This window comes from Saccopteryx leptura, chromosome 1 (assembly GCF_036850995.1).
Source record: "Saccopteryx leptura isolate mSacLep1 chromosome 1, mSacLep1_pri_phased_curated, whole genome shotgun sequence".
NCBI lineage: Eukaryota > Metazoa > Chordata > Mammalia > Chiroptera > Emballonuridae > Saccopteryx > Saccopteryx leptura.
In genome coordinates this window covers 172,899,833-173,024,545 of record NC_089503.1, presented here as the reverse complement: position 1 = coordinate 173,024,545, position 124,713 = coordinate 172,899,833, and the positions used below count along the sequence as shown (strand labels likewise).

The 124,713-nt window shown below is 41.1% G+C and overlaps 2 protein-coding genes across 4 annotated transcripts; both read right to left on the bottom strand.

Moving 5' to 3' along the window:
- Positions 1-10,304: 10,304 nt before the first annotated feature.
- C1H1orf115 (chromosome 1 C1orf115 homolog) lies at positions 10,305-19,616 on the bottom strand. The gene is made up of 2 exons (XM_066380426.1): positions 19,262-19,616; positions 10,305-12,918 (listed from the first exon to the last, which is right to left on the bottom strand). Exons 1-2 carry the CDS (start codon positions 19,586-19,588, stop codon positions 12,799-12,801), a joined length of 447 nt encoding a protein of 148 aa, XP_066236523.1. The 5' UTR covers positions 19,589-19,616; the 3' UTR covers positions 10,305-12,798.
- A 17,747-nt stretch (positions 19,617-37,363) lies between these two features.
- On the bottom strand, positions 37,364-118,591 carry MARK1 (microtubule affinity regulating kinase 1). Of its 3 annotated transcripts, XM_066380393.1 has the most exons (18): positions 117,804-118,591; positions 74,127-74,330; positions 72,882-72,935; positions 67,355-67,403; positions 66,204-66,269; positions 62,411-62,481; positions 58,281-58,337; positions 55,297-55,533; positions 55,089-55,208; positions 52,750-52,849; positions 51,295-51,407; positions 49,813-49,966; positions 49,317-49,513; positions 48,800-48,900; positions 47,556-47,720; positions 45,999-46,250; positions 43,443-43,487; positions 37,364-39,501 (listed from the first exon to the last, which is right to left on the bottom strand). In XM_066380393.1, exons 1-18 carry the CDS (start codon positions 117,852-117,854, stop codon positions 39,147-39,149), a joined length of 2,391 nt encoding a protein of 796 aa, XP_066236490.1. In that variant the 5' UTR covers positions 117,855-118,591; the 3' UTR covers positions 37,364-39,146. The 3 variants fall into 3 exon arrangements, with proteins under 3 accessions (XP_066236490.1, XP_066236500.1, XP_066236510.1); XM_066380403.1 differs by lacking the exon at positions 43,443-43,487 and having other exon boundaries at positions 117,804-118,000; XM_066380413.1 differs by lacking the exon at positions 47,556-47,720 and having other exon boundaries at positions 117,804-118,000.
- Between the last annotated feature and the right edge of the window lie 6,122 nt (positions 118,592-124,713).

Below are 124,713 nucleotides of genomic sequence, written 5' to 3'. Positions count from 1 at the left end.
TGTTAGTAGTTGCCAAATAAAATGTTTTCACTAATGTCTGGCTTGTTTACCTTTCACAGTTCCACTCAAACAGGCTATTTGGTGACCAGTGGATTTGCTTAGACAAGTCAAGGTGCGAGGTCATTGGTTTATTTTTCAAACATTGTCCCTTGCGTTGTGGGTATGGGGGGAATCTTAAGGGGAGAGCCAGTGTGCCACCTCGCAAATGTGGATTGGTCACTGTCTGGTAAAGGGGTCTGTCCTCCACAGGTAGGAGGAGATTAGAAAAGAAAGGGACCCAGAGGAGGGAAGCTCCCATTGGTTCCTCCTTCGTGAATTGGAAGTCAAAACTGGCCTAAATCCCCACCCCCACCCCGAACAGCCCCTGTTTGAAATCCCTGGCCAGTGAAATCTGCCTCTCCAATAAACACACGTTCTCCTTATGCGCAGTGGCCAAGACGTGGGTTTCTTTTGCAAGCGTGGTGCTGATGTGAGGTGCGTGCAGACTCACACCTGACCCCCTCTGCCTTGCCAGCCATGCCAGCCACTCGAGGTGGTCGGAGCCTTCCCTCTACTCAAGCCTGCTCTCAGAACAAACTTAAGTACCTAAAATGTATTTAGAAAAACCAAATAGGTCCTGGCCGGGTAGCTCAATTGGTTAGAGCGTCATCCTACTATACCAATGTTGCAGGTTCGATCCCTGGTCAGGGCACATACAAGAATTAATCAATGGGTGCATAAATAAGTGGAACAACAAATCTCTTTCTCTAAAATGAATTTTTCTCTCTTTCTCTAAAATGAATACAAAATTTTTTTTTAAAAGTTAGGTTACAAGGAGAAAACAGCTGGAGAAGGGGCTCTTGGAAGCCACTGGACACTGGGCATCCACTGGGAACAGAGACACTGCGGCCAGGCTGATGAGGGACACGTCGCTAAATGAAGAGAGGGCAGGGGAGAGGGTGACAGAATGTGGCTAGATTCCATGCAGGCTCAGGAGCAGAGGGCAAAGGGGTGTAGGGGGAGGGCTGGAAAGACAAACAAGCCCAGATGGGAGAAAGAATTACACTCTGTGGAAAGGAATGTGGACTTCATCCAGAGGATATAAAAAAATAAGTAACATTATTTACTGATTAGAAGAGAAACGGGTGATGGGTATGCAACATAATTGAACGACAAGATAACCTGGACTTGTTATCTTTGAATATATGTATCCTGATTTATTGATGTCACCCCATTAAAAAAATAAAATTTAAAAAAAAAAAAAAAAAAGAGAAACGGGGTGGCTGAGAAACATGGGGGAGATGGAAACTCCACTTCTCTATGTGGTTACATCTTTTGAGTTTTGTACCATGACATTATTCCTTATTTCCCAAATTCAAAATTAAAATGGCTTTACAATATACTTTAAAACTACTTTACTTACAATTAGTCTGATGATTGTGTTTGGCTCTGGGTGAGCAAAATAGACAGCAAATCTATGTTACCAGCTTCTAATCTATGAGGTGTTTTCAAAGCTTTATATCTGTGAGTAGATTTCAAACGACATACAAAGAAATAATCATAACATATGCATGATGATGGTTATATCAAAGATACAGGCTTAGAACTTTGAAAGCACAGGCTGGGGTAAGTAGCTTACTATTCCTGAAGACTTGGGGAGGTATTATGTCCACGGGGTTTTGGTGAGTAGTAACATGTGAACTGGGTTTTGAAGAATGCACAGGAGTTTTTTAAAATGGAAAAGTGAGGAAGAGCACCTTAAAGAGAAATAGAAATTTCTGAAAAAGCCTGAAGCATTCTTGGAGGAAAACGGTTTGGAGTGATGGTCAGGGCAGCACAGGAAATTGTAGGAGGTGAGGCTGTCAGGCAGGATGAGGCCAAGTTGTCCAGGCTCCGCACGTTAGATGAAAGAATATGAATTTCTTCCCTAAAACGTTCAAATACAGCTTCATGGACATGCGTATTCTGGGAGCTGGTAAATATGTACCTTTAGGGTAATGGGTTTATTTTCCCAATAGCAAAACTAAATGAAAATATGCTTTTCTATTTTGAGTTTTTCTTCCCATAATTTTTACTGAAACCTAGTCTCTGCTGGTTAATATAAGAAGTAAAAAAAAAAAAAAAAAAATCAGTGTAACAAGCAAATATAGATGGAAAACTCAGAAGTGAGTGAATAAACTTGTTCTTTTTTCTCCTTGTCAAATATGTTCCCAGTTGTGGCTTTTATGTTTTATGTAGCATGTTTCTGTGACCAGGACTGCTCCTCGTTTATGTGTTGGGATTAACTATGATTACTGTTTCATCTTTCCCACCAAAATCAAGGATTCCTGATGGTGTGCAGCCCCAAGCTTTGGCTTACCTCCTGTTTTCTTTGCTTTGTCCAGTAGGTTTTGTTTTTGTTTTTCAATAGGAAAGTTTCTAGCTTGTCTTGAAAAAATAAAATATCTGATGATGCGAGATCTATATGGTTCATAACAACAATCGGCTGGAGTTGGAAGGAACGTGACCCCTTTGGGCATCACCCCTGTAATGTAACACCCCAGAGTTCAACCTCGCCCTTTTCGCCTTTGGGTAGAACAAGGCTTTCTCAGGCAGTTGCTCCAGATTTCCACCAGGGGGCGCTGCCACCAGCGTTTTGGAGAGAAGGGCAGGAAGGAAGTCCTGGCAGCCGGTACTTGGGGGCAGAGAAAGGAAGCCGTCCTTTCCTTCCTGGAGAGCACGTTCTAAGGCACAACTTCCCTTGACCCAACTCAGGGAAGGGTGGGGACTCAGAGTCGCATGGAGGCCGAGTATTTTGAAATACACTGAAGACAAAGCAAGCCACACTTGACACTACTCCTGACATGTGAACACTGAGCTGCGGTCCTAAAGGTCTATGAGACAATGTCATTGGGTCCTCACAACAGTCCTGTGTCAGACAGAGGATAAGGTGTCTATTCCTGAACTGGCCGAGACTTTCAGAATCCCTTGTCTCCCCTAAGAGCCTCCATCCAGCAAGTCGGAGGCTGGTACCCACCATGGTGGCTTCCTCACACTTGCCTTTTTTGGACAGAGGAGGAAGATAAAAGTCCTGGGCATAGTTAGGGTGCCAAGTATAGGTGGCTTGGGGAAGGGAGCAAAGAATGGCCAAGCCAGACAAAAGAAGTTGAGATGTGTCTGTCACAGCCATTTCACTGTCACCAGCTAGGACTTTTGTGTCTACTTCTATAGCTTGGACATAGTAAAATATCAGTTTGTACTTGATTAAAAAATAGATGCTCCAAGGACTTTGTTGGGATGGGAAGGTTGCCTGTCTTCCTTTGACATCAAAGTCAAAGTTGTGGGGTCTTAAATTGATGACCCTGAGGTCCAGGGACCTTCTCACCTCTGGCCAACTGGTCCCCTGAGCTTCAACAAGACCGTAGCCTGTCTTTGCAGCTTTGACTTTGAGGGTGTTATCAGCCAGGATGCAGAATCCTGCTTCCTCTCTCCCCACTCAGTTGCTGTTTTCAATTGTTTTCTTTGGCGCCTGCAGGGAGATTTCACTTTTCATCTCCACGGCATGTGCGCCGCTTGCTCAGAGTAAAGGAGGAAAGACTGTGACCAGATACGGTGTCTGGGAAGGGAGAGAACGTCCTCACCTGCTGATATGTCCCTCCAGCCCCATGAAAATACGATACAAAGTGTCTCCCCACCTGTGGTTGCTCACAGAATAACCGCCATTTCCCGGGCTCCTTTTCCTTCTATGTATTTATTACCTGCCAAAGCCTTGACCATCTTGAATGTAGGGAGAAAGTTGCCCAGATTTCTGGGGAGAAGGAATTCCACAGAGTCTTCCTAATAGTTTGAGCCTATTGTTGTTGTGGGAGCCACCCAAGGTCCCGTATAAAGACACCTGGACAGCCAGCATCAGCTATGTGGGGGTGGAGGAGGAGGAGGGTCAAAGCAGGAAAAGCTTTTCGGTTCCCTCAGAAGAAAAGCAAGACTAAGAGGTGGGGTTTGGGATCGACAGGACCTGAGCTGTCCTCTGGAAAGTCCGATGTGCTAGGGAGGCCTCTCTGCCTCCATGTCCATGTTTCAGGAACGAGGATCACGATGTTCATGTCATTGTGTTGTCATGAGGATTGAACCATGTGGTATTAAATATTAAACACCTAGGCCTGGATTTTCCTGCAGCAAGGCTGTGACTCATTCCCACACAGCCCTGCCTCTCATAAGACACCCCACCCCCCACCCCCTGGGGCCTGGAATGAGCCTTTCAGCAGACTCCAATGCCAGGACAGACCCAGGAGGAGCCTACAGGAGGTGCCCGCCTCCCCCAAGAGGCCAAGATCACAGACTGGGCCAGTCCCAGAACTGCCCAGGCTTCCAGGTAAAATATGACAACAAGAGCTCAGGAAATACTGTACTGCTGCAGAAAACCCTATGTCTGGGTTTTGTACGTTGTATTTCTGCCCCAGCAAAGAGGCACTGTACAAATGAAATAAACAGCCATCTTGGCCTTGAGCTCCAAAGACTCCAGGCATCCCTCTATGTCTCCCTGCAGCTGGTGCCCTTTCTGTTGCTCCAGCCGGAGGCAGAGAATTCTGAGTCCTCTCTTTCCCTCCCCCTGTACCCACCTTGGCGAATCTGTCCCTCTGTTTCCTCAACAGGATCCGGGGACCTGGCTTCTTCCCATCACCCCAGGTGGCATACTGTCTCTGCTGGACCCCTCAGCAATGCCCCCCACCCGCCCCAGGCCCACCTGACCCCTCTGCAGCTCGAAGGGAGGGGATTCTTTGCAAACCACGGAGTGAATCCCATCATCACCCACCCCCACGAAGATCCCATCAGACATTTTCCCTTTATTCACCCTCATTGCTGGGTGTTCTTCTGACAGCTCGTGCAGCCCTCTGCCCAACTGGGACACTTGGCTGCCGTGTTCCCTGACAGGCCTCCCTGCTCACCCACTGGAAACCCCGGACCCCAGACTTGTTTCCTCTATAACAGTTAATGCATTGTCTTTTCTCTTTGTTCTGCCCGTCACTGAGAGGCAAGGGGCGGGCCCCCAACCTGGGTTACTGTGGACTGCTGGGCTCAGGGTCAAGGACACAGCTGGCACTCAGAATGCTTGTTGGAAGAGTGTCTGGGTGACTGGAGCTGTGACAGAAGGAAGGGAGAGATAAGGGGATGACACCAGATCACCAGACACCCTCCTCTGACTCTCCAAGGTGGGGTCGAGACAGGGACAAGCAGATACCCACATACCTGATCTCCGGCCAGCTCAGAGTCCAAGGAATTCCCAGGGAATGCTGAGTGCTGAGTCTTCAGAGAGTGTTGCACCCAGGACACCAGCTGCTCCTGCTGGGCATCTGTCCTTGTCTGCTCATCACAAAGGTCCACTGAACTCCACTATGTGTCAGGCTTTGCCAAGGCACCAAAGATTCAGCCATGAGCCAAACAGTCCCTCCTGTCATGGAGTTTACATTCATGGGGGCGGGGGGGCTGTTAGACCCCAAACAAGGCAGCATCTGATGCAGAAGTAAATGCAGAGGGGGACAGCAGGGAGCGGGTGCTGGCGTGGAGTTATACACCCAGATGGGGGCCGGGGTTGGGCAAGCTCCTTATCTTCTTGACCTCAGTCCCCTCATCTGTGAAATGGGCTGATAACAGCCCCTCACCACAGGAAACTGCTAACACACAGATCAGTCCCTGCCCTCATCTGCTCAGAGTCTGCAAAAATATCTCTTCTCACTCTGTGACAGCTGTTCCCAGCTTCTTGAATTCATCCCCTGCCCCCTCTGTCCCCAAACTCCCTCTGAGCATTTGTCCTCATTCAAGCCGGGAAGTGCACAGGACCGCCCCCCCCCCTTCCAGACCACGGGCAGCCATATGGTCAGAACCCAGGGCTGGTGGTCAGGGTCCTGCCTTCCCACCACCCACACACAACTCCTATACACTCGGGACAAAGGGCAGCTAAGGAGCTAAGGGCAACAGCAGGTTCATTCCAAGTGACCTTTCTAGTGCGGTCAGCAATTACACAGGAGACCTTGCTAATAGACTTTCCTGTGCAGGGCTGGCCATGGTCCTGGCCAGGGCCACACACAGGCCACAGATTTTTGCTTGCTGTGCTCTGTTGGCCAGAAAATGACAAACAGTGACCAATTTTGCCCTAAAAGCACCACCCAGCTTCCCGCAGAAATCTGTGCTAGTTCTTTTCTTTTCATCCTCCTTTTCTCTCTTCCTTCTCCCCTTCCGCTCACATTCCTCCAACCACTTACTCAGCACCTACCATGTGCAAACAGAGACTGGGGACAGTATGGAGGGATCTAATTGTAACACAGAGCAGAAAAAAGGGGGCTAGGACTCAGGACACACACAATGCTGCCGTGTCCAAAAGACCCGGTCCCTTCCAGCAGCTGGACCAGGAAAGACATCAAGGAGGAAGTGGCCTGGAGCCAAGTCTTGAGAGAGAAGCAGCACTCTAAGCACAGGGCTGGGGCAAAGGGCAAGGTGGGCTCTCCTGGCCAATCCTTCTGCCATGGGGAGAAGGGACAACAGGGCTGAGAGTAGGAAACAGCAGCCTGGGAGGGGGCGCAGAAGCTGCTGAGGAAGTGGTTCCTATTGTTCCCGTTTCCTCTGGGGCTGCTGACCACCCAGAGCTCTTTAAGAGGTCAAGAGGGAGGCAGAATAGGAAATGAACACCTTGAAGAAATGTCCTCAGACTCAGAATACCAGAGCAAGGATGGAATAATGTACCTCAACCTCATTTCACAGAAGGGGCCAGGTCCAGAGAGGGCAAGTCACTAGCTCAAGGCCACACAGCGACATACTTTCCTGAACCCCTGTGTGGTGCTTAAGTGATATTCTGGGCCTGTGATCAAGAGATAGGGGCCTTCTTCCTCCATCCTATGTTGGCAGAAGATGGCTCTCAATTCCCCACCAGGTGGGCAGCCCCTGCCCTGATGTCCCTAAAGATTCCATGACCCCGGGCCTAGGGGACTCCAAACTGGTCTGTTGAATAAATGAATGAACACAGATAAGAGGCCCCTTGGGTGATGAATGAAAGAGCAGATCTGCCTTCCTGGTTCTCACAGTTGCTATGACTGAGTTAGTAGGTCCTGGGTCCTGTGCGTGTTTGTAATAAACGTGGGTGGAGACCCCTGTCACCCTTCCTAGGAGACCCCAGCAGCCCATTGGCCCTCAGCAGCCTGTTGGTCCTCTAAACTCTGTGCACGGTGAATTGACAGGACTTCTGCATCCCTATGGCACAGGTGAGACAGTTTGGGTGTTAGGAAACCAGCAACCCACCAGCGAACCAAACTGCGCTCAGGGGGAAAGTTCAGAGTCCTTCCTTCGGAAGAGACAAAAAGCTACAAATCCTTTCCTTCCCCTCTAGCCGTGCTCCTGGGAAACACTGTTCCTCCCCAGGGCTCTGCAGCCCTGACCCTGTCCCCAACCCCCACCCCCGGACACTGCCCCCACCCCAACAGGGTTGGCTTTTAAGCAAAGATGCAGGTGGGGCTCTAATCCTGACTGTAAACCTGATGCCACTCTCAGCAGGTAAAAGATGAACTTGAGGGAAGAGGGAAAAGCACCCATGGTGGACGGAGAAGCAGTTGTCTCCTCCCCGTGACACCCACAATTCTGCCAAGTCCAGCCACCCCATCCCACCCAACCTGCTCTCCCAGGCCTTCTTTCCCTTCGTCACACAGGTAGGGGGCAGGTTCCCGTTAGGGGCAGATGGGAAAGGAGAACCCGTGAAACTCTCATGAGTTTCAATCCACACATAATCTTCCAAAACACCTTCAGGAGTAGATGCTATCTACTGTACAAATGAAGCCAAACCAAACCCTGAAATTTCAAGGAGTTGAGGAACTTGCCCCGGGTCACACAGCTAGAGGACTTGAAGACAGGCTATGCCAACCCTCTTCCTGTTACACAGGGTGGCTTCCTGCTAGCCTCGGGGCTTTGGCTTGTGGCCCCTGGGTCCTGGGGTGAGCCATGGAGGGCTGGCTCATTGGGACACACAGTTATCAGTCAATGGAACTCAGGGTCACAGGTCTCCTCCCCAGCCCAGCCCGTGGTGTCCTTCCCTTGTACCTTGACCTTGGCAAATCAGCAGTTAAGCAAAGTGGCATCTCCAACATCCAGAGTATGGTGGGCTGGTAAGAGTTCAGGGGGAAAGTTCAGAGTCCTTCCTTCAGAAGAGACAAAAAGCTACAAATCCTTTCCTTCCCCTCTAGCCGTGCTCCTGGGAAACACTGTTCCTCCCCAGGGCTCTGCAGCCCTGACCCTGTCCCCAACCCCCACCCATGGTGGGCTGGTAAGCACCCAGACTCTTTCTGGTGGGTTTCAAACTATATACTTGGATCCCCATGCAAGCTGAAAGCGATCCCAACTTAGGTTTCCTCTTCCTCCCAGCCACTGGCTGTAACCAGATCCTGGGAGGAAACGGAAGAGAAAGGCAGGGGGAAGTAGCAGAGAGAACAGGTGGGGGTCCTGGTTTCACAGCCTCCTGACCACAGCATTGGAGTAGAATTCCCTACCTCCCTGAAACTTCAGTTTTCAAATGAAACCCCCAATAGGAAGAACAGTATCTATGGAGGAAAGAATAAGGAAATAAAATAGAGTCGCAATAGTCAAGCTGGTAAATTACTAAAATCAAGTAAGTAGATTGAGGCATGAGGAAACTATTCTATTCTTGCTCAAACTAGCCTGGGAACTTCATCTTTTGAACTTTCCAGTTATGCCTGGAGCTATACACACATAAATCCTATAGCTAACCCTCCTGATTACCCCCTGAAGGACTAAGAAAAGAGTGTTCCTGTGTCCAGACTGCCTAACATCAATTATCTAGACTCACTGGACATCTGGAAGACCAATCCAGAGGCTGAGAATACAGGATGAGTCTTCCCAATAATGTACTTTTTGCTGTAAAAAATCTTAGTTTTTCTTTCTTCTTTGGAAAACTCTGGGTATTGCGTAGTCATTGACAATGTTAGATAATCTAGGCTTCCATCAATAAATGAATGGGTAAAGAAATTGTGGTCTATATAAACAACCATAAAAAAGAACAATGTCTTACCATTTGTGACATGGATGGACCTAGAGGGTATTACACTAAGTGAAAAAAGTCAGACAGAGAAAGACAAGTACCAAATGACTTCACTTATATCTGTGGAAGCTAATGAACAAAATAAATGAATAAACAAAATAGGGGAGAAAAAAGAATGAATGACTCTCTGATTTATTGCAATGAAAACATTGAAAGACAAGTTCAAGTCTGATTTTCTACAGAAAATATGAAGGCAATAAAAAATGTTCATTGATAACTTATATGCCCTTTTCTCCTCGACTCTAAAGATCTCACAGGCAAAACAAAGTGTCTCTGTTTCCTAGCTCTGATTGTGGGTGTGATCGTAATACCTAACTCAAGGTTCTTTCAATGATTAAAGATAAATGTGTACAGTTTTTTTCCCCAAGGGTAAGTCCATTGCAAAAAGAAAAAAAAAAGTGTTATCTCACTAGTTTCTACTTCTGCAGCAATTCTAAACATCTCTACCAAGAAGCAAAAACAAACCAAAAGAAATAGTTTCTCTCCACTTCACACGGAGAAGGTGAATCCGGACGGAGAACGGAGGTAGCTCACTCTGAAAGGAACTGGTGTCAGGAAGGGTGACCTCTTGGTTCTCTCTGTCTGCCAGCACTTTTGCCCTGATTTTACATCTGCTCTGAACCGGACACTTGTTTAGAGCCTTGTCAACAGGTTATGCAAGAAGAATCACCTGAGCAACACCTTTAAACAAAGCAACGCCAGTCTTGGAGGTGTTGAATTCTGATTCTCATCTGAATCAATGGAGTATAGGGAGGAAGTCATTGAGTACCCCCGGTGCAGGGACTCAGTGAGTGGGCACCACGTACATGCCCAGCACAGGGCTGGCACCCAGCAGGTTCCCCTATCCCCCCTGCTCAGGCCAGACTGCAGGCTCCTACCTGGGAGCCCCCTGGCACTTGCAAACGTCAGCAGTCCCTGGGGGCCAGCATTCCCCAGCTCGGGGAGAGCGACAGCTTCTTCAGAATCTTCTGATCTACTTGCGGGAAATCTCTACATCCACATTGGAGGGTCTGGACATTTCTGCTGGGCTTCTAGAGAATAGGCCCACCTTCAACACCCAGGTGAGTCAGGGCCTCGCCCTGTCCCTGGGCATCAGAGTGGCACTGGGCTTCTCTTGGCATGTCCCACCGAGGTCCATGCCTGGCCCTTGCCTGCTGTATGAAGTCCTCAGCCATGGCAGGACACTGCGGCGTCTCTCTAAGGTGAGGCTAGAATGTCAGGGGGCAAAATAATCTTCACACACAGGAAATTAAACCAGCTGGGAGTTTTATTTACATAACTGGGCAAGAAAAGGATACAAAAGAAGCCTCAAAGTCAAGCATTTAGAAAAAAAAAAGCTCTAACACTCAATTCTCATGAGGGTGTGGACCTGGATATTAAAAACAAATTGAAGAGAAAGAAAAGGCATAAAAGGTCACGTGCAACATGGGTGGCCCTTCCTGGAGTATAGGACAACTCAGGCTGAGCCACAATCTGAAGATCATCCTCTGTCCCATGAATCTGGTTCCCAGGACAATCCCTGTGAGGTTTCAACTTTTGAAATTTCTGGGTTAATTCTTAACTAGACGTCAGGAGGTTCAGAGCCAAATGCACTTGGCCTGATGGTGTCTGCAGTTACAGGAGGGCAGGGTGGGGAAGGTGTGTTTGAACAGACCTCAGTAGCTCTTGTCCCTTCCTTGGCTCATGTTTCTTGGGCTCAAAGGGCAACTCTGGGGCTGCTCAGTATCCCTGGGCCACCAGAGAGGGGCGTCCTCCAAGCCCTCCACAGCCCCTCCCACATGCCTTCCTGTGACCAGCAGGCTCGACTCTCCCACTAAACACCTCTCTGCTTTTCCTTCCTTGTTCATCTTTCTCTCCCACCCTCCAACTCCCTGTGTGGCCGGGCAAGCTATAATTATCTCATGTGTGTGAAAACGTGCCATTATCAGCTTTCATCATCTGGGCTCCAACAAGCACATTCACTTTTCCTTTCCCTCACAAATATTAACGATGCAGGAATTGGATCCAAGTTCATCTCAGCATGAGCCTCCAGAGTGTGAAGCTGTGTCCAGTTTCGCAGATACAACTTTTTCCTCCACCCTCTCCTTTTTCTGTCTGTCTGTCTGTCTTCCCACCTCCTCCTCTGCCCAGTGCCACCTGGTTGGGCTTGACTGATGAGACATAAGCACTGAGGCCTCCTTTGCATGGCCTGGAAAATTCTAGGGGCAATAGGCAGGTGTTGCCACGAATTTGACAGGCTGATCCTGTCAATAACTATCTTGGACTTTTGGAATGTTCTGGAAACAAAGTCAGAACAATGGCTGATCGTGGGAGCTGGAAGAGGGCATAGGATGAGAGGTCTTCTCTTTCTTCCTCCTCCCTCTCCAGTGGTCCAAAGTCAGTCAGTGGGTCATCCCTGGGGAGTGTCAGGACCATGCTCACCCTGAACTGCAAATCCAGCGAGATGCGGTCAATGTGGGCAGCACAGTAGAGGAAGGGAGGCTACAAAGGCAGACGACGTGAGCTCGTGGGCCTCAGAGGGTCTTCACACACCAACCAAGGCACCTCTGGGCGTCAAGCTTCCTCGGGCTCCTTCCTAGAGCCTCTCCAGGAAAATGTAGCAAATTATCTCGCTCCAGGTAAAAATCCTTTCTCCCCTCATAGTCACCACTCTGCTGCTGAAGGCCAGGCCACCAAAGGTTTCCCAACGCTGATAACCCAGATGTGGGTCCTGTGTCTCCACTTCTCTTGTCTAGTGTCATTCTTGTCTTGTTTCTACGTCCCTTGCACCTGTCTCCTACTTTCTGGTTTCTTCTCTACATCATACACTTTCATTTCCATATGTAGTCTCTCCCTTGCTCCTGAGACAAAGCACCCTCTGATGGCTTGGCACAGAGGTGCTGAGCTGACGCTGTTGGGCACCTGAGTCAGGAGGCCCACGACACCAGCCAGCTCATGTGTCCAGGTGAGACTGGCCAGCCCCAGGCATGGGCTGGCTCAGACTGGGCTGCACAAGGCACAGCGGCCCTCAGGAGCACTTCCTCGCCCAACCTTTCCGACCACACAGCCTGCTTTAAACTTGCCTTTCTTCCTCCTCTCATCTGCACTGCACATTCATGTCAGAGAACGGTGACAATGACAAGCTTTTATCTACTTTAAACAGTCACGAGGCGTTGTCAACAGTTTCAAAGTGTCATCGCCTTTGAAGAGATTTTTCTTCCTTCCTTCTTCCCAAGCCTGTAATTACACTCCTGGTGACAAAGGTTGGAGGAGGAAATAGGGGGCATGACTTCAGAAACATGCTGCTCCTTCGGTGCCCTCAGAACCGAGGCCACCAAGGGCTATGAGCGACCTGTGACCTCTCCAGGAAAATGTAGCAAATTATCTCACTCCAGGTAAAAATCCTTTCTCCCCTCATAGTCACCACTCTGCTGCCCACCCAGGGTGCACACACCTGGCCGGTGTCACATGAAGGGTCCCATGCGAGCCAACTAAACTCTGACCTCAAACCTAACATCAGCCTAATTCTCTGTGGGATCGCCCACCGGGATCACCCGAGTCTGAGAGATGGAGAGAGCTCAGCAGGTGGGCAGACACATCCCATTCGCAACACTCATCCGATTCAACAGAGCAAGACTACTTTTCTTCCAAATGCTTTGTGGCTTCAAGTCTGAGATGCTTCTGGGTTTGCACAGCTCCCAGTAGGGGAGGCTTCCAGCCTTGTGGAAGTGTCTGTCCCCTTCCCAGCAGCTCCCAGCAGCTTCCTAGCGGACAAATGACACCACACTGGTGGCCACTCCAAACGGAGCAGAGTAGGCCGCGGCGAACCCCTGCAGCCCGATGATCACGTAGCGGCATCCTTTAGTGATGACCTTCCCAACGTTCTATTGTTAGGAATCAAGAAAAAAAGGGAAAAGAATTAGGTTGGGCAACTTTTGAACACAGGTGATATACCTAAGTAATCATTTTGCTTTATTCTCCCAGGGCAAATTAGCAAGTTACCATGTTTGTCTCCCCCTACCCCCAGCCTGGGAACATGGTGGGGAGGGGCTCAGGACAGACATCACCAGTGTGCTCGCAAGCATCGCATATTCCTGGATAATTCAAAGAGGCCGCTAGTTCGAAAACCAATCCAATTTTGTTTTATTTCTTAACCAAAGCCAACTCCTCTTCCCTGTTACAGCTAAGCCACCCGGTCATCTGAAGGCTGGGTCAAGGTTTCCTTTATTCACCTTATCCAAAAGCCCAGCCTGTCCTCTCTTGGCCCCCAGGACATATCCCTGTCTGACCCACACATTGGCTTCTTTAAAGTCTCTGATCACTGCAACCACAGAAGTTTCACGTTCTAGAGACAGTCACTAGCTACTTCAGGGTAAGGACAGGGCCACCCTTTCCCGATCTCCGCTCCTCTTCCTCCTTTCTTGCAAGACCTGGTGCAAGACTGGAGGCTCCATGGATTCCGATGAAATCACAACAGAAAAGCTAAGACCATCGCCAGAGACTAACATCGATCGTTTTGCTGTCCCCAGCCAACCTCTCCTCACCCCCAGCCCTCCGAGTCACTCTTGATGACGTCCATGCTCATGCAGGCGACCCATCTCATCATCCACCCTGTCCCTCTGCCCCACGGCGTGTCCAACTCCAATAACCAGATGACCAGGTTTCACGTAAAATCCCTGATCGCAATCACAAGCCTCACAGACTTCCGACACTGTCTGTCCAGCCGGCTGGCTGTCCCTCTCTCCCAGGTACTATTTCCTATGCCTTGCCTTCTCTGCAGGTCTCCACACGCCCCGCACACACACAGACACGGACAGTCTCCATGCCCTCCTTAGGTGATCCCACTCCATCGTTCACTGAAAAGATCAGACGTCATCGAGGAAGCCATTCATGCTCCCATCACTGTCCTCACACCCACACTGACCCGGTTCCTCCCCCCTTCAGGTGTCCCGGTGCACAAAATGGTCCTCTTCCCCCAAAGACACCTGCTGTCGGTGCCCTTGGTCACCTAGGCCTGGCTTTCCCCTCTCCAGAACCATCATTCTCAGACTCCACCTTAGGCATTCCCTGGTCTCCACTTCCCTCTCTAGGTCCTCTGGGGCCTCCACGCTCATCATATCAAACCAGCGGTAGAGCCCTACCCACACACTGCCTCCTCCCTGGCTCCTACCCAACCCTCGATCCAAGACTGCGTGGCCACGGCCACCTGCCACCGCCATGCTGCCTGATTTAATGGACACTTTCTGTCTTCCCTCCCACCTTTCAGCAGCTTGAGACACACTTCATGGAATGAGATCATTTGGCCTTCCCGACGCCATATTATCTTGGTGTCCCCCTGCCTCACAGGCAGGCGCCTCCTCAGCCTTCTCTACTGGCTTATCCCTTCTACAGAACTTAGTTCTGTAGTTCTTCAGTACTTAGCCCTAGGTCCCCTCCTTCCCTCCCACCCTCCTGCTCTCCTTTCTCTTTCTTTCCTTATTTGCCTATAATCTCTCCTTAGGTGGTCTCATCCATTTCCACTGACAAGTATTTCCCGAATGCTGATAACACCCAAATTTATACCTTTGGCTCAGACTCAAATATTCAACTTTCCATGTGAGGTCCCCATGCCTTGAGGCCTTGTGAGTCCTCTGGTGCAGTTCTGCTCACTGCACCAAGCAGAGAACCCTACCTCGGTTTGGCTACCGGTATGTGCTTGGTGGCCATTGGTCATCGGGCTTCCACAAGAAGATAGGACAGAGGAGTTACATTTATCCACAATTATACAGCTTGGGAAGAGGCAGAGCTGAAGTTCAGCCCCAAAGAAAGCTCATCTCAGGGCCCTTGTCCTTAATGCCCTTATTATATTTTCTCTCCTTAATGAAGGCAGGGTGTGAGCTTGTAATTAACTGCTTGCAGTCTGGGCTTAACTTCCAGCTCAATCACTTTCTTAACTTGGCCTCAGTTTTCTCACCTATAAAATGGGACTAGGTAGCAACTACCTATTGGGTTGTTGAGAGGATGAAACAGGCTTCTAAGAGGAAAGCACTTAGGACTATGCCTGGCAGTACAGTCAGTCATTCCAACTGTAAAACAACATTGGCCTCTTTTTACTCCGTAGCAATCTAGGTTTGTGGTGGTAATACACAAAACTAAGATGTTTCATTATCTGTTCCATAAAGTTTCTGAAGAGTATACTTTCCTATGATAGTCCTTGCAACAACGGAAGTGGGGGGACTTTATACCATGTCCCCAGCACTCAGAAAGCGCCTTGTTGTTTCCTTTGCTTGCTCTGAGGCTAACGGAGGAGCATTGGGAACATCAAATCACATCAATTGCTTCTCTAGACACTGATCCCCGGAACACTGCCCTGCCGACTTCTCAATGAGACACTGGGGTGCATCCATGCATGTGCATGCATGTATGTGTGTGCGTGCAACTGTGTGTACGTGCGTTTGTGTTGGGGGTGATGTTGCTGAGAGATGCATTTCTACAGATGTGTAATAAGATCCAGCAGAATTTCACTTACCTATTTGAAATAACGACAATGACAAAAGTGTCCTCTGGGAGCAAGTCTAATGGTCAAGAGCATCCTTTATAAAGCAATGCCACCAGAAATCCTGGATGGCCTGCATTCAACTTGACATTTGGGCTATTTGTGTCTCCGTTTTTCCTCCACCTGCTATTTAAAAAAAAACCCTGCCTGTCACTTCATCTTTGTGATTTATCAAAAGAAAAAATATATACTAAAATAGCTCATTAGCAGGAACACTGTCAAAGCACAGACTTGAGAAAATGGGAGGAAAAGAATGTGAAACATTGATCAATGGTCACCCAACATCATTTGAGAGAGATTTGGGATTCTTTGATCAACACAAATAATCTGTCTGAGGGAGAGAAGGGCATGGGGGAGCATGGGAGAATGTGACAGGTTGAATATTGAGCCCCCCCAAGATGCCCATGCCCTACCCCCCAAAATCAGGTAACATATTCCCTTATATGACAAAAGGGACTTTGCAGATGTGATTAAATCAAGGGTCTTAAAATGGGGAGACTATCTTGGATTGTCATGTGGGTTCAGTCATTATAAGGATCCTTATGTCCTTATCAGACTCCATGTAAGGACCACGGTCCTTGGAAGAGGGATGTGGGAGGAGGCAGAAGGAAGGAGAGGGACAGAGAGAATGAGGTTTGCAGATGCAACACCACCGGCTGTGAGGATGGAGGAAGCTGGAGCAAGCAAAGCACTTGGTTCCTTCCTGGGGCTTCCAGAAGGCAGCGGGCCTGCTACCGCCAACTGTAGCTCAGGGAGACTGAATTTGGACCTCTGGACTCCAGAACTGTGGAGAATAAACATGTGTTGTCTTAAACAGCCATGTTTGCGGTCATCTGACACAGCAGTCATAGGAAACTATTACAAGGAGTGAGGCTTTCTGAAGGTTCCTGGCTATTCAGCGAACCCCCAGGGATGTCAGGGATCCCCGGCCCCCTCCAGTTTCAATAAAGAAACCATTTCTCAATAAATCTCACTCTCCCTTAGGCATCAAGATGAAGTCTTCAGCTGTGACATTTTGTCAGGAGCCAGGCACAAAGCTGAGGTGCACAGTCAGCTAGGGAAGAGTTAGTCATTAGAAACCGATCAGAAAAAAATGATCCATGGAGCCTCTCCTCTACCCGCTGAGCCAAGGATATAAAACCCTTGTCACATGCCAGATTTGCTTGAAGACGTCCACATGTGTCTGCTCATTCACCCCCACCACAACCCTAGTATTAGTCCGTGTTGCAGACAAGAAAACTGAGGCGGAGAGAGGTGAGCATAGCCCGAGGTCAGCCTATACTTTCCTTCTCCAAATCTCTCCTAGCTGCTTGATTGACACAGTTTAATTACTTTCCTTCTCTACACCCCTTCCATGGCTATCACAGGTGCCTGGGAAAGGCCCCTCTTATTTTAAGCTAAATTTAGAGATTAGTTCCCTCACCTCAACTGCTTCAGCATGGGCAGGGGTCATCTGCCCTCCTGTTCTCTAGCTGTGCCACCTTGAACAAGCAGCTTAACGACCATAAAATCCACTTTCCTTTGCTGCAAAATGGGGTCCTCATTTTTCCAAGGTTGTCGCAAGGGGTCACACATAACCTGTGCACAGAGCACTCGGCATCTCTGGGGAGTGCAGCAAATGCATGTCCCTTCCCCTCCCCCTAGCCCCGAAAACAGCACTGTAACAATGAATGCACCATGTGAACATAGCTTTGTTACTTAAAATCAACTGGGAACATCTCCCCAGACACGCAGCCTTCCAATCGTACAGCCTCCTGGGAGAGGCTGGACCAGCCCCGCCTGGTTGATTCCTGGTGGGGGCCACGGGGCAGCAGGGGTGTGTGACCCAATCTTTTCACGTTTCACAAAAGCCAAACATTTCTCTTTACACAGAAGCAGGAAGGGACTTGGGTGAAGAATGTGAGCGTTCGATGCACAAGAACTTTAATCACCTTTCCTTGAAGGAAAAGCCAGCCATCCATGGAAACAATGAAAATAACTTCTGGGAAATGCATCATGAGGTGATTTCACTGTTGTGCAAACATCACGGCATGCACTCACACAAGCCTAGGTAGTCTAGTCTGCTGCACACCCAAGCTACATGGTATAGCCCACAGCTCCTAGGTTACAAGCCTGTACAGACTGTGACTATAGGGGACACTGGGGGCAATCATTACCCAATGATGAGTCAAGTACTCGCCCCTGACTGGCAGCAAGCGCTAATTTCTCCACCTCCCCACCAACACTTGTTATTTTCTGTAGTGTGTGTGTGTGTGTGTGTGTGTGTGTGTGTGTGTTGACAATAACCATCCTAGAGGGTGGAAAGCAGTTTCTCACTGTTAACCTGTGAAACCTTAACTCATCCTCTGTGCCCAGTCTCATGTCACCACCATTGATTTGACTTTATAGCCCCATCCCTGAGGACTACCTGCCTGGGCTCCGATCCACACAACCCCAGCTATGCCCCGAGAGGCTTTGAACTTCTCCGGGGCAGGGCTACATCATACGTACCATTTTTATCTCTAGCACTTAGCACAATGCCTGGCACACAGTAAGAACAACAACAAAAACAGCATATTCTGAGCCAGCCTCGGCGCTGAGATTTCCACATTGTCAGCTCACCATTTGCTGAGAAGCAAAGGATGACTTCTTTGCGTTCCACGGGCCCCAGGAAGAAGGATGATTAGTCCTAGTATGACTTTCAGCCTGCCAGTCCCAGCTTTATAGTTTTTATTCATGTGTTTTACAACTACCTGCTTGTATACTGCTTCCAAAGCTGCTGACATACTTTCAGAGAGGATGATACACCTCAGCTTCTAAGCTATGGCGACAGGCTGGCTTCAAGTACGATAAGAGCCACTGGAGGACACAGATAAAGGCAATAAATCTGATGGGGCCTTTGGCCTTTGGCTATGATGCAATTAATTTGGGATTTTATTCTAAGCGACTGTGTCCAGCCCTGGGGAGCAGGGGCCCCAGTAGCTTCCAAGGCTTCTAGGCTGATCCCCGAGGAGGAAACTGTCATTTTATTCCATATTCATGTCCATATCTGTCTCTCCACCCCCACACCCTAACCCATGCACATGGCAGTACATTTAGAGGCTCCAGAGCCCACAGATAACTGTGCATATTTGTGTATGTGTTGAGCTCGTAGGCCCTTGGAATAACCTTGGGACTATTTGGGGCAATAACTCAAGCAATTCTCAGCTGGTGGGATATCCTGGTAAGGATGTTGCCGGAAACAGATACCCTGGGCTGCAAGTCAGTATTTTCCAAATGAGTCACCTTCTACAAGTCACCAGACCATTGCCCAGGCCTCAGTACTCCCACCTGTAAAACAGGGACACCGGTTTCTGTCCTGCCCACCACACAAGGGAGTGTAAGACACACCTAGGATAAGAACCATCTTGATAAGGGACCCTTAGAACTGTCGTTAACCAGCCAGCAGCGAAGCAGCAGGTGGACCCATGCCGGTGACGCCTTTGCTTTAGTTTCTATCATTACCTGAAACTTTCCTCTCACTTTCCAGGTCACAGAACAGTTTGGGGGCTTTAGTAGTGAGTGCTGAAGAGAGGGTGGTTGTAGGGGGCTGAAGGGGACACAGAGGGAACTCAGAGAAGCTGAGCGCAGTCACACGGTGGAGACCGGACTCTAGCTCTCCATCGGGACAGTCGAGGAGCCCGGGGACCCCAGGGCGGTGGCAGGGGGCCTACCTTGCCGTACTTCTTCAGCTTCTGCCGGTACTTCTTCTTGGGCTTGTCGCTGGGCGCCTGCTCCTCTAGCGGCTCGTAGTGCTCAGGCAGGACGGCCAGGTGCACCCGCCGTGCGCTCCGGGCCCCTGGGCGCCCCGCGCTCGCCGCGCCCTCGGCCACCTCGTCTTCCAGCTCCAGGTGCTCCAGGATGGCGGTAGCCTCCTCGTCCCCCCGCGTCCGCCCCCGCGGCCCGCGGCGCAGGAGGCCGCTCGCCGCCTTGCTCCGCAGCCTGGCTCCCACCGTCATGATGCCGCGGCCCCTTCGGCGAAAGTCGGGATGTAAAGACATCAACCTTTGCTAGGAGCCCGCGGCACACCACCCCCCCTCGCCCTCCCGCCCCAGCCCGGACGGGGCGAGAGACTTGAGGACGCAGCGCCCCCTGGCAGTGGGGCCCGGAATCGCTGCGGCTCCACCTGGGCCTGGCCACCGGATGACCATCGCGCTGAGCCCCACTTGCCACTTCGCCTCCCGTCCTGGGGGTCAAAGGTGTGAAAGACACCCCGAAAGGTCACTGCACCATGAACTTCCAAACCACGTCCAACCGCACTTGGCACAAAATAGGTGAACCCCAAATAGTGAGTGAGACTTCATTTGTCCTCGTGCAAACTGACAGCGATGACGATGGTGATAATGACAATGATGATGATAAAGATTACTATACTCCGTGCTGGTAAAGGTGCGGCGAGAGGATCGTGACAATAAATGTCATGGGATGCAAACTGGTAACAAGCTTTTGGAAAGGCAATCAGAAAATAGTTGTCAAGAGTCCTGAAAAACAGTCACACTTTTCCAGTCACCTGTTCTAATGAAACAGTCAGAAAGGTAAAGCAGTGTGTCCACGGTGTCAGTCACAGTCTAACCCAGTGACAAAGTGGAGCAGACTGAGGGGGATGGGCTAGCTGAATTCTGGTGCAGACACATGACATCAGGTGATGTCATAATTGAAATCAGATGACCCTGGTGGACATACATTCTCAGTACCTGTAATCTCCACCTGTTCACCATGCCTGATTTCCTTATGTGGGCTTGCAATTCTTGGCAACTTATGGTTAAATATAAAATCATACAGGTTATGATTTCATTAATATTTTAATATTATTAAAACTTGTGATACATTTAAGAATGATTTGGAAATACTGCTATAAAGACATAAAACCTTTATAATTTAGCATGTTAGAATATTAAACACCAGCTTTGTGATTCCAACTTAAAATGTATACTCAAGTAATGACTTAGACTTTTAAGTTCAATCAAAAAGAATACAAAAATAAGTTTAATTTATTATGTATAAGAATTAGTCTTATGTTGAAACACTTGAAAAGAAAATCAAATACACCAAGTTTGCAAGTCACTTAAAATGTTTAAAAAATTAAATTAAGTGAATGGTTAAAACCCCTTATAGTAATTGTTAAATTTACAATTGCTTTATAAACTAAAGCAGACCCTAATGGTCCCTTTTCTGTGTACAAAGCTGACTTCAGAGACCCCCAGATTGCCTATCAAATGAAGACCAAGGTGAAATGCTCATGAGATCTAACATGAGCTATGCAAAATATTTTTCAAATATCACAGCATTAGCTTGCCTGTTAATTCCTTGTAATACTCAGAATCTTGAACTTGATGCAAAGTTAATCCTCTCTCTTCTATTGGGCAGCACATGCTGTGTGTGTGTGTGTGGGGGGGGGGTGTAAGTGTGTGTGTGGGGGTGGAGAGTAAGGTGGGTAAAGAAGCAACAGGTTTCTCTTCTGTTTTCCCGACTTAAGGAGTCTCAGCTCTCAAATGTGCAAACTGGTTTCCGGCCCTTCTGAGGGTAAAACAGGTAAGAGAACAGAAACGTTCTTCCTTCACTGGGACTGCTCGAGACATTGCACCCTCTGGGCCTGGCAGGTGTTTGGAGCTGACATTTCCATTGGTTCTGTAGGAGCGCCCACTGAACAATCTGTGTGACTGGCCACGGCCCAGCAAATGCCTTCTCCCTTCCCCATTACTCCTCCCTCATCTCCATCAGTCCTGTGGTTCAGCTCTGGCTTTCCTACCCTTAGCCTCTGTGCCCTTCTAGATGGCCACATGGGACAGGATTTAGTATAGGGATCCATGCTTCCAAATGGCCAAAGGGCAGGCTGTACACAGGGCCAATTCCACAGAAACCTCTAGAACCACTGCAGAGCTGTCATTCGTCCTGCAGTCAGGAAGCTGGGGCACCAGGACGACACCTCCAGAGCCACTGGCTGCGAGTACACACTACCGTAGCTGCCAGCCAGGGATCCTCCGAGGCCCGTGCCGTTAGCTCCAGCCATGGCTGATGGGTCTACGCTAGCAAAAGACATCTCTGCCAGTCTCTTGAGACTCATGAGCCTGGGGACCAGATCCCGACATCTAGCACAGAAGAATCCCACACCTGCAGGACTATGTTTATTTTACTAGCAGAAGCAGCAAAAATAGCAGAAGCATTGCTTTCACCCACTCTGCCTTCCAAAGCTCTGGGGGGTGCACCTGATTAGAAGCTAATTTGCTTAATTCCCTCCAGGACCCAAGGGACTCTGGGATGTGTTTGCTTTCCCCAGCATCTGCACACAGGAAAGAGGGTGAGAAGGATACTGAGTGTTAACCCATAGGAATCTTTCCTTGTTGGTAAAAACTAGGGACCTGCCCTCCAAAGGAACAAAACACTGGAGAGCTAAGGTTCATCAAAATACATCAGTTATTGAGGGGGAAAAATGTTCAGAGACCTCAGTCTTAAAAACAATCGCTTATTTGGAAACTTGCATAAAAATAGTTACAGATATTTAATTGAAAACAATCCGTTCTAGACATAGAAAGACTATTTATGCTTTAATCTTTTGTAATAAATGTGCAAGTCTGGAAAGAAAAAAAAAAACGAGGGAGGGGTCTGTATGGACCTGAAGTTTTATAATTTAAAGTAACTCTTATTTTTATAGGAAAGGCTTAGGCTCAGGAAGAAATATTGCTGGAGCTGATGAGAACTGGTTGCAAACAATGGAAAAGTTACAACAGCCTTAGTTTTCAAAGTCTGCAACTTAAAGTGAGGGAAGGGGAGCAGTTCTGAATCCCAGCTGAGTTCTAGTATTTTTTGAGCAGCCTCTCCCCAAGGGCAAGATGGTTGACCCCACCCCCTCTCAGGTTAAAAACTTAATTTTTTAAAGATTATTTTTAGTTTCGGGTCTTCTATATTAACTATTTTTCAGTTCAAAATGTGATAAAAAAAAAACAGATGGCATAATAGCACAGAGAAATTTAACATTTGCATTTAAGTTTTTGAGTATTTATCTGTGGTAATCACACTTGGCAGACCTTATAGAATGCAAAATTGTGGATTTGGGGCATAGCACATTTTTATTTCACTCAAAGGGGTTGGACTTCAGCACTAACGATGGAGGAAAGAGGAGGTCAATACAATGTAAACACAGGATTCCAGTTAAAGTACGTGACAACTAAAATTTGCTACAAGGGTCTTCCAGAAATTGTCTCCTGGAATCCAGGGATTTTTTAAAAAAAATTCTGTTTTCTCTTTCCGAGAGAGGGTAAACTGTTTCTGTCCTATGGCTGCTGTGAGGGACTGACATTGGGCCACCTGAGCGAGCAGAGTGGGGGCAACTGGCCACAGCTCTGATTGCACAGAGCTCAGCTCTGTTTAACCAGGTCTCAGCCTCCTGGGCAGCGGCAAGGGCCCAGCCTTTGACCTTCGCAGTATTTGAGCGGGGGGGGGGGGGGGGGGGGGGGGGGGGGCCTGGTTCACCTTTGGCTTCCAATCCAGCCCTGACATCAACCACTGAGCAAACGCCCCTGAAAGCTCGCTGGTGCTCCTCCTCTGCTCTTTCTCAGCACAATCCTGGGGAACAGGGGGCAGTTGCAGGGCTACGTGGTTTAAAAAAATTTTTTTGCTGCGCTTCCAGATTCCTCCAGTCTAGCCTGCCAGGCCACATGGCACTATTTACAAAACGCGTCTGGCGGGTCTCCTCCCTGTCCCACACTGTCCCTTCTCCTTGCCAGGCACGCCTCTGCTGCCCACCAGCTCAGCGGCTTTTCCAGAAATGCAAGCGGCTGCGGCGCGCTGTGAGTCTGTGATGCCCCCTTCTGGAACTCCGTTCACCTTGAGGATGTCCCTGCGACCACCACTGCCCAGATACCACCGAAGTGTGTCATTCTTATTTGAGCCTGCTCAGATTCAATCCCGTGTTATCCCCAGATCCAGGGTCCTTGGAATCATTTGGAAGCATTTTCCATCGGAGGCAGAACCAGAAGTCTGCAGTGGCCAAAGTTTTAAAATGGGACTGCTAACATTTAAAAGAATTCTTTAACAATATTACAGAATTAACTTTTACTGAGCCAAAGGACTCGGAAGATTTGGAAAACTACTGGGCTGTTTGCCCTGACTAGTATTGAGAATAGAAGAATATATGTATAGAGAAATAAGGTCAGAATTATGTTTTTATAAGTTAAAAGACTATTTCTGATAAAACCTGAAAATCCTGCATTGCTATATATCCATTCTTGCCAACAATATTCCACTCTAATACATATGCTGTATGCATATACATATGCATATTCTAATACATATATGTGGGTATATATGTGTATGTATATATACATATAAAATTTCTCTCCTGAAGGTAGATTAAGATATCTTAACTGGTACTGCATTTAGGAAAAAGCATCATGAAAACTATGTTGGCTTACATATGTATTAAAACTACATAAGTTATGACTACAATCGATAGGACACAACAGCATGCGTGATATATTGATTAGAAGGGAAAAGCTACTACATATGACAGAGAAAAGAATTAGTCGAAGCTATCGGTAGGGGGGCATGCAGGAAGATGACTCATTGAAATGTTTTCAAATAAGATAGGATATAATACAATTAAATTTTAATTGGAGACACAGAACTATAGAGTGTAAACACATTAGTAAAAGCTGAATAGAAGTCAGAATGGGTTTGTCCAGGTTTGTTGAGAATGCACATGTAACCGTGCAATGAATGAGTCATTGCAAGTGAGGCAAATAGAAGCCAAACGAATGGTCAGTGCACTTTGAAGACCGAACTGTTGCAGTATCTCTATCTTCAGGATGTGAACCAATAAACTGACTTACCCTTCGGCCAAGGGCTGATTACAGCCACATACTAGAAAGCAGAAGCTACAATCCAAAGAACTCAGAACTATCAAATGTCGACCCCTTCCAAAGGAAAACGAATGGAAACCTTTGAACAGAACTTCTAAAACCCAGAGTGAGAAATTATTTCAGAGTTCTCTAAACCAAAGTAATTTTACTCTATATCCTATGGTATACTCTAAGGACCAATAAATATTTGAATTTCATTTAGCAGTTTTACAGTTAGCCCTTTGAGTGGTGAGTTTTCTGTTAACCCTTTGACTTGAGGACGTACATAAACGTTCGTACTACTCAGAGGGTTAGTATTAATACTGGTATCACTATTTTGAAGCTATATTTTTATTGCCAAGTAAAATAAGTAAGTTATGTTAGCTTTATTATAAACTAAGAGCTTCAGAATGACAATTAATGAGTTTACTATGAAAGGAGGCATAATTATCATTTGAACATAGGATTAATAATTTAAACTGGTTGTACAGTAATCTTAGTACTAAACTGAAAACGGATATGAAGTTCTTACATGTCTGTGTATGTATATGCATGTATTTTTGCATCTCTGCCCACTGAAAGGCCCTACAAGTCACAGTATTCAAGTAGCACCAAGTTAGATAAGCACCCCTAGAGTTCCCAGTTTGGTCTCTAATACCCCTAGAGTTCCTAGTTTGTTTCCACTAAAAGAAATGGAGCCTTAAAAAATTGGTGGATGGCATGTCTTGGTCAGAAAAGGTATAAGATGAGCCTGGGATATCTTGTTAGTAGACAGCAAAGACACTTTAAAAATGTGTGTATTTTCATCAGAGTGTACCAGTGAAAGGATTCCTTTGGCTAAATTATGACATTTTGATCACCCTAAAAGCACTCATGACTAAAAACAATGGAAACAAATTGAGTCAATGTAAAGCCATCAGTCCATACCAGTGTTCTAAGAGAAATAAGGCTAGGATATAAAAAGGACATGGCTATAAAAGACTATATATTATTTTCCAGTATCATTTTAATTATCTCCATGATTTTTGGCCCTGCTAGACATGCACAATATGAAAAAAACAATGCAGAATTTCATTGAGTCCTAGAAAATTTATGAAAGCACTACATTTGGATATACATTTGGATATGAGGGATTTCGTGGGATGGAATTAGGTGCCTTTGTAGGCAGATGGAAAGATACTTAAATAACCCACATGAATGAAAACAATTACAGAATCCAACTGAGGCAGTGAAGGCCGGCAGTGTCAAAGCTGTGAGTAGACAGAACCAGATGTGCTATTCATTAAATCTAGAGAATGTGGGCCATGAGAGCAAAGACTTCTGAGGGGCAATGGGGTGTCTGTTTTATAGACAGGTCCACAGGGTTCCAACTGCTGTTGGATGATAGGATCAAGTGGTGATTCTGGACAGGGGTTTTCTCTGCCCCCTAGTGGTTCTGTCTGGTAGTAACTGGAACCAACAAGTGCTCTGTGTCAAAAAGTTTACAAGGTGACCTGAAGATGGCAGCAGAGTAGGCAGACGCACAGACTCCCAGCTCACACCACCGAACTGGATTATAAACTAATTTATGAACAATCAGTGTGAAAAACCAAATCTGGACTATAAGAACAGCTTTCAAAAATCAAGGAGCAAAGAAGAAGCCACAACAAACCTGGTAGAGAGCGCCTGAATCTCACCTGCTTACAGGAACGGGGGGGGGGGGGGGTGAGGCTGGGCTCTCACTCCAAGGAAAAGAGCAGTAAATACTGCTCACAGCCACTTGCCTGGCAACCAGAGAGCGAGGTGTGTTGAAAGGGCCCGCTTGTCTTCCAAAAAGAAAGAAGAAAGAGAGAGATGGATGGTGAGGGGGAGAGGAATATAGGTGATGACATAAAAAGCTGACTGACTCATTCAGTGCTGGAGGCAGCCATAACTGGGGGAAGGGCTGATCCTTCCATAAAGCAAAATACAAAAGTACTTCCAGGTCACAGAGATACAGACATCTCTCCAGCTCCAATCAGCGCAACAAGACACAGCTGAAAACAAGAAGTGGGGAGGAGGGGCAGTAACTCAGGTCTCCATGGAAATCTGAGATACACCTCCCCTACTGAAGCTGAGAAAGCAACCCGCCCCCAGAGAGATTAACTGGCAGAAGAGGACTTCAGAGCCTCAGGTCACACACACCGCATTCCTGGATACCTGTTCAAATAAGCCCCCTGCTGAGATCAGCAAACAAGACAATCACCTGTTAAGAAAAACAAATCAAGACTTCAAAGCGGCCCCAATCCTAAAGTGGATTATAAATAATAGCTAATGCCAACCCAAGAAGACTTAGAAACAACACAAGCAAAAACTAGAGGCAGACAACACCAAGCCTAGACTCAACCAGCTCTACAAAGAAAACACCCAGACACCCAGGCACAATGTGAAGACAAAGAACTGCAATCCAAATGAAACCACAAGAGAGACCTTAAGGAGATGAACTGAGTGATATGAAAATAATCAAACTTCCGGATGTGGAGTTTAAAATAATGATTGTAAGTATGCTTAGGGATCTTAGAAAAACAATGGATGGTCATCACAAACACCTAAATAAAGAAATAGCAAGTATAAAAAAGGATATTGAAATATTAAAAAAGAATCAGTTGGAGATGACAAATACACTATCAGAAATGAAGACCACAATGGAAGGAATTAAAAACAGGATGGATGGAGCTGAGGATCGAATCAGCAAGTTGGAGGACAACTGGAATGAAGGGATGAAAGCAGAGAAGAAAAAAGAAAAGAGACTCAAAAAGTCTGAGGAAACTCTTGGAGAGCTCTGTGACAACATAAGGAGAAATAACATCCGCACATAGGGGTTCCTGAAGAAGAAGAGAAAGAACAAGGGATAGAGGCTTTATTCAATCATATCATAGCTGAAAACTTCCCTAAATTAATTCAGGAGAAACTCTCACAAATTCAATAAGCACAGAGAACTCCACTAAAAAGAAACCCAAAGAAACCTACACCAAGACACATCATAATTAAAATACCAAAGCTAAGTGATAAAGAGAAAATATTAAAAGCTGTGAGAGAAAAAAAGGCTATCACCTACAAAGGAGCCCCCATAAGGAAGACATCAGACTTCTCAACAGAAACTTTTGAAGCCAGAATGGCAAGAAATATTCAAAGTAATGCAGAACAAGAACCTACAACTAAGACTACTTTATCCAGAAAGGCTATCATTTTTTTTTTTTTTTTTTTTTTTTTCTGAAGCTGGAAACAGGGAGAGACAGTCAGACAGAATCCCGCATGCGCCCGACCGGGATCCACCTGGCACGCCAACCAGGGCGACGCTCTGCCCACCAGGGGGCGTCGCTCTGCTGCAACCAGAGCCACTCTAGCGCCTGGGGCAGAGGCCAAGGAGCCATCCCCAGCTCCCGGGCCATCTCTGCTCCAATGGAGCCTTGGCTGTGGGAGGGGAAGAGAGAGACAGAGAGGAAGGAGAGGGGGAGGGGTGGAGAAGCAAATGGTCGCTTCTCCTATGTGCCCTGGCCGGGAATCGAACCCGGGTCCCACGCACGCCAGGCCGACGCTCTACCGCTGAGCCAACCGGCTAGGGCCAAGGCTATCATTTAAAATTGAAGAAGAAATAAAAAGTTTCCCAGACAAAAAAAAAACACTCAAGGAATTCATTACAACCAAACCAATGCTGCAGAAAATGTTAAGGGGCATGGTGTAAACAGATCAAAGTGGGAAAAGAATATAGCAAAAGAGGAATACAGCTTTAAAGAATAAAATGGCAATAAACAACTACATGTCAATAATAACCTTAAATGTAAATGGATTAAATGATCCAATCAAAAGGCATAGGGTAGCTGCATGGATAAGAAAACAGGACCCATACATATGCTGTCTACAAGAGACACACCTTAAAACAAAAGATGCACATAGGTTGAAGGTAAAAGGATGGAAAAAACATTTCATGCAAATGGAATGAAAAAAAAGCTGGGGTAGCAATACTTAAATCAGACAAAATGGACTTTAAAACAAAGAATATAGTAAGAGATAAAGAAGGCCACTACATAATGATAAAGGGAGCAATCCAACAGGAAGATATAACTATTATAAATATCTACACACCTAATATAGGAGCACCTAAATATATAAAGCAGACTTTGATGGATATAAAGAGCGAGATCAACAGCAATATTATAATAGTAGGGGATTTTAATACCCCACTAACATCACTAGATAGATCCTCAAGAAAGAAAATTAACAAAGAAACAGCAGACTTAAAGGACACACTAGATCAACTTGATTTAATAAATATCTACAGAACCTTTCACCCTAAAGCAGCAGAATATACATTCTTTTCAAGTGCTCATGGTACATTCTCTAGGATAGACCACATGTTAGGGCACAAAAATGGTCTCAACAAATTTAACAAGATTGAAAACATATCAAACACTTTCTCTGATCATAATGGCATGAAACTAGAAATCAACCACAACTGAAAAGCTCAAAAATTCTCAAACACATGGAAACTAAATAGCAGGTTGTTAAATAATGAATGGATTAAGAATGAGATCAAAGAAGAAATAAAAAAATTCCTAGAAATGAATGATAACGAGCATACAACAACTCAAAATTTATGGGACACAGCAAAAGCAGTACTGAGAGGGAAGCTCATAGCACTACAGGCACACTTTAAGAAGCTAGAAAAAGCTCAAATAAACAACCTAATCCCACATCTAAAAGAATTAGAAAAAGAACAACAAGTAAAGCCTAAATGTAGTAGAAGGAAGAAAATAATAAAGATCAGAACAGAAATAAATGACATAGAGACTAAAGAAACAATACAGAGGATCAATGAAACTAGGAGCTGGTTTTTTGAAAACGGAAACAAGATTGATGAACCTTTAACTAGACTCACCAAGAAAAAGAGAGAGAGGACTCGAATAAATAAAATTAGAAATGAGAGGGGAGAAATAACAACTGACACAACAGAAATACAAAGGATTGTAAGAAAATACTATGAAGAACTGTATGCCAAAAAGCTAGACAACCTAGGCCCTGGCCGGTTGGCTCAGCGGTAGAGCATCGGCCTGGTATGCGGGGGACCCGGGTTCGATTCCCGGCCAGGGCACATAGGAGAGGCGCCCATTTGCTTCTCCACCCCCACCCCCTCCTTCCTCTCTGTCTCTCTCTTCCCCTCCCGCAGCCAAGGCTCCATTGGAGCAAAGATGGCCCGGGCACTGGGGATGGCTCCTTGGCCTCTGCCCCAGGCGCTAGAGTGGCTCTGGTCTCGACAGAGCGACCCCCCGGAGGGGCCGAGCATTGCCCCCTGGTGGGCAGAGCGTCGCCCCTGGTGGGCGTGCCAGGTGGATCCCGGTCGGGCGCATGCGGGAGTCTGTCTGACTGTCTCTCCCTGTTTCCAGCTTCAGAAAAAAAAAACCAAACAAACTAGACAACCTAGATGAAATGGACAAATTCCTTGAAACATACAATCTTTCAAAAATCAGTCTGCAAGAATCAGAAACCCTAAACAGACTGATTACACCAAATGAGATCAAAACAGTTATCAAAAAACTCCCAACAAAGAAAAGTCCGGGGCCCGATGGCTTCACAAGTGAATTCTATCAACTATTCAAAGAAGAACTAACTCCTATCCTTCTCAAGCTATTTCAAAAAATTCAAGAGGAAGGAAGACTTCCAAGCTCCTTTTATGAGGCAAGCATAATTCTGATTCCAAAACCAGGCAAAGACAACACAAAGAAAGAAAATTATAGGCCAATATCTCTGATGAATATAGATGCTAAAATCCTCAACAAAATATTGGCAAACCGGATCCAACAATATATGGAAAAAATCATACACCATGATCAAGTGGGATTTATTCTTGGGAGGCAAGGCTGGTACAATATTCGCAAATCTATCAATGTGATTCATCACATAAACAAAAGAAAGGAGAAAAACCACATGATAATTTCAATAGATGCAGAAAAAGCATTTGATAAAATCCAGCACCCATTCATGATCAAAACTCTCAGCAAAGTGGGAATACAGGGAACATACTTCAACATAATAAATGCCATCTATGACAAACCCGCAGCCAACATCATACTCAATGGGCAAAAATTAAAAGCAATACCCTTAAGATCAGGAACAAGGCAGGGGTGCCCCCTTTTACCACTCTTATTCAACATAGTCCTGGAAGTCCTAGCCACAGCAATCAGACAAGAAGAAGAAATAAAAGGCATTCAAGTTGGAAAAGAAGAAGTAAAACTATCATTATTTGCAGATGATATGATATTGTATATAGAAAATCCTAAAGTCTCAGTCAAAAAACTACTGGAGCCCTGGCCGGTTGGCTCAGCGGTAGAGCGTCGGCCTAGCGTGCGGAGGACCCGGGTTCGATTCCCGGCCAGGGCACACAGGAGAAGCGCCCATTTACTTCTCCACCCCTCCGCCGCGCTTTCCTCTCTGTCTCTCTCTTCCCCTCCCGCAGCCAAGGCTCCATTGGAGCAAAGATGGCCCGGGCGCTGGGGATGGCTCCTTGGCCTCTGCCCCAGGCGCTAGAGTGGCTCTGGTCGCAACATGGCGACGCCCAGGATGGGCAGAGCATCGCCCCCTGGTGGGCAGAGCGTTGCCCCATGGTGGGCGTGCCGGGTGGATCCCGGTCGGGCGCATGCGGGAGTCTGTCTGACTGTCTCTCCCTGTTTCCAGCTTCAGAATAAATGGAAAAAAAAAAAAAGAACAAAAAACTACTGGACCTGATAAATGAATTCAGCAAGGTTGCAGGATATAAAATTAATACTCAGAAATCAGAGGCATTTTTATACACCAACAATGAACAGTCAGAAAGAGAAATTAAGGAAACAATCTCCTCACTATTACAACCAAAAAAATAAAGTACCTAGGAGTACATTTAACCAAGGAGACTAAAGACTTGTACTTGGAAAATTATAAAACATTGATAAAAGAAATCAAGGAAGATACAAACAAGTGGAAGCATACACCATGCTCATGGTTAGGAAGAATAAACATCATTAAAATGTCTATATTACCCAAAGTAATTTATAAATTCAATGCAATACCAATTAAAATACCAACGACATACTTTAAAGATATAGATCACATATTCCAAAAATTTATATGGAACCAGAAGAGAACATGAACAGCCTCAGCAATCTTATAAAAGAAGAATAAAGTGGGAGGTATCACACTTCCTGATATCAAGCTATATTACAAGGCCATTGTACTCAAAACAGCCTGGTACTGGCATAAGAACAGGCACATAGATCAATGGAACAGAACAGAGAACCCAGAAATAAACCCATAGCTCTATGGACAACTGATATTTGACAAAGGAGGTAAGGAAATACAATGGAGTAAAGACAGCCTCTTCAACAAATGGTGTTGGGAAAACTGGACAGCAACCTGCAAAAAAATGAAACTAGACCACCAACTTACACCATTCACAAAAATAAACTCAAAATGGATAAAAGACTTAAATGTAAGGCATGACACCATAATCATCTTAGAAGAAAACATAGGCAGTAAGCTCTCTGACATCTCTCGCAGCGATATATTTGCTGATTTATCTCCACGGGTAAGGGAAATAAATGACAGGATAAACAAATGGGACTATATCAAACTAAAAAGCTTCTGCACAGCTAAAGATAATAAGAACAGAATAAAAAGACAAACTACACAATGGGAGAATATATTTGACAACACGTCTGATAAGGGGTTAATAACCAAAATTTATAAATAACTTGTAAAACTCAATACCAGGAAGACAAACGATCCAATCAAAAAATGGGCAAAAGAAATGAATAGACACTTCTCCCAAGAGGACATACAGATGGCCAATAGGCATATGAAAAAATGCTCAACATCACTAATCATTAGAGAAATGCAAATTAAAACCACAATGAGATATCACCTCACACCAGCCAGAATGGCGCTCATCAACAAAACAACACAGAATAAGTGCTGGCGAGAAATGTGGAGAAAAGGGAACCCTCCTGCACTACTGGTGGGAATGCAGACTGGTGTAGCCTCTGTGGAAAACAGTATGGAGATTCCTCAAAAAACTGAAAATCAAACTGCCTTTTGACCCAGCCATCCCACTTTTAGGAATATACCCCAAGGACACCATAGAACGGTTCCAGAAGGAAAAATGCACCCCATGTTTATAGCACCATTTTCACAATAGCGAAGATCTGGAAACAGTTCAAGTGTCCATCAGAAGACGAATGGATTAAAAAGCTTTGGTACATATATACTATGGAATACTACTAAGCCATAAGAAATGATGACATCGGATCATTTACAATAACATGGATGGACCTTGATAACATTATACGGAGTGAAATAAGTAAATCAGAAAAAAACTAAGAACTATATGAACCCATGCATAGATGGGACATAAAAATGAGACTCAGAGACATGGACAAGAATGTGATGGTAACAGGGAGTGGGGTGGACGGGTGGGGAGGGGGCGAGGAAGGAGAGGTAGGGAGTGGGGGGAGGGTAGGGGCACAAAGAAAACCAGATTGAAGGTGACGGAGGACAATTTGACTTTGAGTGAGGGGTATGCAGCATAATCAAAGGTCAAAATAATCTGGAGATGTTTTCTCGGAACATATGTACCCTGATTTATCAATGTCACTGCATTAAAATTAATAAAAATAAGATTTAAAAAAAAGTTTACAAGGCATGGTGTGGCCCTTCTGTGCTGTTGGCTGGAACTCTATGGTACTCAGTCTGGTAGTAGGACTGTCTCACGCTGACCAGAATCGATGAGTGACAAATGCATTACTACTGACATGCATCTTGAGAGACCAAACTTTCTAATATTGGGTTCACAAAGAGGAGGGTAAAGGGGGTTGTTGGAGATAAAAATGGTGCAAAGCACAGCAAGCTGGGATTCCAGAAATGAGGATGAAAAACCTTGCTGGGCCAGGCTGTGGACTAGATCACTTACAACATCTTTGAGCAGCTTCCTCAGCAGTGAAACGAGGGTCTGAATGACATGGTTTCTCGGGCCACTTCTCTCCCTGGTATTCTGAGAAGATCAAGTGTAGACTTTTAAACACGTGAACCAACTCCTCAGTCTGGATTCATTTCTTTTCAGGTTAAGTAAAACCTTTTCACACATGGGATCATATTTTAAAGGAAAGAAAACATTACTGCTTAAGTTTGAGAACTCACTCTGCACTGAGCCTCTGAAGTACAGGGCTTGGATCAGTCCATCCTCTCCAGCCCTTTATAAACAACTGAGAAAAAAAAAATTATCAGCTGTAGGCCTAGGTGAAGGCCATTTAATTTTCAAATAATAGTAACAGTAGTAAGAATGCATTTTTCCTTTGATGGGGGAAATAGCTGCAGGAAAGGCAAAGGGAAAGTGGAAAAAGGAACTGTCATTTTAGGGAGGATGGAAGTAACAGTGATGCTGGAGGTCCCTAACTGCCATCGGGGAAGATTCCCAGCATCAAGTTTTCTAGAACTTCCAGGTATTCTTTCTGCAAATCAGTTCACTCTATAAAGAGAGAAAAAAGGGAGACATTGTAGTGCAAAGTCACTCAAAAGTATAAATTGGGAATGACCTATCTTAAAAGAACATCAGAAGAGGTTCACTCCATCAAGCCACAAGGTACTGAATTATATATACTGGTTTTAGAAAACAGCAGTATTTCTTTCTTTCTTTTTTTTTTTGTTTGTTTGTATTTTTCTGAAGTTGGAAACAGGGAGGCAGTCAGACTCCCGCATGCGCCCGACAGGGATCCACCCGGCATGCCCACCAGGGGGCGCTGCTCTGCCCATCTGGGGCGCTGCTCTGTTGCATCCAGAGCCATTCTAGCACCTGAGGCAGAGGCCATAGAGCCATCCTCAGCGCCCAGGCCACCTTTGTTCCAATGGAGCCTTGGCTGCGGGAAGGGAAGAGAGAGACATAGAGGAAGGAGAGGGGGAGGGGTGGAGAAGCAGATGGGTGCTTCTCCTGTGTGCCCTGGCCGGGAATCGAACCTGGGACTCCTGCACGCCAGGCTGATGCTCTACCACTGAGCCAACCGGCCAGGGCCAACAACAGTATTTCTTAAGAGCACATGTCTACCTAGGGTGAGGGCATGACTCCTAGGAGCTGGCATTCTTCCTGCCCTTTGTTGCTGTGGATATTTTTTTTCTCTCTTAATTGTTGGAAAGTAAACATAAAATTAACCATCTTAACTATTTGTAAGTGTTCAGGGCTGTTGAGTACTTTCACATTACTGTGTAACCAATCTGCAGAAATCTTTTCATCTTACAAATCTGCAACTCTTACAAGCATTAAACACTAACTATCCCTCCCCCACCCCAAAGCACCTGGCATCCACCATTCCACTGTCTGGCTCATGAACCTGGCTATTAGCCACCTCATATAAGTGGGATCATACAGTATTTTTCTTTTTGTAGCTGACTGCTCTTAGGATCATATCCTTCGAGGTTCATTGTGCTGTATTATGTGTCAGAATTTCCTTCCTGTTTAAGGCCGAATCATCTCCCATTGTTTACCTATTCCTCTTTGTTTATCCATTCATCCATCAACGGACACTTGGGTTGCTTCCACCTTTGGCCTATTGTGAACACCAGTGTACAAGTATCCATTTGAGTCCGTTTTCAGTTCTTTTGAGCCCTATTACCAGACAGTGAGTCCTGTCTGGTAATAAATGGAACTAATAACAATTTCAATGTGTCAAAAAGTTTATAAGAAATGGTATGGCCTAGGAGTGGAATTCCTGGATCACATCGTAATTCTATTTTTCTTTTTCTTTTTTTTAGCTTTATTAGGTATGAGAAATACAACAAATTTTAAGTGTATGATGTGATGACTTTCTATATGTACAAGTCATGAAAGGATTCTTACCATTGAGTTAAATAACATAACACATACACCACTTCATGTGGTGTACTTTCATTTTTGGTGAGAACACTTGAGATCTACTATCTCAGCAAATTCAATCACACAATACAATATTATCAAACTCTAAGTCACTGTGCTGTATATTAGAGCCTCAGACATTATTCATCTTATACAGAAGTTTGTACCCTTTTACCAAGCTCTCCCCATTTTCCCCACCTCCCAGCCCCTGGCCACCACTGTTTTATTCTGTTTCTACAATTTTGACTTTTTCTTTTTTTCAAATTTCACACAGAAGCAATACCATGCAGTCTGTCTTTCTGCCTGGCTTATTTCACTTAGCGTTATGTCCTCCAGATTCATTTATGTTGTCAGGCTCAGTGATATTTCATTGTATGTATACATACCACCAAAACACTTTCTTCATTCGTTCGTTCGTTCATTCATTCATTCATTGTTGGACACTTAGGTTATTTCCATATTTTGGCTATTGTGAATAATGCTGCAGTGTAGAGCTGTCTTCGAGATAATGATTTTGTTTCCTCTGGAAATATATCCAGAACTGGCATTGCTGGATCATATAGTAGTCCTTATTTGTAATTTCTTGAGGAAGCTCCATATTGCTTTCTATAGTGGCTTCACTAATTTACATTCCCCCCAACAGAGTACACAAGGGCTGCCTTTCTCCACCTTCTCACTAGCATTCTTTCCGGTGGCAGTCATTATCTACTTCTTAAATTTTATCCATTGTATCCACCCTTTACATCCCTCAAAAGGCCTTTCTCACGTTCACACAAAATTCAACCTTTAGAACCTGTTGTTGGTGCTTGCTGGAACACTTTCATTGTTTCCTATTTGGCAGGGTTTTTTTGTTGTAAATGTTTACACTTGGTCTTCCCAAATGGACCAAAATCTTGGAGAAGAGGGATCATCTTTTGACAATTCCTTTGTATTTCTTAGTACATACCAATAGATATTTTAAAAATTAAGTCCGAGATCATTTTGATCAACTTACACATGCTGATAGAATCACTTTATTTACAGTGAACTTGGGCCTCATTCATCATGTTTAATTTTGTTGCCCACACGGCAAAATGGTATTGTGGGTGAAATCACTTCATAAGGCTCTTAGGGTTTTAAATCAAATTCTACCTTAGAGAATATTATTGAGTCAATGTTCTGGAACATATTTCCTATTATTTACCAAATTTTAATTTCTCAAATTAATACTGTGCCCCGGTCTCTAATAATTAATTCAATATTTAAACAGAGACCAAGGATATCCTGATATCCCATAGCCATGAACATAAACTGCTATTTATGTACACAAACATATTATTAATTTCCTTTAAATTTGCAAGAAAAGTTATGTTGTGCCTGACCAGGTGGTGGCACAGTGGATAGAGCGTCGGACTGGGCTGCGGAAGGACCCAGGTTCGAGACCCCGAAGTCGCCAGCTTGAGCGCGGGCTCATCTGGCTTGAGCAAAGAGCTTGCCAGCTTGGACCCAAGGTCGCTGGCTCCAGCAGGGGGTTACTCGGTCTGCTGAAGGCCCGCGGTCAAGGCACATGTGAGAAAGCAATCAATGAACAACTAAGAAGTCACAACGCGCAACGAGAAACTGATGATTGATGCTTCTCATCTCTCTCCGTTCCTGTCTGTCTGTCCCTGTCTATCTCTGCCTCTGTAAAAAAAAAAAAAAAAAAAAAAAAAAAAAGTTATGTTGTTATGAAGATATAAAACCAGAGATCTAAAGTGAATATCAAGATTTCATTTTTGGTTCCTTAAAAATATGAAAGTAAATGTCTTTACCACAAATACAGAAGAGTTGATCAGAGAGAGAGAATGTAAAAAAACACCAGTTTCTACCTTATAAAAGACATGAGGTCTGTTTTTATAAAACCAGTTCAACAAGAGGAGCTCCTATAAATAAAAAGATTTAAAATTTCTTACCATAATGGCACCCTGGAAAACCTACATCACTTCACCCCTGCCCACTACATTTAGAACACATGAGATCAACTCCCCACACAGAACACTTCTGGACTAGAAAACAGGGAATTCACATTCCGATAAAGAGCAAAAGACAAGTGCTTTATTATGAGAACGGTTCAAGTAAAATTTCTGAGTGCACCAGTGAAAGTGAAGAGATTTGCATCAATCTTTTTTGTATGAACACTAGGTTAAAAAGGGACTACACAGTTGTTATTGTTGTTGTTTTTTTTCCCCAAACACCACCCTTTGCTAAGGCAAAAAATACACTTCATTTTAGAACAGAATGGATACAGAAGAGAGCTATATCACAGTATGGGATAGAGAACATGAAATTCACCCTCATCTGGGGCACGTGGGTGGCGCGGCCCCTACACGAGAGCACTCTAATGTAGGCTGGGATTACAATATTTATCACAGCTTTATGCTTCTCTGAACTGATAAAATCTGAATACACTTTCTATTTCTCAGGAGTGTGAGGGTGAGGCCCTTGTTGTAGATATTCCGTAATATCTAATTACAACATTAAATAACATTGCACAGTCAACCTCGAAGGCTAATTCAGTATAAAATAACAAGTATTAAAAGGTACCCAGACTAGTGGTTAGACATTGCAGAGATCACTAATTATGAAAGAAAAGAAGGTAAAGGCCCAATTACAGAGCTGCATGTTAAGAGGCATAACGATGTGCAGTAAATACAAGAGATCTGGCAAAAATATTAAAACAGAACAGGTTACATTGAAACCAACTGAACAACCACAGAAGCTTAAATCAATGATACACTGTTATAAATAGCATGTGTTGTCCAAAAGTCTCATAAATACTTACAGATACTACTACTGTGTCGGGGTGGATGAAAGGAATGCGAGGGAATGAGGCATGTTCCCAATGCTAGTTCATTCCTGAGGTGGCATTATTTAACTGTAAAGATGAGTTTGTGCTATGAGAACAGTTCCAATATTATAATGTCCCCACATCAGCATGGCCGGATCAGGAAGGCAGCAAACCTAAGTTGACAGTTTACATTATAATAGCCAGATAGAGTAGTGATTCTTTTTTATTTTGCTGCTGCAGTTGGCAATGGGGCAGAAAACTGGTTCAAGTTCAAGAGGAATTTGATGTAGGTTTCACTTCCCCTGTCCCCTAACCCCCTACCCTGGGTACTTCTTAATTAGCTCAAGGCAAAGCTATAATTTATATTCACGTACTTTATTTTAAAAACTCTTAAGTGCAGACACTGTAAACATTTTGTATCTTCTCAACTAAACCTTGTCTGGTAACAAGGATAAGAGCAAAGATAAGCAGGAATAACTGTATAATAAAGCCGACCTATTTATCAGCTTCTAGTTTAAATTTAAATACGATTTGAAAATAATTCTTCAAAGCCCATGCTACAATTGCCAATACTATTTCTGTGCACTTTTAATTCTGGACACAATTTTTGAAATTGCATGATGGAGGTAAGAATTTTAAAAAACCCACCAGGATGTAAATAACAGGGAAGAATATTTTCAACTCAAAGCATCAAACATAACATTTATGTGCAGAAATCTAGACAACTATACAAGTTTTTAAGCAATCATCTGTTTTATTATACAACTCTATGAACAGAAAATGAACAGAAATACACAATATACTTACCTGTACATGTGAACCTACTTTTTTTTTTAGCTACAGATATTTATTATAGTTCATACTGACTTTAATTTTACAGTTCATAACTATGTATAACCTTATTGAACTAAGGGCAAATTCTACATGGAGTGATTTCACAGGCCAATGACATTAGGCGTGACCAAGTACATTCAAAAACTGTACCTCATATGGACGTGTCTTCCCTGATCCTGCAAATGTGAGCTCCTTTACAGTTTGAGCTCATTTGCTATTTTAGATGCAATGTTCTTAAAGGCAATAGATGTTCCAGATATTCGCTTGAAGCGAACCCCGTTCAGTGACAGCCGGGGCAATTTGCAGACTTCCATCTCCCACTGCACGAGGCTATCCTGTCTGGCATCTCCGTGGACACAGAAGAGCAAAAACCTCTCTTTTTGTTCATAATCACAGTTGTTAGCATCTAACACTTTCCGGATTTCCCTCATCATGTCATTGGGGTCCATCGAACTAGTGGTCTTCATACTCCAGGTGAACCGCAAAGAACGTGGCTTGGAGTCTTTACCCTCTTCCTTGTCCCTTTCTTTGGGTTCCCCGGATGTGCTTCTGGAAAAACAGGGCAGAGGGAAAAATGTAAACAGAAATCCCATTCAGCAAAGGAATCCAGACACACATGAACTCTCAGTAGTCACGATTCAACACTTACTAAAACGACCTAATTTGCAGACTACCTTCAGGCAGAGACAAAGGTTGACGATGTCACTGTGCTGTTCCAAAAACAGAACCCAGGACACCATCTGTTTTGACTTTTATTAGTATCTTTGATCTAAAATAGTGTATTTCCTTAAACACCTTTGTTTGTGGGAGATGAGTTTTGCAGCCGGAAGTGAAGAACTTGATACTTTTACAGATCCTCCCATACTTTTCTGTTTAAGTTTGCAAAAGCAGAGTCTCCATTTTCTGCACATTTGTACCAAAAAAGAAGCCCACTAGCATTCTGCTTGTAAATACACAATTTTGAAATATATAGAAAAATTTCCCTTCTCTGATTCTTTTATTGCATAGGAGAAAGACTGGCAACAGATAGAGTAATGGCTGCAGAGGGATTTACATCTGATAACGTTGAAAAGACCGTTGTATTGCAATGAGGCAAAGACATCAGGTCCTGCCACACAAGTGTGTAGACATGGGTTCCTTTAATGGTGTCAATGTTTTGCTGAAGACATCATTAAAACAGTCTACAAGGGTCTGCATGACCTACATACACCCCAATACCTAAGGCCAACCCCTCACTGCCTGTGACTGTGCTCACTCCCATGGACACACTGGCCTCCATACTATTCCTTGAACCGACAGGGTCTGGTCTGTGAGTTCTATAGAAACCTACAGGAACCCACAGACTGGTTCTTCTGCCACAGTGGATGACTCACATACATTTCTTAAAGGCATCAACCTTACTGACTTTTCCTGACTGTAGACATCCCATAAACAATACAGAACCAGAGAACCTAGCTTACATAATCACAGAAAGGTAAAAAGGATAGATTTTTATGCTTCAGAAGACCTTGCAATTAAATTGAACAGGCAATTAATTATCTAAACATGGATGTTGTCATTTTAACTTGTTAGTCCATCTCACATAAATGAGATTTAGAGAAACGATAGCCTCAGGAAGTTTATAATCTGCTCTATACATATTTTAAACATTTTATGGCAATATTATCCTATAATGTATATTCACATATACATTTTCATATGACTTTTCATGGAGTTGTGTCTATTTATGTGTTCGCCTTCATTGCTAGGTGTCTGAGCCCCCAAAGCTCTACACACTATGCAAGCTTGAAAAAAATAAAGAGATAAGTAGAGAAAATAAGTTTCCAAAGACTATTAACTAAGGATGGAGGGTATTTACTCCGATGTCTTCTCTACCATTCTCTTGTTGCTCTCTGACTCTGAGCCACAGGCCCCTCTGAATGTGCAGATCCAACCAGGGTTGTTTTTCAGGACCACACATGCAACTGAGGTCCTGGAGTCAGCACGCTTGGGCTAGAAGGGACCCAAAAGTTCACTGGATCGAGCACTTGTTTCAAAAACAGAACTAGGAAACTTATATTAAGTTTGGCTAGGAAACTTGTATTACTTTTCAAAGGACATTCAGCTAATACACTGAAAGACAGACGAGAAGTCAGGTGTCTTATTCTACATGTGATTTTCCTTGCATTCCCAAGGAAACCTGGTGACCTTAAGACAACAGGCACACATGAATTGTTCTCCTACATGCATCTCAAAGGCATCCTCAATGGTAACGTTAATTGTAGAAAGTGCCTGGAAACACCAACACTAATAATAACAACATCTGACATTTACTGAGCACCTACTCTCTGCCAGGAACTGTTCTAAATGCCTAATGTGTACTGTATCCTTACTCACCACTCACAACTACCCCAAGAGGAAGTCAGAATGAGGAACTGGGGGGACAAAGAGTTCAAGTCACACAGCTAGGTAAGTAGTAGACCCCAGCTCAACCCACACGGTCTGGGCTCAAGAGCCTGCGCTGTCCACCACCAGGCTCCCCCATCTCTCTGCAATGACAGAGCCTCATCAGAACTGGCTTGGTCTCCCCTATGCTCCTGCTTCTTCTGTTAAAGTGGATACTTTCCTCTTGGTGACTGTGTGGATTAAATGACTAGCAAGTACCTTATAGAGAGGAAGCATTCCATAAGTGTGTTCATAGGCAAAAGAAAAAAAAAAGGCCAACAAGGACCAAACAGAAAGAATATGTAGTCACATTAAAAGGATAAAATGCATGCAAATTAAATGCAACATGAGCAGCCACTTGTGACATTATACACTATTAAATGTCTCAGAGGGAAATTTAGTATAAAGAGAGGAGGAGACCCAAGACGGGGGTGTAAGGAATGCCTGTGTGAGGAATGGGCTACACACAGGGTCCTTCATGTTTATTCAACAGGCAGAAGAGGGTCAAAAACACCCATCTTGTCTGTCTTGGGCTCCCTTCCATGGTGACCCAGGCACCCAACTCAATAAAGGAACATTTCAACTATTATGACCGAATGTAAACATGGTAACAGTTCTTAAAAAAAGAACTACATGGGAATTCTTAATATTAAGTTTTTTCCAAAGCTCATGATGTCTTTTATTTCAAGTCATTTTCAAAAGTAGAAATGAAGTTGAAGTTTGTGTTCTGCTGGTCAAAAATAATACCTGAAAGAAGCCAGGGGCATCTGTCCCCCTGAGGAAGTACAATGTCCACTCAAAATGATTCAATGCCTTTGTTTCTTAAATTTCCCATTTATAAATATGAGCACATGTAGCAACATGTCATTAATGTGGTTGCCCAGACCGTTCCGGCTGTCCCTCACAAACCCAGGGGATGGGGTCCAGGCATGTCTTTTATCAAGTTCCGGTTGGGCTCACATTTGAGACCAATCACCAGACCGAATACACAACCAGTATTAAACATCAAAACATTATACTGTATGGCACGGTGAGCATTCCCAAATGTGGTTCACCACTGAATCCTCACCTAATAAACAGTGTGTCCGTAAAGTCATGGTGCACTTTTGACCGGTCATAGGAAAGCAACAAAAGACAATAGAAATGTAAAATCTACACCAAATAAAAGGAAAACCCTCCCAGTTTCTGTAGGATGATGTGGCAGCATGTGCGCGTGTGCAGGTGATAACATAACACCATGTATACAGTGGAGCAGCCCACGGCCATGCTAGTCAAGATGTGGACAGTACAGAGGAAAGTTCAGTGTGTTCTGTGGCTCACTAAATTCGAATCCGTGACCAAAGTACAACGTGAATATCGGCACGTTTATAACGAAGCACCACCACATAGGAATAACATTAGTTGGTGGGATAAGCAGTTGAAGGAAACCGGCAGTTTGGTGGAGAAACCCCGTTCTGGTAGGCCATCAGTCAGTGACAAGTCTGTAGAGGCTATACAGGATAGCTACCTAAGGAGCCCTAAAAAATCTGTGCATGAGCCCACATTGAACTGCACTGAATAGGTATGAAACTGGGAAAGTTTTCCTTTTATTTGGTGCAGATTTCACATTTCTATCGTCTTTTGTTGCTTTCCTGTGACCGGTCAAAGTGCACCATGACTTTACGGACACACCCTATATACTAATACCAAACCTTCCTGTGAACTTGTTCTGTGTTATTTAACACTGATTTTAGAGACCTCATTTTAGCGGGAAAAGGATCAGCATATTTGAATCTATGCCTTCTTTCGCTAATACACGCATTGCAGGACAGAAAGGGCTGCTTCTCTACCAAGCACACAATTGAAAACAATGTTCAGAAAAAACGCACACTTGCAATCCATTCGTTAACTGACACGTCATTCAATGTGAGGTGACATTAGGAACACCCATCCCAATAGGAAAATGTTAAATGCACATACTAGCTGGTTATTAGTTCTATTCGTGTGCATTAAGGGCTGTCGGCATTTCGCAAGTGCGTTTGCATACACGGGGACCTGGAAGCGAAGTGTCAATAGTGGCTCCTCACCTTGAGGTGTCTGTTCTGCCACTGGCTTCGCCTTCACTTGGGTCCCTCAAAACAAAGTGAAGGTTGAGATTTAATGATGAGAGTGAAAAAATATATATCAAGAAGAACCTACATCTAAAATGATTTTTAAAGTTAACTTGTTAAGCAAACTTCCAGCATGACAGTATTGGGTTACAAGTCCCTCTAATATGATTTGTCATGGTTTTTTTTTTCAACATAACCACACTTCACTGTCATTGATTGAGCGTCTACTGGGTATTGTCACTGCGAAGATGTGAGGTGACAGTTTATGATTGTTTTTTGTTTGTTTTAATGCGATCTTCCAATTCTCAGACATGATTGTAGAGTTATAATTTATCTTTCAGTTTAGTTTAGTTTAATCCAAAGTTCAAACCATTTAGTAATCACCAATGGCAAAGTCATGGTGTTATTCAGCAGAATTCTAGTAGTCGCTCAATTTAGAAAACATCATATATTAACCTTGCAGTTAGAAATAAAGCTCAACACGTATAGAAGTATTTCTAAAAATAAATGCCCATTTTTAAACAAGCAATGAACTTATTTCAGAAGTTAAGCTAATGATTCATGCACATGATAAAACATTATAGCAAAAGAATAGCCTATCCAAGCAGGGGAGGCTAAGAACATGAACTCAATTTAACTAGAAACACTGATCTTACCTGGATATTCATCCACCTGAGAAATAAAACCAGGAAAACTCTACTCATTGTCCTTTTGCTGAATGTAATAAATATTTTTAAAGTCTACCACATTTTAACTGCTTTGTCATCTTCAAAGGTAATTAAATTCTACATAGGAGTATCAAGTTATATACCAGTTTACATATATAAAGAGACAGTTTGTGAGAGCAAAATACTAATAAATAGCTGGGAAAACTGATCAACTTGAACCTTTAAGTCAAGGGTCCCCAAACTTTTTACACAGGGGGCCAGTTTACTGTCCCTCAGACCGTTGGAGGGCGGGACTATAAAAAAACTATGAGCCCTGGCCGGTTGGCTCAGCGGTAGAGCGTCGGCCTAGCGTGTGGAGGACCCGGGTTCGATTCCCAGCCAGGGCACACAGGAGAAGCGCCCATTTGCTTCTCCACCCCTCCGCTGCACTTTCCTCTCTGTCTCTCTCTTCCGCTCCCGCAGCCAAGGCTCCATTGGAGCAAAGATGGCCCGGGCGCTGGGGATGGCTCTGTGGCCTCTGCCTCAGGCGCTAGAGTGGCTCTGGTCGCAATATGGCGACGCCCAGGATGGGCAGAGCATCGCCCCCTGGTGGGCAGAGCGTCGCCCCTGGTGGGCGTGCCGGGTGGATCCCGGTTGGGCGCATGCGGGAGTCTGTCTGACTGTCTCTCCTTGTTTCCAACTTCAGAAAAATGAAAAAAAAAACAAAAAAAAAACTATGAACAAATCCCTATGCACACTGCACATATCTTATTTTAAAGTAAAAAAACAAAACGGGAACAAATATAACATTTAAAATAAAGAACAAGTAAATTTAAATCAACAAACTGACCAGTATTTCAATGGGAACTATGCTCCTCTCACTGACCACCAATGAAAGAGGTGTCCCTTCCGGAAGTGCGGCGGGGGCCGGATAAATGGCCAGCATGCGGCCCACAGGCTGTAGTTTGGGGATCCCTGCTTTAAGTCAATGTTAATGTTTTAGCCACTCCTGACACTGATGTAAAATGAGAGCAAAAGGAATAAAAGCAGTGCCACTTTTGTCACCCTGCTTTTAAAAACGTCTCTAAATAGTCAGCCAGCACTCCCGTCTCTCTCACTGACTCCACTGGTGAGCTGCTAGGTCTTTCTCTACCAACCTGTCCTGCCGCACGGTAATTGTCCAAATGGTATCAAATCACTGATCCGGTTAGCAAAGGAGGCTGCCTCTGAGTATTTCAATTCAGCTGTGTGACCCTCGGAAGACTGATCCACAAACTGAGTTCATAAACAGCTCTGTGAATAGGCAAGACTAGCACTGCCTCTTCTCTTTGTGGCCCATTCACTGAAATACTGCGGACACTAAGGCTGGGCGCCTTGCACAGTGCTTTGTACACATAGGACGTCACGTTGACCGGCTTTTAGTACGACCTAATTACAGACTCAATCGACATCAACCTGCACTGGCTTTGGCAACTTGTGTAGTCAATGTGTGTTGCACCTTTGTGCTTGCTTTTTAGAGAAGAGGACAATTTTACTATTTTATTACATTAGAAGTTTGCTATTCATTTAGTGTTTACTGTGTTTTGAGGTTAAGCTTTTATAATGTTAAATTAGGTAATCTATGGGGCTGTCATATCTAGGGTTTTTATAAGGAGGAAAAGAAAGGGAACTATTACTAGTGAGCAATTCTCTGAAGATACGAAATATCATTGAAAGGATAACTATAAACTTCTATTTAATTCCTTTTCCTAAAAAAAGGGCAGCTCTGATGAAATGTCATGAAATCGTTTTTTGGAAAACCCTAGATGAAAAAAAAAAATAAAAAGCATTCCACCTTTCTAGCGCCCAGAGGCCACAAACGGCGAGGTGCAGCCTCAGGACTGACCTGCGGACGAATCGGGAGGTGATCTTGCTGATGATGCCGGTGGATGTGCCCCGCCGGGCATGCGCGAAGGCCCCAGTCTCGTGGGACGGGGACGCGGGTGGCCCGGCGTAGGCAGCGCTGCGCCGCTCCCGCAGCTGCTCGCCATGGAAGGTGCTCCGGCTCGAGCTCCCGCGGGGGAAGCGTGTCCGATCCGGGGTGCTGGCGCTGATACTGTGCGCGGACGGGGAAGCAGCAGGCACTCGCTGGGTGGTCCTGGCGGGGTGGGGGTGGGGGGGCAAAAGTGATGACACCCGCTTCGTTATGATGACCCAGAGCTTCCACCTCACAACTAGAGACAAAAATGGCTATGGCCACTTTTTACTTCGGGCAATAAGAATTATTATTACTATATTTCTTTTTTTTAATAACTAAATTGACTGGAGTGATATTGGTGAATAACATATACATTTCAAGGGTATAATTCTTGAGTATATCATCTGTATATTGCACTACTTTTTTTTTTTAAAGATTTTTTTAAACATTTATTTATTGATTTTAGCAAGGGCAAGGGAAAGAGAGAGACAGGACCCTTGCTCTGTTCCTGTAGGTGCCCCGACCTGGGATTGAACTGGCTACCTCTGTGCTTTGGGAGGATGCTCTCTAACCAACTGAACCATCCTGCCCGTGCTTGTACTACTTTTATTTGGCCCATTCTATGTGTTCCTATTAAACAGCAGATGCAGGGGTTAACTGTACTTCCTTTATCATCATATGTAGCAGGCTAAAATGTCAGTTTGAAACTAAGTGCCTTTTATAAAAATTTAGCAATTAAGGATTAAGATATGACTGACACAAAAATATATATGTTTAGCATCAGAAATGCCAGACCAGGGGGGGCTATGGACATTTTTTTTCAATTATCTTAATCCGCTCAGCAAGGTAGAGCACGAATTTTACTATTCTTCAAAAAGTATTCCAACAGAATAATTACTTATTTATAAATTTAGGCCTCAGTCATGGCACAAGACTCCATGGCACCACCAATATGATGAACAAATCTAACTATCCAAGATGCTCCTCAATTTTAGAAATCCTAACATAGGCAGATACTAGAAAAACAGTCTCATACTTTTTATACCAGAAAGGGCTCTTTGAGATCATCAGTGTCATCAACAGGGAAACGAAAAGGCCAGTTTAATTAAGATTGAGTAACCGGCAGGACCCGGGATGACTGCCAGAGGTATCAACTCCTAGTCTCAGATTTTTTTTTTTTAATCATAAAAAACTCAATTTACCTAAGTGATCAATTAGGCAGAAATGTTTTACTTTTAGGAACGGATTAAAGAGAAAATCCTTCAAGAAGACACCTCTAGAAAACAATTTAAATTATAAGCAATTTTTCTGAAGCGTAGGGAATGGAGGAAATTTTATGTTATTATTCAGCTTTTCCTCTGCCACAAACACTGCATCTTGTCACAAAGCTCATCATGTCACAGAGCCTATCATGTATTTGCATAGGGTGCCGTATTTTCAAACAAACTCTTTAACAAACAAAATGAAATGCAACCAGCAGGTTACCCGGGCCGGTAAGCTTCAGAGCCGTCTTTAATGGTTGGCAGTGTAACTTTGATAGGGTGACCAGAAGCAGACATGGACTTCTGGTGGCGGGGTCGTGCTGAGGGGACAGCAGAGGCCCCGGCAGAGCCTGTAGAAGATATGCTACTGGCCGACATCTCCGTGAGGCTTTCGACATAAAACAGAAATGTAGAAAAGAAGAAAAGGATGTAGTTCACTACAACTGAAGAACTAGATGTCTAAACCTAAATTGACTAACACCTTTTATAACTGTAACACTTCAAAGAAATGATCATTAGTGGCATTATTAGTGACTGACAAATCAATATTCTTGTGAAAGATGCACAAGGTAAATTTATCACCACTCTCCATGTGGAAGATCTCACACGCACCTGCCCTCTAGCTGTACGTGTGATTCTGAGATGGTATAAAATGATCTTTATGGATAAAATGGTTGTGACTGGGGACATTGTTCACTTTCTAAAAGTCACATTTTGGTGTGACATGTTTCCTTGAAACATTGTCCACTTTACGAAAAGAATTCACAATTACAGCAAAAATACTATTGTTGTAAACATTATTAAAACACTTTGAGGTCTTATCATGAATCAATAGGTGAACTGTTGTAGATTAAAGGATGTCCAGATTAGGGCTTAGTACAGGAAATAAGTCAGAAATCAATCCCTATTTTTCTAAATTAAAGGATCTTATATCCAAGGACAGACAATACCTTTCTGGGACTTATAATTAATAGACACTTACTTTACGTGACTATTAATTGAGAGGAAACAAGTGTAAGGATGGTCTGTCCAAGAACGCCTTGAGAATTAGATGATTCTCAAGATCAGCTGAGATGAACACATTTCTTTACAGAAAGAAAAGCCATGCCTTCATTATTTGGATCCAATAACGACTTGATGGAGGGAGACAAGGGGAGGTAAGAAGGGGGCCGCAGCTATATAAGAGAATGTGATCCAAATTATGAAGACTGGATTAGGATGCTATGATCTGCTCTGTTGCAGGCAAACAGTCAATACTTTTAGAAAAGATTTTATTTGCGAATTCTCAGGTTAAGAGAATTATCTCCTGTTTCCCCTAAATATTTTCCAAGGGAAGATGCCCTAGTAAGACTAGCTGGATTACTATTTTGTATTTCCTTTCCTCTTGACTGTCACCCCAAAGGTTCTGGCGAGAGCACTGATGTAGGACAATAACCCAGTAGAGTAAGCTGGAGCAAGGACATGTACCTGCTGTCTTTTCCATTCTGCAGGGCCGTGTACCGGTCTGTGGTCCTTTCACAGACATAGGTATTCCTTCTCGCCATGCTCCCTCCAGCATATACGTTATTCTTTAGGAAAGAAGGGGGAAAAAAAGCCATTTAAAAAATCCTAACTGTACTTATGGAAAGTCAAAGAAATAAATTGAAGCTGTAATTTACTGAAGGTACAAAAAAACACAAGGTTGAATTTTAATTGACCAGACTCTCATATGAATGAGCTCTATGCCCCGTCCCCCTCAGGTAGGTTGTTGGAGTGAAAGGCAGAGCATCCTGAGCCTGTCACAGTTTGAGCTCACTGTCCTACAGCGGCAGTGAGCATATAAAGAACTCATATTCCATTTCTTTGTTCTTAAATTGCATTTATGAGAAAATTGGCTCTACAATTTTGAAACATTTAAAAAAAAGATTAAAAAAAATCTTTCAACAAAAAATCCTGACCATAGATAACCACCACAAACTTGCAATAGACGGGAATGTTTACTCACACTTGGAATAGTTGAAGATTTCTTCCTTTCTGGGCCTACAAGAGGGCTGGCAGTCACCTCGCTCTTTGATCCAACTGTTGCGCTGCCAAGCTTACAGGCTTTCCCATCTTTGTCCCATTCCTCTTTCTGTTCGCTTTCCACACTGTTGGCCTGGGACCTTTTTGTATATGACACAGCAGGGGGAATGGATGGACCAGCTGTAATTAAAAGAAAAGGTTCAATGAATCACAAAATAACTAGCATATTTTCTTCTTATGGACAAAACCCCTGCATTAAAAACATCTTTATTTGCATATTTTACACTGTGAAGTAAGGTGAGACTGTTCAATGACAAAAATAGGTCAGTCCCCCAAAAAGGGACTGTATTTGTCATCCGAAAATGGAATCCGTGGTGACGGGGATGACACAGGCACACAAAGGTATGGCTGTCGAATGCTTAACAACTGCGAGTTTGGGTAGTATCGGTCTGTGTTCGCTTGTGTGATGTTTCCCCCACCATGATCACTAAAGCGCCGCTGCTTCTGGTTCGCAGAGATGCTCCTTTGGACCTTCAGGTGAGCGGGGGACTGAAGCGTGCTGTTGTTTAAGTCACTACTGGGCCGTGACCTCTGACTCAAGTTTCCACTGGATAATGACTCACCGCCTTCAAACTAGAAATGGAAGAAAGACCACCAGGGTTTCAAAACACAAGCACGTTTATGCAGACAACACGCACTCCAATTTCCACTCTATTCCAAGCCAGACAAGGGGTAAGCAGAACTTTAAAAAATATATAGTTTGGGGACAGAACTGCACATTGGCAAACGGGAAGGGAAATAGATGTAACATGTTTGCATGAGCACTTGTGATGCTCTGTTATCTTGTCCAAATGGCTTTGAATCTTTCATTTAGTCAAAATATCAAATAATTGCTACCAACTATTGAATGGCTATTATACACCGTGCTAAGCTCTTTATAAAGGTTACTTTGTTTAATCTCTAGCCAAAAAACACTAAGATTTATTAATCTTCACTTTATAGATGGAGAAGTTGAGGGTAAGAGAGCCAAGGGACATCTCTAGATTCAAAGTCATGATAAAATACACACATGTGCGCACATATCTTTTTGTTTTGTTTTGTCCACTACATTCACAGAACAAAATTTGATTTATTAGCTCTGATCAAGAAATTGCATTTACTTAGAGCAAATCAAGGTACATTGGGGATCAATACATTACCCTTCTCTCTGTAACATAAACGATGTTTGTGGTCAGCCAACCTTTTACTGAATCACTGGCTTCCCTGAACGGTTCCTATCTAATTAAAAACAATTTCAGCTGATTCTATAAAATGCCTCCCACTAATGTCAAATCTTCAACGAACTGTCAATGCTCTGGGCTCTGTTCTTGACACTTGATTTATACTGTTATATCTGCTGTCCCAAAAGATCGTTTGCTTTTATGGTTCAATCGTCATTTGCATACAGTTATTTCCTAAATCGATCTCATGACTGATTTGTCCTGGCCTTGAGAATTCCCAACTGAATGAATCAAAGCCACTCCAAACTCTGTAAGGTAAAACGTCACCAACTTTGTTTCTGGGTCCCCACCTGTACACATCACCTAAGACACACACTTGGTTGTAAATGCTATCACTTCCTCTTGTTTAGCTCACTGTGTTTTCTGCATACCCAGAATAACCACATTACCTCAGGCAGGACTGTTGCATTTGGACACACAACTCTGGGGGGCGCCATTCCCAAAGACTAGACTGTGAATGGTACCCCTTAGAGCTAAGGCATTAGGCCTTCTTTTACATAACAGAATCTCTTGGTACTTGGAAATGAAATCAGTTCATGACTTAGCTCTTGAATTCTAATACATAAGCATGCTAAGGTCTTTATGTTATTCCTGATACCACATAGACTATATCTGCTTACATCATATCTTATACTTAGCCAAGAAATGATTTATATTCATCTAAAACGGTGAAGAACTTACTTCAGGAGGTTTTCTACCCAGAAGAATATAAGTAGCCATGACTTCATCATACTTCTGATTTATCAAGGCATCATTTATCTCGTCTCGTGCAAAACCCATGGTGACCATGACATCTAGAAATTAAAAAAAAAAAAAAGCAAAATTTCCTGAAAATGCGTTTATTTTAGTAAACAAATGAATGAAAACTGATCAGGTTTGCCAACATTAGATTTGAAAACTAAGTTCTAACATTTTAAAGTGTAATATTACTTGTAAAGACTTTTTGACTATTAACATCCAGATACTATATATTCGCATAATGTATGCTCACCATTTTTCATGAGGAAATTATCTATATTATGGGTTATTGATGACTGGGCCCCTTCCATTTCTCATTGCCTAGCACACTCCTGAGCTGAAGTCCTTTGTCCAAGAGACACAATATCTATCTGTGTGTGACAAACACAACACCCTTTCTCTCTCCCTCTTTCTCTCTCTCTCTCAACACACCCTTATCCCATAACGATTTCTGCTTTCTGATCTGAAGGTAGGCTGACTCCTCTTTGGAAGGTTTGAATTCCACAGTTGTTCTGATCAGACTCTTAACACCCTAGGATGCTCCTTCCTCCTCTCTCAAGTCAGATAGGAGCACAGTTGAGATGACTCCATTTTTGAGTCTCCAACGGCTATAGGAAGGGAGACAGAAACAAAGGAGACAGTTTTGATGCAGAAAGGAGCTGGGCATGGGAGAATGGACCAGGCTGAGACGCAGAAGACAGAAAGAAATAAAGAGGCCGTATAAACTCAGGACCTCTATATTCTTGGTTGAAATACATGCTACGCTTTGCTGATACTCATCAGTCTGACCAGAGCTGATACTTAAATCAGTCATTCCTCCTGTTAGAAATTGCTGTAAGGAAAAAATAAAAAATTTTTATATTGCTGTTGCCAAGAATTGAATTTGATTATAATATGCACAAGAACAAATTAAGACAAGAAAAGATGATAATACAAGTTATTTTTTAAATAAAAATCGCTTCCTATTTATCTTTTTTAAGACTTTTTTTTTTTTTTTTTTTTTTTTTTACAGAGGCAGAGATAGACAGGGACAGACAGAGATGAGAAGCATCAATCATCAGTTTCTCGTTGCGCATTGCGACTTCTTAGTTGTTCATTGATTGCTTTCTCACATGTGCCTTGACCGTGGGCCTTCAGCAGACCGAGTAACCCCCTGCTGGAGCCAGCGACCTTGGGTCCAAGCTGGTGAGCTCTTTGCTCAAGCCAGATGAGCCCACGCTCAAGCTGGCGACCTCGGGGTCTTGAACCTGGGTCCTTCCGCATCCCAGTCCGACGCTCTATCCACTGTGCCACCACCTGGTCAGGCCCTATTTATATTTTTAAAATGCTATTTGGCAGACTAAATGACCATCACTTATACCCTAGGGACAGCACCTCTTACGCTATTTAAATACTTACCTATTCTTTTTGTGTCGTTGAAATCTGGTTCAGGCTCAGAATATGGCTTTAGTTCTTCCTCTTCGTGACCAACGTTCATCCACCGATCTTTCATAATTTGCTAGAAAATAAATTCTACATTATGTTTGGCCAACCAGAACCTCCGATGACTTATTTCAGCTCTGTTTTAGTGAACAGAGACCAAGTCAGGAAGGTTTCTCTCAGTCATCTGAGGGAGTATACTGGGAGAGGCTGAGAAAGAGTCTCCCCAGCCAGTGTGTGGAGAGCAGGTTAGAGAGGTTCAAGACCAGAGGCATGGAATCAACCAAGAGGCTTTCTTTCGCCAGAGACTAGGAGATGATGCCAGTCTGAATGAAAGGTAGGCCATGGCAATGGAAAAAAGAGGTAAAAATCAACAAAAACTCACAATTGAATATGGGGGTTTGAGAGTTTGTACTTAGAAATCTTTCATTTTTTTTTTAAAAAAAGGTTATTAACAAAAGAAAAAAACAACTCATGGACATGAACAACAGTGTGACTGCCAGGGGGAAGCAGATGGGGAGGTAGAGGTGGGTACAGGGGGATAAAAGGTGATGGAAGGAGACTTGGCATGGTACACACAACACAGTGGACGGATGATGTATTGTGGAACTGTGCACCTGAAACTTGTATAAGTCTGTTAACCAGTGTCACCCCAATAAATTCAATAAAAAGAAAAAATTTTTAATAAAAAAGGTCATTATTATTAATAGTAGTGTTGTCAATACTGTCCAGAAATAAATAAGATCCTTAAGATTTTCTTAGCTGCAGCTAAGAAAGGTGTTAAAATACTTTTTGGGGAGGACCAAAGATGACGGAGAAAGGGCAAAAAGAAGGAGCTTTGCTTTGGCTCCAATTTTGCATTATTTTAAAAGATAACACAGTCTATCCCAGTTAAGAACTGGAAAATGAAAGAATATATATACAAAGAGGAAATAACACAAAAATTTTTTCAGTTTCTTGCTAACAAAAAATTTAGACATATCAAAATTCAAATCAATAGCAAATAAAAACTTAGTGTGTAACATACACAGAAATCCTTTTAAAATCATAAATGACCCTGTCCCTCCCATTAGCGCAATTAGGAAGGACTGACAGCATTCACAAACACGACCTGAATAATTATGCAACAGTTTAGACCTAGAAACAACTCTAGGTCATTCAAACAGACTATGAAATTAATTCATTAATTTTATCGTGATGGAGGTAGTTCATTTATAAGGCTTTAAGAAAAACTTCAATAAAGTTTGCAGTCATATCTGAGAAGCAACAGAAAGGCGTTACATAAGTTACCATATTTTTCACTCCATAAGATGTACTTTTCCCCAAAAAAAGTGGAGGGGAAAATTCCCGTGCATCTTATGGAGTAAAAAATACAGTACTTTATTAAATATTTTAACACACCATTTGGTTCAGATTTTTTTTTTCTTATTTTCCTCCTTAAAATTCTAGGTGTGTCTTATGGAGCGAAAAATATGGTAAGTAAAAAGTTTAATAAAAAAATAGCCACACAGAACTGTCTAAATCAAATTTCAATGTTAGAAAATTATATACTAAAGGAAAACTAGTATTCACCCTAAAATAAAACTCATGATATGCAAGTAACATTAAAAAATATATAAAGTTGCAATTTTTTTAAAATAAGGCAATTAGTGGGAAATATTTCATGTTAAAATGTATTAAGCTGATACAATTCCTTAAGGCTGATTATCCAGACCCTTTGAGTCAAGCAGCTAAGAGCCACAGAGAGCTTACACATGAAGAACAACAGTTACCTTAGTCATTAAGAATACTGAGTACTATCCCTATGAAATAAATACAAATGAAAGCAATTATGAAACTACAGGACTACAATAAAGGCATCAAATACTAAAAATTATTATATCCAATACTGAACCAAGCTGTGTGCAAAATAGGTACCTTTAGATGCCCTGGGTCACCCACAATCTTCTGGCAATGACAAGACCTATCAGACTGTTAGTACCCTTTGACCCAGTAATGACCTTCTGGAGAATTTTTCTAAGTATATATCCCAAAAAGAAAAAGTATATCATAATATTGTTAGTAAAAACAATGAAAACAATTCAAATGTGCAAAAAAAGCAGGTAAGAGTCAAATAAAATATGATACATGACCCAAGGATGACAACATTGCTCACCAGTAAGGAAGAAGCTCACTCTCATGATCAATCAAAAAGTATGTACCAAAAACTTCTAAGTTTAAAAAAAAATGAAACAGGAAAAAATTATTTTAAAATGATCTTCAGTTCCTGGAACATTTTCATTGTTAAACTTCAATCTGGAGTACAAAAGATAACTTACTTCCAAGCTGCCTCGTTTAATGGGATTGAGCACTAGTAATTTCTTCAGGAGATTTTCACAGTCAGTGGACATATAGAAGGGAATACGGTATTTCCCTCGTAAGACTCGCTCTCGCAGTTCCTGAGAAGGGCCAGAGAAAGCACTTGTAACTGGCTCTGGAAAGGATCGTGCACGGGGATAAAGCATGCATATCAAATTTAGCTGATACCTTTAAATTCTGGCCGTCAAAAGGCAAGGAGCCACTGACCAGCGTGTAGAGGATGACACCGAGACTCCACACGTCTACCTCGGGCCCATCATACTTCTTCCCCTGGAAGAGCTCAGGAGCAGCGTAGGGTGGGCTTCCACAAAATGTGTCCAATTTGTTCCCAACTGTAAATTCATTACTAAAACCAAAGTCAGCAATTTTAATATTCATGTCAGCATCAAGGAGAAGGTTTTCAGCCTAAGGGGAAAATAATAAAAAGGACAATGTGAAGAGCCTATGTAACATCAAGTAGCGTTATAACTATTTCAGATTCCAAACATGGATTTCTTGCCTCTTGTTTCTCAACGTAATAGCAAACGTAGGAGTCCAGCAGGGTACATCAGTGTTTACCTGCTCAGAGTTACACCTACAGAGGACTGAATTTTAACACTATACAAGGAGAGCTCTCATTTTTATGCAGATCTGCAAATGTTTAAGGAAGGTTATTTAAAATCCATTTTTTTCATCAAGGTAAGTAACATCCTGAAATTGTCTCTTAATAGGACCTCATCAAAAGTACATCTGGGCCCTGGCCGGTTGGCTCAGCGGTAGAGCATCGGCCTGGCGTGTGGGGGACTCGGGTTCGATTCCCGGCCAGGGCACATAGGAGAAGTGCCCATTTGCTTCTCCAACCCCCCCCCCCTCCTTCCTCTCTGTCTCTCTCTTCCCCTCCCGCAGCCAAGGCTCCACTGGAGCAAAGATGGCCTGGGCGCTGGGGATGGCTCCTTGGCCTCTGCCCCAGGCGCTAGAGTGGCTCTGGTCTCGGCAGAGCGACACCCCGGAGGGGCAGAGCATCGCCCCCTGGTGGGCAGAGCGTCGCCCCTGGTGGGCGTGCCGGGTGGATCCCGGTCGGGCGCATGCGGGAGTCTGTCTGACTGTCTCTCCCCATTTCCAGCTTCAGAAAAAAAAAAAAAAGAGTACATCTGTCCACATAACACTAATCTGCTGAGCTTACACCAACAAGTTTACCCAACAACACTCCATTTTAACAAAGTATCATTGGTCAATGTGAGGCTAATACCTACAATAACTGCCAATCAGGGCTTCTCTAATGAGTTCAATCCTTTGTCTTCCCTTATGGAGTGCTTCCTCAACAACGTTCTGTTCTTTCAGTAAAACAATACACTACAATACGGACTCCATTAGATATGGTCTGTTTTACAGTTCCTTTTGCTGTTTTAAAACTAGATTCTCTTCTGGAGGTATATTATGGTAGAAAGCAGTAACCCCCCACCACTACCACCACCATGTTGTGAGAGGCTGGTTTCCCAAAACTCTAAATCAGAATCACCCAAAGAAAGTTTTAAATGTGCCTTATGTAAATGTAAGCAATTCAATAAGGTGTTTGCTTTTGTACATGCTTTCTTTCAACTGATAGTCTAACAAAGTTAGAGGTTACTTCATACGTAGATGTGTTTTATCAGGTTTGAAAAAGAAGTAATATTTGACTAACATTAAATGGCAACCTATGGATTGAGAGAAGGTATCTGTAAATCATATGCCTGATAAAGGGTTAATATGCAAAATACAGCTGTACATATGGAAAATAATATAAGAATAAACTCTGTGTTTCACATACTCACAACTGTAAACCTACTTTCACCCCACCCTGTATATAAGGAATTTATATAGCTTACTAACAAAAAACAAAAAACAAAAAAACCCTCAATTAAAAATGGCGAAAGCACCTCAATAGACATTTTTTCAAAGATTATAAAAATGGTCAACAGGGAGAGGAAAAGGTGCTCAACATCCCCATCATCAGGGAAATGCCAATCAAAACTATAATGAGATATCACTCCACCCATTGGGATGACTATCATTAAAATTATGCATTGGGGAGGATGTAGAGAAAAGGGAATCCTTGTATACTATTGATAGAAATTTAAATTGGTACAGACATCATTGAAAATTGTATGGAGGTTTGTGAAAAACTAAAACTAAGCCCTGGCCGGTTGGTTCAGTGGTAGAGCATTGGCCTGGCGTGTGGAAGTCCCGGGTTTGATTCCCGGCCAAGGCACACAGGAGAAGCGCCCATCTGCTTCTCCACCCCTCCCCCTCTCCTTTCTCTCTGTCTCTCTCTTCCCCTCCCGCAGCCAAGGCTCCATTGGAGCAAAGTTGGCCCGGGTGCTGGGGATGGCTCCATGGCCTCTGCCTCAGGCGCTAGAATGGCTCTGGTTGTGACAGAGCAACGCCCCGGATGGGCAGAGCATCGCCCCCTGGTGGGCGTGCCAGGTGGATCCCGGTTGGGCACATGCGGGAGTCTGTCTGACTGCCTCCCCGTTTCCAGCTTCAGAAAAATACAAAACAAACAAACAAACAAAAAACAACTAAAACTAGAACTACTGCATGATCCAGCAATTCCTCTTTTGGATATAGTCCTGGTGAAAATGAAATTGGTACCTCAAAGACATATCTATGTTCTGATGTTTAGTGTCATTTGTCAATGAACATTTCTTAACCTACACTTTTATCATACATATCTTATACCACAGTATGCGACTTTATTCTAATTACATGCATTTGATGTTCATAACACTGTTTAAAATTTTTCCTTAATTCTTTAAGTTTTAATGGTAAGAATAAGAACTGGCTCTTACATCAGACCAATCTGGACTTGTGGCCAGACTTTGCTTCTGATTGAATGAGACCTTAGGCATTTTTAGTTTGGGACAAAGTTCCATCCTTGTCTATTAAAACAAGCTTATAAATGGTGAATCAAATCTCTTTTAGCCTTTAATACTAGATAACTACTGATACATTTTCTTCATTTTCTCAGTGAAAATATTGCCTTTCATAAAGTTGCTGTGAACATTAAATAAAAACTAATTTGCTGGTATAGTACCTGGCACAATTAGCTCCAATATTATAAACATAAATAGCTCTAAAATTATAAACTATCAGTTAATAATTAAAATTTTTATGTGATAAAATCAGTGCTTTACCTTAAGATCACGGTGAACAATGCACTTTTGATGACAATACTGCACAGCAGACACAATCTGAAATAAATATTTGGATAAAAGATTAAAAAATTGCTTTATGGTAGAAAAAAAATCACAATTTCCCCCAATATCACTTCCAATTTAGATAAATTACTAACTTGAATTTCAAAGTCATATTTAATAATTACACTGTTCCTTTAGTTCAGAAAGCTATAAATATCGGAATTAAAGTAATGAAACTCACTCTTAAATGTACAAAATGTGGCCTGACCAGGTGGTGGAGCAGTGGATAGAGCGTCAGACCTGAGGACCCAGGTTCGAGACCCCAAGGTCACCAGCTTGAGCGTAGGCTCATCTGGTTTGAGCAAGGCTCACCAGCTTGAGCCCAAGGTCACTGGCTCAAGCAAGGGGTTGCTCAGTCTGCTTTAGCCCCCCCCCCCCATCAAGGCACATATAAGAAATCAATCAATGAACAACTAAGAAGCCACAATGAAGAATTGTTTCTCATCTCTCTCCCTTCCTGTCTGTCTCTCCGTCCCTATCTGTCCTTATCTCTGACGCTGTCTCTGCCACAAAAAAAAGCACAAAATGTGGAAAAGTAGTATTTTCTTGCTAAAATACACTAAAGTATTTCTTTACCAGAGTTGTGAAGACTTTTATGAGTTGTTATAGTTCTCTGTTTACATGATCAAATGTCTATTAATTCATAGTTTTGGTCAAATGGTTTATTTATTTCAGTGTTGGAATAAGAGCTTTGGCAAACATGAATCAGTATTCCAAGATACTTGGTTCAAGTTCAAAAAGCGAAAGTCTATTTTAGGAATTATATCAAATGTGTTCAACACATGTTTCTTTAGTAAGTCCAACTGACTGAGAACTTATCAGTGGGGTATTTAGCAACATCCTTTGTGTGTTCGTATATAAAGAAATAGGAAAAACTTTGTGCCTTAAAAATAAACCCAATTATCAAAAGAAAAGAATAAAAAGTGAAATTTAATCTTAAACCTATCATTAATTCAGGTGGGCAAAGTACTCTACACTGTAACTCGATTTTGTACGCAGTCATAATTTTCAACCATTACACAGGGCTCTTTGGGGACCAGGTCTAAACAAGAGGAATCTAACAGATTAAGAGCCAAAGACACAAATGAGAAATAGGTTAGAACAATTCTTTCACAGTTACTTACTACATTAAATACAGAACTGGAAAGATTCTGACAGCAATCAAGTAAGAGGTATTTTGTACTTATAAGTCACGTCTGATGCCTAGGAAGACAACCATATCAATGCACAGTAGAACATTCAATTCTGTGGATTCAGTTAAATGCAAACACAGTTTGAATGTTGAATATTGGTTAGGCATTTACAAATGGAGATAGTTATGAGATTCCTAAAAGTTTAAAGGTGATGTGAAGTATGACCATGCCAATAGGAATATGGGTTAAAAAAGCAAACAAACAAACAAAAAACTTCTAAGTAATAGAAGTGAAACTGACAGTTCAGTATTCTATATAATTATCCTGATGATTAAAAGAGAAGATGTGAACTCAAAACAAAATCAACATACAATGAGTAATATGTAATTCAATTCAATTTCTTTTGAGTCAACGGTTTATTGAGTATCTGCTATGTGCAAGAAAATGTGCCAGGGAAATACATTTACAGTACATAAACCCTGCCCTTAAGGAGTTGGCAGTCTGGTTAACAGGAGAAAACGTGTATGAGCAACCGTAATGCAAGGTGGAATCACAGAAGCAGAAGTACAAAGAGGTGAGGAAATCCAAAAAAATAATCAATTCAGTTAGAAATGCTTCCTGGAATTGGTGATACTTGAGCTAGGTCATCCTCGAAGGATAGTAATATTTTCAAACGTGGAGACTTGGAAATGAGGAGGAAGAGGATCAGGTGGGAGGCAACGAAAGGCACTGATGCTGAGACCACCCACTATTTGAAAAAGTCAGTGGGAAACGGTAATAGGAAACCCAGATAGACAGGTAGGCAAGTCGCTGATTTACAAACAAAGCAGGTACTACTGAACCACTACATGTTTCTGAGCAGAAAGATTATGAATGATAATGATCAATTTGAAGCCTGAGTCCCCCAAATATGGCAGAACCTTACAATGAATATTTGTAGCATGTTTTCTTGGGCAAAATGCTTTGAAATTCTAATAGCCAATGTTCGCTACAATATGCTCATCAGCCAAGAGATCTATATATTTATATGTAGACATCAATATGTGTTATTGAAGGTAATACATGGGCCATAGTATGTTCATACTATAAGGCTATATTTGTATCATGGATGACAAATTTGCTGATAATGATACCATCTTTTTCAAGTCCCTTTGTCTTGATACAGTGTGAAGGCATGTTACATGCATTTTACATTAGACAGAACTATCTCTTTGAAAGCCTCTAGAGATCTATAGGCACTACTGAAAGAAAAAAACCCTAGCCTTAAAACACCTTGAGAACGGAAATTAAAGAGAATGCTCCATATTAAGCATTCACTCTCCCCAAACTCGATGACCTCTGACCTCTAGCAGTCTGAACACGGCGTTTATAATATTACTCCTCTTACCTAGCCAGGTACGATCTCTGCTGTGAAAGAAGTTCTGGCTTCTGAGTCGCTGCAAGAACCACACCCACAAATCCAGGTTTTACTGCATTGTTCTACGGCCAGACCCTTCCTTCTCAAAACATCCAGAAAGAGGATGTAGGAATTTCCTTATGGTCCTTCCATTACAGATCCTGAAAACGTGAATTACTATCAGCCCTGCACCGCCCTTTAAGACCAGACAGGTAGTGTTTTGCTGGGAGATGCAATTGTTAGGGTCATTCTGCAATCAGTTATGCAGTAGGATAGGAGTTCCCAAGCTTGACGCGGTAGCCTTAATATGGAAAGAGTTGAGTCAGTACCATAATTTTCTGGCAGGCCATCAAATCCTAAGGAATGCAGAGGCACTGTGTGATCAATGGCTGCTGAAGTGACCTTAAACTGCCCAGTGTCTCTGCTATCTCTAACAGAAGAGTAAAGGGCATATATAGGTATAACCTTGCTAATACAGAATACTCTTTCACTATTCAAAAATCTTAACCCTTTGAGTAGTGAGATTTTTTTCATGCTCGCTGACCCCCAGGAATGAGGTGTTCTTTTTTTCAAAAAATGAAATTAGTTACAGTTACAGTTTTGTTAACTTAAAATCATGTTTGTTTGATAACCAACTTATGGAAACAAGAAGAACATACATTTGCCTTTTTTATTGTATGATCGTACTTTGGATGGCCAGGAGGCACAAGGATGTACATGAACGTTTGTACTACTCAAAGGGTTAAAGAAATGTCATAAAATGTGGAGCAAATAAAAATAAAAGAAAATGTACACTGACTAATTCTTTAAGAGTGTAAATTAAATTTACAAAGAAAAATACATTCAAACATAAATTTTAAAATATAAAAGTAAGTTCCTCAAATAAAAATAAAAGAAAATGTATACTTACTAATCTTTTAAGAGTTTTAATTAAGTTTACAAATAAAAGTTTTAGGTTAACTTAAAAGTACTTTTTCTTATTTTATCACTTCTGTAATAAGTCATATTTAAGTTGAACTGAAAATATAAATATTTTACCACAGTCTTCTGCCACATTTACAAGGTTCCTTGCCTACCAGACTAAATAAAATTGACCATAGTCTTTAAATCTATAAAAATATGAGTACTAATACCAAGACATCTTTATTATAAAAGAAAATACAATAATTTCTTTAAATAGTACACATCTATAGGCATACAAAGAGCTAATAATACCTGATAATAATTATCAGATAAAGAATTAAATATTTATTTTCTTAGTCTAGTCTCTGTTTCCAAGACTGTCAAAGAGTTGATGAGTCTCACTTATAAGGTGCTCACTATTTATGATCACCTAAAAATTACCATGTGCAACTTCTTTAAATTTAAATTCAGGAAGAACAGATTTCTTCTGCAGTTTTCCATTCATAAAAAGGAAAAGACAGCAAGAACTTTTCTTTTTAAAAATACCACGTACCCTGATGTCCAGTTTGCAACACTCTCCATTGTATATTACTAAAAAATATCAGCAAAACAAAGTCGAAAACTACTTTCCATACCTGCCTAAATTTTGCACGGGCCTCTTTTTCTTTCATTCTTCCATGGGCAACTAAGTAATCAAATACTTCACCTGAATCAGAAAGGTAAAGCAGGCAGTAAAATATACATAAAATTTTCAATGAACAATATATGCAATGTCAAGTTTGTGCCTTATTTTTAAAGAGGCTTCTGGCCCACGATATTCTGAGAGTTCTATGTAAATCACAAACTATTCCACGAATAGAAAAAATAGGGGAGAGGGAATACATATAGACTTGAGTATCTGTTGCAGCTTCTGATTCAGCAAAACTCTTTAAAGAATAAGTCATAAAAACATAACCAAGAAAACTTGCTTTCTGCTTTTCAAGTATTATGTAAAAAAAAAATACAGTCAACTCTTTATTATCCATTCTAATAAAGGGAAGCCACAGCACGGGCAATCAGAAATTATGTTTGGCTTTGTATCTGGAGCCTACATTTCAAATAAAATAATGAAAGTCTTTTAAATTCATGTAGACGCAGTCAAATTCCATCTCACTATTTCTACACATTGATTTCTTCCTACACTCTGATTATGCTTATTCTCATCATACTCATCCCATCTATTTGATACCTAACTATTTGCTATACAAATTAAATCATCCTTACGTGTATCTCCTAGTACCCCAAATGAATTTTGAACTACTTAAACACCAGCATCATAGCCATACTTTTCTTTCTATCCCCAGCCTCATGACAGAACACAAAGTGGATAGACAATACGTATTTGTTGAAATAGTTTAAAGATAACTAAAAGCTGCAGAAATTTTCTATTAGATCCATTAGTTACATGTCTGTAAGTCACTTCATTTTTTTTCTAGTCAATAATATTAAAAAAAACCAAAACCTCCAATTAATGTTTAGTTACAATATTAAAAATAAAATATCTCTGTATGAGATTTGTTTTTTTGTGTCCTTTTAATTTCAATTTGTACCACATAAATCTACATATACGTTAAAAACTCACAAAATGGCTTCACGAGTTCTTGCAAAATGGTTAAAAACTCAGACTTTAGAATCAAACCAATTTTGGTATGAATCCTGGTTTAAGTCCAAGGTAGCTATCGGGAGACATTAGGAAGATATCTAAACTTCATTAAGACAAGTTTCTATCTATTGTCAATCTCACATGGCTTTTGTGAGAATTAAATGAAATAATTCATGTGCTTAGCACAGTGACTGGTATATTGTAAGCGCTCAATAAGTTATATGTTTGTTTCTAGGTATACAGATATATTATATATACATATCTATGCAATATCAATCCCGGGATATAAGTAAAGTATTCAAAATCAAATATGTAATGGTGTATGTCAGATGAAACTAATACATCTACAATGTCAGACAGCACATCACTTAAATGACTAAATGGAATGATGAAAACACAGGAATGAATGGATGCTGTAGTTGACTCATCATAGTGGTTGATTCTAGATATGTGAGTTTAGGCGGAGAAAGATACACACTAAAGTTCAAAAATTTTGACTACTCTTAAGTTCTGCCTGGAACACTCAGACCCCAAATGTGGAAATGACTCAGTCCTTCATTTCTTATACATTGTTTTTTGATGGTTTGCTTCCCACAACTAGAATATAATCTTCTTGAGGGCAGGGACTTAGTTTTTGCTCACCCATTTTTCTCCAGCACCCAAAATATCACCTCGTACATAGCAAACACTCAACAAATATTGTTGGCGTGAAGGAAAGAAGGAATAAACATACCACCCCAGAGTAACCCTGACACCTATATTTAATAGGCCTTTTAGGACAAAATGTGGTTCAAAATTGTAAAGGAGTTCCCTGCCTTTCCCTTCACTGGAAATCTTCTGCCCCATTAGCAAGCCCAAAGCAACTGATCTATTCCTGGCAAATGGGCAGTTATCTGACTCCAGTCTTCTGCTTAGATTTCTGTGTGCCTGTCAGCTTCAACCATAAAATATTTGGAAATTTCAGAAGAAAAACATAAAGTGTATTTTCCAGAACAGCCTCATCATGTATAGATTAAAAGATAAAGAAAATGATTCTAGATTAACTACAGGAGACATGGTGGTTTTGCTTCAGGATCACTGACTGGCAGACCAAAGAAAACCGATCATTAGGGATCAGAACTGAATGGGGACCACCTGGTTGGGGCTGAACTGCAGTGCACCATCTCTACACTGTACCACCCCTCCCAACATGGCTACTGCGGGAGAGCAGTAAGGATGGTGTGTGCTCTCTATTACTCCAGCCATCTGTCCCCTTCATTAGTGCCAATAGAGAGTTGACTGTACTTACCCATTCATTGGTAAGACAATATACATATTAACACTGTTTGTGATGGACCCTCATAAAAAACAGAAGGGCGTCCACAGACTTTTAGCAGTCTATACTTTCTCCTATCCAAGCACGTCTAGCCCCTTTTTCTTTAGATGACTAAAATGAAAAAAAGGGTCTAACTGAACTAAAAATAACACTCAGAGTTCCCACACTGGCAAAATGTTAAATAAATACAATGAAAAGATTGAAAAGTAGAGTAATGGTTCATTATGTGTTTTTTTGCTAGGTTTGTTAATATTTTTATAGACTGTTACTTCATGCAAATTTGCAGAGCTGAATAATTATTTAAATCCAATAATAAAAAAACATTAATAACACGGGTTTTCATGTTAGGTAAAAAAAAAAAATCACACTGAAATAGCTTCAGGATGGAAAAAACAGCTTTGTAAAAAACCAATTCTACTAAAACTTTCAATTTGCATAGAAAACTGAAAATATAATTAAAATATGTTTAATATTTGCAGTAAAATTTTTTTAAAATCTGAGAAACGGTATATAAATACATAATTTAGAAGCTATGGACTAGAATAAATCTTCTTTACTCTAGTTATATCCAATCTGAATCACCAGGAAAATCTATACACTTTATCAGCTATGAGGACTCAACACTGTTTTTCTACTAATTGGCAAATGAGTTAATTAGCCAAAGTGGTTTAACTGCTTAGAGCTGCCCTACCTCTTCTACAATTGCTTAAGTTTTCTAAGCCCTTGAAAACTTTCAGGTATTCTGTCTTTACTTACTTACTACATTTTAAACCTGTTTCTGAGAAAGTTAAGCCCTATACATAACAGAACTGTGACTTTTAGTTAGCATCTCTCCCACTTGAGGGAAGGGAGGATTAAACTAGTTTTCTATATATATCAGTATTTAAAAATCATTCCTGTTTTTGACACCATGTAGTCAAAATACACATTACGTTCTACTGCAAATGCATCTTACTATTACCCTGTTAATGTCGTCTTTTAACCTAGAAAATATATAGACCAGTACTTGTTTCAATTAAAACATTTTGTGAATTATTTTGAAAATGAATAGAGAATCTGTTATACATGAACAGTGAAATAAACATCTGACCTAGAATATGCTTTTGCCATAGATTTTACTAAATATATTCTGAAACTGAGATTTCTTGCTTATAGCCACGAGTTTCTAAAATCATCATTTTATGACATATTATAATATTTAGATAAGAAAATCAAACCATTCACAGATAACACTGTAAGTGTAGTTTCAAATGTCTCTAGGTAATTTTTAAATAAACCAAAAATCCAACTTTTCAATGTAGGATCAATAGGTCTTGAAAGCAAACACTGTATTTTCCTTCAAATATCACTTAAAGGCATTTTAATAAAACTATAAATTCATTAGCAGTGAAGACATAAATGTTACAATTAGTCTTCAGGTGTTGACAGCTGCAGGTCTGACCAGAGACTTCTCAGTCACCCTCATCCTTACCCCCACTTGCGTATTCCATTACTAAATAGAGGGTCTTCTCTGTCTCGATTACTTCAAACAATTTTACTGAAAAAGAAGTTAGAAATATAACTCTGTAACTGTTAGCACATATGGGATATATTTTAATAAAATCCAAGGTAACCCTAAGCAGTGAAAAATACGAGCATTTATTAAAGCTTATTCACTACAATTTAAATTTTTTAAATGCTCTCAAGTGTTATGATTATTGTGGAAGAAAACTTCTGACCATGAAGTGATTTGGAACCAACTGCTGGGTCAAAAGGGAGTTCAGTTTCTGGCATTAAAAAGCCACTACTTTTTCTAAGTAGAATAAGGAGATAAAAGGAAAATCTTAAAAGAAAAAGAAAAATGGTTTTATAATAATAAAAGTTTAACTAAAGCTTTAAAAAATACTGTATTATAAGAGGTCTGTCTCATAAAGTGTTAAATAATCTTTAGTACAGAAACAAAAAAGTTATATAAATATATGATATAATAAAAGTTTCTGGTTAAACACTACTGAATTATCAGATTTATATTGTTGAAACTACATACCACAAATAATTATATTAGTACCTCTAATAAACATAAGATTTTTACATGTGCAAGAAAGACATTTTAAAAAACAGATTAAAAAAAGAATTGCTTTCTACCTCTTACAATTCATCAACTTCATATAATACATATAATCAAAACATTTTTTTGTAAATATAAGGAAAATCAGAATTTATGGAAATAAATTAACTAAAATTGAAATCAGCTCTATTTTTTAATTCAAATTAGTTATTTTGCCTATAAACTATGATCAAGCCAAAGTGAATATTATCAAATTTTCTAGGACTCATTTCTTATAAAAATCTAAACATCATGCAATCTCTTTTTAGACAAAAGCATACATATGGATTAACTCCAAGTGATATCCATTATTTTAGTGGAAAGCATTAGTTAGCAAGGTAGTACAATCATTGTAGCCTTTAGTTAACTTCTTTACAGTCTATTTTTACCCAAGTATCACTTTCCCAGGCTATCACTCACGTTTCAGGTCATCACATTTCTTCTATTTATATAAAATATCCTTAAAATTACATCTTTTCAAATCCACTCAAATAAAGGAAAGCAATTCATCATTAATTTATACATAAATTTCATACCTATGTTAGGATGATTCAGTATCTTCATTATTCGTACTTCTCGAAACAACTGTCAAAGAAAACAGGTAGACATTCTCCTATTAAAAAAGAATACTCAAGTAGAGGACCGATCAAAACATCCATTTAAAGAAATTCATCTGCTTACAACACACTACAGGATCCTGGTAATGGACTGAGAAACGATTTGTTTTGCAGTCCCAGCTTTAGCTCTGCTGAGACTTGGTTTCCAGGACAATTTCAAGTAAAGGAATTTAATGGATGAGACATCAACTACTTGATAAAGTTATTGCTTGTAACAGTATAACAACTTAGGCTAACTTATGTTCTTCCTATAAAACAGTAGTTCAGAAAAAGAAATCTGAATATCATTAAATGAATATATATTAGATGATGTATAACTAAAAAAAAATAGAATAGAATGATTGTTCGGTGGTACTTCTCAAACTTGACAACTTTTAGTCAACTACACATTGCAAAGTAACAGAAGGAAATATTCTTTAAATGAAAATATGTTCTGCTTTCCCAAAGTTTTATCTTCATAGATAGATTATAAAATTCTTATTTCTTATGAACTTGTACCAATGTTATATTGCTTAACTCATTCTCAAGGCCTTACCTGACTTTGGAATCAAGTTGGTTCTAAGTAAATGTAATTTTTGAGATATCAAATCAAATAACTTCAGAGAGAAGGCATTAAAAATAAAATATATTAAATTTGAAAAGATGGCCAACATCACTAGAAATCATGGAAATGAAAACAAGATATTGTTTTGCATCCATAAGATTGGCAAAAATTAAGAAATCAGATAATATTAAGTGCAAGAAAACAGAGCAACAGTAAATCTCATACTATGTTAACAGAAGTTTATATCAGTTCATACACTCTGAGGGGAATTTGACAATATTTAGTGAAGCTGAGAATATGCACACCCTTTAACCTAGCAATTCCACTTGAAGAGATATATTCTTCTATATATCTTCACAAAAAGGCATACACAATTAACGACCATTGTACCACTGTGTGTAATGTCAAAAAGCTAAAACTCTAGGAAAAAAGAAACAAAAACACCAAAACAATGTAAATATTCACAAACAGAAAAATGGACAAACTGTAGTATATCTATTAATAAGAGACTGGGTCAACAGTGGCATATTCATACAATAGCACAAAATAACAGTAATGAACATAAATGAGCTAAATTATATAGACTAACATGAATAAAACTGTAAGGCAGTATTATATGAAAGAAAGAAAGCTACACTAAAAAAGGACATTTAAAACTAAATATGTATTTTATGTACAGATATATACACATAAACATTTTTTTAAAAGTTGAATGGGAATAACAAAGACAAAATTCAGAACAATAGTTTTTTTCTAGAAGGAATGACAGAAATAGAACCAAGAAATGACACATAGGGTGTCAACTATATCTGCAATGTTTTATTTCTTTAAAAAAAAAAATGAAACAATTTAGTCCAATGAAACAGTATCATGAGAAAGCAACTTTATTTTAAATGGGAAAGACATTTTGAAGTCTTCATCCAAAAATTAAAAATAGACTAGTTTACTATGTCAACAAACTGCCCCACTTAGAAAAAAATAAATAGAATTATGACTCTTCAAATAACTAAATGAGAATAGGACTTTTAAAAGAGCCAGATGGTTAGTCTAAAACTCATAGGTGTTTTAAAGGTTCCTAGCTTCCTCTATTTCTAAGAAAAATATTCTTCCATATCTATTCCAGTAAATCTTAGTTTCTTGAAATCTTAGTTTCTTTACAACTAATACAGGCCAAGCAACCAGAGCAGAGGTTTAAGAGTCAGAGGCACAAGTAACAAGAACAACAAGCAGACAAAACTACTCTCAAAACCAAAACAAACAAAAATGAAAGTGCTTCTTTATGAATAATCCTTGATTGTGAGTGCTTAAATTTAAGGAGGACAGAAGGATTTAATACTGTTGTAGAGACAGGAAGGGTTTCCCTGGAGAAATGACTCTAATACCTAAAGTATGTCAACAAGGTTTAAAAAAGTCAGACTTGTGTGACCTGTGGTGGCGCAGTGGATAGAGCGTCGACCTGGAAATGCTGAGGTCGCCGGTTCAAAACCCTGGGCTTGCCTGGTCAAGGCACATATGGGAGTTGATGCTTCCAGCTCCTCCCCCCTTCTCTCTCTCTGTCTCTCCTCTCTCTCACTCTCCCTCTCCTCTCTAAAATGAATAAATAAATTTTAAAAAATTAAAAAAAAAAAGTCAGACTTTGGTCAATTTGGTCTTTTCAGAAAATCTGGTTACCTTACATTCAAACTGTTGATGTTTTGACTAGACATTAACATTATTGTTATCACCCTTTTTTTTTTTTTTTTTTTCTGAAGCTGGAAACGGGGAGAGACAGTCAGACAGACTCCCGCATGCGCCCGACCGGGATCCACCCGGCACGCCCACCAGGGGCGATGCTCTGCCCACCAGGGGGCGATGCTCTGCCCCTCCGGGGTGTCGCTCTGCCGCAACCAGAGCCACTCTAGCGCCTGGGGCAGAGGCCAAGGAGCCATCCCCAGCGCCCGGGCCATCTTTGCTCCAATGGAGCCTTGGCTGCGGGAGGGGAAGAGAGAGACAGAGAGGAAGGAGGGGGGGGTGGAGAAGCAAATGGGCGCTTCTCCTATGTGCCCTGGCCGGGAATCGAACCCGGGTCCCCCGCACGCCAGGCCGACGCTCTACCGCTGAGCCAACCGGCCAGGGCCTGTTATCACCTTTTAAAAGAAATTTGTTTAAACCCCTTTTCCATCCAAGTCTATCATATTTCAGTATGAAAGATATACTTCTTCTTTCTATACACTAATTCTTCCCATTAAAGAGACACATCTTTCAATAGCCATGATTTTATGATCATCTCTGTTTTCAGTATTTCCTTCAAAACCAAATTGAGATCAGAAGCATGTTGCTGACCACTAATTTCATAGAGAATGAAACATTTATGACTGGGCATCAGGTATAATCTTATTTCTTCACATGGCTATATGATTCCTTATAGAATACAGAAAAGGTGTTTTATCATTACTAGTTCAACAATGACTCATACAGTCCCCCATGCAGCTCACAAAATACTAATTCTTCTCTTATCCCTTAGGTTTTCATTTGACCCACAAATGAATTGGACAAGACTTTTCCTTCAAATGACCCACACGCATGAAGAACTGTATTCGGCACCTACATGGTTCTGCTCCACTAGAAACTGAAACACTGTACAAAGCATGCCCATGTGAGCAACTGATATTTCAACATATGCCCAACAGAAAGATTTGTTCAGAAATACTGCCAAAGAGCTTTTTCTGCTTTCTCCTTGATCAAAGTATTTGTCAATAATTTTGACTGGTTGGACAAGTTTGGTTTCTTGATAATTTGTTAGATCATTAATTCCTAATACTGCATCCATAATTCTGTCCTCCTCCTCTATAGTTAGTGACCAGATTTGTCTACATGACAAATATGATTTTGCAAATGTTTCAGAAAACTTAACTAGCTTACCAGAGAGGTAACTAGAATTTGCTTTATGTGCAAATTCAACAACATTTAAATGGCTTTGAGGCCCTGGCTGGTTGGCTTATCAGTAGAGCATCGGCCCAGCATGTGATGTCTGTCCCAGGCTCAATTCCCAACCAGGGCATGCAGGAGAAGTGCCCATCTGCTTCTCCACCTTTCCCCTTCTCCTTTCTCTCTATCTCTCTCTTCTCCTCCCACAGCCAAGGCTCCATTGGAGCAAAGTTGGCCCAGGTGCTGAGAATGGCTCCATGACCTCTGCCTCAGGCACTAGAATGGCTTTGGTTGCAACAGAGCAACGCCCCAGATGGGCAGAGCATCGCCCCCTAGTGGGCTTGCTGGGTGGATCCTGGTCAGGCGCATGCAGGAGTCTGTCTCTCTGCCTCCCTGCTTCTCACTTCAGAAAAATACAAAAAATATAAATAAATGTCTTTGGTCATCACGGACAATATTTTATACAGTACAACAGAAAACACCAGACACTAGCAGGAAGTGGATTAGTCATTTAAAAAGTTTAATTTTCTGATGTTAATTATTGAATGGTTAGCTAAAAGGCTGGTGCTAGAAGTTTCTCCCAGAAGACATCCCTACGGTATATCATCTTACACTCATAGAGAAAAAAGAATCCAACAAACCTATGTGTTCTCACTGATTAGAAATATTAACGCAGGAAGAGTTATGTTGGTTGTCAAATCTAAAAGAAACCTCTGTAAATACAAACCCAGATCTCTAAGTAGAAATATATAAAATATACTGAGTTATCTAGCGCTAAGCCAATGGAAAGCCTTGATATCACAGACCCAAAATTTTAATTTAATATTAGAATCACAGCAGGTGTAATTAAACACCATAACAAACCTTTCTGATAGGATTCTTTTTGTTTTAGGAATCCAAAGTTATTTAATGTAACATTTACATGTCTGACTATGATCCCTTTATTTTCTAATAAAAATTACCTCGGATATTATTGCTCTACAAAATGAATGTATATGGCAGAAATCTTAAAAGATCTGTTTCATTTTTAAAATACTAAAATGTGTATCTGAGAAAGTCTTCTGACGTAAGCAAGAAATAAAGCAACGAGAAACAGCTCTACCCGGTTCTCCAGGGCAATCCCCATCCTAACGGCCTTTTTATTCTTTCCCCATTTTTTTAAATTTTCACCCTTTGAAGAAATGTTCAAAGTTTTTGCTGTTAGCTGAAACACTCGTTCTTTTTTTTTTTTTTTTTTTTTTTTGTATTTTTCTGAAGCTGGAAACAGGGAGAGACAGTCAGACAGACTCCCGCATGCGCCCGACCAGGATCCACCCGGCACGCCCACCAGGGGCGATGCTCTGCCCACCAAGGGGCGATGCTCTGCCCCTCCGGGGCATCGCTCTGCCCCAACCAGAGCCACTCTAGCGCCTGGGGCAGAGGCCAAGGAGCCATCTTTGCTCCAATGGAGCCTTGGCTGCGGGAGGGGAAGAGAGAGACAGAGAGGAAGGAGGGGGGGGGGGTGGAGAAGCAAATGGACGCTTCTCCTATGTGCCCTGGCCGGGAATCGAACCCGGGTCCCCCGCATGCCAGGCCGACGCTCTACCGCTGAGCCAACCCAGCCAGGGCCTGAAACACTCGTTCTTATGAGAGAAGAAAAGCAAATGAAGCAATAAAAGGAAGCCTACATATGAATAAGATTAACTTATAAACAGATTAATGAAGCATTATCCTAAATACTTCAACACATGTGATACTGAGTTTTATTCTAATGAATTAAATACATAAGTTCCTTTCATATAGTACATACATTTGAGTAGATTTTTTTCGAACCACTTCAATATTATTTAAATATATATTAACTAGAAATATGTTTTACATCATGTCTTTTCTTAATATATTGATGAAATGCAGTATTGTAACTAATCAAAAATTTAAAATAACTGACTTTACAGAACTCATATAATAATTAATAAACTCATATTCTAATTACTTACTATTAATATAATTAAATACCTTTTGTAGACTGGTAGGATTTAGCTGAGTTTTATCTATTATTTTCACAGCCACCTAAAAAAGAGAATCATTAAACTGTATTTGAGATTATATATTTTAATGAATAAAAACCTTATAAAAGAAAACATCTTCTGTTTCATGTCTAACTAGACTTAATTTAGTGTTCACATAATTGCATGGGAAAGTTCTGATAATTTGGTACCCTTTGAATGTATTCCATTGACCCAAGTCTTTAACCTATTTGATTCCGAGTCAATGAAATTACACCTTTGTTTTTTCTTCCAAGTTCCTGCTTTTAAAATAAAAATCAACTAACTGTATCTTAATCTTTTACTCATGATCTTGATAAATTAATAATTTTCAAAGGAAGGGGATTATATACTTTCAGTAACATAAGTATTATGTGAATGAAATAATTAGTTGGGTAGAGAAACTGAACAGCCAACCTTAGTTACAGCAGAGCAACAAGACGGATTTGAATATTCTTTAAGTCTCTGCCTAATATAGCCTGTATCTGAACAGCTATATTAGGGTCAGAATGGACAGGGGACTAAATTCAACTGGAAGTGACAAAAATATTAGGTATAGAGCAAAATCAAAACTTACTAAAAACAGTTTATGATTGAGATTTTTCATAATGTTCTAATTGGATTCAGTAAACATATAATATAGAATGAAGATGTTTAACACTTAATTTTTAACATAAATTACTGAATATATTAATATTGATAATTATTGAAGATATAAATTTTTGCTTTATAAATACACATAATTTAAAACAGATAGGACTTTAGAAACCCAATTTTCTTATAAAACATCTGTATAAGAAAACTTGCTCAAAGTGGTCTCTAAGTAGATAAAAATTAGTGGGTTACATTCCACAAATTTATACTTAATTTTTAATAAAACTTATCCTAGCCCTGTTTCCAAAGTTGGGTAGCAAAGGTAATTCAAAATATTTACAGAAATCTTATCACGAAAGATAGAAGTCTGAGAAAAACTCATTTGTATCAGATTCGATCTCTGAGATGCTAATACGTAGGAATGATTCTTTTCTAAACATTAAAAGTCAACTTTTCACGCTATGCTATAGCTCTATCTAGCAAGTTCCATTCACATATATCCCAGTATTTACCACAGTGCAACTGTCATTTATTCCCCATCTAGGGAAGCTTTTCAACAAGACGCTGGAGAGGGAAATATTCAATCTCTAAGTAAATGTTAAAAGACATCATGAAAACTTACCTCTCTACCAGTTAGAACATGTCTTGCCAATTTTACTTTGGCAAAATTCCCCTTCCCTATTGTTTTTTGTAAACGATAATTTCCAATGTGAGGCTGCTCGTCTGGGGCCGCTGTGATGGAGTTTCTACACCGAGGGATGTTCTGTCGGCTGCTCGGTTTGGTAGGCTGGATGTGTGGTTCAGTATATCCATCCACAGATGTATGCTAAGAGAAAGGTTACAAGAGTTCCTTATTAATTCAATTATAAAAGGACAATTAAAAAGACTACAAAATCACCTGACCAGGCAGTGGCACCCATCTACCAGTGGATAGAGTGTCAGACTGGGATGCAGAGGACCCAGGTTTGAGACCCCAAGGTCTCCAGCTTGAGCGTGGGCTCATCTGGTTTGAGCCAAGCTCACCAGCTTGGACCCAAGGTCACTGGCTCAAGCAAGGGATTACTCGGTCTGCTGTAGCCTCATGGTCAAAGCACATATGAGAAAGTAATTAATGAACAACTAAGTTGTCACAACGAAAAACTGATGATTGATGCTTCTCATCTCTCTCCGTTCCTGTCTGTCTGTCCCTATCTATCTATCCCTCTGACTCTCTCTCTGTCTCTGTAAAAAAAAAAAAAAGAAAATTATTTCTTGATGTATTATATTATAAAAGTAGTGGATAACATTTGAGAGTGTGATAAAAAAAAACACTTTTCAATAAATTATAAACTTGTTTCTTTAAAAAAATTTAAAAAATAAAAAGACTACAAATAATTTTCAGGCATAATTCCTCTTCAATGAAAATACACTGCATTCCATGTTGTTCAAGTTTGGGCATTCCATTTGTAATTTCTATTGGACTTTGGCTCCTTTTGCCAAGGGTAATATAACTATTTAAAATGAAGTGTTCTGTATAGCTTTAGGGATATGCCTATGATAAGATATATACACAGATAGGAGTCCCCCAGGTCATCACTCCTGTAAGGGTGTTATTTGTTTTTTGTTTTTTTTAAGACTTTGTTTATTCATTTTGGATGGGGGGGGGGAGGAGTAGGAAGCATCAACTCCCATATGTGCCTTGACCAGGCAGCCCAAGGTTTCAAACCAGCAACCTCAGCATTCCAGGTTGACTCCTTATCCACTGTGCCACCAGAGGTCAGGTGTAAGAGTGTTATTTGTTTAGTTGAGATGGCATCACTGTCCAGGACTGCTGCCTTTAAGTGTCTTTAATGCCAAGAAAAACAATCTCGTGGACTTATCATGTTCACGCTTTCATTAGCTGGACATACAACCCAGCCACTTGACCAGTCAACTCCCCACTTCAGGTCCACCTCTACTCAATTCCTGCCCAATCCCCCTCTCAGCTTACCATGCCCAAGCAAAAGCAACTGATAGCCCTGCTTGGCTCCATGACCAGACAGCCACTGCTGTCCTCAATGCTGTTCTTAAGGCAAAAATCTCACTCTGTCTCAGTCTCACACTAGCCTACAATAGCAATGAACATCAGATCCTGTTCATCTGTAACGGTGATCTGTACTGGGATCCATGGGTCCCAGTAACGGTGCCTCACAAACTTTGTTACTACTGTCTGATTATTCCTACTCTTGTCTGGTCTTGTCTATAATACTACATATATAAAAATTTTAGTTGTTTTTGTGAAAACACAGAATCACACATTAAACATAACATCTTTTTTTCCCCATTAGCTTCTTAAAAATAGCTGAAGATGAGTAGAACAAACTGGCAAAAAAAAAGGGCATCTCTTTTATGTATTTGTAAAGGAATTAAGACTTATGTTGTCCTACCTACATGACCAAAGCTTGTCTAAAGATTCAGAAATATCTTAAAGGCAACCTCCAAGATGACTCCATGTACCAGTCCCATGCAAACTATGACTCAAGGTTAGTCATTTTCCTGTTACTACTTTCTGATTTGTTTTTAAAAAACGTGGCTCAAGGTCCTGGCCGGTTGGCTCAGTGGTAGAGCATTGGCCTGGCGTGCAGGAGTCCTGGGTTCGATTCCCGGCCAGGGCACACAGGAAAAGCACCCATCTGCTTCTCCACCCCTCCCCCTCTTCCTCCTCTCTGTCTCTCTCTTCCCCTCCCGCAGCCAAGGCTCCACTGGAGCAAAGATGGCCCGGGTGCTGAGGATGGCTCCATGGCCTCTGCCTCAGGCGCTAGAATGGCTCTGGTTGAGACAGAGCAACGCCCCAGATGGGCAGAGCATCGCCCCCTGGTGGCATGCCGGGTGGATCCCAGTCGGGCGCATGCGGGAGTCTGTCTGACTGCCTCTCCGTTTCCAACTTCAGAAAAAAATAATAATAAAAAAATTGTGGCTTAATATTAAATTAGGTATAGGACCAGACGGTAAAGTTAACTCTATAAAAGAGAAATATTACAATGCATTACTTCAACTTGAAAAACAGAGAGTAGCACTGAGGGATAAGCTGTAAAACCAGAAACAAGACGAGACTAGCTCATCAACACTCTCATTGACTATTATAGTGTGCTAGGGAGACCGGCCAAACTTTTTAAGAAGAAAAATATACAGGGGAAACATTTATTTATATCATCATTCTACCACTGGCAGAAAATAAACCTAGAAAATGCAAGTAAATCAATATAATCTTTTGGAAGCACTACTTGACTTCAACAGAGTGATGAAAGAGAGGAATCATCTTTTTTTTTTAATTTGAAATTCTTTAATTAAATTTCAGGCATCTGCAGATTTAGGATTAAGATCAATGTAAGAGTAAGAAATCCCCAAGAGGGGCCTAGGAATCATCCTTAACAATCAAATTACACTCAGAATCATTGGGTAAACTCTTAACCCTACCTTTCAAATTCAGTTTAGACATGACCGCCCAGTAAAAGCCATACATCATATCAAAGCTTCTACTCGCCTCTCAACAAAGCTGGGTTCAATGCCTATTTTGGGTCTTTCTACAGTTATTTGTAGCAATTCACTGCCTCCAATTTTTAAATTAATTTTTAAAAAGATGATATATGCACATGGTCAACAATGTCAAGTAACTCTAATAGGCTACTAACAAAACATAGCAGGACCGATAGCACCCTTTCAAACTTCAAGCCAGCTCCTTTCTCTCTAGCTTTATCTTCTAGTATTTGCTAATTATTGGTTTATCAGTCTTAGACATTCTGCAATTTCCTACTATGGCCAATTAAGATTAAAAGTTTTTAGTGTCTCCTTCCCTTCTCCTGTTCATGTCCTCCTAATGTAATATAATCAAATTATCAGTTAAAAAGAATTGTGTTTACATGGCCTGACCTGTGGTGGCGCAGTGGATAAAGCGTCGACCTGGAATGCTGAGGTCGCCGGTTCGAAACCCTGGCCTTGCCTGGTCAAGGCACATATGGGAGTTGATGCTTCCAGCTCCTCCCCCCTTCTCTCTCTCTGTCTCTCTCTCCTCTCTAAAAATGAGTAAATAAAATTAAATTAAATTAAAATTAAAAAAAAAAAAAGAATTGTGTTTACATAACTATGATTTGCATACACTAACTCACTGGAAGCCAACTAGTATACTATGATGCTTCTATTAAACTTTCCTTTCATCAGCTTCACTGTAGTCTAAACAACAATGAAATTCACCAAATTTCAGTATACAGTATGAGTTGTGACAAACGTATAAAACCATGAAACACGACCACAATGTAAATGTGTGACACATTTCGTCATGCCAAGTTCCCTGCACCCCCTCATTGCTGTCAATGCCCTCCCCTCTGATGCTACATTTTTGCTTTTCTAGAACATAAAGATAAATAGATCACACTATACTATACAGAGTTAAACGTGTCACCTTCATTGCAATTCCTGACATAGTTGGGACTTATTTCTGCCTTTTGTTTCCTGTTTTACTTTAAGTGTTCTCTCTTTTCCTTTCTTTTTCTATATGCATTGGATGTCCTTTGCTCCTTTTTTTCTTTTCTAGTGTATAGGAAGCTCTACCTCCAGTGTCTATTCTATTGGTGGGTATTTTTAAAATGTAAGGGTAAAAGTCACCGGTGCAGGGAACTGAAGAAACATGAAAAATAATGGAGTGGAGACACATGATGCCCCTGGTCTGGAGGGCACATAATGGCCCCTGAGAAGGGTGACTTTGATGCAGAGGCACTAGTGTGGCAGGGGTGCAGCTGGGGAAGGTTATTGCTCATTCGCTAGTTTTAAGATGGGAGCGACTTGAGCATGTCGAGATCCCAAGGGAAGGATCCAGTGGAGAGGGAGAAGCTGCCGAGACTAGAGAGGGAAAGATAAGAAAAGTTCCTGGGAAGGTGGAAAGTGAGAAGAGGCAGAGCCCCGATGGAGAGATTGCCCTTCTGCAGGAAGAAAGGCATCTCTTCTCCTGTAACAAGCAGAAAGGAAGAGAAATCAGGTCTAGATGCAGAAAGGTACATACATTTGATAGTAGGAAGTTCAGGTAGTTCCAATCTGATAGCTCTTACTTTCTCTATGGTTGGAGGTAAGGTCACCCGCTAAGAGTGAAGAGAGGCCACAGGTTTGCAGAGAGTAGAAGAGATTTGAAATAATTTCGGTAGAGGAAAATCCTGTTAACCATAGAAGCCTAGTCGGGCTGCTGGGCAGTGCTGACAGTCTAGTTAACGTTGGTGATCACAAATTATTGGGGCACTAATCTGTCTGGTTGCATAATTTTCTTCAGCAATACTCACATGCCCATGGAAAGGGCTGAGGAAAAAAATACATAAGTTCACCCTGGTCTGGAGTTGGCCAAACAGGCACCAACAAAAAGAATGTGGCAAGATGAATTAGGTTATTGGCCAGTTATTGAAATGATGGATAATAAAATCTAAACTGGGTAGTGAAGGAAATGAAGACAAAGAGTTGATGGATAGAGAGAAGTAGAGGCCAACATATTGGAGGGTCCATAGGTTTCTAGGTTCATGGTAATGAGATCAGACAATAATCACAGAAAGAAGAGCTAAGTACTTGCTACATGGCCAAGTACAGTGTGTCCGTAAAGTCATGGTGTACTTTTGAACGGTCACAGGAAAGCAACAAAAGACGATAGAAATGTGAAATCTACACCAAATAAAAGGAAAACCCTCCCAGTTTCTGTAGAATGATGTGGCAGCATGTGCGCATGCGCAGATGATGACATAACACCGTGTATACAATGGAGCAGCCCACGGCCATGCCAGTCAAGATGTGGACGGTACAGAGGAAAGTTCAGTGTGTTCTGTGGCTCGCTAAATTCAAATCTGTGACCAAAGTGCAACGTGAATATCGGCACGTTTATAACAAAGCGCCACCACATAGGAATAACATTACTCGGTGGGATAAGCAGTTGAAAGAAACCGGCAGTTTGGTGGAGAAACCCCGTTCTGGTAGGCCATCAGTCAGTGACGATAGCCTGTACCGGCGATACGGGATAGCTTCCTAAGGAGCCCTAAAAAATCTGTGCATGAGCCCACATCGAACTGCACTGAATAGGTATGAAACTGGGAGAGTTTTCCTTTTATTTGGTGCAGATTTCACATTTCTATCGTCTTTCGTTGCTTCCTATGACTGGTCAAAAGTGCACCATCACTTTACGGACACACTGTACTTGTCATCAGAGATATGGGTGACTAGATTAGTGACACCAGAAGCCAGCAGCACAGAATGTTTTGTTAAAACCACCAAGAATGGTTCTGCATTTTTAAAGATTTTTAAAATATATGCCTATTCTATTTTTTAAATGTTTTAAAGAATAGCCAATAATTACTTTAATTATCTCTAACTTTAACTGGTTACATTATTCACAATAGTTTCTCAAATCCTTGCATTTCCCTCTTTTAGATTCACTTCTAGTTTGTGAAAAAAATGTTCAGTTGGGTGTGCGGTATATGTGACAAACTATCTAAATCACTGCAGCTAATTTTTCTTCATTTTAACATTACATATAGACAATAACTCAATTGGGTACAGAACAGGTACAAAGGAGCATTTTACCACTTAATTCTGGATTTGTTCCAGAAGACTATATTTTTGAAATCATGACATAGTAAAAACCAGAAAACTGTTACAATTAAATTATGACTCGTGAATAACAAAACACTAATAGAGGGGGGAAATTCTATAGAACTTCCAGGTGAGAAAATCTTTACAGGAAGTTTATCTAATGAACAGACCCAAATACAAAGAAGAAGTAGTAATAGGTCAGTGTCAGTTTTGTATCTCACATCCATCGGGAAATAATAAATTATTCAACAATATTTTTCTAGTTGTTACAAAACCATTTAAGTTGGACCTCTCACGTTAGAATATTAGTGTAAAAAACCCCACAAAAACCAAGAAGCCATAAAAGTAAACACTAAAAAATAAATTACAGGCTAACAACTGTTTTCATACACACACATACACCAATATCAAATAGCATATATTTACCATATCTTTTGCTCCATAAGATGCACTCCCCCCCCCAAAAAAAAGTGGAGGGGGAAATGCCCGTGCATCTTAAGGAGCAAAAAATACGGTATTTTATTAAATATTTTAACACACCATTTGATTCAGAATATTTTTTTTCTTATTTTCCGCCTTAAAACCCTAGGTGTGTCCTTTTTCTTTTTTTTTTTTTATTCATTTATTTATTTGAGAAAGGCAGGGGCAGAGAGAGAGACAGGAACATTGAGCTGCTCCTGTATGTGCCCTGACCTGGAATCGAATCGGCAACCTCCGTGCTCTGGGATGATGCTCCAACCGACTGAGCTATGTGGCCAGGGCCCTAGGTGTGTCTTATGGAGTGAAAAATACGGTATGTCTTAAATGGTGGCCCTCCCATCTGGATGCTCCTCCCTCATTTCACCTTTCTATGAAAGCACACACTGTCATGCCCAGAAACTGGGACAATATTATTGCCGGTCCACTAATAACAATGGCAACCGTCATTTACTCAACACAAACAATATCCTCCGTAATGAGTGTTCTTTAACACGTGACCTCATTTAATCCTCATTGTGAACATGAGCAGTTATAACATTACTCATTGAGAGATCAGAAGCGTGGCCAGTAAAATCAATTGCCAGTAGCCACAGGGTCAAGGGCAGTGCCAGGAGTCATAACCTATACTCTTTGCTGGAAAGCTTTACCTCCCCAACCCTTTCTCCTATCCAGCATTCAGTGTCTGAAAGTATCAGAAGGCATCCTATGGGGCCCCTGTGGGAGCTGAGCATCCACAGAGCACACATGCCTTTATCAGCACTCATTCATGAGAAGGGCAGGCTCCGCTGTACCCAGAGGTCTGCGGTTGTCCAACTGCACTTGAACTTAAAACAAGATGGGGAGCGAAAGAGATCAAAGATCTGATGAGAGTTCCAAGGACATAAATCTGACTGGTATAGGCACCATGGGCCACCATGACACGGGCAGTTTCTCTGGCACAGCCCACGACCAGAGCTTCTGGGCTGGGAGACCTTTGCCTCCACCCACTCCTGCTAATGTCTGGTTACTCCAAATGCCCCTCTTCGCAGTAATCCAGGGGCTCAACAGGTAGCCAACACTCCCGGAACAGGACAAATAAAGCACGCTAGCATCTTTTAGCATTTCCTTCTGTTCCTCTAAAACACTAAGAACAACTTCAGCAGGTCAAGGCTACAGACCAGTTTACTCAAGCAAGCACTAAAATACAAGTCTGTGGATATTAATATCGGGATACTGGTGGCTCCCATAGGGACTTCATTGTTGCGGCATCATTTGAAATCAGATGTTAGCTAATTAAAGACACAGGCTCCCAGTGGTGGTCACTGCTGAAAAAACTGGTCATCCATGCGACCATGAAAACAGAATGGAAAAATTTCTGATGGATGTAATTCAAATGTACTAAATTCCCCTCTAAATGATACTCATTTTTCATACCTATGACTCCATTCTAAATGCAAGATCTAGTGCAAACATTGCTTTGCTGAAATGCGAAAGCAGGAAGGTACACTTTGGTTTTTATATCCTTTTGCATTAAAAATAGGTAGCTTTGTGCTGTCCTTAATTATAAGCAGAATTCACCTCCCTCAAAAAAAATAAATAGAAGTGACGTCACGGAAATGGCGCCGTGAGCAGCGCGTCCGACAGATCTCCCCAAAATCACAACAAATTTATCAACTAGAAACAGGAAAATTTATCCTCGGAGCATTCCGGAGTTCCACACAAACTGAAAGCGAAAGGACTGTTATCACTTGAATCTGAGAGACGAGGGTGTGGAGGAAGCTACCGCAGGGACGTTCATTCAAGCCGTGAGGGAGTGCGCCTGTGGTGAGTCAGCCCACACTCGGGAGCCGCGAGCAGCCGCCGCGAGCAGCCGCAGGCGCGCGCCCGGTTCGGTTGCAGAGCGAGCACCGCCCACACTCCGGAGCGGCGAGCAGCCGCTGGCGCGCCCGGTCCGGTTGCAGACCGAGCACCGCTAACGTTCCCAGCGGCCCGCGCACTGCGAGTGAGAGTCGCCAGCCACCGGTGCCCGGAGCACCCCATTCGCGCGTGTACCCTGGGCATTCCACGCGCCCAGAGCGCCCTGCTGGCCCGCACACCCAGGGTGCCCCATCATCCTGCGCCCGGTGCGCCCCAGCCGCCAGCAGCGGGGGGAGCGGGAGAGGCCCCAGGGCGGTATTCCCTACTTGGGAGATTCTCTCCGTGGGCGGGGCACCTCACCCAGCCATTCAAGCTAACAATCAAGCGTTGGGGGAGGGGCGCGCGCAGGCAGCCTGAAATACCTTCGGGAGCACAGCTGCGACCCAATCACTGAAATTAGCTTAACCCGTAAAATCTGCGCACCCTCGGTTCTAATTGATAAGATCTCTCTCAGTTCAGCAACCCAAGACAAGAGGCGTGATATTTTTTAGTGCCTCTCGCTAAAGGGGCGGGGGCAACTTCTGATTGATAGAGCCTCCATATTCAGGGATAAACGCTAACAAGAAGGACTTGGCAGATAATAAGATTTATACTACACTAGTCGCAAGCAGAGACTAGTGCCTCTTCTTCCCAGCCAAAACAGGCTACAAAGTGTGGAAAGCCTGGGTTGAGAGGTCCAACTGAATGCTGGGCGCTGAACAGTCACCTTGACAACAATTGACTCCCACCCCCGCCTGATTACACTGGAGGCCCTGACTGCCAGAGCCTTTCTCAAAGCCTTGCACTGAGTGGGGATAGAGTGGGGATTTCCCAGCTCTTTGAGCCTCTTACTCCCCAGGCAGAAGCAGTTGCAGCCTTATAGCTGGATCACCAGGCTGCTAATTCAGGAAGGGGGGACTAGGAGAGAGAATCCAGGAAAGCAAACTCTCTCATCGTTGGACCCTGCAAACGCCAACAAGCCTTGACTACCAGCAAGACTAAAGCCAATTATATGACATTGCCATAGAATCCCATCAACTGCAAATCCCTACCTAAGTGTGACACAGGGGCAGAGCCTGGGGTACAGAGTCACCGACCAGGAAGAGGGAGAGAAAAGAAAAAGGAAGAAGTTAACCTCTCAAAATCAAGAAAAATCCACAGACTTTACAACTTGTTCCACTAATTTTTTTTTTGTTGTTGTTGTTTGTTTCTTCTATCTTATTGCCTTTATTTCCTCCACCTCGGTCCTTCTATTCTCTGCCCATCTTATGCTTCCCTTTTCTTGAACTACACTACCCATAAGTGTTACATTTTATTTCTCTTCTTCATCCTCACCCTCCTTTAAGGTTATACTCCAAAACACTTAACTCTCACTCTCTCCTCTTTTGTTTTTTTTTGTTTTGCTTTCTCTTGTTTTTTTCTCTTCCTTTTTTATTTCTTCCTTCGTTTTTCTCTTTTTCTTATTTTTTCCTTTCTATTCGTTTTTTCTTTTCTCGTTTTACTTTCCTCCCATTTAATCCTCAATCACGTTAATTTGGGACTCAAGGCTTTTTTTGGCTTTATTTTTCTTTTTCGCTTTTGTTTTTGTTTTTTTCTTGTTTGTTTATTTTTGTGGCATTTTGGGTGCTCCCAACCCAAGGTCTCCATTGTATTTAGTCTTCGCTCCACTTAATACAACAGATTTTTACTTATTATTTTTATTTTTTTGTTCTTTATTATTCCTTTTTTTGTCCTTTTTTCTGGTTCCCTCTTATCCCTCTCATTATATCTCTTAGTTGACCATCACTCACAAGCAAATCATCTTATGCTTGTCTAAGATTTTCTTCCTTTTTTTTTTTTTTTTTTTTTTTTTTTTTTTGCATTTAGTAGGTCCCTACTCCCCTTTTTTTGCCCCTTGAACTCTTCACCCCAAATCAGGCCCTCCATTATAGGCACGATATTTCCCTGAGGCGGGGAGAGGAGGGAAAGAGAAGAAAGAAAAAAAGGGGGAAATAATAAATTATTACTGGTTTTTTTTGTGGGGTGTTTTACCTTTTTTTTTTTTTTTACTTTTTACTCTTTATTAATTCTAATTAGTGCTATCAACAAGATCACCCTCAGATGCCAATAAGAAAGAGGAAATCGAATATTATGGATACAAAAGAAAGAGAGGTAACACAAATAGATGTGGAAAAATCTATGGAGAAAAGACTTAACATACTGGAAGCCTTGGAGCTAAATGACAGAGAATTTAAAATAGAAATCTTAAAAATACTCAGAGATATACAAGAAAACACAGAAAGGCAATATAGGGAGATCAGAAAACAACTCAATGAACACAAAGAATATATTACCAAGGAAATTGAAACTATAAAAACAAATCAAACAGAAATGAAAAACTCAATTCACGAGCTGAAAAATGAGGTAACAAGCTTAGCTAGCAGAACAGCCCAGATTGAAGATAGGATTAGTGAAATAGAAGACAAACAACTTGAGGCACAACAGAGAGAAGAAGAAAGAGACTCAAAAATAATAAAAAACGAGAAAGCCCTACAGGAATTGTCTGACTCCATCAGAAAGAATAACATAAGAATAATAGGTATATCAGAGGGAGAAGAGAAAGAAAATGGAATGGAGAATATACTCAAACAAATAATAGACGAGAACTTCCCAAGCCTGTGGAAAGAACTAAAGCCTCAAATTCAAGAAGCAAACAGAACACCGAGTTTTCTTAACCCCAACAAACCCACTCCAAGCCACATCATAATAAAGATGACACAAACCAATGACAAAGAAAAAATTCTCAAGGCAGCCAGGGAAAAGAAGAGTACAACATATAAAGGAAGGCCTATTAGATTATCATCAGATTTCTCAGCAGAAACTCTACAAGCTAGAAGAGAGTAGACCCCAATATTTAAAGCCCTGAAAGAGAGGAACTTTCAGCCAAGAATACTATACCCATCAAAGCTATCCTTCAAGTATGAAGGAGATATAAAAACATTCACAAATACAGAAAAGATGAGAGAATTTATCAACAGAAAGCCCCCACTCCAGGAAATACTAAAGGGGGTTTTCCAACCAGATTCAAAGAACAAAAGAAAACAACACCACAAGTAACAGCTCCACCAAGAACACAATAAAACCAAACTTAAACTGTGACAACAAAGGAAAAAAAGGGGGGAGAGGATGGAGATTAACAGTAGCAAAGGACGATGAAGTGCAGAAATACTTATAAGATAGGGTACTACAATGAATATGGTAGGTACCCTTTCCATTACTTAATGGTAACCACCCTAGAAAAAACCACCACAAAAACACTTGACTTTAAAAAGGTAGCAACAGAGGAAAGAAGTATGGAACACAAACAAACAAAAACAAATGATAGAAAAACAAAAGAGAAGAATCAAACTAGATACAAAACTAACAGAAAGCAATTTATAAAATGGAAGTAGGGAACCCACAAGTGTCAATAATTACACTAAATGTAAATGGATTAAACTTACCAATAAAAAGACACAGAGTAGCAGAATGGATTAAAAAAGAAAATCCAACTGTATGCTGCCTACAAGAAACTCATCTAAGCAACAAGGATAAAAACAAATTCAAAGTGAAAGGCTGGAAAACAATACTCCAAGCAAACAACACCCAAAAAAAAGCAGGTGTAGCAATACTCATATCTGATAATGCTGACTACAAGACAGAAAAAGTACTCAGAGACAAAAATGGTCACTTCATAATGATTAAGGGGACACTGAATCAAGAAGACATAACAATCCTTAATATATATGCACCAAACCAAGGAGCACCAAAATATATAAGACAGCTACTTATTGACCTTAAAACAAAAACTAACAAAAATACAATCATACTTGGAGACCTCAATACTCCGCTGACGGCTCTAGATCGGTCATCCAAACAGAGAATCAATAAAGAGATAGTGGCCTTAAACGAAATACTAGAACACCTGGATATGATAGACATCTACAGGACACTTCATCCCAAAGCGACAGAGTATACATTTTTCTCTAGTGTACATGGAACATTCTCAAGAATTGACCATATGTTGGGCCACAAAGACAATATCAGCAAATTTAGAAAAACTGAAATTATACCAAGCATATTTTCTGATCATAAAGCCTTGAAACTAGAATTCAACTGCAAAAAAGAGGGGGAAAAACCCACAAAAATGTGGAAACTAAACAACATACTTCTAAAAAATGAATGGGTCAAAGAAGAAATAAGCGCAGAGATCAAAAGATATATACAGACAAATGAAAATGAAAATACGACATATCAGAATCTCTGGGATGCAGCAAAAGCAGTAATAAGAGGAAAGTTCATATCACTTCAGGCCTATATGAACAAACAAGAGAGAGCCGAAGTAAACCACTTAACTTCACACCTTAAGGAACTAGAAAAAGAAGAACAAAGACAACCCAAAACCAGCCGAAGAAAGGAGATAATAAAAATCAGAGCAGAAATAAATGAAATAGAGAACAGAAAAACTATAGAAAAAATCAATAAAACAAGGAGCTGGTTCTTTGAAAAGATCAACAAAATTGACAAACCCTTGGCAAGACTCACCAAGGAAAAAAGGCACAGGACTCAAATAAATAAAATCCAAAATGAAAGAGGAGAGATCACTACAGACATCATAGATATACAAAGAATTATTGTAGAATACTATGAAAAACTATATGCCACCAAATACAACAATCTAGAAGAAATGGATAAATTCCTAGAACAATACAACCTTCCTAGACTGAGTCATGAAGAAGCAGAAAGCCTAAACAGACCAATCAGCAGGGAGGAAATAGAAAAAACTATTAAAAACCTCCCCAAAAATAAAAGTCCAGGCCCAGACGGTTATACTAGTGAATTCTATCAAACATTCAAAGAAGACTTGGTTCCTATTCTACTCAAAGTCTTCCAAAAAATTGAAGAAGAAGCAATACTTCCAAACACATTTTATGAGGCCAACATAACCCTCATACCAAAACCTGGCAAGGATGGCACAAAGAGAGAAAACTACAGACCAATATCTCTAATGAATACAGATGCTAAAATTCTAAACAAAATACTGGCAAACCGAATACAACAACATATTAAAAAAATAATACATCATGATCAAGTGGGATTCATCCCAGAATCTCAAGGATGGTTCAACATACGCAAAACGGTTAACGTAATACACTATATCAACAAAACAAAGAACAAAAACCACATGATCTTATCAATAGATGCAGAAAAGGCTTTTGATAAAATACAACACAATTTTATGTTTAAGACTCTCAACAAAATGGGTATAGAAGGAAAATATCTCAACATGATAAAGGCCATATATGATAAACCATCAGCCAACATCATTTTAAATGGCATAAAACTGAGGACTTTCTACCTTAAATCAGGAACAAGACAGGGTTGTCCACTCTCTCCACTCTTATTTAACGTGGTGCTAGAAGTTCTGGCCAGAGCAATCAGACAAGACAAAGAAATAAAAGGCATCCATATCGGAAAAGAAGAAGTAAAGGTATCACTTTTTGCTGATGATATGATCCTATACATCGAAAACCCAAAGGACTCCACAAAAAGATTATTAGAAACAATAAACCAATACAGTAAGGTCGCAGGATACAAAATTAACATACAGAAGTCCATAGCCTTTCTCTATGCCAACAATGAAATATTAGAAAACGAACTCAAAAAAATAATCCCCTTCACGATTGCAACAAAAAAAATAAAATACCTAGGAATAAACATAACAAAGAATGTAAAGGATCTATATAATGAAAATTACAAAGCATTGTTAAGGGAAATCGAAAAAGATACAATGAGATGGAAAAATATTCCTTGTTCTTGGATAGGAAGAATAAATATAATCAAAATGGCCATATTACCCAAAGCAATATACAAATTTAATGCAATTTCCATCAAAATCCCTATGAGATTTTTTAAAGAAATGGAACAAAAAATCATCAGATTTATATGGAACTATAAAAAACCCCAAATAGCCAAAACAATCCTAAGAAAAAAGAATGAAGCTGGGGGCATTACAATACCTGACTTTAAACTATATTATAGGGCCATGATAATCAAAACAGCATGGTATTGGCAGAAAAATAGACACTCAGACCAATGGAACAGAATAGAAAGCCCAGAAATAAAACCACATATATATGGTCAAATAATCTTTGATAAAGGGGCCAACAACACACAATGGAGAAAAGAAAGCCTCTTCAACAAATGGTGTTGGGAAAACTGGAAAGCCACATGCAAAAGAATGAAACTCGACTACAGCCTGTCCCCGTGTACTAAAATTAATTCAAAATGGATCAAAGACCTAAATATAAGACCTGAAACAATAAAGTACATAGAAGAAGACATAGGTACTAAACTCATGGACCTGGGTTTTAAAGAACATTTTATGAACTTGACTCCAATGGCAAGAGAAGTGAAGGCAAAGATAAATGAATGGGACTACATCAGAATAAAAAGTTTTTGCTCAGCAAGAGAAACTGATATAAAAATAAACAGACAGCCAACTAAATGGGAAATGATATTTTCAAACAGCAGCTCAGATAAGGGCCTAATATCCAAAATTTACAAAGAACTCATAAAACTCAACAACAAACAAACAAACAATCCAATAAAAAAATGGGAAGAGGACATGAATAGACACTTCTCCCAGGAAGAGATACAAATGGCCAACAGATATATGAAAAGATGCTCAGCTTCATTAGTTATTAGGGAAATGCAAATCAAAACTACAATGAGATACCACCTCACCCCTGTTAGATTAGCTATTATCAACAAGACGGGTAATAGCAAATGTTGGAGAGGCTGTGGAGAAAAAGGAACCCTCATTCACTGTTGGTGGGACTGTAAAGAAGTACAACCATTATGGAGGAAAGTATGGTGGTTCCTCAAAAAACTGCAAATAGAACTACCTTATGACCCAGCAATCCCTCTACTGGGTATATACCCCAAAACCTCAGAAACATTGATACGTGAAGACACATGTAGCCCCATGTTCATTGCAGCACTGTTCACAGTGGCCAAGACATGGAAACAACCAAAAAGCCCTTCAATAGAAGACTGGATAAAGAAGATGTGGCACATATACACTATGGAATACTACTCAGCCATAAGAAATGATGACATCAGATCATTTACAGCAAAATGGTGGGATCTTGATAACATTATAAGGAGTGAAATAAGTAAATCAGAAAAAAACAAGAACTACATGATTCCATACATTGGTGGAACATAAAAATGAGACTAAGAGACATGGACAAGAGTGTGGTGGTTACCAGGGGTGGGGGGAGGGAGGACAGGGGGAGAGTTAGGGGGAGGGGGAGGGGCACAGAGAACTAGATAGAGGGTGGCGAAGGACAATCTGACTTTGGGCAAGGGGTATGCAACATAATTTAATGACAAAATAACCTAGACATGTTTTCTTTGAATATATGTACCCTGATTTATTAATGTCATCCCATTACCATTAATAAAAATTTATTTAAAAAAAAATAAATAAAAATAAATAAATAGAAGAGAGAAAGATAAAAGGAGAAAAATATCATCTCTAAAGAAGAGAACGAAAATAAAGAGGAAATTACTTTAGACAATTTCCTCTTTGGTATTTGAATACACTCTCTTAGGTGAAAAAAATTGTATTATTTCAATAATGAGATGAAACCACAACATTTTGACATCACATTGTTTAGTTTAATTTTAGCAAGTATTAATTGAGAACTGGCAACTGCTGAGGAATAAGCATGATACCAAGAAATGACCCTAAATATTAAAGGTTACTGAGAAAAATGAATACCAAGTTTTGACAGGAAATGCTAATCGATAAGATAGGTGAACACAGGTGTCGCTTATTCACTGGCTGGAGTGTTTCCCAACATCAAACAGTTGTTCTCAGACCCCCTGAGTTGGGATTCTGTAGATCTTTTACCCACCTTGTACCATATAGAACCTATCTGGATAATGTATATGGGAAACAATTTGCATATGTATCTGGTCTTTCACCTTTGTGGCAATTATCACTATAATTAAATAACTATTGTCCCCAGAAGGCAGGAAAAGTGCTGGTTGGTTTGCTTCACACTAAGCAGAGCACCTTATACAAGATAGAAACCAGGCCTAGGGCAAGCTCTCCTGTGTGGATGAATGAGTCAAGGTTCTACAGACCTATGAGTGGACAGCCTTGATCCCTTCCCTCTCTGATCCTCATCAGAGTAGACACAGCCTTTAGTTAGATATAGTTCCACTCCAAGCCACAAAGAGAAGTTACAAACCAAACAATCATAAGAAAAAAACCAAACTCTAACATATTTGCATTAAGTAAAAATCACAGAGAGGGAGAAATTTAATTTACAGGCTATTTAAAAACCATTTAGTGCAATGATTCTACATTGTCCTTCACCAAACCTGAGAAAAATGAATACCAAGTTTTGACAGGAAATGCTAATCGATAAGATAGGTGAACACAGGTGTCGCTTATTCACCGGCTGGAGTTTTTCATGAATAAGCATGTAAGCCATTTTAACGTGGCAAGCTTTTCTCTTTTCTACTTTTGCCCTCTAATAGAAAGTGCTGATGTACAATAAAATGGCCAAAAGGAAAACAGTCCACTGAAGGAAAGCATTCAGTATAAACAGGGTTCTCTGCGTTTTAACACACACGCGTGCGCGCGCACACACACACACACACACACACACACACAAAATGGCTGGGTTCAAATCAAACATTTCCATTGAAAATATGATTTGATTATTCATTTCCACAGACTTTAACATAGTGATTGAGAGAAACAGACCTGGAGTCAGGCTGCCTGGCTTGAATCCTGGCACTGTCACTAACCAGCTGTGTGACCTTGGACAGGGTGTTTAACTGGGGTATTCCTAGGTTACCACGCTGGAAACCAGTGTGATCACAGTACCTCCTTAAAAAGCTATGCTCAACCGTCCCCCAAGGGTACAGAGGGGCCTTCTCGAACCATCACTTTTAAAAGCCTCACCTGCCAATTCCTCTTCATCCTTTAATTCTCTTTTATTTTCTTCATATCACTTACTACTATTTAGTATTACATGATTTTTTTAAGTCGCTTGTTTCCTGTGATTTCCCCTGGAAGAGTAAAATTCTTGTCTCTTATTTACCTCTATATCCTGGATGCCTAGAAGCAGTGCCCAATACACACAAGTAGGAGTGGAATAAATATATATTTGTTGAGTGAATGGATATACAATACACAATAGAGAGTGAGGCACTTTGTAAACATTCAATAAGTGTTATCCATTAGTATTCAAGTAAATCATTCTGGCTTTTGTTATCTTTTCAAATAATTCTCATTGTCTTCTCAGGTTTTATTTACTGTTCACCAAAATCAAGAATTACATTAATTTACTGCTTGAAAGGATTTTTCCTTCCACTGTTAGGAGCAGCCATTGATAGATTAAATTCCATTTAAGCTCATCTCAGACCTTTATTGAGCACCATATGATAAACCACATTCTGTCAACCAGCAATGAAAACCAGTCCCAGTTAGCCAAGGATCTGTGTCTTAGTTTAAGGCCTGCCTCTGGGCAAATCACCTCCTTAAAAAAGGAAGGATAGGAAAATGCACAAAATGTAACTGGGTTGGGGGAGGGGGGGTTGAAAAGGGCTCTGACCATTGATCGGAAATCCTTGCACGATTCTATGTGAACCTTCAAATTCCTGAACTCATTATAGCTAAAATTCTACCTTCAGTATTGTTTTTGTTGATAACTATATCACCAGAAAGCAAGCTTCATTACTGCCCAAGTTCTCAAATAAGCAATTTAAGTGCTTCTGAAATATTCCCAAATAAATGGAATCTACTCAGGTCCTAGGGGAACGAAGGAAAACATATTTGGGTATGTGTGTAAATGTGTGTGTGTGTATATTCATATATATATCGCTTAAGATAAGACTGCCAAATGTTCTCTCTTAAAAGACCCATTCTTTATTTGGAGGCCATGTCCTACTTGCTTGGTATTAAGCTGTCTTTCTTTTATGTAATTATGTTGCTAGCACATGGTGAGTTTTCCTCCACTTACTTGACAAAAAGTTGGCAATCTCATCGCATTTTCAAAAGTTTATTAATTCTATTTGTTTATTTATTTTTTATGAATCTTAACAGTGAAATTCTGAAATCCAGAACATCTAGAAGTAAACAGAACACAATTAACAGCTTCCTGGCCAACCTCTAAACACAGCACACTCCATCTTTCATTCATTAACACACTGCCTCTTCATTCCCTCAAGCCCAATTTTCATGAACCACTGACTCTGTTATCCCAGCACACCTTAATTATCACTAAGACAGTATTAACATTTTTCTGACCATGTGTCTGAGAATGGTATGGACCTTTCCAGAAAATGCTTATATCTTGCTATGCACGGATATAAACAACCTATGATGAAACTGTGTTCCTGACTTTATTTTGTGACTTTAACTTTTCATGTATTTTCTCTAAGTATGTGTCATAAGAGTAGCTGAGAGCATTTATTTGATGCAGTTGATTCTTGTCCCCAATATCTTGCAGTGGAACAGTCAAAGCTTCTTTCCACCTCAAAACCTCTCATCCACTGACCCTCTCTCATTTTCACTATCATTCATTGCTGTCATGTCCTCAATTATATCCTTTACTATAATCACACCATTGCCAACATTCTCTATGCCATCTTTCATATTTGTTAGGCAAACCCTCACCATTGTGAAACTCAACAAGCTTATCCTCAACACCTGCCCCTGGACAGTTCAACATCCTTAAGAGACATATAAACAAGTGGGCTACCTGATTTCACCTACATTTCAGCCATAGACCCCAAATGAGGACTCAATCCTACTCAACAATCCTCTATACTTTGAGTACACTCTCTCACCCGGCTCTGAAACTTCCATGCCATGCTTTTCCCTCCCTCCAGAACCTACTTAGTTTTCTGTCAAAAACTAGCTAATTAATTTTAGCCCCTTATTTTCTAATATGTTCATTCAAGTGTCATCTTAATTGTACTATAGCTGAAGTATTTTATATATGCTCAGAGTTTATTCTGTTTCGAGTGTACAATTCTACATGTGTGCATTGAAGAAAACTTCTTTTGCTTATTCAGACTTTATTCACTCTCACTAATTTTGTTTCATCATTAAAATGTTTTTTTAAACTATCATTAATTTCTTTACTATATCAAATTTTTTGTTTAATATATTTGGAGATCATGTTATACACTTACAGATTCACTAATATAGCTCCTTGTGAATACTATATTCTTTGCCTGTAACAATGCCCTTTATTCTATTGGTCTGATATTAATATGCCAGGTTTTTATTTTTTTTATCACCTTTTCCTACCTTTCATTATCATTAAAGCTTTAGTCTACTTTTAAATAGCTGGAGTTAGGTTTTATTAGTTTTTATACAAGCTGAGAAACCTTTTCTTTTAAAGGAGAATTTAATCTTCCTATATTTATTTCAGAATTATCTTGGGTAATATTTTTTTCCTTTTCTTTTAGGATTATTTTGTCTAAATAGTTTTCTTTGTCTTTCTTCTACTGGATTTAGTATATTTTTCCTCCCCACTCCAAGCTGTTATACATTGTTTCTGTTGGTTAAATTTTAAACAGCACATTACACCCTAAATTTAAAAATAATCCATTTTCCATCCTCCTCCCCTTCACCGAAGACCTCAGAAGTTTTGTTCCAATGTTTCTTCTGCCATTTTCCGTGTTATTCTTACCTAGCATTTGTGTTTACATTTCTTCCAATACCCTAAAAATAAGCAATTGCTTTTGTTGTTGTTGTTGTTGCCCTTATAGTCAATGTTTATTTTTATCAACTGAAATTTCTTTGCTTAGAATTTCTTACATTCAACTATACTTTCTTCTAGATTCTCTTTCATCATCTGCTACATTATTTGGTAGTTCAAGAAGTAAGAAAATGGCCTGACCAGGCGGTGGCGCAGTGGATAGAGCGTCAAACTGGGATGCGGAAGGACCCAGGTTCGAGACCCCAAGGTCGCCAGCTTGAGCGCGGGCTCATCTGGTTTGAGCAAGGCTCACCAGCTTGAGCCCAAGGTCGCTGGCTCAAGCAAGGGATCACTCGGTATGCTGAAGGCCCGTGGTCAAGGCACATATGGGAGAGCAATCAATGAACAACTAAGGTGTTGCAACGCGCAACAAAAAACTACTGATTGATGCTTCTCATCTCTCCGTTCCTGTCTGTCTGTCCCTATCTATCCCTCTTTCTGTCTCTATAAAATAAAATAAATAAAATAAAATAAAATAAAGGAAAAAAAAAGAAGAAAATGTAGGCAGGAGAAGCTCATTCTTTATATTAATCTGAAAATAACCTTAAGGATTGTTCAACTAAGAAGAGAATTTGATATAGACAGTCATATTCTCTCACATTATGTAAAGATATCCTGTTGTTTCATATTTATCATTGCTGATGAGAACTCTACTGTTCATCTCACTGTTGTTACTTTAGAAGTCATGTTTCTCTTTGACCGCTGTTCAGATTTTCTATTTTGAGTTAGCAATTCTACTAGGTATGTATTCATTTTCTCTGATAGGTATTCAATGTGCATCAATCTGAAGGCACATATGTCTTCCCAACTGAAGATAATTTTCAGCCATCATCTTTTCAACTATTACCTTGCAAAGATGTCTTTTATTGTCTTTTTCTGGGGTGTCTATTAAATGTTATGTTGTACTTTTTCCTTCATGCTCCATATTTCTTCACAGCTCTTTAATATTCCTAATGTCTATTTCTCTACGATTCATTCTAAGTCACTTCCTTAGATATATATTCCAGTCCATCAGCTACCTAGAATCTGCTGCTCAACCATTCTATTGCATTTTCAATTTCAATAACTATATATTCCATTTCTAGAATTTCTATTTAACTCTCTTTCTACTTAGCTTATTCCTTTCATTAATTCATGATGGTTTTTACTCCTGCCTTAAGACTTATTTGAAACAAACTTACATTCCCTTTTCTTTCAGATTGTTCCATTATTTCCACTTCTTAGAGTGGTTTCTGGTTTTTGTTTATTTTTGCATTTATTAACACTACTCAAAGATATTTAATTTCCTCATGTAATCCATAAAACAATCTTTTTTTTTTAAATGAAAGTCCTATGAGATGCAGATTTTGAAAGAGATTCCACTGAGCACTTTTCATTTGTTTCTACCAGCGTCTACCAGTCATGAAACTATTTTCAGGGTAATTTCTCAGTCTGGGTTTCTACTCCACACAAAGCAACAGAGTCTGTCTGACCAGGCGGTGGCACAGTGGATAGAGCATAGGACTGGGATGCGGAGAACCCAGGTTCAAGACCCCGAGGTCGCCAGCTTGAGTGCGGGCTCATCTGGTTTGATGAACAAAAGCTCACCAGCCCAAAGTTGCTGGCCCAAGCAAGAGGTTACTCAGTCTGCTGAAGGCCCATGGTCAAGGCACATATGAGAAAGTAATCAATGAGCAACTAAGGTGTCGCAACATGCAACGAAAAGCTAATGATTGATGCTTCTCATCTCTCACCATTCCTCTCTGTCTGTCCCTGTCTATCCCTCTCTCTGACTCTCTCTCTGTCTTGGAAAAATATATATATATTAAAAAAAAAAGGCAGCAGAGTCAGACTTTTATTTCTTTAGAGTAACCTTTCCCCCCTTAAATGTAAGGCCTTCGGGGTAAATGGCAAGCCTCCTTGTCAACTCCCCCAACCAAGAGGCAGAGATTTTCTTAGTTTTCTTTGCACAGAGATGCAGCTCTTGAGGCTCTGAGCCTCATACAGGAAGCTCAAAACCAGTCTCTCTAGCACAGGGGGTGTTGATGCCCTCTTTCTGTCCCCAGGAGGGTGCTAGGACCACATTTCACAGTGCTCACACTGGCTCCCCAAAGCCCTGAGGACTTTCATGCAGCTGGCTTGTGCTCATCATTCTGGTTTCCATTTCTCTTCATTTCTGCCTCCTTTAAATCTCAGTTATGCAGTTAATAAACTCTTAAAAATGACACTTAAGCCTATCCATGTGTTTGTAGTAAGAAGGGAGGAACTCTTATCAACTCAGTCCACCACAGTACTGGTACTCCCCTTCTCTTTCCTAGTCACACAATTCCCCTCAGTGAATTCACTCAATCATGTGACTCTCCATATTATCTATACCACATGACTCCCAAACCTCTACCTCCAGCTCTGACCCTTTCTTGAATTTTAGACATATTTTTTGATAAAGAACTTATATCCAGAATATATGAAAAAAAAAAAAACTCCTACAAATCAAGAACCAAAAGGACCATCAACCCAATTTTAAAACAGGCAGACTTGTACATGCACATCACAAGGGCAAATATACACATGGCTGATAAGCATACTAAAAAATGTATGTCGTCAATAGTCAGATAAGGCTGTTGTCACTCTACTCCATCACTGGTACCCAAAAGACTCTCTCGTTGGTGCTTAAAGCATATGTGGCAGACAAGAATCAATCACTGAGCTGTTAGCAGGCCCTTATTTGTGAATCACAGTGCAAACTTTCAAGACTCTGGAGGAAAGCCTATGTCATCCTCTGTCAATAACTATTCTCTTTGGGGGAAATGGTTTCTGGCTTGCTATTGAGCCCAAGGAGAGACTGAATCGTTGACCGCAGGCCACCAAGTTACCATTCAACATGAGTTTCCCATTATGACCTGGATGTTGCCTGATGCATCATGCCAAAACGTTGGGCACCCATAGCAACATTCCACCATCACATGGCAGTGGCATATATCAGAGAAGGCAAGTCCTGAAGGCACAAGTTATAGGTGTAATTGGCTGAGATCCCCCCCGGCCATACTCCCACTGTACTGCTTAGTCTGTCTGAATCCACACCAGTGCCCTCGTGGGGAGTTCCCTGTGACCAGCTGATACTGGAACAAAATATTCAAGTCCAGTATGCAGTTGGTTCTGCACAACATGCCAATCTCACCCAAAGGTGGACAGCAGTAGCACCACTGCTCCACTCTGGGGTGGCACTGTAGAAAGAGCAACAGAGAGACAGTTCCCCAGTGGGTGGGGCTTTATGCAGTGCACCTGGCTGTTTATTTTGCCTAGAAAGAGAAAGAGTATGCAGCATGGATCCACAGAGATTTCCAGACTGGTGCTTGTGTCTTGGCTGAATGATCAAGGACTTAGAAGGAACACAATTTGAAAATGAATGCCAAGGAAGAAATATGTCACTAGATCTCCCTAAATGAGCACTGCACATGGAGACGGTTGTGCCCCATGTGAATGCTTGCCGCAGAGGACTCATGCTGTAGATGGCGGTCAGGTTGATTATATTAGACTACTTTCATCAGAGTAGGGGCAGGGTGCAGGTCTCATTGGAATAATCACTTGCTATTAATATGAATTTGCCTCCCCTATCCATAATGCTTACGCCAAAACTTCCACAGGCAACCTTACAGTTTGCGCCACCATGGTGTTCTGCACAGTACTGCTTCTAAGAATGGAACTGATTTTACAGCAAGTGTAGCACGCAACAGGCTCATGCTTGAAGAGTTCACTGGTCTTCTATTCCCCAATATCCTGAAGCAGCTAGCTTGATAAACCATTGGAATAGATTTTTCAAGACTCTGTTGATACCAGCTAGATGACAGCACCTTACAGAGCTGGGTAACTTCTAGGATGCAATGAACTCTGCGTTAGTGACTACTATTATATGGTGCTATTTCTCCCATACCGGAATACACAGGTCCAGAAATCAAGAGGAGGAAATTGGAGCGGTTTCTCTCACTATTTCCCATAGCGATCCACCAGTGATTTTTTCTTCTACTCTCTGCAACTTCGGGTTCTGTCAGCACTGAAGTCTCAGTACCTAAGGGAGGAAGGCTTCCAGCAGATGCCATAGCAATGTTCCATTAAATTGCAAATTGAGACTGTCTTATGGCAATGACTCATCAGGCAAAGAAGGGGGTTATTATACTGGCTAGGGTGGCTGATCCTGTCAAGGGGAAACCAGGTTGCTATTACACCTAATAACTGAAAACCAACAATCCCTCCAAACAGGTCTGTATTATACTCATTTTACAGGTAAGGAAAGACGCCGAAAGCTATATACCGGATGTAAATGACTAAAGCTGAGAATAGACTAACTCCAGGGATGTCTTGTCTGCAAAGTCTACCCACTTAAGCACTGCATAACACCAGAGACAGGCATAGCCATTCCACCGAGAACACAGATGTCACTGAACAACGACTGTCCTCTGCATGCTGCTCTCATTGCCTCTTCACCTAGTCACCCGCCTGCAGTTCAGCTTCCCACTTAGCTTTCCTACACGAACACAGCAAACCAGAAAGTACACTTTACACTTGTAAGCTGAATACTATTTCTGAATTAAAATTTAATACAATTTTTAAATTACTTTGGGTATAAAAAGGAACATAAACCTATGACTTGAAATACAGAAGTTTTTAAAAATTAAAATGTTGGTATACTTACTCCCTTAATCTAATAATAATAATAGCAGCAGCTAATATGTATGCATGTCTACCAAGTGCCAGGCACTGTCCTAAGGACATCAGGTGAGCACAGTTGTTTTTCCTGTTTACAGATAAAGTACCCGAGGCATAAAGAAGTTTTAAGCCAACGGCTTTCCAAGGTCAGAACTAATAAATGGCCGAGCTGAGATTTGAACCCACAGTGTGACTTCAGAGCACACGCCTTAACAAGAAGTTACACTGACTCTGTATCTGAATTGTGTGTACAAAGGGCAATCACCCTCTTCAGGAGGCAGAGAGTGGTTGAGACTGTATTTTATTTTAGAGACATTCTTCCCTAAAATATTCTCCTCTACACCCAAAAAAATCCTCTGGGAGGTCATTCTCTACTGCTTGCCAGAAGATATCAACTGAGTCCCCAGGGGACAAAAGAAAACATTTGCTTAAATTATATCTAAAAATATGGTATTAAATTCTTTTCAAAACTTCCTAGTTCTTTCCCTCCCACAAACACAAAAACCTTACAGCAAACTCATGCCAAAAATCACAATGTATGTTTGCTCTTTAAATCATTAGATTTAACACTCTTGTAGGCAAAGCTCTACTCTAAGACCCTCATTCAGTTCAGATATATTGAGTACATCTAATAAAATCCAGTAATTATCCCCTAATATTAAAGCTAATTACCATATCACCTTAAATGTCAATGCACTAAGTAAATAATTTTAAAGTACAGTAATAATTTAACTGATGATTTTAACTTGTGAACATGAACACACAGGATTCAGTGGTAATCTCTCTCCAAAACACCTGAGAAGATCTTTAAAAAATTAAAAAAGAGCAGAATTTAAAAAGCAGATGTTGTATCTACATAGCATCACTTCAGATTCTTACAGTACTTCAAAATTTTCCAGAGAATAAGTGAATCTTAACTATAAGCATTTGCTAAACATCCATCAAGTAGCTACTAAGTGCCCAGCGCTGTGCTGAAGTCCTTTAGGAGGGAAATGGATGTAACTGACACATTCCTGCTTTTTTCAATACAAGACAGCAGGCAATTCTGGAAACTCTGAAAAGCCAATTCTGAAAACTTCAGAAAGCCAATGGTGCCAGGCCCCACTGCTTGACTGACAGGGGAGTCTGTAAGAGGATACTTGGGCTCAAGGAGTTGAGCATTAAATATGGCACAGGTTTAAGAAAATTACAGCACCGTTGGAAAGTACTGTCACAAAGTACATGGGGGGGGGGTAGAATCAGCAGGCGATAACTATTCATTTCTGGTGGAACAGAGATGAGAGAAGACTCCCCTTTGTTTCCTCCCCTCCTGGAGAGAAACGAAGAAGAGAAAAAGCTTAAATAATCAGTCTTCGCCAGTCCGGGCTTTCTTCCTCAGCATGTCCTCTGGCCACTAGTAGTTCAGAATTTACTAGAAAATGAATTCCCGAGGTTTAAACAACTGGCCCTTGGTACATAATTTATCTCCCTCTAGTTTTCGGTATTTCAACAGCAAACAGAAAGAATCCAGAATGGCCAGAAGGACCAACAGGATGATTGAGCAATGTTATTCAGTCAATAAATGACTTCTAAAGAGAAAAGTATGCCTGACCCGGTGGTGGCTCAGTGGATAGAGCATTGGACTGGGACACAGAGGACCCAGGTTCAAAACCCCGAGGTCGCCAGCTTGAGCGCGAGCTCATCTGGTTTGAGCAAGGCTCATGAGTTTGAGCAAGGGATCACCCGGGCTGCTGTAGCCCCCAGGTCAAGGTACGTATGAGAAAACAATCAATGAACAACTAAGGTGATGCAATGAAGAATTATCTGTCCCTGTCTGTCCCTCTCTCTATCTCTCTCCCTCTGTCTCTGTCACACACAAACACACACACAAAGAGAGAGAGAGAGAGAGAGAGAGAGAGAGAGAGAGAGAGAAAGGTATGCCAGACAGTTTATAGATAAGTACCAAAGTGAGATATACCAGTAAGTGACAAAAGTAAGAAGGGTTAACTGACTTACTTGAGATAAACTAGCTTGTGACTCCGCAGCTGAATAATTTCCCCTGCTTAAGACAACTGTATTCACCACTGATTAAAATCAGTAAGACAGACACACAAAAACAATAAAAATAAATAAAATCACAAAGACAGGATCCTATAAAATGATAATGAATTACCAGTCCTAGCACTAAGTCCTTGCACGAACCCCTTCATACCACCCTATTCTTCTGCCCTAAATCTGGAGGGGCACCAACTTCTGATTTACTAATACTTCTGTGGTATTCTTACTCTGGGCTTCTCAGCATTCACTCCCCATACATATTAACACAGTGACATGCGTGTGCAATTTCATCAGAAATGTGAATCTTTTTTTTTTTTTCTCTTTATTTTGAAGCTGGAAACGAGGAGAGACAGTCAGACAGACTCCCGCATGCGCCTGACCAGGATCCACCCGGCACGCCCACCAGGGGCGACGCTCTGCCCACCAGGGGGCGATGCCGCGACCAGAGCCACTCTAGCGCCTGGGGCAGAGGCCAAGGAGCCATCCCCAGCGCCCGGGCCATCTTTGCTCCAATGGAGCCTTGGCTGCGGGAGGGGAAGAGAGAGACAGAGAGGAAGGGGGGGGGGGGGGGTGGAGAAGCAAATGGGCGCTTCTCCTATGTGCCCTGGCCGGGAATCGAACCTGGGTCCCCCGCAGGCCAGGCCGACGCTCTACCGCTGAGCCAACTGGCCAGGGCCAGAAATGTGAACCTTAACTGGTGTAAAAGACATCCTTATTCTCTGACACTTGCTAAAATGGTAATGAAGACTTCACCCAAGATTACTGCAACCAATGGGGTGGGGGGAGAGCTCAGTTCTGGCTACAGCAATGAAAGCTGGAGATTTATGCCCCAGGTGCAGAGTAAGGGGGTCAGTGGGTGGAAAATTACCACAAGGAGACATCTAGAGTAGGGGGGTTCCTGCTAAGCCAGCCTAACAGGATTTTTGTGGAAGGCAGGTCAAGAACTTAGACATCAAAGGTAGGGGATGAGGAACTTGATTAGATATCCAGGGTAGTCAGATGGCAAGGGTGGGTGAGTCTCACTAACCTGACTTCACAGAATTCTTTGCTTGGATTGGGTGTGTGCTGAGCCTGCAGGGGTAGGACAGACACCAAGGGCAAGATCAACGCCTTGTTTAGAAAACTCAGAGGAGCCAACCTGACATTTGGTCAAGGAGAGTTTCATCACTAGCGGCGACATCTCCCCTTTCTCTAACCCAGGGGTAGTCAACCTTTTTATACCTACCACCTACTTTTGTATCTGTTAGTAGTAAAATCTTCTAACTGCCCACCGGTTCCACAATAATGGTGATTTATAAAGTAGGGAAGTAACTTTGCTTTATAAAATTTATAAAGCAAAGTTACAGCAAGTTAAAGCATATAATAATAATACTTACTTACCAAGTACTTTATGTCGGATTTTCGCAGAATAAATCATTATAAAACAACTTACTATAGTTAAATCAATCTATTTATTTATACTTTGGTTGCTCTGCTACTGCCCACCATGAAAGCTGGAATGCCCCCTAGTGGGCGGTAGGGACCAGGTTGACTACCACTGCTCTACCCCTTCTCCTGATATGCCAAATAAACTTATTGTAAACACCACATTAAAGGCTCTTTCAGGGACCATGGGAAAGCAGGCCACTAAATTTAAAACTTAAGAGTGTTTCCAAAACATGCAGGGGCACACCCCCTCTTTAAATTGCCCGACAGTGACCACTGTCTCCAGGACCAGTTCTTGCTAAGTACTGCCCACCCCAGTCTCCCCCTCAACATGCTACTGTTTCCCTCCTCTCAACTCACCCAATAGTCTTCTCTTCTTCCCATCAACTCCATTGTTCCAGAGCCACCTGGCAAAGGAGGGCTGATCTCTCAAGCCTAGTTCAAAGGCTGCGAGCCCTTCCTGAGCACTCCCTCCCTCCCGCCTCCCCCTCCCTTCTTTCTTCTGTGTCCAGATCGCTCTGATGACAAGAAACTGTAACTTTCTACTGCGCTTGTTTGTCTCAATGTCTAACTCCTTGTTTGGGCTCCCAGTCCCTCCAAAGCAGGAGACAGGTTTCATACGCCTTTGTCTCTCCCTCATCTCCAATTGAGATGAAACAAAGAAGAAAAGGAAACAAAAGCAAACCCTCTTTTGAAATTGTGAAAGCAGCACTGTTGATCCCCAAAAGAAAGGTACGCATGCTTCAAAGATTTCAAGCGAACTTGTCACTATATCCTTTAGAAGGAGTTCCAGTGGAACTCGGGGCTGTTTTTCCACCTTCTGACTTGTTTATAAGCTGAACTAAACGAACACAGGGGTCAAAACAATATTAAATAATACTTTCTCAGAAAAAAGAGCTGGCCCATTGTTGGGCAGATAAAATGTATTATGCTCACTTTGTTAAAGAGTACACTGCCCATGAGGAGGCCGTCGCCCAGGTGATATTAATGTGTGTTGGGGTGGGCTAAAGGCAGGCAGAATCCTTGTAGCCTGGGGCTTGGTTTTGGGATTAAGCCTTTCCTACCCTTTTTGATGTGGGGTGGTACAATCCAATCATGCCTCAGAGAAGTGACTTTGTATTAGAGACTTCCCTATTTTGTATATTGGATTAAGGGTTTAGATTTCTACACTATAAAATGGGGACGGAGCGGGAGCTTGGGCTCTTGGTTCCTGAGGTTATCATTAGAGGAGAGAGCAGAGCAGAGAGCAGAAGGAGGCCATGTGGAGTAGGCCAGGAAAAGCAGCCAAGATGGCGGAGTACTGAGTGAGATGCCAGTTTGTGTAGAGTTTGTGTAGAGAGAAGGAAGGAGATGGGGAACTGAGGAGAATAAGGCTGGTGAGCTAGAAACCTTTGATTCTAGGAAACTCGGATAAGTCAGTGGCTTTGTGAGCACTGAATGTGATTGGGTTTTGGAGCCCAGTGTGTGTTTTTACTTGCCCGCCGGGTGCAAGCTAGAATTAAAGACTATGGCCCACCAGTTTGTGGCTCCGTTGTTTCTTTACCGACTGTCCGAATCCAATGCGAACCTGCGTGGGCTGGGCTGCTGTGATAGTGGCCGTGGCTTCTGGCTTTACACCCATCACCAAAAGCAACATATGGCGAGTGTCTTTACTGTGGTGCCACCCACCGCTTCCAATACAGTTAACCACATAAAGGAGGTGGGTAAGGGCAAGAAATTCCTTATCACTCCTTCTTCAACCACAGACTCACAAATGCCACACACATGCGCCTTATTCTCTCCAAGCCAGACAATTCCCTGTTATTTTCTATGGCTGTTATCACCTGCTGAAAGGATTGATTCATTGTCTTCCTGTCCCCTGCCCCACTTCTATAATAAGCATCAACCGGAATTCTTTTTCATTTTAATCAAAAGATGAGATTCAGTGCAGTGTAATCATCATCATCACATAACTCACTGTTTTTCAGAGCCTCGCTGGCGGGTATCAGCATCAGAATTGCCTAGGGGTTTATGAAAGTAGAGATTCCGGACCCCACCCCAGAGAAAAGGAGTAAGATGGAGTGGGAGGAAGCAAGGGTGAGGGAATGTGAATTTGAAATGATGGCCCAACTGGTTCATAAATTCACAAATGCATTTGAGAATAAATTACCTTGATCTGTTAAATTGTGAAGTGCTTCAAGATACATAGGCTACACAGAAGTAACATTGGAAGTAACCTCTGACCACAAGGTCCCTTCAGTAGACTCAGGAAGATAAAGTTTACACACACTGGAATTGCAGAATGATGTGAAACTCTATGGCATGGGTCCCCAAACTTTTTACACAGGGGGCCAGTTCACTGTCCCTCAGACCATTGGAGGGCGGACTATAAAAAAAACTATGAACAAATCCCTATGCACACTGCACATATCTTATTTTAAAGTAAAAAAACAAAACGGGAACAAATATAACATTTAAAATAAAGAACAAGTAAATTTAAATCAACAAACTGACCAGTATTTCAATGGGAACTATGCTCCTCTCACTGACCACCAATGAAAGAGGTGCCCCTTCCGGAAGTGCGGTGGGGGCCGGATAAATTGCCTCAGGGGGCCGTGGGTTGGGGACCCCTGCTCTATGGTGTAGAATTTAGATCAAGCATGCCTATCTTTAAAATGTTACGGTATGCCCTGGCCGGTTGGCTCAGCGGTAGAGCGTCGGCCTAGCGTGCGGAGGACCCGGGTTCGATTCCCGGCCAGGGCACACAGGAGAAGCGCCCATTTGCTTCTCCACCCCTCCACCGCGCTTTCCTCTCTGTCTCTCTCTTCCCCTCCCACAGCCAAGGCTCCATTGGAGCAAAGATGGCCCGGGCACTGGGGATGGCTCCTTGGCCTCTGCCTCAGGCGCTAGAGTGGCTCTGGTCGCAACATGGCGACGCCAGGATGGGCAGAGCATCACCCCCTGGTGGGCAGAGCGTCGACCCATGGTGGGCGTGCCGGGTGGATCCCTGTCGGGCGCATGCGGGAGTCTGTCTGACTGTCTCTCCCTGTTTCCAGCTTCAGAAAAATGAAAATAAATAAATAAATAAATAAATAAAATGTTATGGTATGGACAACTTTAGAAATTCTGCCATAAATTACATATGTATTACTTTTCTAACAGGGTATGTACATTAAAAAAACTATTAAAGAGATGAAAGTTTTTGGAAATATTACATTTTAATGATACAAACTTTTTGGTAATTAGTAAAATATTACTAATTATGCAATATAAGTATGTTTCTTGGGTTTTTTAAATCATGGGTTAACATAAGGTGACCAATCATCCTCCTTTAGGGAGGACAGTCCTTCTTTTGTAAGTTCCATCCTCCCTCAAAAAGTGTCCTCCTACATGTCCTCCTTTTTGATATTGGAAGACTAATCTATAAATGTCCATATATGATCGATGCAGAGTCGATCCATTGCATGTGATGTGATGTATTTGTATCTAAGTGAGTACTTTTTTCTTACAATTATTATTTAAAATTAATAGGCATGTAAGCATAATTACAATATAAAATATTACAAATGTTTTTATTATGCATTTATCATATTATAGTGTGTTATTGTTGCAATGAATAAAATGTTTCTTTTATTTACGATATTGTTTTTTTTGATTCATTTTTGTCTCCTTTTCATTGTAAAAAATGTTGGTCACCTTATTTAATAGTCTGGTGATGCAGAGATGTGAAGGGCGGATGGTAAGTTCAGTTAACATTGGGACTTTATTTCAATGACAATCACAGCTAAAGAGAGTACCTCATACAAACACAAGTTTGCATCATTGGTTGCATTTATTTAATAATTTAATCTATCCACCCAGTTATGTGGACTTTTTTATAAAAATGTTAGTAAATACTTTCCCTGATAATAACCATCCTTAAAAATTAATTTTGTTAATAATAAAAGCAAACGGTTTCCAAAATGTACTAAGCTTTTTCATCTGGAAGACTTATAAATTAGTTAGAAAATTTTCCACCTGTTTAAGTGTACAGATATGACAATTTCAGAAATGATACAGTGTAGAGTAATAAAATCACATTTGTATGGAAATTTCTGAACACTATTTTCAAAAAGCTTATTCCAGCATTTCTATAGTAGGCAAAAATATTGTGAAGTATACTCTAAACACATGTATTTTAAAAATGAAAAATAAATAAATAAATAAATAAATAAATGCATTGCTGAAGGAAGAGAAGCATTCAAAGGGAAAACTAAAACAAATCAACAAACACATATGCACACGTGTGCACACATGCACACACACACACACACACACACACATACACCAAACTAAACCTGAACACAGAGGCTAGCATTCCCTTCAGGTTATATATTATACTAAGCCAGTGGTTCTCAAAGTGTGTGCCCTAGATTTCCAGGTGCGCCCTATGGTATTCCAGAGAAATATGTACCTGTTGGAGACCAAAAAACCAACAGGGTTTTTGAAGCTTAGATTTTTGGGGAACAAAGGTGTGGAGAATTGGCTATAAACTGACAATCTGCCCAACCCCCCACCTCACTTGCCTGATTAGGTTGTAAAAGGCTGTTAAGCTGTGGTGCTGGATTGTTTACACTGCCCCCCATGATCTCCAGAAAGACTGGAGGCAAGTTTCTTCTATCCTTTGTTTGGTGTAAAGTTAAAATGATATGTATGGTGAGGGTTTTCTGCACTCAACACAATTAAGAGTATAAAGAGAGGAATTCTTCAATGTATTGATGAGGAAATGAGAGTTTGCCTTTCAAATATATGCCCAAACATTGAAGAAATTGCGAGGACACAACAGGCTCGTGTTTCTCATAAACACAAGAATGAAAAAACTTAACACATTCATACCAGGACCTGCCGAATTTACTAACTCTTACTAAGAATGTATCTATATATATAAAAAGATAACTTTTTGTCAATTTTTTTTATTTTTTAACCCTTCTTTTTTATGAATTCTAAAAAGCATAACTCAAAAAATATAACATAAAAATGTTAAGAAACAAAATAAATTTAATTTTGTCATATTTATTTCATTTAATTACCATAAAATCACACTTGGATTTTATTTTTTTCTTTAATATTTGACTTAATTATTATATTTCTCAGAAATTTGTACATAGTGCACCAACAATTACTTGTAGGATTTTAAATGTGCCCCAACTTCAAAAAGTTTGAGAACCACTGTACTAAGCCCTAGAACCACTATAAAGTGGGAGGGCTGACCCGAACACTCCTCTAGTAAGCCAGGATCCCTACAAGAGACTAGAGTGTCCCAGGTCAATAGAGACTCTCAGGAGGGGCCAAATACAAACTTTCCCTAGAAGAACTCATCCTCAGTTTAGACTGCCAACCTTCATACACATAAACATCAGACAAATAGGAGTTCATCAGCCAGGACCAGCCAATACGAAAGGAAAAAGCCACACTACATGAGAATTAGCAAACACAAACAAGAAAGCCAAATCCCCAGGGATTTCTGATAATGAAATTTCCAGACACAGATGATAAATAACTATAGATTAAACATATAAGAAAGTGAAGATGAAATTGCAAAAATATGTGAAACACAAGAGACTATTAAAATGTCTAGACTGATGTGAGAAAAACAAACAAAAATAAAACCCTTGAATTTTTAGAAATAAAATACAGAGTGGATAAATTTTAAAATTCAACAGTTGAGTAAAGAGAAAAGTAGAACATGCGACCAACACCCTGGCTTCTCAGGGACCTGCCCAAGGACTGGTGTCTCTGTAGTTGTACTAAGGATGCTGGTGGGATGCCCACGGCTGCTGAGAACAAAAATAGCTGCTGGTTGGGCTGTGGCTTCAGAGGCACCACAGTACAGCAGACAGACACCAGAGGGAGCAAGAGATTATGGGCTCCTGTGAAAATGAAACCACAAATTCCTCAGAAATCAACACACCCAAGTCAAGAAGACACATCTAACAGAAAACGTTTGAGAGCCCCGAGCGTCTACAGCTGCACTGAATGGTGAAGATCTTTCCATGGATCAAGCCAATTTAGAAAGACTGGTAGAGGCAGCCAGTTTTTAAAAAGCATAGATACCACAAAGTTACAAGGAACACAAAGAAACACGGCAAAATGGCCCAGTCAAGGGAAGAAATTAACCCTTTGAATAGTATGAATGTTCATGTACATCCTCATGCCTCCTGACCATCCAGAGTATGATTGTACATGTACGATGGAAACATTAAAAAAAGGCAAATGTATGTTCTTCTTGTTTCCATAAATTATCAAACAAACATGATTTTAAGTTAATAAAACTATAACTGGAACCAATTTCATTTTTTGAAGAAAACTCACTCCCAGGGGTCAGCAAGCATAAAAAAAAACTCACTACTCAAAGGGCTAAATCGCTATAAGCCAACCCTAAACAAAGAAAGTTATGTGTATTACCTGAGAAATAATTTAAAGTAACTGACATAAAAATGCTCAATTAGCTCAGAAAAATAATGCATGAACAAAATGAGAATTTCAATAAAGAAACAGAAAATCTGAAAAAGAATAAAAAGAATTGGGAACTGAAGAATGCAATAACTAAAATCTTTATTAGAAGGGTTCACCTACAGACTTGACCAAGCATGAAAAAAAAAAAATCAGCAAAGTTGAAGACAGCTTGTTTGAAATTATCTAGTCAGAAGAACAAAAAGTAAAAATAATATAAAAGAGTGAAGAAAGCCAAAGGGACTATAAGATACATCAAGTAGACCAATATGGTCATCAAGTACACATTATGAGAGTCTCAGAAGAAGAAAGAAAGAACAAAAAGCTTATTTAAAAAAAAAAATGGCTGAAAGTTCTCAAATATGGAAAAGGAAATGGACATCCTGATTCAAGAAATCCAAAATAACTAGGATGAGCACGATTCCCACTTGTCAAAAGTCAAAGAAAATTTTGAAAGCAACAATATTAAAACAACTTGTCACATACTGAGGAAACCTCATAAACCCATCATCATATTTTTCAGCAGAAAACTTAGAGACCAAAAAAGAATGTGAAAATATATTCAAACTGCTGAAAGAAAAAAAAAAACTTCCAACCAAGATGCTATATCCAGCAAAACTGCCCTTCAAAAAAAATGGGAGATAAAAACTTCACAGATAAAGAAAAGCTGAGGAGTTCGTCACCAGCAGAACTGCCTTATAAGAAATGCTCAAGAGAGCCATTCAAGCTGAAACAAAAAGATGCTAATGAACAACAGGAAAGTATATGGAAATAGAAAGTTTGCTGGTAAAGAAAAATATATGGACAAATACAGAATACTATAGTACTGTAATAATAGTCTATAAATCATTTTAATTCTGGTACAGAAGTTAAAGACATAAGCATTTAAAAAACGATAACTAAAATATGTTAATGGTTATACAATATAAAAAGATGTAATCTGTGGCATCAAAGTGTGGGGGAGGGAGAAGTAAACGTGTACAATTTTTATATGAGATTAAAGTTCTTATCAGTTAAAAATAGACTGTTATAACTAAGGTGTTTTAGATAAGCCCCATGGTGATCACAGAAAAATACCTACAGAACACACACAAAAGAAAATGAGAAAGATATCAAAGCATTTCACTATAAAATATCAACAAAATACATAAAAAGAGAGCAAGAAATGTTAAGAGAAGTGAAAGAACTACAAAACAGACAGAAAACAACAAAATGACAATAGTTAAATCCTTCCCTATCAATAACTACTTTAAGGATAAATGGATTAAAATCCCCAGTCAATAGAGAGACTGGCTTAAAGAACAGAGAACAGATTCCAACTATACACTGTCTATAAGAGACTCACTGTAGATTTAAGAACACACATATGCTGAAAGTGAAAGGATTGAAAAAGATACCCAGCAAATGGAAAACAAGAGAGCACATGGATGGCCATACCTATATCAAACAAAACAGACTTTATGTCAAAAATGGTCACAAGAGACCAAAAAGGACATTATATAGTGATTAAAGTGTCAATTCACTAGGAAGACATAACAATTATAGATATTTATAGACCCGACATCACATCAGAGCACTTAAATATATAAGCAAACATTGGCAGAAGTGAGGGGAGAAATAGACAGCAACATAATGAAGTAGAAGATATCACCACTCCACTTTCAATAAGAGATGAACATCCAGTCAGAAGATCAAGGGGACATAGGACTTGAACAACACTATAGACAAAACGGACCTAAAAGAAATATACAGGACATTTCACTCAACAGCAACAGAATACACATTATGCTCAAACACATGTGGCACATTCTCCAGTAGAGATCACATTAGGCCACAAAACAAGTCTTAACAAATTTAATAAGATTGAAATCATACCAGGCGTCTCATCCAAACTGATGATAGGAAACTAGAAATCAACAACAGGAAGAAATTTAGAAAATTCACAAGTGTGAAAATTAAAACACATTCTTAACCAATCAATGGGACAAGAAAGAAATTAAAAGGAAAATCAGAAAACATCTTGAAACAAATGAAAACACAATATCAAAAACTAATGGGACATAACAAAAGCAGTACTAAGACTGAAGTTTATTGTAATGAACACCTACATTTAAAAACAAGATCTCAAATAACGTAACTACACACCACGAGAACTAGAAAAATAAGAAAAACCTAATCCCAAAACAAGCAAAAGGAAGAAAGTTATAAAGATTATAGCAAAAATAAATGATAGGGAATAGAAAAACAATATAAAAGTCAACAAAGTTAAGAGCTGTTCTTTTGAAAAGATCAACAAATAATAAATCTTTAGCTAGACTAACTAAAGAGAGAAGACTCAACTAAAATCAGAAATGAAAGAAGAGACATTACAACAGATACCACAGAAATAAAAAGGATCATAAGAGACTACTATGGACAATTATAGGCCAACAAATTGTTTAACTTAGAAGAAAAGGAGAAATTCCTACAAACACACAATCTACCAACACTGAACCATGAAAAAAGAAAACCTGAACATATCTACAGCCAGTGAGGAGATTGAATCAGTAATCAAAATCCTCCCAACAAAAAAAAAGCCCAGTACCAGATGGTGAGTTCCACCAAACATTAAGGAAGAATTAACACCAATCCTTCCCAAACTCTTCCAAAAACTGAAGACAGGGGTACAATTCCCAACTCATAGTATGAGGCCAGCGTTATTCTAACAGCAAAGCCAGAAAAAGACACTATAAGAAACTATGGGCCACAAACCCTGATGAATATACATGTAAAATCCCAAACAAAATATTAGCAAACCAAATCTAACAGCATACTAAAGGATCATACACCTTGATCAAGTGGGATTTAACCCTGGAATACAAAGATGGTACAACATATGATAATCAGTGTAATACACCATCTTAGCAGAACAAAGGATAAAAAATCAAACGATTATCTCTATTGCTGCAGAAAAGGAATTTGACAAAAAAATTCAATACCTTTTCATGATAAAAATTCTCCACTCTCTGGGAAGAAAGGAATTATGTCATATAATAAAGGCCATTTATGGGCCCTGGCCGGTTGGCTCAGCGGTAGAGCATCGGCCTGGCGTGCGGGGGACCCGGGTTCGATTCCCAGCCAGGGCACATAGGAGAAGCGCCCATTTGCTTCTCCACCCCCCACCTTCCTCTCTGTCTCTCTCTTCGCCTCCCGCAGCCGAGGCGCTAGAGTGGCTCTGGTCGAGGCAGAGCGATGCCCCAGAGGGGCAGAGCATCGCTCCCTGGTGGGCAGAGCATCGTGCCGGGTGGATCCCGGTCGGGCGCATGCGGGACTCTGTCTGACTGTCTCTCCCCGTTTCCAGCTTCAGAAAAAATAAAAAAATAAAGGCCATTTATGAAAAGCTCAGTTAATACATCAATGGTGAAAACGTTAAAGCTTTTTTGCTCTAAGATCAGGAGCAAGGCAAGGAGGCCCACTCTTGCCACTTACATTCAACATAGTACTAAATGTCCTAGCTAGAACAGTTTGGCAAGAAAAAGAAATAAAAGGCATTCACACTGAAGAGGAAGAAATAAAAGTATCTCTGTTCACAGACCATGATCTTATATGTAGAAAACTCTACACATTAAAAACAAAAACAAAACCAAAAACAAGACTTGTTAGAACTATAGACAAAGTTAGTCAAGTTGCAGGATACAAAATCAACGAACAAAAATAACTTGCATTTCCATACCATAAGAACAAATAATACAAAAAAGATATTTAAAAACAATCCATTTACAATAATATCAAAAACAATAAAATATGTAGGAATAAACTTTAACCAAGGAAGGTAAAAACTTATACACTGAAAACTACAAAGTGTTCCTAAAAGAAATTTAAGATACAAATAAATGGGAAGACACCCTGTGTTCATAGATTGGAAGATTTCATATTGGTAAAATGTTCATACTACCCAAAAAGATCTACAGAGTCAATATAATCTATATCAAAACCCCAATGGCCACAGAAAAAACAATCCTGAAATTCATATGGAACCACAAGGCTCCTGAACAGTTGAAACAATTTTGAGAAAGAACCAAAAAAGCTGTGGGCCTCACAATGTATGGCTTCAAAACATGTTGCATAACTACAGTAATCAAAACAGTATGGTACTGACATAAGGACAGACATAAACACCAATGGAACAGAATAAAGAGCCCAGAAATAAGTCTATCCATATACAGTCAAATGATCATTGACAAGAATGTCAAGAATACACAAGGCAGAAAGGACAGTCTTTTCGACAAATGGTGCTGAGAAACGGGATATCCAGAAATTGAACCTTACACACAAAAAATCAATTGAAATGGATTAAAGACTTAAATGGAATGCCTGAAACTATAAAACTCCTAAAAATAACATAGGGGAAAAACTTCAGCACACTGTTCTTGGAAATGATTTAAGGGATATGACACCAAAAACAAAGGCAACTGAGGCAAAAATTGACAGGTGGCACTACTTCAAACTAAAAAGCTTCTGCACAGCAAAGGAATTAATTAAAAGAGTAAAAGGGTGACTTGCAGAATGGAAGAAAATATTTGCAAACTATTTATCTGAAAAAAGATTAATATTGAAAATATATAAGAAACTTCTACCGTCAGTACATATATTTTAAAAAAAAATCTGATTTTTAGAAAATGGACAAAGGACTTAAACAGATGTTTCTCCAAAAAAGATGTAAAACTAGCCTACATATATATGAAAAGATGCTCAATATTACTATCAGGGAACTGCAAATCAAAGCCATAGTGAGCTATCCCCTCACACCTGTTAGGACGGCCATTATCCAAAAAACAAAAGAGACGATAACAAAAGTTGGTGAGGATGCAGAGAAACTGGAACCTTGTGCACTGCTGGTGGGGATGGAAAATGGTGCAGCCACTATGGGAAATCAGTATGGAGTTCCTCAAATAATTAAAAATAGATCCAGCAATCCCACTGCTGGGTATTTACTCAAAAGAACAGAAATCAGGGTCTGGAAGACAGAGGGGTTAACAGTGATTTAAATAGAGCCAGAGACTTAGCCAACCAAAACATATTACACACAGTAAATGCACTATCGATTTTACTATAGATTGTAGCAGAGACACAATAACATAGAGGAAGAAAGGAATGAGAGCTTAAGACATATGCAGGATAGAATAAGAAACTTTAGCATCTCTAATCAGAGCACCTAAACACTAGAGAGAACAGGGGGGTAAGGCACTATTCAAAGAGATAATGGTTGCTTCATTTCCAAAATTAATGAAAGATATATATCCACAGAGCAAATCACATGGGATGTAGTACAGAGAGACAATGAACTCACGGGAAAACTGAATGAGAAGGCAGCACACGGAGGAGTTAAAAGTCTAACAATCTAATCAGCATCCCAAAAGCCAGGCAAAACTATATTTTGTTGACAAATGAAAACATTCAAAGGAGAATGTGTTATAGCATTGTTCTCTGTGCAAGTTTAAAAGAGACAAAGTAAATCTGCAATTAGAACGTAGCATGATAGATACTGGGACGGATGAGGTATGCACAGGGAACTGAGCAAACCCAAGGGCAGAGGTCATTAACAAAGGATTCCCAGTGGACAAATTACTGATGGTCACCTTAGTTAGAGCCAGTACTTATTAACAGTCATCCTGATGGATTTCAGATCTGTGAAAAAAATCACCATTCAAAACTGTTATTAAAAGCTTCAAAATAACTTTAACTAAAGTCCATTTTAAAACACCCCTCAAACGGGTCAAATCAATTTTCTTCATACTGATCACAATTTCACCACAGAAAGCCAGTCTGGACATTTAGATCCATAAATACTAGCATCATCAGAGGTTTCCCAAAAACGCAAAAAAAAGTTTTGTTGGCTTCATTTAAAAGTGCGTAGAGTAATGATAATATATTATCTATATCGATGCTGGAATTATCCAAGTAATCTAACAGAAGAGAAGAAAAGAAATATTTCAAATACCCATCTTTTTCCAGACTTATTCTTTACAACCTAACACCAAACCCATTTTGCATAAATTAATTCTATTACCTAATACGTCTTTTTCTACTTTGCTATGAAGTGTTGATTCCATTCAAGTGAATATTGGTTGTGCTGTTGTATTTAGCTTATTAACAATGCACACAGAAATCCTTCATCAAAGAAAACACTTCTGAAAAAGTACACACAGAATGTTCCTGAATAAAATCAATTCTTTCTCACTCTACTATATAAATAGTATATAGAAGCTCAGTGCTATAACATTCCTCTTTTGAATTTTTAAGTTTATCCTTAATATATGTTAATAACATAGGGAAGATAAAACACACACCCACAGACACAAAATCCAAATACACTCACTCATATATGACTAAACACATTTTTATATAACTGCAAATGATTTCAATAAAATACCAAGATGGTTTTTGAAATGACTGCATTGGCTTACTTTAATTTCTAGCAGTAATGAAGTGTGTTAGCTCGTCCTTAATATTCCTTAAGACTGAGAAGCCTTTCATTGTCATACAAATGTAAATTTTCACTACCAGCTTTTAAAATATGTCACTTTAACTAGAAACACTACAAACCAATGTACACTTTGATTCCCAAACTGCCATTAATCTATTAGGGATCAAGCAAATTTGTTACTTTATTTCATCGAGGAGAGGAAAGTTAAGAATGGATAATGACATTTACTACCAACACTAGAGAATAAAGAGGGCACCAACTGGTGACTTACCAATAACCATCACTGATGGCTCCTTTGATAAACACCTCTAGCATTTATAAACCAAGTTAGCCCTATTCACACAGTATTATCTCCTGTGCATTGACTGGGATTACATTTACCTTTTCTTGAAGTTCCTTAAGGGGAGAGGCCTTGTCTTAAATACTATTACCAAATCCCTTCCAGCTCCAAACCAAAGCTGAGTGTATACTTATTGATAAATGAACAGCTATAGTATAACATGTAGTCTACATGGCAATTAGGAGAGAATCAGGATGTGGGAAAAGGTAATTGCAGGTATAGTTATGTGCAACTCAATGACAACAAGGGACAGGACCATAAATGTGACTTTGAAATAACACATTGAGAAACAGGCAAATGAGTTTATAAAACAGAATCAGCTGCAGAAGTTACAACAAATTTATCACACAACTATTGCTTGCCTTAAAAATGCTCTTTTGGGGGGTCTTCCATATGATAACTGTATTCATATTTCTATAATGCTATCCTCGTGTCTGTGTAAAGTACCTTATTCATGTAAGTAGGAAAAAAGCTATATTACTACTCAAAATCCAAAAGAAAATAAAAACGATATATTTTCCTACTGTTCTGAGGTTAATAAACACACTTGTTTTGCTCACTTGAAAAAAAATCTTACTTTTCATGCGCACCGAAATGATATATTGAATGACAGGAATATTTTTCGATTCCTGTTTGAAAAATTCTGCACCAACTCAGCTTTAAAATCAACTTTTATCAAAAGTGTCATCTTTTTCCCTGACCTTCTTCAACCTCTCAATCAAAATTATGTATCAATTACATTTTTTATAACAACAGTCATGACGCAAATTAAGTGATAATGTACAATAGCAGCAGACTTACGGGACAGACTTCCACTATCTTTACCATTTCAAATGCACCACACCAGAGAGAACAAAAGCGCTCTCCGAAACGTCTTCCAAGGTCTTCTAGCAATAGTCTGTTCCTAGAATTTCTTCTCCCTTCACATAATCATGTTAAGTCTCTGTGGCCCCTACTCTCCAAAATCAAACAATCTGTTCACACCGCCCTTTAACACTTTAGAGGTGAGTTTGTATCTCTTCCATCTCCTATTTCTTGTATCTTACCAACCCTATGAAGGCATCGGTACACCAAGACCTGGGGAGTCGGGGGGTTAACTAGACCACTAGAGATCTGGACAGCCCCCTAAAACTTGCTACCTCTCGAGCGTCTTAAAACAAGTCAGAAAATCAGCCAAGGCCCTATTTACAGGCCACGAGAGTTATTTTGTTGTTGTTGTTGTTTTCCATATTTCCCACAAAAGAACTCACGTATACACACACAATTGTACTTTTCAAAAGGTGGCAACACAAACGGATCTCGTCCCTTTGGTTTGGAAGAGTTTAAACACCAGGGACATCTGCATCTAGAGAAAATCTCCTGAGGGCAAGTTGATCAAAGACACAGAAAATCCTTCCTTCAAAGAAATGCACCTTGTGACACTCCGAGGAGGAGGAGAAATATTTAAAGTAAAACCTGTCCTGATTTATTACCACTGAGTTGAGGAAGAGAATAAAAAAGCGCTTGGTTTCCTGTGGCTTTTCAACATTGTGCTGTGACCCCAGGGCCACAGACGCTGTGGGGGAAATTCTTCCGCTCATCCCTACTGAGGAGTATCACGGCACTATCCAGTCCCACGCATACAAACACACACATCCCTCTCTACTACCATTCTCGTCCCTTCCATTGCCGACCCCGGCGTGGACACAATGTTACAAAAAGCAAAGTCATGGGGCAATGCGGGAGGGGGGGCGGGGGGAGGTCAGTGGGGAGGGGGGGAGTCTGCGTGCAAAGGGTTGAAAGAGCCAGAAAAGCGAGGGTAAAAGAAATAGTCAGCGGGCTGCTGTGACCTAGAGCCAGCCTTAGGGTGGAGATGCAGATGCCCAGGGCGCGATAAAGCCGTCGGGATGCCCACTCTGTCCTGCCCTCCATCACCCGGTCCTCTCCCGCAGGACCACCTCTGGGCAGAGGACGACCCCCGCGGTTCTCCGGGCTCCCGCCGTAGGGCTGGGATGCTGCGGGCTAAGCGGTGGGCGGGGGTCAGGCGGGCGCGCGGGGGGCGATCCGGGACAGCGGTGCCCCCGCGGAGGGCGAACCGGGGGGGCGGGAGAGGGTCCCGGCCGCGCCGCAGCAGGGGCAGCCCCAGTTACTCACATTCTCCGTGTCCCGCTCGTTCACCGTCGGCAATGGCGTCCGGGCCGACATCTTGTGCGGACGGCGGGATCGGGTTGGGGTCTCGCGGGCCGGGCGGCGGTGCGGACCCCGGAGCGCAGGGAGGGGGCGCCGGCCGAGGCCGGGAGGAGCGCTCCCACAGGCCGCGGGAGGTGCGAGCGGCGGCCCTGGCGCGCGGCGGGGACGAGGCCGCGGAGGGCGGGGAGGGGGCGCTGCCCGCGGCGGCGCCTGGGACGCGGGCGCAGCGAGGGAGGGCCGGGTGCGGGCCGGCCGGCGGCAGCGCCGCGGGCAGAGGCGCCGGGGACGGCGTCCGGGCCCCACTAGGTTCCCGGGGCCATGGCTGAAGGTGAACGCGCGCCTCCGATCGCGGCCCGGCGAGCGCGGCGGGGGGCCGGGAGCCGCGGCCCTGCCAGTGCCCCGCGCCCCGCCCGGCTGAGCGGCGCCCGCGGGCCGTGCCGCAGCCGCTGCCGCGCGCGGGGCCCCGTCCCGGCTCGGTCCGCGCTCACCGCGGCCGCACAGCCGGGAGCAGCGGCGGGCGCGGCACGCAGCGCCCCGAGGCACTTGGCTGCGGCCGGCGGGTGGGCGGGCGCCAGCCGCGGGGCCTCTCCATTCATTCCCTCATTAGGGATGCGGAGCCGCCTCCTCCTCCCCTCCCGCGCTCACTCGCGGGCTGTTCCCTGTTTATTTTTGTCTTGCGCCCCGCCCGCCGAGTACGGTTGTCTCGGAGCCTCGGGTGCCTTTTCTTTTCCTTGGTGTTTGGGTTTTGCCGGTGGAGGTGGGAGGGCGCTGGTCCCTTTTTTGTCCGTTTCGTTGGGGGAGAATTGGGTGCATGTGACCCTGGTTCCAGCCCCGCCTATCTGCTACCTGGGGATGTCTCCCATCCTTAAATCCTCCTCCGCCCCGCTCCCCCACCCCCCACCCCCGGCCCCCAGCCAAGCTTTCCCAATAGCTGCCCTCCCGAGCACTCTCTCAGTCTCCTGCTGGCAGGGAGCGGGTTGGGTCAGGATCACCCTAACAGTTGGGTACAGGGCACAGACGGCCCTAGAGTCGCCAGCAGAGGCTCAGGCGAGGCAGCTCGCTCAGATGGGCGGGACAGCGTGACCTCCTTGGGAATGGGGACTGTGTAAGAGGTCACCCGGTGCCCAACGGAGCACCCCTGGAGAGTGTGACACTCAGGAGTCCCAACCTGTACCCGAGCTAATCGTCATTTCCTGGGACACAAGGAAGTATCACTTGGGCGAGCGTGTTTAGGGACAGAGGAGAGCAGTTTCTGGTTTGGGCCCTGTTCTAACTTCTCCAGGTGGCTTCCTTGCCCTTCCACCCTCCTGCCACTGCTTAAATTATGCTACAGTCCCTAGATAAGAGGCCCAGTTGCCCCTTAGAAAGCAATGCTGCTTTCTGCTTTCCATCTTACATTTTGCACACTCAGCCTCTAGGACAAAAAAAACCTTACTATCTTCTTTCCCCATCTTCCAATATTTCTTTTTCCCTTCTGTTCATGGGTGGGCGGGCAGATAAAAGGAGCAAGAGCCAGACGGTGATAGATCCAGTTTTTGAGTCTCTTCCTTGAATTTCCAGTGGAAATACCAAGGTGGGCAATCCCAACTCTGTTCTGAAGTACATCCATTTGGGGAAAAAAAGAATCCCTGCACCAGATGCTTTTTATCCTGTCTCGTTAAAGGGGGCTTCTGAAAGATTACCACTTGACCCTTACAACATGTTCCAAAAGACCTAAAAATAGCAAATACAGATAATCTCTAAGAAAAAAATTTTCACCCACATATATATTCACTTATAGAACACCATCTACATATTTACTTATTTAGCATCCTGCAAAAATTCCCCAGTTTCACCAAGAAAATAAAAATCACAAGAGCCCTTCTGTGCTTATCACTACTCCTCAAACACAACTCAGGCTTGGGAACTGCACAGCTGCAGACTGAATTATGGGTGGGCAGCTGATGCCAAGCTTCTTCGGCTCCTCTGTGGGCCTCCTGAATCACCTCGATGTTCTGTTACCAGGGCAGAGCTCGTACTTTTCTGATCAACTAGGATCACTGCTGCCTATAGGGGCTGCTAACAGTGTCAGCAGCACCACTTAAGTGCTGCAGCCACTGCCAGCACACCTTGTGTTACAACAGTCCCGTGGTAACCTGGGAATAAACAAGTACAGGTATTGATCTTACGACCTACGCAACTTACGACCATTCGACTTTACAACCACAATCGCTAGCCACGACTGCTCTGCATCTGGCAGTGCAAGTGTTGCCCAGCTGGGCATAGGACAGTGCAGACCAGCTTCCGGCAGCACTACCATCTCCGCATGCACCATTTCAACTGTTATCCCAGACTCGGTACAGCAATTTGTGTTTTGTGTCTTGGATATTTTTCATCAAACCCCTCCTAAGATGTCTACCAAGACGAAATTATCTTTGTCTTTGACTTAAAGATTTTTATAACATCATTTCACAGTACTGTACATATAGCCTACTCAACTTACAACCAAATCGTGTTATGACCGGTCTGTTGGAACCAATCGTGGTCGTAAGTCGAGCACTAGCTATACCCAGGAAAGCGTGTTCAGTCCCCTCGGAATATGAGTCATTCCTTCAGCTGATAGCTTGCATTTTGCTTTACAATGCCCACTAGCAGGTTATCTTATGCCTTTACCCTTGTTTTGACCCTAGTAAACATTTATTTTTTCTTTTTACAAAAGTCCATTCAATTGACTTATTTAAGATCACAGATGCACCGGGCTAACAGTGTATAGAAGATAACTGTGATATGTGGTATTGTTCACCCCATAAGGTTCATTATACCTAGTTTAATGGCTAATTAGAGACTGAACTCAAAGGAGAGCCAGGGAGTCAAGCACAGTGGCTTCCAAGATTTTAAAGTGTACATTAGAAGTCCTGGGCAAATCCCTTAGCTATATGTGCTACACTATTCAAATATTGAAACTTAATGGGCAATTACAGAACAATAGTAAGGGATACTAATTTGTTAAAGCAACCCATTAAAAAAAGATAACAGCGGAGTCTTTATTCAAAGGGAGTCTTGATTGGATGGTTAACTCAAACCCACAGTTCCAGTTAACATTTTATTAGAAACAGCTTTAATAACTTTTTTAAATGGCATTCAAATAATTCGTGTCTGCCATTTGGGGCTTGTTATATATTGAAAATTCACTTTGCATCATTTAGAAGAAGTCATTGTGTTCTTGAAAAGGAGTGTGTGTCACTATGTGAGCTTTCCGCTCCTTAAAATGGCATGAGTCAGTATTGTGATTGAAGCAAAACTGTTTAGCCAGAGCCCTTAATTAATAATGAGAATGCTCATAAGCAAAATTTTCTTGTGCCTGTGACTATGAAGAAATGACAAAAGGAATATTTTAGGGGCTTTGAGTAATCTTCTTTTGGATTGTTAGCCAAATGTGGCATGTTGACTATAGAGGTTTCTAGCCTAAGGTATTGGGGGTAATAAAGGTTTCAGGGGGGAAAAAATTGAAATATTGAGAAAAAGAAAAAGAAAATCTATGAGTGTTAAACCCACACTGAAATGTACTAAAAGAGCATTGCCTACTGACAGCTTTATGAAGCAGAATTCTCTAGAACTATACTATCCTATGTAGGACCTATGTGTGGCTATTGAGCTCTCTACATGTCACTTGGGCCACTGAGGAGCTGAATTTTTTTTTTTTTTTTTTTTTTTTTTTTTTTTACAGGGACAGAGAGAGAGTCAAAGAGAGGGATAGATAGGGATAGACATACAGGAATGGAGAGAGATGAGAAGCATCAATCATCAGTTTTTCGTTGTGCATTGCGACACCTTAGTTGTTCATTGATTGCTTTCTCATATGTGCCTTGACCGTGGGCCTTCAGCAGACCAAGTAACCCACTTGCTCGAGCCAGTGACCTTGGGTCCAAGCTGGATGAGTCCACACTCAAGCTGGTGACCTTGGGGTCTCAAACCTGGGTCCTCCACATCCCAGTTCCACGCTCTATCCACTGCGCCACTGCCGGGTCAGGCAGGAGCTGAATTTTTATTTGATTTAATTTTAAACAATTTATAAACATTTTTATTTAGCTATTGAAAAATTGTACACTATGTTGGAAAAAACTTGGATCTATGAATCAACCTTCTCAGTTATAAATATTCTGAAATCTCAAAGCAGATCAAGTATTTCTGATGATCATTTATTATCTGAATTGAGGTATATTGTAAATATAAAATACACACCAGAATTTTAAAGACTTTGTAGGGAAAAAAAAAGAGTATAAGATATCTTTTTAATATTATATTGATTATGTATTTAAATGCTAATATTTTTATATGTTAGGTTAAATTAAATATATTATTGAAATTAATTTTGACTGTTTCACTTTTTCATGTGTGGATAAATTACATGTAACTTAAATCATCTCTTCTCTATAAGGCAAAAATTGAGAATAAAGAGGTTTAGCTGAGGAATAATCAAAGGCCTTGATTAGAGGAATTAATTAACTGTCCTTTGACTCAACAAACATTGATTAAGTGCCACTCTACTGCATGTCAAGCACCATACTGTTCAAAGGGAATATTCTCCACCTAATAGTTACCAGCAGTTAGCATTATAATATTCTTTTTACAGAACTAAATGAAAAAAACCTGGTGAACGGATGACGCCAGAGAAATGGCGCCGTAAGGAGTGATACCGATAAGTCTCCCCAAATATTCAACAAGATCTTCAACCAGAGACAGAAAAATCTATCCTTGGAGTCTCCAGAAGTTCCACACTAAATGCAAAGGCAGAGGCAGCAGCAACCCCATAGCTGGATCATCAGGCTACTAATTTAGGAAGGAAAGACTAGGAGAGAGGCTCTGGGAATACGGACTCTCTCATTGGCAGAGCCTGCAAATGCTAATGAGCCTCAACTGCCAACGAGACTGAAGCCCAATATATGACATCGCCATAGAGACTTATCAACTGCAAACCTCTACCTAAGCATGCCACAGGGGCAGAACCCGGGGTACAGAGTCACCGACCAGGAAGAGGGAGAGAAAAGAAAAAGCAAGAAGATAACCTCGCAAAATCAAGAATAATACACAGACTTTATAACCTATCCCATTTTATTATATTTGTTCCTCTTATCTTCTTGTCTTGATTATTTTCTTCCTCTTCCAATTTGGTCGATTAATTCTCTGCTGGTCTTACTCTCTCCTCTCCTTAAACTACACTACCCATAAGTGTTACATCTCTCATTATCTTTTCTTTCTTCTTCCTTACTCTCTATGAGGGTTGTACTCCAAAACCCTTAACTCTCTCTCTCTCTCTCTCTCTCCTTTATTTTTTTTCCTTCTTTTTGTGTTTTCCTCTTTCTTTTTTTTTCTCCCTCTATATTAGTTTCTTCTTTTCTCCTTTACTTTTCCTCTCATTCAATCCTCAATCACAAACAAATTACTTTATCTAGGACTCAAATTTTTCCTTGTGGCACTTTGGGGGTTTTTTACTTTGCTTTTTTTAACTCACTAGCAGTGCTTCCAACCCTGGCTCTCCATTTTATCTAGTTCTTCCTCCACTAAATACAATAGTAATTTTTAAATTTTCCCCCCCTTTTTCCTGATTCCCTCTTATTTCTCTTATCATCTCTCTTAGTCAACCATCACCTAAAAGCAAATCATTTTATTCTTGACCAAAATTTTTTCCTTTTTTGCATTTTGTGGGTCCATACCCCCTTTTTTTGCCCCTTTATCACTTCTACCCAACTCAGGCCCTCCATTATAGATAGTTTTTGTTCTATTTAGCACAATATAATTCACAGTTCACCACAAAATTTTCTCAAGAAGGAGGGGAGAGGAGAGGAGAGGGAAAAAAGGGGGAGGAATAATAATTTCTTTTATTTATTCTTTTTTCTTTTTTTATTTTTTTAACTTTTTATTGTTTATCAATTCTCATTAATACTATCAACAAAACCACCCTCAGATGCCATTAAAGAAAAAGAAATTGAATATCATGAAGACAAAAGACAGAGAGGTAGCACAGATGGATGAGGAAAAATCTATGGAGAAAAAATTTAATATATTGGAAACCTTGAATCTAAATGACAGAAAAATTAAAATAGAAATCCTAAAAATACTCAGAGATATACAAGAAAACACAGAAAGGCAATTTAGGGAGCTCAGAAAACAACTCAATGAACACAAAGAATATATTACCAAGGAAATTGAAACTATAAAAACAAATCAAACAGAGATGAAAAACTCAATTCACAAGCTCAAAAACGAGGTAACAAGCTTACCTAATAGAACAGGCCAGATAGAAGGTAGGATTAGTGAAATAGAAGACAAGCAACTTGAAGCACAACAGAGAGAAGAAGAAAGAGACTCAAAAATTTTAAAAAAATGAGAAAGCCCTACAGGAATTGTCTGACTCCATCAAAAAGAATAATATAAGAATAATAGGTATATCAGAGGGAGAAGAGAGAGAAAATGGAATGGAGAACATATTCAAACAAATAATATATGAGAACTTCCCAAGCCTGTGGAAAGAAATAAGCCTCAAATTCAAGAAGCAAACAGAACTCCAAGTTTTCTTAACCCCAACAAACCTCCAAGGCACATCATAATGAAATTGGCACAAACCAACGACAAAGAAAAAATTCTCAAGGCAGCCAGGGAAAAGAAGAATACAACATATAAAGGAAGGCCCATTAGATTATCATCAGATTTCTCAACAGAAATTCTACAAGCTAGAAGAGAGTGGACCCCAATATTTAAAGTCCTGAAAGAGAGGAACTTTCAGCCACAAATACTATACCCATCAAAGCTATCCTTCAAATACGAAGAAGAAATAAAAACATTCACAGATACAGAAAAGATGAGGGAATTTATCATCAGAAAACCCCCACTCCAG

What these genes read in the sequence shown, in the direction of transcription:
- C1H1orf115 (XM_066380426.1), bottom strand. Translation starts at nt 19,588, where the DNA reads ATGTCTTTACATCCCGACTTTCGCCGAAGGGGCCGCGGCATCATGACG. An exon ending in AGCTGAAGAAGTACGGCAAG is followed by an intron (nt 12,919 to 19,261) that starts GTAGGCCCCCTG and finishes TCCTAACAATAG; the next exon opens with AACGTTGGGAAGGTCATCAC.
- MARK1 (XM_066380393.1), bottom strand. Translation starts at nt 117,854, where the DNA reads ATGTCGGCCCGGACGCCATTGCCGACGGTGAACGAGCGGGACACGGAG. An exon ending in TGGGTAGAAAACCTCCTGAA is followed by an intron (nt 49,967 to 51,294) that starts GTAAGTTCTTCA and finishes TTCCATTTCTAG; the next exon opens with TTTGAAGGCGGTGAGTCATT. An exon ending in CAGAATGGAAAAGACAGCAG is followed by an intron (nt 47,721 to 48,799) that starts GTACATGTCCTT and finishes TTATGTCGAAAG; the next exon opens with CCTCACGGAGATGTCGGCCA.